The sequence below is a fragment of the Neofelis nebulosa genome, chromosome 1, assembly GCF_028018385.1.
Source record: "Neofelis nebulosa isolate mNeoNeb1 chromosome 1, mNeoNeb1.pri, whole genome shotgun sequence".
NCBI lineage: Eukaryota > Metazoa > Chordata > Mammalia > Carnivora > Felidae > Neofelis > Neofelis nebulosa.
Genome location: NC_080782.1, coordinates 89125842 through 89270020, shown reverse-complemented (window position 1 = coordinate 89270020; position 144179 = coordinate 89125842). Strand labels below are relative to the sequence as shown.

At 36.3% G+C, this 144179-nt stretch overlaps 1 protein-coding gene and 1 long non-coding RNA gene across 10 annotated transcripts; one reads left to right on the top strand and one right to left on the bottom strand.

Annotated features, from left to right (window-relative positions):
* Positions 1-54327: 54327 nt before the first annotated feature.
* TMEM161B (transmembrane protein 161B) lies at positions 54328-126660 on the bottom strand. Of its 9 annotated transcripts, XM_058727596.1 has the most exons (13): positions 126523-126660; positions 104022-104125; positions 92489-92572; positions 90311-90408; positions 86215-86371; positions 66953-67104; positions 66372-66432; positions 65748-65888; positions 62916-63029; positions 60691-60865; positions 59519-59615; positions 58209-58321; positions 54328-54580 (listed from the first exon to the last, which is right to left on the bottom strand). In XM_058727596.1, the coding sequence occupies exons 1-13, from the start codon at positions 126523-126525 to the stop codon at positions 54473-54475; spliced, it is 1407 nt and encodes a 468-aa protein (XP_058583579.1). In that variant the 5' UTR covers positions 126526-126660; the 3' UTR covers positions 54328-54472. The 9 variants fall into 9 exon arrangements, with proteins under 9 accessions (XP_058583579.1, XP_058583561.1, XP_058583568.1 ...); XM_058727578.1 differs by having other exon boundaries at positions 54328-58321; XM_058727585.1 differs by lacking the exon at positions 126523-126660 and adding an exon at positions 113022-113170 and having other exon boundaries at positions 54328-58321.
* Positions 126661-126731: 71 nt separating this feature from the next.
* On the top strand, positions 126732-128496 carry LOC131510467 (uncharacterized). The gene is made up of 2 exons (XR_009261067.1): positions 126732-126832; positions 127070-128496. It is a non-coding gene; the product is annotated as an uncharacterized LOC131510467 (long non-coding RNA).
* The last annotated feature ends 15683 nt before the right edge of the window (positions 128497-144179 follow it).

Sequence of the window (144179 nt, the reverse complement as noted above, 5' to 3'; positions counted from 1 at the left end):
AATGCCTTAGAACCTCAGAGACACTATTATGGAAAGAAAAGTAGTTTTATTCTTATAACTAGGTTATCGTGATAGCCTTTCATTCATTCCCTCATTCAGCCAACGAATCTTTTCTTAGTGCCTTGTCTCATGATTGAGAATTGTGGTTATCAATCACACGACTGATAAATAATGATAATCACTTAATCATCTATAGTTTTACAATTTACATGGCACTTTTTAAACAACTCTAAAATAGGTATTTTTTTCCATCACTTTATGGATGGGGAAACAAAAAGTTCACATAGTCAAGTGTCTTCCCAAAGGTCCCACAGTCTTGGGGAACTGGCAGAGTTCCCCAAGAATCTGCAACTATCTTCCCAGGCTCCTGGGAAACTCATAAATCACATTTACTGGAAAATTACCCCTTACCTATGCCTCTCCTCAAACCAAAAAACTACCTTTTCAACCTTCATCTAAAATTTTATCTTTCGATTAACAGCCATTTTCCACAATGGAGCACAGCTTTTAATGAGTTCACCAAACTTACTGCTCTATTACAACAAAGAAATAACAGGGAAGCCTCGCTGAGGTCTAGACATGGCAGTGCGTGACTCACTTCCCGGTGAGAAATTCACTACTGCACTCCCACTCTGCGGCATTCAAGATTTGGATTGCACCTCAGCAATGTTAAAAATGCCTTTGAATTGGACCTTTGTGGGCTTCTGTGAGTAATCAAAACTCAAATGTTAAGTCCATAAGTGGTCAGGTTCTACAGGGTACAGGAAGTGCTGAGAAAGTTGAGAGAAAAGAGAAATCCCAGTTGATGGAGGGAAAATGAGCCAGCTTCATGTGGAAGACAGCTGTAAGGGCTGAGCACCAGTGTCTAAGCTGGCCCTTCATGGGAACCTGCAAAAGAGATTCCAAGAGGAGGAAATACCATGAGCTAAGCTGTGAACACAAGGACGAGTTGGGTCTTCTCAGGGTTCATTAAATAGCCAAAGGACAATAAAGCAGAAAACAAAAGAAGGAGCTGGATTATACTGTATTCGCTAGTAATAAAGTTACTGAAAGTTCAAGACCAGGGTGATGACTTTTTCTTTAGAAATATACTCAGGAAAGTACATTTAGCAGAAATGCAGAATGGATTTAAATACCTACCCGAGAGCTCTCCCAACCTTCCTCTTTCTCACTAACAAACATAGAGATCAAAAATAGCAGATATTCACTAACCTGTCTACACTTACACTAGGGCAGAGGAAAGTGACCCAGTCCTGGCTAATAAGATGTACAGAGAATTCTTCCAAGAGTTACCTGGGAAAGATTTTCTCCCTGGATAAAACACGTGGGGAGAAATTCTGCCCACTCCCTTCCTGCCAATTAAATGCTCTTATGTGAGGACCTGATGCTTGGAGACGCTGCAGCCATATTGTAACCATGGAGAAAAAGTCAAGGAAGTCACAGAATACCAATCCAGATACCTGATATTGCTGAACTATTACAACAACACTGGATCTTAGGATCTTCTTGCTATGGGAGGAAAATTAAGTCCCTGTCATTTAAGCTACTTCTGGTTTGTTTTTCTATTTGCTTCAGCCAAAAGCAGCCTGATCCCAGAAGCATAATGATGCTGGTGAAAGGTAATGACTACCTGGATGGTGTCAATGGTTCTGGAAGTAATAGGATGTATGCAAGATGAATATATTAGGTAAAACAAAAATCTCATGGACCAGCTGGCAACATTGTATATAAATTCTCTCATAGCAAAACTAAGAACCTTCAGCCCATAACAGATGAGTTTTGTTTTTTAAACTTGGCAAGTAAAATAAGTGTAAATGTGTGGCTAAGGAGACCTGGATACAACTAAGTGTAACCGAGATGTTAACTCAGGTGGCAACCTGAAATATGATCGTTAAAGGAACTTGTAATCTGATTGGTTGTATCATGCTGCCTGGATTTAAAAAAAAAAAAAAATCCCAAATTAGAGTACAAGGACAGCAGTCTACAACAGAAAGCCAGAGAAGAATGAGTCAGGGTTTATCCAACCCTACCTGAGGACAGGGTCCTGGACCTAGAGGCTGTGGGCAGATCTTGGGCCACACTTGGAAGATGTTGACTTCACCAAGCAATTGACATCCTGCAGACATTATCTGGGGATGGAGGGAAAAGTTGGCCTTATACTATGATATACTAAATGAGTTCTCCCCAATCCCCTCAAATTAAATGTACAGAATAAGAGGAACAGAATGAATGAAACTTAGCCCAAAGTCTTTGGGCTGGTTACTACAGAATGGTAATTTAAATAACAAATAGGGAATACTGAAAGGGAAAAAAATGGATTGAAAAGTTAAATCTGGTTGGGGCCATGTGAAGTTTTAAAGGCAAATAAGGATACAACATATAGATCCCTGGAAGGTGACTAGAAATGCAAGCCTGGAGCTTATGAGGAAATGCTAATTAAAGACAGACCAATTTTACCTGAGGCTATGAAATAATTCCGATTGCTAAAACAACAAAATGGAAAGCCAGGGTACAAGATGCTGCCCAAATTTGTTGAATATCTACCATGTGCTGGCCACACCATTAAGAGTAACACATGTTATCAAATTTAACTTCAAAACACCACTATACAGAAAAGACTAAAAATTCCATTTATAGGACAGCATACACCTGTTCAGAGAACTTAAACATCATACCCAAGGTGCAAGGTATAACCAGAAGTCTAATGCCAGTAAAAAAGCAAAAGCCTCTATACCTTGCTTTTTCAAATGCACACGTTAAAACACTTAGTTGTAAAACTGCTAAAATGCTTATTCTTATTTTAATTTATATCCTTATAAAAGCATTCTTGTGAGACTCAAAGCATAAATATAAACTTTGATGAATAGTGTAGAAAAGGTATTATTCTCCCAATTTTACATTTAGGGAAACACACAGAAGGTCATAGACAAAACCACTCAGTGAATAATGAACCCAATACTAACATGTGATAAATGTTACTATCTCCTCATCTATGTGGGGAATGGAAGCTACTAAGAGCCCGGTACTCTCAACAAGTCTGCAATATAATTGGAGAGATTATGTACATATGTTTATGAAAATTAACAGTACATACCAGATAGTGTAGGATTAACTTTTAAAGTCAGATACTCACATTTTTCAACATAATTATTTTCCCAACAAATCACTCTTGCTTTTAAATTTTCTCCATAAATAAGTCATCAAACACCAAGATGTTTAATAATACACTCTCTAAGCAAGCATACTCAAATTTGTATTATTTCTCATGTACTACATTCACAAGAGTCTAATATATTGATAAAATCACAACGTTTTCATGAAGTATTTGCTTTTACCCATGGCATACATTTTTATTTATTTTGAGAGAGAGAGAGAGTGTGTGTGGGAGGGGCAGAGAGACAGGAAGAGAGGGAATCCCAAGCAGGCTCCTCAATGTCTGCACTGTCAGCACAGAGCCTCACATGGGACTTGAAGTCACAAACTGTGAGATCATGACCTGAGACAAAATCAAGAGTTGGACGCTTAACCAACTGAGCCACCCAGGCACCCTTTACCCATGCCATGCTTACTTACCTAATTATCCTTATTTACTTTTATGATAGCACCACTAGGTAACTGATTCAACATGTCAGGATATATGCACCTGAAGCATGCTAGATATCATGCTAGGCTCTGGACTTAGGAAGAGGAGTAGAATATTGTTCTCACTCCCACGGGGCTCACAATATCATAGTGAGAACACAAGGTACACAATTACCAAGTTGCTCACTAGAAACATACTCCATGAGTTTACAGCAAAATGTTATGTTTGCACTAAATATATTTTAACTTGCTAAAAGGAAAAAAAAAAAGGAATTATTTAACTCAAGGAAATTCCAGACTTCTGATTGGAACCAATATTAATGAGATGCTAAATGAAATTCTCCCCAATGTATAAAACTAGAATCTTTTGGTATATTTTCCACCAGACTAAAATAAAAAATATATACAAGAAAAAGCTTTACCATCTTTATACAGTATCTTGAATCAATCCCTAATAAACATGATGGTGTATTTTCATTTTGAAATACATTCACTTAACAACTTTTAAGGTGTAAACACAAACAATCAAATGTGTACACATGTGAAACCAGAAAATCTGAAAAAGATAAATTAGAAAATAGTTAACATATTATTTAGCTATGAGAAAGAAGGAAATCTTCCATTTGCAATAACATGGATGGAGCTCAAGGGCGTTGTACTAAGTGAAATGAGTCAGGCAGAGAAAGGCAAACACTGTGTGATATCATTTATAGTAGAATCTAAAAAAAATCAAACTCAGAGAAACAGAGAAGCATATAGAACATAGAAGAACATAGAACCACCAGAAGGGTAGTTACTTGGGGCTGAGGGGTGAGGGAAATGGGGAGAAGTTGGTCAGAGAGTACAAACTTCCAGTGATAAGATATATAAGTATGAAGATCTAATGTACAGCATGGTGATTATACTTAACAATACTGTATTATATACTTGAAAATTGCTAATAGAGTAGATCTTAAATGTTCTTGCTACAAAAAGAAATGGTAATTATGTGATATGATAGAGATGTTAGTTAATGTTTCAATATGGTGGTAATCATTTTATAATATAGAAGTTGATCAAATCAACACGTTGTACACTTTAAATTTACACAATGTTATACATCAATTATATCTCAACAAAGCTGAGGGAAGAAAGGAAAAGAAAATAGTTTAACCAATGAAAAATTTACAGGCATCAAGAACGTCGAGGATAATATAAAAGCAGGATGCTGTGAATACATTCATCATACAAATATTAAAAGATATAGCTAAGCACCTTCAAGTTGCTGATAAATATTCTAGAGATATTTCACACCAGATGTAGTCCCCATCTTTATAATCAAAGAAAAACTCTCCTTAAACTCTAATAGAAGTGTCCATGTAGTAATAGGAAAACAGTATTCTACCATTAACTCATGCCACACTTGAAAATTGGTTTTAGCATGATTTTTAAGTTTCTTTCAAAGAGGGAAAACCCAGGAGGGCTCTAATAGAGGTGTTTGAAACATTCATACAGTAAAATAACATGATAAATATCCCTTTCTCTTCCCCTGTGTCCTCTCCTCTCCTTTTTCAATAGACTGAATGCTTTGGATATCTTTGATATTGGTTGAATCTGTTCAAAATAAGAATAAAGAAACCTGATAAAAATTATTTACACTAAATTGTTAAGAGTAGACAACAGCAGGGAAAAAAATATGCTCAACGTAGAAATGAACTATTTAAGGTGGAGTTTAAGGAAACAATGGGAAACATCTCTGTTGAGACACTTTCAGGGTACCCTCTTAATAATTCCCACATATGTAATTGCCTTTTATACCAATAAACAAGGACTACCCTCCTCCAAAAATATAAAAGGTTGAAAAATGAATAGCTCTTTCTATCCCACAACATTCAAAGAGAACCAGACAGAAAAATTGAAGCAACATGATTATGACTGCTATAGTTCTTAGATTTCCTTCAACAGTCTCAATAATAAATATCTTTCCCATTGTTGTAAATAATAATAATGATGATGATAACAATGCCAAGGAAATGTCAGAATGTTGGCCAGTTTCCCAGACTACCTCTCATACCTTGAAGAAACAAACAAAAAAAAGTCATCTGTATCTTAGGTATTCCAGTTGAGGCTTAAGAATATCTCTCACCATATGTGAGTTATACAGTAGAAATTACAGTTCAGAAAATTAGGGAAAATTCAGCCAATCACCTCATGGTCCTCCATTTTATTCATGGTGGTCATACAGACAGATCATGGACCAGTAGTCCCAGAACTCCACCTAAAGAGCACCATAAAAATGTGACCCTCAGATTCTGACTAGGTCTCTTTTGAATTATTATGGTTAATTATGGTGAATGCATGCTCAATTATTAAAGTTCAACACTGAATGAAGTATCATAAATCAAGGACCCAAACAAAAAAAGACTTGTGCACCCAGAACATATCCAATAGAGACTGTGACACTTGAGACTAGTGCCCGGTTTAATCTTCATTAATGGCCTAATAGTAAGGAGAGATAGGACAAACTGATAACTCAAGTGGAAAACATTGTAAAAAAATTGAAAAGAAGTTGTACCTAACACAAGAGAGAGAAAGGGAAGGAGAATTCAGGAAATAAAAGAGGAACAGGTTTCTTTCAAGAGAAAATTAAGACCAACCCATCAGCAGAAAAATGATTGTGCACTGAAGGTAATCCAAAGAAAGGGAAAGGTAGGAAACAATGCACTAAATGGTGGAATAGATGAGCTTCATATGCTAACAAACCCCATACCCAAAGTCCTTTCCCTTCTATTACTCATTCAACTATTTATTGACTCCTTTTAGAATGCTCAGTATCCTTTCAGGTTGTATTTCTCACCTCCTATTTATTCTGCACTTTTAAAGGTGGAGAGTGGAGGAAAGGGATGGGAAAAGAAGAGTATCATAAATAAAATTTCATTAGACGCCCACCTTATAAAAGTCAAGTGAAAAGACAAGTGTAAGTTGTATCTCTGATCCAAGGTAACCACTTGGAAAGTAAAGTGTTCAAACGATCAGTTGTTTTATCTGTGTAGAGCCAAATTCAGGTAAAAAGTGTGAATTTCCTCCATGACACATGGGTGCAAGCAGCAGTGTGTGTGTGTGTGTGTGTGTGTGTGTGTGTGTGTGAGAGAGAGAGAGAGAGAGACAGAGAGACAGAGAGACAGAGAGAGAGACAGAGACAGAGACAGAGAGCACACACATGTATGCAAGCACACACAAATTAATCTAGTTTTGCCCATACCTGCTGAAGTTGAGGGAAAATTCAAACTGAATCCTGTTTTAGGAATACTTTCTAGGGTTATATAAGAGTATAGTCCAGAAAATTTGAGGAAAGACCAGAAGTCTTCAATGCATTATGCTGACCAGGCCCATATCATTTATTCAAAGGCAATTTCCAAAGCGTGGCCACAAAGACCCTTCTCCGTGGCTGCTTAAGACTGTAGGACTGAAACACCCACTTACCACTGCCTGAGAGGTCCTACCCTCTCACAGAGTACTGTATGGCAGGATGGCCTGGGTTTGCACTCTCACAAATCATCCACCCATGACACTTCTCTCTCTTCTATGGAAGACCCTACTAGAAGGAGGAAAATCTGCTATTCTCTTCTTAAACTCAACTCAAAACATCACCCTCTACTCCTCCCTTTCTGCTCTAGGGCATTAGTGGATCCAAAAAACAAAAGAAGAAAACTTAAGTAAGAGAAAGCCAGTAAGGGTATCTAAGATCTTTAGAAATACTATGCTGACTCTTCTTCCAAGAGTGGAGAAAGGAATATTGTTTACACACACACATTGCTTCTTGGAAAATGCAATAGGATAAATAAAAACTGGGGGGGAAGGGGGGAGCTCAAAAGATAATTTATGTATTAGCTTAAGACAGATAAAATTGTCATTGTCTTAATTTGTCTAAATATCAGCAAGTTCATGTGACTCAGCCTAATATTTTCTTCTTAAAAAATTATTATATTTGTTTGACTAGTTTCCATTAGATGAATTTTTAACTGATCATTTATTTGGGGGTCAAACTCTACCTAAACATAAAAAACATGCAAGGGACTTACCAACCTTTCCCCAGAAGCCCTTATTATCTGGGGCAATTCTTGTAGACATTTCAGTATAACACTGCCTAGTGTGTTGATCCTACCAGTATGTAATAAGTGACTTAGTCTATTAGCTTACTTTGTTACATTGGTCCAGCAGATGAAGAGAATGAATGAATGAATGAATGAATGAATGGGAGGGAACGGAAGGAAGGAGGGAAGGAGAGAGAGAGGAAGGAAGAAGGAGATAAGAAAGAAAGAAAGAAAGAAAGAAAGAAAGAAAGAAAGAAAGAAAGAAAGAAGAAAGAAAGAAAGAAAGAAAGAAAGAAAGAAAGAAAGAAAGAAGAAAGAAAGAAAGAAAGAAAGAAAGAAAGAAAGAAAGAAAAGAAAAGACACCCAAGTACCTGAATAAACTTCAGTTTTAATCTTGCTCCCAAATCATCTGAACCTCAGAAAGTGATTTTTTAAAATATTTTCTAAATGAAAAGGATTTGGTACGTTTCCATTCTCTGTGATAGCATCAGAGTAATTAATGCCATGACAACAAGAAAAAGGCTAAAAGGAATAAATAAAAAGAGAAGTTAATTTTTCTATTTGTTGCTGATATAAGATGCTTCAGTTTCTCTTCAAAATTAAATTATTTTCAATAATATTTTAAATCTTCTATTTACTTCACAAAGAAAACCTCAATTCAGTTCCAATCATCTCAAACAACTGATAATTTCCCATCAAGTTAACAGTTTTAAGGCTCTCTGGAGCAGAGAACAGGAGTCTTTCTGTCCGGTGAAGGAGTTAGAAATCAAGGGCGCCTGGGTGGCTCAGTCGGTTAAGCGTCTGACTTCGGCTCAGGTCATGATCTCACGGTCCGTGAGTTCGAGCCCCGCGTCGGGCTCTGTGCTGATGGCTCAGAGCCTGGAGCCTGTTTCAGATTCTGTGTCTCCCTCTCTCTCTGCCCCTCCCCCGTTCATGCTCTGTCTCTCTCTGTCTCAAAAATAAATAAACATTAAAAAAAAAAATTTTTAAAAAAAGAAATCAGAGGAAGGGGCTCCCTAATCACTCAGGCTGGGTGGCCCTTTGCTGGTGGTCTGCAAATGGGCAGATTGGTACTCATTAAGATTCCAAGTGATATTCATTCCAGTACCCTTTCACCAAAATGATACAAACTAGACTCTAATGGATATTTTAGCATTCTTTTACCAAAGGCTCACAGGATGTCCAAAAGCATCACAGGATCCAAAACTTCAAGGTCATTAAAGTCTACACTTATCTACACTTTTTGCAGTACCTGAGGGGGCAAGGTCTCTCCATTTAGGCCTCTGGAGGAAGTTCCCAGTGGACACACTCTCCCTCCCTTTCTCTCACCTTCTCCCAAGCATCTTTAGGTCCCTTCAACTGTCTTCGCTTCAGCCCCTCTCAAAACAGGACATATCACTCTTCCCCTTAGGCAACCTGAGTCCTGGGCCTGGTCTCATCTTCTGCTTTGCAAACTCTGCCATCTCAGACTTCGTTGGGAATTCAGAGAGGTCTGTCTCTGCTTAAGCTTCCTCCACGTCCAGGGTCTGTGGAAAAGGTGGGTATTTCAAGGTCAGTTAAGACACTCTTTACCAGTTATGTTGCAACTCACTTCTCTACTAAATACTTGAAGGTTTACACCCCTGATCACAGAGCTGGTTCATTTTCTTCCAAAGGCTTGAGCAAGGCCCTGTCTAATCTTCGTGAGGAATGTGTACATCAACTATGAACATGACTTTGGCCCCTATTCCTTGTGAAATAATACCTCTAACCTTATGATATTAAAAGCTCATGGCTTTCCTGCCCTGCATTTTATTACAAAGGGTCCCCACATTAATTGAAAATGCTTCTGCCTGAGTCATTCAAGATGAAGCTTGCCAGGCTCAAAGAGTGCCACTCTGACACTCTAGTTTCTGTCATGACAACAGATGTGACATTTACCTGATGCAGATCTAGCTGACCTCTAGAAATCAAGCCCAAGTAAATTCCATTTAGGAAAAAGCCCTTTTTTAAAAACCAGGACTTGGTTTATATGACCCAGTCATGCCTTCCACATCCATACCTCCTGCTATTGTTACTATGATATAATATGTATCTGAAGAAAAACATACTTATTGATCCAGAAGATCATTAATCTAGATCGGAGATCAACAAGTTTTTTCCTATGACAATTCAGGTAGTAAACATAGTCTCTAACACAACTACTCAACTCCACCTTCATACCTTGAAAACAGTCATAGACAATACATGACTGAATAGGTACAGCCGTATTCCAATAAAATTTTATTTACAAATATAGGCATTGGGTCAGATTCAGCCTGTGTGCAGTAATTTGCCAAGCTCTATTCTAGGTTATTTTTCCAAATTATAGATTTTAAAAGACACTTTAGGTTTACATTGGTTCAGATTACTATCAAAAGTATCTGAAGGTATCTACGAGGATAGATCTATTTACATGCAAGATATGAATAAAGAAAATAGCCATAGAATTTCACATTTCAAGACATCAAGACAACTGAGGATTTGTAGTAATGTACCTTATTTTACAGATGATAAAAATGTGCAACAGATTTTAGTAAAGAACTAGGTCCCCTGACTCCCAATCCAAAATTATCACAATCCAAAATTGTGATCACAAAATTGAGAAAGCAAAACACAATGTGCACATGAGGAACTCTGGGAATTTAAACCTTTTTAATTATATTATAAAGGGTCTCTAGCCTACTAGTATCTACAGAGTTAGATGGAATTGCAACTACCTATCCAGTCTGTAGTTATTCCCCACCCTAACACACATGTAAACAGACACACACATCTGATACACTATTATTGTGGGTTTCCAACATTCACCCCAGGCCAACATTGGCACAAAAATTCAACTGAAATATACCTTGACACTGACCAGCAAGAGTTATTTCCACAGTTTAAAAAAAAAAAGTATGCCAAGAAGCCATAAATAAGAATACTTAGAACGAGGTCAATGGAAATTTAAAACACAACATAAAAATGTTAACAGTGGTAGGACTTTTAATAATGTATATTTTACCTTTTATAATTTTTTCTGTATTTTCTAATATTTTTCCAATTCACATGTACTGGTTTTATAACCTGGGGGGAAAAAAAACTCAAAACTATTATTTGACACAGGTCTTATAATGTAACACAAAATAGCTCCTTGAAAGAATGACTTGTCAGATTCAACTCTGTATCACTAGTTCCTAGCAAGATACAAATATTAGACATTCAATAGATGCAAATGTAACAGGTAACTTGAGCACATTCTCAGTTAAACAAGTAACATTAGTGAAGGTATTTAAACACTACAAAATTCTAACAAAGTCATTCTCATCTTTATTTGTAATATCCATTATTAGCATGCAAAACTATTTGGCTTTATTATATTCTAAAGTTATGTTTCACAGCTGTGTTTTTGTAGCTGTGAAAATTTAGTCCTCCGATTACATCTTAGCTGTTTACATTTTAGCTGTGAAATAGGATTTTGTTTTTAGCTAGCTAGCAAAAGAACTTTTGTTACATCAGTTTCAAAAATTGTCAAATCAGAAATAACAACTTTAAATATATCAAAATGTACCTTGCATTTTCTCATGTGATAATATCTGCTATATAATAATTAATGAGGTTGAGGTTGAACAGTTAAATTACTTTATCACTTTTTTCCATAGAAATTTCTGTTACGTTCTGAATAAAGAAACTCTCCAATCTAAGGAAAATGGCACAGTGTCATTGCTGCTTCTTCACTGATAAACTACACAGCAAATTCTCTGTTCCGATGCAAAGTTCCTATATATGAACACAACAACTATTTTGCTAAGGAACAAAACAACTCATCGGTAGTTTAACATGGTTACCAATATCAAAGTGCAAACCAAGATTCAACTTGCTTAAGAGAGCTATTTAGAAAGTCTAGGGCACTGATACTCAAACAGAGGTTCCGGGACCGTTATCTGGGAGCTGTTTAGAAGTAGAAATTCTGAATCCTAGGCCCACACCAGATCTCTTGAATCAGAATGTGCATTTTAACAACCTTAGAGGACTTGTGTTTACGTCAAATTTGAGAAGCCAGTCTACTGCTATTTTCAGCAAGAATTCTGGACATAATATGTACGTTGTACCTTCACAGACACCAATGAGACTAGTTGGTCACAAACATACCAGAATATTTGTATTCAGATTTGGGCCATTAGTGTAGTCACATTTGGAACCATTTTATACTTATTTCCCTGACACTCCATCCCTGACACTCTATTTGGAAATTCCCTTTTGTACTTGGTAAGACTCAAAATCAGTGGCATTACCTTATAGTTTCACCTCCTTTTGGATCAAAAGCAGCTTTTCACACTGATTTTATTCACAAAACTAAGCCAAATAACATTGGGCTCTTTCCAAAATCAAATCCATTTTCAAATATAAATATTTGTTCTCTTTGGGAGTAATAAAAGAAAATCGGGCTACAGGCTCTGAAAACCAGAGGGTAGGTTCAAAAACCTGTTTAAATGACATTGGCAAATTACAATAATGTATATAGCAAGTGACTCCTTTAAAAAGGGCAACTCTAAAAAACATAAAAATAAAAAATAAAAAAGACAACTCTCACTTAGGTGTACCATTACGTTTTGGAATTTTTATTTTTTAAACTGGGGACCCTGCTAAGATTTAACCGCTTAAAAAAAATGACCGGTGAAGATCTAAGGGATGCTTTTCTTACAGCCCCTTTAGCAAGAAGATACCATGAGGTCTTCCAATTTGTCCTTGGAGGAAGGAATTCTCATGAAGGAAAGGAAATGTTTCCAGATTGTGGAAGTAAATAGACATTTGTGTCTTTGTGGTCCAGACCCTTCAATTAACAAACGAGCTCTATCGTCAGAAAAAGGAGAGAAATTGACCTTTTGTTTGGGAGCAGGGGGAGGGAAGGCTGCTGACCCCTGTGGGTGAAGCCCAGAGGCTAAATGTGAGCAGCGGATACCATCTAGCATGGTTTGTTACTGGTGGGTCCTTGGATGGTGTGCAAACCCAAAGGATGGGCCCTAAGATCTGTGTCCTGGGGAAATGTTCTTATTCAGAGGAGCATCCTGACCTGGAGGTCCATGCAGCACAGTGTGGTAACAGGAAGCCAGAGCCACAATGGCCCCAGGCAATGAGAGCTCTCCTGGGGCCAGAGTAGCCAAGGGGCTTCTTTGGGACCTCTGTAAACCCACAGAATTCTTAAATATTTCAGAATGGGGGAAGGAGGACTCTAAGGGTGTGATACTGATGTTTATGTCAATCACAAAGATAAGAGTCAAGCCAGTTCTGATTCAAATCAAAAACATAAAACAAAAAAGACAGTGCCTACAGCCCAAGCATTATAGAGCAGATCACACCTTGCCCTTATTTTCCGGCCACACCATAAAGAGGGCAAATAAAGACTCTCACAGGCAATATTGTCAAGATGGTCAATTTTGTGGCTAGCCACTTTAGAAGCCAGTAACGTGGGAGAATTGAGTGAAGTAGCGAGATCTTAATGTGTGGTGTGGGATACAATGAGCCAGGTGAGGGAAATACAGCTCAGAGAATAGGGAGCAAATGATATCCATTCAGTCTTTTAGCTGTGTTCCTGGAGCTTCTTCTATAGCACAGACACTGTGCTAGGCAGAAAGGATGTGTAGCAAATGACTGGTTTTCTGGAATTCATATTATTGAAGAGAAAGTGATACACAAACATGTAATCTAATAGGTGGTATCAATGGAGGAGGCAAAACAAAGCAGTTGAGTTAATAGGTTTTGGGGTCAGACATATCTGTCGGAAAATTTACTACCCAACTGAAACTGGACAAGTTATGTAAAGCCTCTGAATCTCATTCCCTTCATCAATAATAATAGAATTATAGCACTTAAGCGTTCAGTAGACGTTAGCTGTCATTCTTAAATCGGAGTATATATTAGTAGAATGATATATTAATTCTATCTGTAGGATCATGAAAAGCTTCATCAAGAAAAACATTTGGGGGTACCTGGGTGGCTCAGTCGGTTAAGTGTCCAACTCTTGATTTCGGCTCAGGTCATGATCACATACATGGTCCTGAGATGGAGCCCTGTGTCAAGCCTGGCATCGACCTCTACACTGGGCCTGGAGCTTAAGATTCTCTCTCTTCCTCACCCTCTGCCTGTCTCCTGTGCCTTCTCTCTCCCTCTCTCCCTCTCTCTCTCTTTCTCTCCCTCTCAAAAAGAGAAAAAAAATGCATTTGAACTTCATCCTACAGGAGGAGTAAAATTCACCAGATAAAGAGTGGGGGAACAGCATTCCAGCAGAAAGGACAGTATGAATAAAGTCACAAAGAGGTTTAGAACAAATCTCCCCAAATTTTGCCACTTGGGCATGTGAACTATTTTGAGCTGAAAAGATAAACTTTTGCCCCTCTCTTAACTTCCTAGAAAAATTAAAAATGGGGGTCTTTCTCAGAATGAAAGTTTCTCCTGGAGATAAATTTTATCTGAATGACCTATCTGTATGCCAGAGCAAACATCTAATTACCAATCACCTCTTCCTCTTCTTACTGCCCTGTGAATTGCCATCCTCCCTTTTGCATGTAGGTTTCCCGGCTGTACAAAATTAAATATGATTTTTCCCTGTTTATCTGTCTCATGTCGGTTTAATTCTTAGACAAACCGGGAGAACCTCTGAGAGGTAAAGAAAAATTTTTCTTTCCCAGCAGTCACAGGAGAACAAAAGTACCTGGTCCATCCAGAGATTAAAAAGGGTTTAAATACAACTGTCATAAAAGGCCTGGGAAAGGAGGCTGAAATGATGACTAAAATGTAAAACAGGGCTGTGATGTAGCTGGCTACATAACCTCTTAGCAATGAGGAACCAGCAAATGTTTTAATTCAAGTAGCAAAATCAGATATATATCTTAGAAAGGTAATTGTGGTACTATGCAGACACTAGACTGCAGGAGGAAAAGTCAGTAGTATAGGGCATCTAGAACAGAAAATATCTGATAAAAATCAAATAATATGCCAGGAAAACCTTTGGGAATTGTTGGTGTGGGAGATGGGGAGATGGGCAACAATGTATATGTGACTGTGTTTCTCCTTCTTTTATATACATACACACCCACAAACACATCTGTTTATGTATTGGTCATATAACCTCTGTGCTTCATTCTCCCCCATTCACAAAAAGGAGGTAATAATAGAATGTTGTAAGAATCAAATGGTTGATACATAAAAAGTGTCTGGTACATAATAAGGATTATATAAACATTGTTATCACACTTTTTCTCACCATATAAACTCCTTCCCTTTATTCCCTGGTTTAATCACTGCCCCCTTCCCACTGTCAACCACTTCTATGTCCCCAAAGCTCCAACTGCAAATTTTCAGGCCTAAAGTGGTCTAGGAGTTTCACAAGTTCAATTCAATTCAGAACATTTTAAGTGGCTCCCTCTTAGGTTAGAAGAATTTCCAGACATGGTAGGGGAGAGTCCATGTACAAAAGGAATCATCCCTTTTCTCTGCACTAAGGAAGCTCACATTCCATTAGGGGGAATATGAGAAGTACATAAGTTTGTAAAATGTGATACACAATAAAGCAAAGACCAGGAGAGAAGCTACAACCAAATGGAAAAGCACTTCTCTGGGTATCACGTTCTAAGCTATGATTCCACACCTAGTGGCCAAATTTCCTGGGCAAGCTGCTGAACTCTGGTTAGAGAGTGTGAGGGGTAAGCACTTTGGTCCGGAACCAGACTGGATGGATTCTCATTTGACTCCACTATTTACTCGCTCTGTAGCTTTTGGACAGGTTACTCTATTTCTCTGAAACTCTGTGGTTCAATCTATAAAAGGAAAATGAGAAGAAGAAGATTAAGTATTTCCTACAGCTACAATCTAGACAGACCACATGAATTAAAACATGGAAAGTTCTTAGAACACTGCCTGGCACAAAGAAAGAAGTCCATTAAAAAGCGAGCTATTTTCAGTATGTCTGAACCTCTGTATCCTTTACTATAAAATAAGGATAATCACTGCTTTCACCAATCTATTCTAGAAGGTTATTGTGAGATAATTTACATGAAATGAGATAATTTATGTGAAAGTGTTTGGTCAATTGTTGAGTGTATAATATACAAAAGCATAATATCTATAATACAAAGTGAATAGTAATACCATTAGATAATAAATTATTTCTTCTCAGAGAATTATTTCTCCGACCTTGTATATGGTAACCCCACCTGAAGCCCTTCCTAAATGCATCAGAACTAGATCTCTCATCAGTGAGAATTCGGGACAATGTGGAAAACAACAAACAGTGTTGTTGGATGCTTTTTAATAATCACTTGAATGGGTTGTTTTAACCAATGAACCTGTAGGCATTAATGACCGTATTTTTGAAATGATAGTAGAGTAAATATAAGAAATTCAATCTTTTTTAAATGTTATCCACTTGGGATGTCTGTTGACATTTTGCAAAGCAAACCAGAAATGTACTTAAACCGATGAGTTAAAACATTAAAATTAAAAATCAGCCTATCTTTTCTCTGAGTACCTTTTTCAAATGGCACAGGGAACTTTACACAAGCTCCAAGCACCTCTATATTTAATTCCTAGGGGCAATGGTATTCATCACTGCATTAAACATACTGGTCAGGTACTGCTGAGTCAACCCCGTTCTGGGACTTTTCTTGATTGTGAATGCAGCATACAAGCCTTGAGATGTCATTATTCCAACGTTATGATAAGGCACTCACTTATGCTGCAAAGGGGAGCAGATTCTGCCACCCCAAAATACGTTTCTTTGCCATAGGATTATTTGGAGCTAAAGGCAATCAAAACCCAGTAGACTCAGGAAAAACTCTCTATCTCGACCTCCTCAACTGCCTAAATTTACATTGGAAAGAGGCTATTATCAGAGATACCTTTTTACCCAAAAAAGTTACCTGCATAACAGGGCAACGTTTGTTTTCCAAACTTCTCCTCTGCCTCCCTATAAATGGCCTTCCTTCCTTTTGTATCCCCAGATCCCAATCCCTTTCTTTCACGCAGGATGTTATATAAGCCTCAATTACCTGGCTGCCTTTGAGCCTCATATTTTTGCGGGGCTCCCATCTTACATCAATTTAATTATTAGACCAGCCAAAGAACTTAGAAGAGAAGCAGGGCTCATAAAGTTCTCTTGCTGGAGGAATCTTAAAGTAAAAAATAGTAACATGTTTGCCCCTTTGCCCTTTTATAAGTGAGAAAATTGTGGTACACGTACAGTACCTCGTTCTCAAGGTCTCCCACGCCTTAACAAAGCTCAAATGTGGCCTCTATATCCCTTACTTATAACCTCTATAACCTTGACTTATAACTCTATATCCCTTGACTTATAACCTCTATAACCTTTACTTACAATGTATTCAAAGTAAATTCTGAGCGACTATTTTACTAACTAGTCCCTTAGTTGACTAGTGAAATGAAACTTCTGTTTCTAGAGTCATTTACCAGAGGGTGATGCTAATTATCAGAACTAAGACTAAGGGTGACATGCAAAGGCTCAGTGTAGCGACTGGATACAATTTAAATTAGAAAGCCAGCCTGCTTTAGCAAGGGAACCAGATGAGAAACAGCACTCCTTTGATCACAACACTGTTACCACTCTTGACAGTGGGACTGTCCTCTTCTCTACTCTAAACCACACCCAGAAAGTCATCAGCCTACAACATTTGCTTTTCTCCTTCCCATCCTGCATGTTAATACTGGGCTGGCTGCCTGTGACAAAAACAGCTTTCAAATAACCATGAGAGACCTAGAAGTTTTTGTTTTGGTTTGTTCTTTTAATTTTTTTAATGTTTGATTATTTATTTATTTATTTATTTTGAGAGAGAAAGATAGAGAGTGGGGGGGGTGGGGGGGAGGCAGAGAGAGAGGGAGACAGAATCCCAAGCAGACTCCTCTCCGTACCATCAGCACGGAGCCCAATGTGGGGCTAGAACCTATGAACCCTGAGATCATGACCTGAGCTGAAATCAAAAATCAGGCACTTAACTAACTGAGCCACCCAGAGGCCCCAGGGCTAGAGGTTTTTTGAATAAGTAAATAAATAAGGCCCTAAGTAGTAGCTAACTCACAAACATCTGATATTTGACTCTGGAACTCTGAGGCATGTATACTAAGCTTATATCCCCACAGGCTTACTCTGTCTCTGAATCAGCACCTACTCTGTACCGCCCAGGTGTCTGCTTCTCAGGGTCCCCATGAGAAACAAAGAGGAAACCAAACAAGAAGAAACCAAACCTTTGAGGACTGATAGTATAGACCAGGATCTGGAATCACACAGAATCCTTAGAAGTAGTGAGAACCTCTAAACTGGTGATATAAATTGTCACCCTGTATCAGATGCATGGAAACTCAGCCTGCCACTAAAGTTCAACCTGGACCTCAAAGGGCAAAGGTCCATCTTTCAAAAAGGATTTAGGGAATATTTAGAAACAAGCCATAGTTCCACAGTTGGAAATACACAGATGCTCAAAGAGTTAGAAATGTAGGTCATCAGCATCTCTAGTTAGTCTCTCCTACTGCACTCACTACAACTAAATTAATTGAAGGGCAACTTCCAAATGACTGTGAACATGTGTGTTTTTCTATATATTTGGCTGGGTAGGTTGTACCTAGCCCAACAGTACATGGTACTTAATATCAGATTACAGATTTCACCTCTGGGGGAAATATGTAAACCCATTTATCGATATAATACAATGACCAGTAATAGAAGATCTACATTATAATGACAACACCTTGGACAACAATGAGTCCAGTCCCTGGAAACAAGAAACTGTACACCAGGGACACCTGGCTGGCTCAGTGGGTGGAGCATGCAACGCTTGACCTCAGCGTCATGGGTTCAAACCCCATGTCGGGCATAGAGCTTACTCAAAAAAAAAAAAGAAAAGAAAAAAAGAAAAAGAAATTGTACACCAGAAACAACTCATATGGCCTTCAACTGGTAAAAGGAAAAACTATCTGTGGTATGTCCATGTAATGAAATACTGCTCAGCAGTCAAAAGGAACAAATTATATGCGAACAAACTACATCTAACAACACAGATGATTCCATTATACTAAGAGAAAGAAATTAGGTGCAAAAAAAAAAAAAAAAGGCTACATACTGTGTGGTTCCATTTATATGATATTCTGAAAAAGGCAAAACCATAGGGCTGGAGTGGTTTCCAAGGTGTAAGGTTACGGGGGAATTTACTCCAAATGGTAAAGGTTGACTACAAAGGATAGCACAAAGGCACTTGGGGAGGGGGGTGATGGCAGTGTTTTGTTTCCTGCTTGTGGTGGTGGTTACATGACTGTGTTTGTAAAACTCATAGAAAAGTATACCCCCCAAAAGTAAATTTTCCTGTATGAATATTAAAAATTAGATAAAAGGTGTAAAAGCTTCAGTATTTTTCTTATGTATTCAGAAAGAGACAATTATTTTTGATTACGCCTATTAAACTCGTGATTATCACTTCAAGAACTTAGCCTCCATGTCAACTCTTCCATAGATTCTTCCCATACTCTCTATGTTCTCTTATTTTCTGATCCCCCCTTTTTTTTTCTTTACAGAAATAAGCACTATTCACATAGCTAAAGCCCATGTGATTAAAGGATCCCTGTCTCCCCAGGGATTACCCTCATCCTGAGGTTGCATGCACCCCGCCCTGACACGTTTGTATACTTTTACTATATAAGTATATATGAACAACTTTTATATTTGGGAAGCTTTAAAAATATTTCTATACGAATAGTTATTAATATTAACATTAATATCACATGTATTCTTTTGCAATTTGCTTTTTTCATCCAACACTGCCTCCTCCAAGACATTCTGTTCATTTTTAACTGCTGCAGAGTATTTCACTATAGGAATATGCTAGTATATTAATCCACTGTCTTTTTGACAGATATTTAAGCTGTTTCCATGCTCCATGTTACACTATACCACATTTATCTTTTCTGTCTCCTCTCCCTGCAAGGCAATGAGCAACTCCAGGGCAGAAACCATCCCAAATCCCTGCACCTCTCCCTAATTTCCGTCACACCTGAGAATCATGGCACATAAAATGTGCTTCACATGGAAGAGGCTGCTGTGTGCCCTGCATGCAGTAAGTACTCCAGAAAAATGTGTTGGATGAACAAATGATGACAAAGTATTCCCAGTCTTGTGCTCTCTACTCTCTTCTCCATGTCTTACTACAAAGTTCTTGAAATATTTCCATGTCCAAATAGACATCTATGAAAGAAGATCACGATTTTCTTGCTTTCTCAAAGCACTACACAAACAGCGATTTTCTCCAGTGACATTTGTCCCCTCAATGTGCCTCAAGGTCAGTTCAGAGCAGTATTCAAAGCTTGAATACCCTTCATGGGTTGCTGCAAAAGTCCAGAAACCAGAGTTTGGATGTAAGTAACAATAGCAACCAACTACCCCCAGGTCTTTCTTCTTCGAGGATTTGCTTCTCTTTCATGGGTCTGAGTATGTGCTCTAAGTCTGCTCACCTGTGCGGTTTAAGACTTTGACATTAAAATGCGCGCCTTTAACAGGTCTTAAGCCACCACTTGCCCTTTACCCCCACGGCCCCACTCTCTCTTCTACTACTAAGTAGATCTAATGCTGTTTGATCTCATCTCCAATTCTTTGCAGTTTAAGAAGCTGTGTAGCCTTGATGTACAAGACAAATACACACTGTAGCTCTGGGCTTACAAAATCATCTATCATCATCCTGCCTTTGGACGTGACCAGTACATTGTGTGTTTCAGAGAAATTAATCTGGTGTTTAGGAGGAGAAAGGCATTTCAAAATCATTCTGCGTGCAGAACCTTCCCGCAGACCTGCAGAGGCATTTTCGACGCCTTTCGCCCCTGCTCAGCAAGCCTCAAACTTGACCTTCGAGAGGATTTCAAGGATAGTACCTTCCTCCCTTTCCCTCTCCTGTTCCAATAGCGCGCGCAGGCCTCCTTCTGGGAAACAGCTGCCCGGGACCAGAGCTCGGAGGAGTGCACGTCTAGGCGCGCGGACGCGGCGGGGAAACCGCAGGAGGCACAGGCGGCAGGCGGGGGGCGGGTGGCTCACGGTTTGAGGCGGGGGAAGAGAGGGCGGGGGGTGTTGGAGAAACAGGAGGGAGGAGGAAGATTATCTGCATATGCATGAGGCACCCAGCACTGCCCTCTTCCCCCGCAGCTGCTCGGGCGGGAGCGGAGGGAGGGGGTGCGGAGGGGAGGAAAGAGACGCCGGCGAGGCGGCAAGAGCAACTGCTAAGGCGGACGCGGGTTTGGAGAACGGAAAAGGTGATTTGCATGGCGCCTGGTGATTGGATGACAGCTGGAGGCTGGGTCTGAGAGGAGGCTGCTGAATGGTTTAACGGAGGAAATTACAGGATTCATTTGGCTAAAGAAAGCCCTAGAGGGCCCGGTCTGCGCAATACGAAGCCTGGCCGCGAGGGGGCGCGATGTCCCATCTTTGTTCCTGTTAAAGGCTCCTTTTCTCTTCTCCCCACCCCCTCCGTCCCTGCCCCCACCCCCCACACACAGACACACGCAGAAAGTGCAGAGAAACCCTGTGATCCAGTCAACTGGCTCTGCCCCGTCTATTAAGAAAGATGAACACTCCTTTCTCTTCCATCTCCTTCATGGGAGACCACTTTTCATTTCAGATTATCACATCAATAAATATTCTTCCAGGAATAAAAAAAAGGCACTTTGCCAAAAGATAAGAGAATATATATGAAATGTGTGGATTATAGAGAAAGACAATACATGTAGGCAGGGGAATAGGCACACATATGTAAATACGCACATAATCACCCTGAGGACACAAAACATGGGTGGGGGGGAGCATAGCCAGACAGGACACCCGGAGAGAACACGCATCACTCACAAGGTGCTCACAGGCTGTACACACTCGCCCAAACGCTGAGGCACACACCCACTGACCAGCACACCACCACAACCACCACCGCTACAAACACATACACACACACACACACACACACACACACACACACCTCGGAAAAGCTATCCAAGTAAATTCACACGCAATGGAAACACTGCCGAGAAAATAAGAGAGAATAATTTAAATGGTTCATCCCCTCCCCCTTCAAAAAATACTCAAGCAGAATGATTCTATTTGCATAATACTAATGTACGCAGGACGCCGACAGGGGCAAAAAAAAAATGGCTCTATTTGAGGCACACACGAGAGAATGCGGGTATGCACACACAGACACGCACACGCACGCACGACAGTGGGCGGGACACACCCACAGCCTGTGTCCTCCGCCCACGGGCACAAGCAGAGGACAGATGCCATCAGCTGCCATCAGTACAGTTTTCCAGAAAATACTAACGTGAGAAAAACGTAAAGAAACCCACCCTGCTAAGCCACAGGAGAACCGTTAGTGGACCCAGGTTTTCTAAACACACACACACACACACACACACTTGTCAGACAGGAGAGTTAGGTTCAAAGAAATAATGGATGCACAATAGATAACTGAGAGCTAGACTATGTCATCAGTTTAAACAATACTTTGAAATTACTTCAGCCTGAAGATGGCTTTCTGGGATGCTCCTGAAAAATCATACCTAAGAAAAATAGAACATTTTCATTTATTCTGCTTTTCTCTTCTTTTTTTCCTTTTCCATCTTGTTTTTTAAGACAGGGTAGAGGGAGAATCCCCCTTTCCCAAAGGAGGGTAGCCCTGTTTTTGTTTTGTGAGCTCATGAGCTTTCCAGTTGATTTCCCTGGGAGGAAGGTGCTAGGGAGAAGTCTTTCCCCGCAGCCTCCCAGCCAGACGCATCACAAAAGGCATTATTACACATTCCAAATAACAAGGGCTGTCTATATATTTACAAATCTGTTCAAATATTTAACCTCTTAACTTGCTAAATATCCCCCTCTTCTCCCTTTCTTTCTCTCTTGCACTCTCCCCTCTCCCCATTTCGGCCCTCTCTCTTCCTTTTCCCTTCTCCTTCCAAAAGAGTTGGAGACAAGAAGTGCCCTTCTGGGGTCCAAAATGTGGCTAGGGGCTCTGGGCTTTACCTGACCCTATTTGAATGCCAATTTCGTTTCAGGCAATTGCTTCTTCGCCAGCCAAAGATCGGTTTTGAATTATCACGGCTACCCCTTTTAAAGGGGAAGCTTTGATGTTGCCTCTCAGTTTTTAAACTGCCACCGGAAGGCATCTCCTAAATGGGAGGGATTGTCCTGACCCTTTGGAGTTGCAGGTGCCCCCAATCAGCGGTGTTTTCCTGCGCGTTGCACCTTCTGCCCATCAAGGGACTAATAGAGGGGCAGCTGCATGAGTGAGGACCTTCTAAAGACAGCCAGAGAGTTTCGTCAGCATTTTGGCAACCCAACCAAGGCCAGAGGTGAGGCACAAGCCTACTGCAGTAACCAATTTGGAATGCCACCGTTGAAAATCTCTCACTGCCCAAATCTTTCTTCATCAGGTTAATAAATTCAATCTGAGGGCCAATGTAGAATGTAAAGATACATAGCAGTGGGCCTTTAATGCAGTAATAGCGCTACATTAATCCAAAATCAAGTTATACTCGCTCTGATGCATAAAGGGAAAAGAAAACTTGTGCTTGGGTTTTGCGGGAAAGGCAAACAGGCTAACCCCTAAGGACACTGCTCACTCCCTACTCTCCAGGCAGGTGACGTGGGTAGGACTTCACTTTGAAGGACCCATAAGCACCCTCACCCCGGTGTGTCCCAGCTTCACCCGGGACTTTGCTTGTGACACAACCTAAAGTGCCCTGAAGGAGCTTCCCACGCCATTCTGGGGTTTTTCTTTCCGGGAAGAATTGCAAGGAAAATCCAGTGCCTCTACAGTTGACACAGAAAAGTGTACTTCCTCTTGTCCCGTTTCCTCTGGCCTCAGATAATACCTTTGGCTATGTATTTGTGTCGGGGTAATGCAAACAGTGAAACTGCAGTTTGGCAAGATAATGAGAAGTGTGTCTGCATGTCATGTTTGTCCAGTTGACCATAACATTTCATCTTCCACCATCTTCAGATGTCTGTGCTTCTCTGAGGCGAACTACCCACCAATGGCCAGAGAGCACTTTAGGAAAACCAGCGCTCTCCTCAGACCCTAGCCCTTAGCACACTCAATTTGGTGTGCAAGAACCCCTCGCCCCCGGGTATCTGCCAGGCGCTGACTTTCCCAGAGGTGCTGAAACGCGCCTTTCTGGGCGATAATGGCATTTGCTCGGCTGTCGGGGCTGGCATGCCGCGCCACGAGTGCTTAGAGCCGCCCAAACCTTGGGCAAGGGGAAGTAGGGAAGAGGGAGTAGCTAACATACATGTTGAAAGAGGTTTCCTAAAAACTTTTACAGATGCCAAGTAAGAGAAGGAAGACGAAGTGAGTTAAAAATAATAATAATAATAATAATAATAAAAGTATGTTTACTCTTGGTGCTCACGCCAGACCCGGAGGAAAACGTTGGCACTGGATTGTTATGCGATGTATTCTGTAAAATGCCATCTATTTGCATGACTGCGTGATGGTCAGGACATTTCTCTTCTATTGCACAAACCCCTTAGGAAAACTGCGGGCAGTTTAAGAGTTTTCTAGTTTTTCCTGATCGGAAAAGATACTCATCCGGAGACATTATCTAAATTTGCGCAAGAATGAAGGCTGCTTGTCATGCGTCCTTCGTCTCCAGTAATACGTGCCACCCAATTAGAAGCAATTTAAGCAATCAAGGCCGTTATAAGGGAAGGGGGTGTTAAAAATAGGTTTTCTATAGCCTCAGAACTCTAATTCGGAAGAAAATCTAAAATTACACATGTATCATTTCTTTATATAAAATAAATATATAATCCAAGTGTCTCCTGTTCGCTCTTCTTTTTTCCTCCACGCTCCCTCCCCCATCGCCTGCCTTCCTTCTGGGAATTTACAACAGAAGTGAAATGTAAAGCTCTGATAAAGCAGACTAGAGTCCCTAAAAAGTCTTTGAGACCAACGCGAGGATGAGGGTGGGGCTTGGCCCAGCTCTTCCTGGGCTTCCCGCTCCTGTATTAAGAGCCCTTGACAGTGGTTGCTATCTGATTTCCATCCGTGATGAGCGGGAAAATCTCAGAAGTAATGCCCAGATATCGAAGGAACCCCATTCCTGGAATCTAGTTGTATGACCTCCCCGGGCCCCTAGCGGGGGAGGCGGGGAGAGGTCAAGGATGGCCGACTAAGGCGGTGGACTCTGGTCCCTCGAGGGAAGTCAGGATAGCTGCCGACATATACGTTCACCTTGGAGGTTAGGGGTACAGAAAAAGGACAAAGAGACTATGTTGGAGGCGAAAGAGGTAAATAAAAGCAGGTGCATGTTTCCAAACAGAACGGGAAAAGAAGAAATCAAAAAAAACTAAAGCACAGCAAAAAATAGACCCCAAGCAATGTTCTCTAGCAAAAAACAAGAATGCAAAACTCGGGGGCGCCACTTCTCACCATTTCCTAAGTTCCCACTGGGCAAGCGCCAGCGGGGCAGGCCTGGAAAAGAGGCTGAGGGCCAAAATGACTGACTCCCCAGCTTATTCCCTTACCCACCGAGCCTGCCCCTTCCAGCACAGCTATTTAAGAAAGAATTTTATCCTCCCCAGCTTTCCTCGGAAAGCAAAGCAAGCCGGTCCGGAAATGGACAGAAGTAAAGTTGGCAGAACTTTTAGGAAGCGAAAGGCCAGTCCCTCTGCTTCCTGCGGGCGCCAGATCCTGAGCCTTCAATGCGTTTGGCCACGAGGGCCAAAGTTCTCTGGAACTGAGTTTGTGCTTAAAGCTCACCTGAACCCTGAAAGCCCTGGCAGACAGGGAGAGGGGGAAGAGTCTGCACTGACCCGAGCTCCGGGCCCAGAGTGGCAGAGTGCACATCGAGGGAGGCCAGGAAGTTGTCCCTGCGCTCCAGGAACAGACACCCGCTGACTCCAGGGGACTCACAGCCTCCAGAATGGGAATTAATCACCTGACAGTAACCCCCTTCAGAACTCAGTCTTCTGGAAGGAGCTTAAGGTCAAAACAACATTCCTTTCCCAAAGCTTCTAAGGGTAGACCATGAGTGCATGAGTACGGAAGTGGGGACAGGTCTTGTCTCAGATGTACCACTGGGCTTAAAGACAATAGCAGTTCCAGAGGAGACCGCAATGCCTCCACAGGGCAAGCTGACTATCAACGTCTGGGTGTCTCAGAATGTGAGCCCCAGACCAACTGCCAGGCAAGGAGAGCAGATGCCAGGGCCCCTCTCCATCCTCCGGTGATTCTTTACAGAAGGTTCTCATACACAGCTACAATAATATTCCAATGTTAAAATCCTTCCTAATAGCACCTAATTTATTTCCTATTTGTTCTGCTTGTTTGTGTCTGATTCGTGAACTGAAACCATTTGATTTTTAACAAATTGATCGATTTAACAATTCAAGAAGTATTTATTTTCAAATAATCTTCCCTGGAAAACAGTGTTCAATTTCTTCTTGATTTTAAAGCTTCATGAAAAGTAATTGCTTCCAGAATTCTTTGAAAAAATATACTGTATTTTTACACAACTGTGCTAAAAATAGATGACATTTAAAACACAAATAGATATTAAAAACATTTATCCTAATAAGGTTTTGATTTAATAAATACAGATGTAAGCATTTCTGAATTTAATTCTTCCTCTTGCTACATAATGCCCTAATATGTTGGAGAACAAATCAGAATAGATATTATTGACAAACAACAGTACACTTTTATTTTTGTTTTAATGTTATTTATTTTTGAGAGAGAGAGAGAGAGAGAGAGCATGAGCAGGCTAAGGGCAGAGAGAGAGGGAGAAAGAGGATCTGAAGCAGGCTCTGTGCTCGAGAGCAGAGGCCTGAAGAAGGGCTTGAACTCAAGAACCGTGAGATCATGACCTGAACTGAAGAAGGACGTCTAACCGACTGAGCCACACAGGAGCCCCAACAATACACTTTTAAAAGTTAAATTTGTTCTTTAAATCTACTCTCTTCATATTGCAGTTTGAAAGTTTAGTACACACAGATAGTCTTTTCTCCTTCCTGGGTCTCAGCTTTGTTAATTTTGGGGATTGAACTAAATAATCTACAGTTCAAAAATTATAGTTTTATAAAATATTTGACTTCCATGTATTTTGCAGTTACATAAAGACAGTATTAATATCAAAATAAACATTTTCCTGGCTACTTTGTACAAGTAGTCTGTGTTTTAACTGTCTATATAATACTCTGTTTTAACTCTCTGGGAGGATTCCTGATTTGATCTATTGCCCCATAACAATCCAAGGGAATGCAGGAAGGATTATAAAGAATTGTGTATCTTGATGCATAGATCCACTTTTCTGCAAATGGGGTCATATCTCACTAGATTCCCAAAGAGATTCATGATTCAAAACAGTTTATGAACCAAAGATCTATCCTGGAAGCATTCATAGGCAAAAACACAACAAACCTAGCAATCCTTGCATTGGCATTCCTTTGCATGGATAAAAGGTTTAGTTCTTAAAGTAATTTAAGGGCACTGAATGCTATGTGAACTTCTACAATAGCACTCCATCTAGTTGTAGAAAATGAAAATCTCAGGAATGGTGTTATCCATAAGAATTTTATGACCCTAAAAAGAGCTTAAATTTTTCCTCCAGCCATTACTGAAGTTGGTGAATTAATACCTTGGATAATTTTATAACTTTCTCTGGAAGACAGCTAGTTCATTCCAGTGATTATAAGAATCAAGAACTATGTGGAGAATATGCTCTCTGATAGTGTCCTTGAAGTTGTCTTTTTCTCCAGTAATAATCTTTTCTCAGTTCTCTTCTTCCTCTCCCCTCAGTTCCTCTTCTAGTCCCAATACCCAGTCCCCACTTAGGCCCATTCTTCCAGGCTGACCTGAGTTTATTTAGTCTAAGCAACATTTTCAACAATCAGCAGCAGCAGATTACAATGGACATTTTTTTTTTTCAGTTTGGCCCAAGTCTATGAAATTAATTTCCATTTCAACAATCACAAGGCTTCCCTTGGAAATATCAGTGACTGCACAAGCCATAGACAGATCAAGTGGAGGTGCTCAATCATCTGAATGGGGTTGGGTTATGTTTTCAATTGGAACAAGGTATTAAGTGATTAAATTGTGCCAGCAGTCATAGCACTTTTATCAAGCCCTTTTCTATCCAAGCAGGCACAAGGATAGTCAATCCCTGGTTCTGAAAGTCTCCAAGGAAAACTTGGAATGCTTTAAGAAACCATGTTTGCAATTAAAGCACTGGCATTTTTCTTCCCATCACAGAATAAAGGCTAAATACCATTTTGGAAACTTTACCTTTCTTTTTATTTCAATAAGCTGCTTAAGATCCTCTTGCATTCATTGACAGGATTTTTGGCCCCATTCTGCTGCACTAGCCCACAACCATTTAATTATTAAATGTTAACAGATTACAAGTGACTTAACAGAGACACATTCAGAATTCCAGATATCATTATCTTAATTCCTACCGCAGCTAGCACTCATACAATACAGAAGATCAAATACCAGTATGGGCACCATATTTTGCCCGCCTGTTTGTAGACAGAGTTAGAACATTGGCATGTCTTTACCTTATTCCTATCAGCATACCTGGCACAAAGATGGGAGAATGAGTTAATTAATAAATGAATGAACAAATATGCAGGGTGCTCAGTGTCTATTAGACTATTTGAATCACTGGAGAAGTGGCAGCTTTTTAGTGGTTCCTAGGATAGTTCCTAGAAGTGCTTTTAAATGAAAAATACAAAATGAACATAATAAAATACTAAATACATATCATAAATCTGAAATAAAATTAAGCAGTCCATTATCATAAAATTCTTTTTAAAACTCTTCCAACTGCTGGAAATAGGAGAAATAAAAATGAAACTTCCTCGGTAAGGCCAAGAGATTATTGTGTCAGGCATCGTTCCGAGTGTTTTGTGTGAATTCTCTCATTCAATCTCCCAGGAAAACTCTGAGACATGGACTAGTATGACCATTTTACAGGTGAGGAGACAGAGGCAAGAGATGCCGATAACTGAGTGTATATGGTGGAGCCAAAGTTCAAATAGAGACAGTCTGGTTCTAGACAGAACTCTTAGCCACTTAGGGGGTATTTCACACAAAACAGTGTTCAGTTGATGGTCACATAATTTGTTGAAAGAAGTGTAGGAACAAGGGAATTAAAGAAATATTCAGAAAAATAACAGGTGCTTCAGAGAATCCAAAGATCCCACTCCTATTTCTCATGGCAAATAAACAGGCAGCACAGCATGAACTGCAGAGTCAGCTGAGCTGGGTTAACGTCTCCAAGTCCTCATTTTTGAGCTGGGAGACCCGGGGCCAGTTACCTAACCTCTCTGAGACTCAGTTCTTCAACTGTAAATTGGCAATAAAAATACTAACCTCAGGGAATTGTAATGATTAAATATAATGGATACAGTACTTCATATAAAATAAATATCAGTTATTATGTGTGACATAGATTACAGGATTGAATTGGATCCTAATTGAAGCATTGCCTCTATTTTCAAGTGAAATGCCAATATTCTATTCTAGCTACTTCCACAACAGTCCTACCATTTTTCCCAATCTGATGTCTTCAGACATTGTATCTGCCACACTTAATATGAAATCAAAGTTATATTCTTTGTATTTCAGAGATAAACTTGCAATCTCCCTGCACCCACTACAAGTACTGTCTCGGAAGCATTAGGACATCTTCATCCTCCTTCATCTGGACAAGGCCTGGAATATGAGGAAGGTGTGTACAAGGGCATAAGGGAGCTTGAAATGAGGAGACAAGACTTTTATTTATTTATTTATTTATTTATTTATTTATTTGTTTGTTTGTTTGTTTTTCATTCATTCATTCATTCATTTTGTGGGCTTCATGCCCAGCACAGAGCCCAATGTGGGGCTTGGACTCACAACCTTGAGGTCAAGACCTAAGCTGAGATCAAAAGCTGGACACTTAACTAACTGAACTACCCAGGTGCCTCAAGGACACAGTCTGTTTAATCTGGTCATTAATTTCCCTGTAAGAAGAGCTCTCTCTGCTCTTAATATATATTTTTAAATTATATATTAGTTATATATATTTAATTATATGTTTTAAAACAATTTTTTTAATGTTTATTTATTTTTGAGACAATGCAAGAGACAGAGTGCAAGCAGCGGAGGCGCAGAGAGAGGGAGACACAGAATCCGAAGCGGGCTTCAGGCTCTGAGCTGTCAGCCTGGAACCTGACCCAGGGCTGGAACTCACGAACCATGAGATCATGACCCGAGCTGAAGTCGGACACTTAACCGACTGAGCCACTCAGGCGCCCCAGTTATATAATTATTTTTAATTTTTATCAAGGTAAAGGATATATATGGTTTAAAAAAAATAACATAGAGGGGCCCCTGGGTGGCTTAGTCAGTTGAGTGTCCAACTTCGGCTCAGGTCATGATCTCACAGTTCGTGGGTTCGAGTCCCACATCGGGCTCTGTGCTGACAGCTCAGAGCCTGGAGCCTGCTTCAGATTCCGGGTCTCCTTCTCTCTCTGCCCTTCCCCATTCAGGCTTTGTCTCACTCTGTTTCTCAAAAATAAATAAATGTAAAAAAATAACATAGATTGACTTACAATGAAAAGGCACAGAGTCCTGTCCTTTCTTCACTTCCATTATAGCCCCTCATGAAGAATCATTTTAAATGTTTTCAATTGTTTCTAATTTTTTTCTGGTGATTACTATCATATTGCTAAATATTATATTTATACATCTACTTTTTTCTTTTTTTTTACGTAATTTTTTTTTTTAAGTTTATTTATTTTTGAGACAGAGAGAGAGCATGAACGGGGGAGGGGCAGAGAGAGAGGGAGACACAAAATCAGAAGCAGGCTCCAGGCTCTGAGCCATCAGCCCAGAGCCCCACGCGGGGCTCGAACTCACAGACCGCGAGATCGTGACCTGAGCTGAAGTCGGACGCTTAACCGACTGAGCCACCCAGGCGCCCCTACATCTACTTTTTTATTAATTTTGGCCACTGTCATTAACTTCCTTCCACTGGAAATGCAGATATAGGTCACCTGTACCACTTCCCATACATTTTCCCGATATAGTTGCATCACCATTTTTTACTTTCTACATTGTCTTTTTAATTTTAAATAATATATTTTACATGTATTTCTTGATGAAACAACCTCAGATACTATCTTTTGATATCACATTTTAGCTCTCCTCTCATCTCTCACCACTGAAATTGTATTTTCTGTATTTTGTGTTTACCTTAGCAAATTTGATGACATTACATTCTCCTTTTAAAATTCATAAAATTAAGTTTATGTATTTTTATAAATATAAAATTGAAAAGCAATAAAGTTTTACAATTATAACAATGTAAATATATATATATATATATATATATATATATATATATATATATATGTTTTTTTTTTGTTTGTTTTGTTTTTTAATGTTTCTTTATGAGAGAGAGATGGAATGCAAGCAGGGGAAGGGCAGAGAGAGAGAGGGAGACACAGAATCCTAAGCAGGCTCCAGACTCCAAGCTGTTACCAAAGAGCCTGACACAGGGCTCAAACTCACAACCCTGAGATCATGACCTGAGCTGAAGTCAGACACTTAACCAACTAAGCCACCCGGGTGCTCCATGACAATTTAAATATTATTTATTGAACAACCATAATATTTTCTCTTATACAGCCTTTTGCTTTTCCTGGAGTTTCCTATTGCCTTCTTTCCTTGAATTCTCTGCCTTTGTTGCTTCCGTAAGTTTTGATGGCACCAACCTTTGAAATCTATTTGTCTAAAACCTCCCCCCATGAGCTTTTCCTTTTCTGCTTCAATCTTGACAGATTTCTCTTCAAGGTGTGTCTACAACTGATAGGCTGAGACATGCCTTCATTACTTTCCTGGGTTGTAGACAATATTTTCTGCATGGAACTCATATCATTCTTTTTTGTGTCACTTTCCCTACTTACCCCATTTGGCTCATGTAAACTTTTATACTGGTCACAGAGGAGACAATTTTTCTGAGTCCTTTCTTGTTTAAATAGTATTTATTCAATTGCACATATTATTGATAATTTGGCTGGGTAAAGAATTCTAGGTTTAAAATATTTTCCTTCAGAAAATTTAAGACATTGATCCACTATCTTTTGCTATGGCTGATGTAAAGACTGATTATATCTGATTCTTTTCCTGTTGTAAAAGTTCAAGTGCCCCTCCCTGCCCAGTAAACATTTAGTCTTCTCTTTATTCTTACTGTTCTGTACATGTAAATGATGTATCGAAAGTGGGTCTGCATTTATTCATTGTTCTGAGCATTGAATGAATACTTTCAATCAAATTACTCATGGCCTTCAACCCTAGTTGCTCTCTTTAGTTGTCCTTTACTTTTCTTTTAGAGAGAGATTGTGTGTGTAGGTTTTGGGGTGGGGGGAGGTGCAGGGAGAAAGAGAGAGGGTGAGAGAGAAAGAGAGTGCTCAGTGCAGAGCCTGACACATGGCTCAAATGCACGAGCCTGGAGCCTACTTTGGATTCTGTATCTCACTCTCTGCCCTCCCCTGCTCTCTCTCTCTCAAAAATAAATAAGCATTAAAAAAAAAATTTTTTTAAGACTAATTCTTTCTCTTTTACATGTCCAATATATTTTCCATTTATTTTTCCACTTGTTTTACTTCTTTAGAAATTTACTTAATTTGATTCTTCAATCATTCAATTGTATTTTTTTAGTCTGATAATCATATTTTTAAATGCAAGGAGCACTTACTTCATACATAATCTTTTTTTTCCATAGCATTTCATCCTTTTTTTTTTTTAACTGATGTATTATGCTTTCTAATCTTTCTGTGGTATGGATTAGAACTTTTAAGGATTTTTTTCTGTTGTTGTTCCTCAACTATTTCCTTCAAGGTTCTGTCATCTCTGTGTCTATTTCTCTTTTTTTTATGACTTTTTTGGGGCCTTTCTCATTCATAGTGCTGAATCTCCTCAAATGATTAAGATGCTTAGTATGTGTTTATAAATAGGAAATAGTAAAATGGCTGTTTGCTCTCTGAACATGAGTAGGGTCTTATTTACAGGCAGTTCAATTAATAAAATGTGACTAGGAAGCTGGTCATTTTATTGAAGGACACACACTTGCCATAATTCACAGGTCTTTGTTCTGGAATATCAATGCCTGCACAAACTTCCCTGGACCCACTTTGACAATTTCTCTAGAGAAGGCCTTCCATTATGTTGGAAAATGATACAATTGTCTATACTCTATACACTGGAGTGGGGCACTGAGAGTTTCACATATAATCAACTAAATGCCTGTTTTTAGTCACACATCTTACCCCATCCTCTTTCACACCTACTTCTGAGTCTTCCAGGGTTCTACAGGGCAGTCTGGATCCCTCTCTGCTTGTAGTCACCTCTGCATATTCTCTGGGTAGTGACTGCTTCCTACCTGGCTCATTAGTTGCCACTCCTCCATCTATTTTTCAACTTCCAGAACTTTTACAAAATCTCTCTTTTGTAGTTAGATTCTCCTTATGTTCTTTTATGTTATTTAAAGATGGTTTTCTATAACTTATTAATGTTTCAGGGTCAGATTGCCATGTTGAATCAGAAGCTTATGTTTAAAAAAATTTAAAAACCTTTTTATATTGTTCATACTTTACTTATTTCATACATCTGATTTATTGCTTTTTATTGGCATTTTGTAATCAATCATGAACCTGAGTTTAATTGACAGTATAAATTAGATAGTTGGTAGGAAGGCACTATCTTTGATGATTTGAATGACCAAACATAACTCTTTCTTTGGCAAGTGTGTTTCAAAATGTGAAATGGATTTAAAATGTTTATTTCCAGGGGGTCCTATGTTAGTGTTAACAGCAATCTTGGATTTTTTTTAAGTTTATTTATTTATTTTGAGAGACAGAGACAGCATGAGTGGGGGAACAGCAGAGAGAGAGAGAGTATCCCAAGTAGGCTCCGTGCTGCCAGCACAGAGCCTGATGAGGGGCTCAAACTCACAAACCATAAAATCATGATCTCAGTTGATACCAAGAGTTGGACCTGAGCTACTCAGGTGCCCCAAGACAATCTTGGATTTTTTGATATTTATTTATTTTTTTTTTTTTTTATTTTTTAAATTTTTTTTTTTCAACGTTTATTTATTTTTGGGACAGAGAGAGACAGAGCATGAACGGGGGAGGGACAGAGAGAGAGGGAGACACAGAATCGGAAACAGGCTCCAGGCTCTGAGCCATCAGCCCAGAGCCTGACGCGGGGCTCGAACTCACGGACGGTGAGATCGTGACCTGGCTGAAGTCGGAGGCTCAACCGACTGCGCCACCCAGGCGCCCCATTGATATTTATTTATACCACATATTTTTTCAAAAGCTACTTCAATAAAGTAGAAAATCCTATTTGTAGCAAAAGCATACACACCAACAGTTGGCATTCCATTAGTTGTAAGTTTGCTTACCAACACAGATCTTTCCTCAAAAGTACCTTCAGTATCATCACAGTGGTCACACCGTTGAACTTAATACTGTAAATGATACACCTTCTTTGACCCTCATTTATCTATTCATCCTACAGTTCATCTCCAAAGGGTCTGTGGCCAGGTCTTTCACCACTGTACCTCCAGTGCCTAGCACAGCTCTTGCACCTTGTGGTCAGTTGATAAACATGCACTGAGTAAACACTGAATGAACTGTGTCCAAACAAGGTTCTGAAACTGACAATCAGGTTTGGGAAATTAGATGTAGTAAGATGTATTAGGAATAAGAGTCTGCAGTGTGTGATAAATGTCGCAGGGGTCACCTGTGCAAGTGCTATAATAGACGTTTAAAGGAGGGAAAGATTGCTTTAAGCCAGGATGATTATAATATCCAGCGGAAAATGAGGAATAGGATTTTGATAGGGAGAAATGAGAAGGGCAGAGCTTTCCGGGGCATTAAAGGGTTTAAGTCAAAATAATATCCAGCTTATAAAATGTTTGTACTCATTCAATGTATTTAACTTAAAAACAAAGCCTGACTTACAGAATGAAAAAGTAACAGTTTCATAAGCACTGAAGGCAAATCAGGCTTTGTTTCTTACACCAACTGTATACCGATAATGAATGGATATTTAGATATTATCATCTTGGTATACAAAACCACATCCTTTTTTAAAAAAATATTTGTTTATTATTATTATTATGCTTAATTTAATTTAATTTTATTTTAATTTACATCCAAATTAGTCAGCATATAGTGAAACAATGATTTCAGGAGTCGATTCCTTAGTGCCCCTTACCCATTTAGCCCATCCCCCCACCCACAACCCCTCCAGCCACCCTGTTTGTTCTCCATATTTATGAGTCTCTTGTGTTTTGTCCCCCTCCCTGTTTTTATATTATTTTTGTTTCCCTTCCCTTATGTTCATCTGTTTTGACTCTTAAAGTTCTTATATGACTGAAGTCATATGATTTTTGTCTTTCTCTAATTTCACTTAGCATAATACCCTCCAGTTCCATCCATGTAGTTGCAAATGGCAAGATTTCATTCTTTTTGATTGCCGAGTAATACTCCATTGTGTGTGTGTGTGTGTGTGTGTGTGTGTGTGTGTGTGTGTATATATATATATATATATATATATATATATATATATATCACATCTTCTTTATCCATTCATCCATTGATGGACATTTGGGCTCTTTCCATACTTTGGCTATTGTTAGTGCTGCTGTAAACATGGGGTGCATGTGTCCCTTCGAAACAGCACACCTGTTATCCCTTGGATAAATGCCTAGTAGTGCAATTGCTGGGTCGTAGGGTAGTTCTATTTTTAGTTTTTTGTTTTTTGTTTTTGGAACTTCATACTGTTTTCCAGAGTGGCTGCCCCAGCTTGCATTCCCATGTTTGTTTTTTAATGTTTATTTTTGAGAGAGAGACAGAGACAGAGACAGAGCGTGAGTGGGCAAGGCATAGAGAGAGAGGGAGCCACAGAATCTGAAGCAGGCTCCAGGCTCTGAGTTGTCAGCACAGAGACTGATGTGGGGCTCGAACCCGGAAACTGAGAGATCATGACCTGAGCTGAAGTCAGACGCTTAACCAACTGAGTCACCCAAGAGCCCTACAAAACCACATTCTTGACCCAACGTTAAAGAGTTTCACACCAGGTGTCCGGGGTGGTTCAGTTGGTTAAGTGTCCCACTCTTGATTTAGTTCAGGTCATGATCTGTTTGTGGGTTCGAGCCCCATGTCAGGCTCTGCCCTGTCAGCGTGGAACCTGCTTGGGGTTCTCTCTTTCCTTCCCTCTCCCTGCCCTTCCCCCGCTTGTGCTCACTCTCTCAAAAATAAATTTAAGGGGCGCCTGGGTGGCGCAGTCGGTTAAGCGTCCGACTTCAGCCAGGTCACGATCTCGCGGTCCGTGAGTTCGAGCCCCGCGTCAGGCTCTGGCCTGATGGCTCGGAGCCTGGAGCCTGTTTCCGATTCTGTGTCTCCCTCTCTCTCTGCCCCTCCCCCGTTCATGCTCTGTCTCTCTCTGTCCCAAAAATAAATAAAAAACGTTGAAAAAAAAATTTAAAAAAAAAAAAATAAATAAAATAAATTTAAAAAACAAGCAAAAACCCAAAAAGCATGCATTACCAAAAAAAAAAAAAGTTTCATGCCATATCTTCTTGGCTTTGGAGCTGAATTAAAATATAATACTAATTTACTATGCAAATGTCCCTTACTTGGGTTGATTGTCGCCTAGTTAGTAAGAATAAATATATTTCATTCTTGATTATGTTACTAAGTTTTGGCAATTTCCATCTGCAGTTCTTAGATCTTCTTGATGAAAACAGAATGTCTGAATATTTTAATGTTCTGTTTACAAATATCCAGGTGCTCACACTCTAATCAAATAAACCACAAAGTGGATCAGGTAGACCTAAATGAATTTGGCTGAAATTCCCCAGCAGAGCACAACTAGGGGCAGACAGGTTCTGACTCTAAGGGTGGGCTGGGGCACATCCTTGGAAGAGTTTTATCTGGGGCACCCTCTAAACAGAGTTGAGAGTCGTCATCAATTCCTATTTTCCTGATAAGAGAAAACAATACCTCAAAAAAGACAATGATACACATGACTATTTAGAGAAAAAATGTAATTGAGTAAAGAAAAGGAGGAAATAATGATAACAGATGATAAAATGGTAATAATAGTCAAACACTCTAAGTTCTTTACATGTATTAGGTCACTTAGGAGAAAAGAGAAGAAGGAAGGTGGGGGAATAAGTTTATTTTTCTAGAAAGTTCTGATCTTAAAATGACATACAATTTTTCCACTGTGGTCCTTGAGGAAGTATGATGAATTGGAACCTCTACCTTAACATACTGTGGCTCTGACATCTTGGATCTTGTCAGAAATCAGTTTTGCTTCATTATTTTAGTTGATAAAAGAGGGATTCACAGAGGTACTCACTGGAAATACCACCAAGACAGCCAGATGAGGAGAAATGCTTAGTGCCTTTAAATTTGGGGATGATGGGCACTCAAATGAACTATTTAAATCTCAATGCAAATTCTAGATTTCTCATGCATAAAAACTAGAGTATCATGTTTTTAAAATTTATTTATAAGCTATATTCTAACAAGTCCTCTTCTAAAAGGACGCATCATGATTTTAAATAGGAATGAGCTAAAGCACAGTGCTAAAAACACACTGGTTAGAAAAGAGTCTTGCAAACGTGGCTTCTAACCTCATCTCTGGCAAGAATCATCTGTGTGTGAGGTAACAAAATAGACCATGGTTTTCTGGACACCTAATGTTGCCAGAAACTCACAAACTAGAGACCTGCTGAATGCCACCACCACCTACAGCCCACCAACGCAACTGGTTGTGTCTTTGAACTGACTTTTATGCATTTAGCTTTGTTCTGATTTAAGATTTCCTTCTCCTTAATGAACTAGCTAAGCTCTACAACTCTAGTTCTAAAGAACTGAAATGTGCCATTTACAGCCAACACATGGGGGAGGCATGTACTATTCAGGACATCTCAGGGGTGTAAATCAATTTTAAAAGGTAGAATTATACATGTGCTTTAGTGGAACCCCACATTACAAATCAATATTTAAAACATGGTCATTTTAAATTTCAATGACTGTGCCTTATTTTTCTTATTTTACACAAGCAGGACTTACTGGTGCTTTAAAACATGCAAATCAAAGGCCAACAAAATAATGCAAGCTAATGGCAAAGCAGAAAGAAATCTTTAAAACCCGCTTTTACAAAGTTTTGGCCTCTCTTAAAAGCACTGACTTTTTAAACATTAGTCTCTGTGTGTCTCAAAGGGACTAAAAGGTCACTTTCTAATTTTGCACTCTCTAAGCCACCTTGCCTCCATCTATGCCACTTATTTTCCACTCCCTATAGGCCTACACCCATCCGGACACTAAATCAAGCGGCCAAAAGTCTAGCAGTTTTTTAGACCTACAGTCTTTAAATTCTGGTAAAGCCAAATAACAACAGAAGGCTGCTTTGGAGTTAGCAGCATTGCTAAAACCACACCCACATGTGAGCACTGCTTTTGCGGCATGCAGGTCTCCAGAACAGAAGTAGAGCTGTCTCTGGGCAGGAACACAGAGCCCCTGCGTGTAAAGGAGCAACACCTGGAAAGATTATGAGAGAGTCTGCAGACTGTGTACGGTACTAAAAGCTCGGCTGAATCCTTCCACTGCTGCTCTAGTCAGTAACAAATTGAAGCACTTTATAAAATTTGTAGCTCTTCAATAATTTTGAATCGTTTTAAAGTGCTCATGCTCCAAACCATAACGTCTTTCTTAACCACTGCAAACGTATAAAAGGCGCATCATCAAAATGACGGTAATCAACTCCTTCAATTTGAGGTGTGAAATTGTTCTGTGTTTTTTCTCCTTGTTTCTGTTGTTCACCAAATACAAAAAAAAAAAAAAAAAAAAAATGGTCATAAGGACACAGTGTGCAAAATCTTCATTTTTCAAAAGCACCAAGTGATCAAAATCCTAAAAAAATTCTCAGATGAAGAAATATTTGATTTTAGATAAGATACCCCAAGGTAGGTGTGTATGTTACATCTGTCCAGGATCCTAACTGAACTGAAAGAAGCCACTCATAGGTATAAAAATTGCTGATGCAAGTCTTTGGAAATGCCCTTGAAATAGTATGTACCAGGTTCCCAAGAAAAGGAAGGGAAGGGAAGGCAAAGGAGGAGAACTATGTACTTTACAGTGTGTAAGTTTCCTTTTGAGTTAAAATAAATTTCCTATGGCTTAAACTATTAACTGAAGAGCACTGAAATATTGTCATGTTGACACAATTTTCTAATCTGCTTTTTTCTTTAAATTACTGAATCAATCCCATTCAGATTAGGTCTTTTCAGGTAATGAATATCAACCCTGGTTCAAACTTGTTTACAACCAAACCAAATAAAACTACACATCAGGTTCTAAATGGAGGTATTCAATGATGTAATGATATCTCTCATTTCCTGGGATGGCTGGAAATTATCTCAGAAATCTCTGTCCAGTTTTAGTACAACTCAAATTTAGTTCACTTGAAAGCATTCATAAAAATGAATATATCCTTATAAATTTGAGGCTGGGTGGCACACAACTCTTCTCACAGCCCTAGCTCACCTTAGTTGGTAGAACCAGTCAACACAGCCCCACCTAACTGCAAAAGAACTGAGTGTTATGAGGGAACATTCACATATTTGGTAAGCAGTAAATATCTTTCTCAAGGGTTCTACCCAAAACAGAGTAGTGCACCCCACTAAGTTTTAAAATCCTATCATGTATTCATACAAAGCTTACTCTCAAGTCTAAAGTAATTTTTCAAGCATAGAATGAGTTGAAACTTATTTATTTCCCCTTCCTATATTTGATGGTGGAACTCGGAGATTTTTTCTCCTCTAAACTCAAGGCAGAACAGGGCACAAGGAAGCTCATATGGAGTCCCATTGTGCAGTGGACTGAATGTTTGTCCCCATGAAATTCATATGTTGAAATCCCAAACTCCAACATGATAATATTAGAAGGTGGGGCCATTAGGAGATTAAGTCAGAGATGGGATGGAGCCCGCCTAAATGGATTTGTGCCCTTTTAAAAGAGACCCCAGAGATCTCCCCCTGCCCCTCTTTCCATCACAAGAGGGCACAGTCAGAAGATAGGTATCTGCAACCGAAAAGAGGGCCCTCACTGAGGGCCATCATCAGAGCTCAACCAGGCTGGCACTCTGACCTTAAACTTTTAGCCTCTAGAAGGATGAAGAATAAATTTCTGTTGTTTATATATAAGTCACCTACTCATGATATTGTTATAGCAGCCTAAAAGGACTGAGACACAGAGGGAAAGAAACAACTCTAGCTGAAGACTTTGCTATCTTCCCAGTGCAGGTGGGCCGCTGTACAAACCACCAGTGAAGGAGGATGGATCTGTTCTTATAGCCTGTTGGCCTGGAGAAAACGTGGCCCTTCCTTGTCCATCAGGGAGAGACAGCCCTGAATCCCTGTTTACGAGCCTGCTGAGTATAGCCCTGACTGTTAGCTAGAAGCTGACTTGCCTAAGCCCAAACAATCTACCATTCCTATGAAAACATATAGCTAAAAAGCTAATAACATGCATTTCATATATGGCATTGGGGCCTTAATTTAAATACTGATAGTCCAATTGCTTCAGACAGCTTTGTATTTAAGGCTTACATACTTCAATTAATTCAAGGGACATTTCAATGACAGAAGAAAGTCTCCTTACAAAGCAGCATTTGGTTTTGGGTCTCAGTACCCAAAATAGGATCAACAGGGGATCAACAAAATAGGATCAACAGTTGATCAATAGGATCAACTTGGTAAATACCAAGTCAAAAATTTGTGTAATTTTTCTTGATCAAAAAGAAAGCATTGATTTTACAAGGCTAACCCACTCGATGGAGAATAGAGTGAGGTAGTCAAACTGTTCTGTGTGAGTTTCCATGTGAATTAGCGTGAACCTAAGAATGTATCAGAAAACAACTATTAAACAAACTGCTAAGAGCTCCAGGAGTTCTCAACTAGGGGAAGGTGGCCTTCCTACAAGGCAGCTGGAAATGTGTAAAAGTGCTTTGTTTTTGCTTTTTAGTTATCCCATTTTTAAGTGGGGGGCCTCAGGTGGCAATAGTGAATGTAGAGTGAGGGATACAAAATACCTTGGTGTGACAACCCTAAAATAAAGCATTTCTTTCCTGCCAAAAAAGACCAAGTGAGAAATGCTGAGCTAAACAAATACAAAAAACTTACGATAAAGGTAAAAAAGCATTGACTCTTTATATTCCTCTTCCAATGAGGCAGAGCCCTCCCTATCATATACCCAGAGAAATGCAGATTAGCCTTGGAAAGGAGATAAAACACATCAAGAGGCTGGATGACTTGAAACACAGGTGAGTAACATGTCAAGTGCGTTTTTATTCAGACATTTAAAAGGTACTCTCTGATCCCCTCCCCTCCCCAATGAAGGGGATTCAGCCTCCCCTTCCAATGCTGAACTTCAAGGCTTTAGGTGGCCATCCATGGTGGGGAAGGTGGCACTGCTATGGTTACCAACGAACGTAGATGGAATGTGAAAATAAACATCACTGTCAATGAGTGTCTGCATGTTCACACAAGTGTGTGTGCATGTGTATGTGCACTTACACTCCTCTATCCCATGGCTCTGTCCTCTGAGAAAGTCTGGGAACAAGGACGATCCAACAGCCATATACACCTGAACGCTAAATTCATGGTTTCTAAATACCATTCTTCACTACAAGAAACTCAAGTTTCTTAGAGAAATAATTGATTCCAGAAGAGGGAAAGTGCAAGATGAGTCTGGAATGCCTGGCTGTGCCAGAAAGTAAGGAAGATCTCAGAGAACAATGGTGACATGTCCAAAGGTCATAAAAGCCAGCTTGAAGGAACTTGCACTGGCAGTGGGACAATGTGAGCACCAAAATAAATGATGATAGTAACAGGGGCACCTGGGTGGCTCAGTCAGTTGAGTGTCAGACTCTTGACTTTGGCTCAGGTCATGATCTCACAGTTTGGTTGGTGGGTTCGAGCCCCACATTGGGCTTTGCACTGACAGTACAGAACCTGCTTGAGATTCTCTCTCTCTGCCCGTCCCCAACGCGTGCGCACTCTCTCTCTCTCTCTCTCTCAAAATAAATAAACTTTAAAAAATGATAGTAACAGATAATGACTCATTAATAAACAGTAGTCCATATGATTTAAATGAATTCTAAGTTTGGTGAGGACCAAGATACATTTTTTCAAAGTACCTCTCCACAGAATACTTATTACAAAGGGATAAGAAGACATCTTTATAGTGGCAAACACCCCCTTCACCAAGGGGCTAAAGTGAACATCATCAACTGTGTGCCAGCCAATAGGCTACAATGAGAAAAGCAAGACATCACTTCTGTGATAATTCTAAAGTTGAATAACCTGAATTTACTCATAAAGGAACATCAGAGAAATCCAAACTAAGGGTCATCCTATAAAATAACTGGCCTAAAATCTTCAAAATGGTTAAGGCCATGAAAACCAAGATAAGATTAAAAAGCTCCTTCAGACTGAAGGGCCTAACAACTAAATTCAGGGAGTCAAATTCTAGATTACATAAAGGATATTATTGAGAAAATTGGCAAAACCTGACTATGGTTTAAAATTTAGATGGAAGTCGTATCAATATCAAATTTCTGGTTTTGCTGGTTGTACTGTGATTATACAGAAGAATGTCTTTGGCAAGAAAACACTATAGGATTAGGGATAGAAAAGGCATTTTGTGAGCAACTTACTATCAAATAGTTGAGCAAATTTAAAAAGTCCTTTGTATTATCCTCGAAACTTTGGTGTAAATTTAAGACAGTTTCAAAATAACTAAAGTAATAATAATCATCTTTTTTAAGGGCTTGTTATAAATCAGGCTGTTTGCTAAGTCCTAGAGACAAAGTAGTAGGAAAAACTCAACTCCTGCCACCTGGTGCTTATAGTCTGGCAGAGAAAACAGAGTTGAACAAGTTAAGTATTAAGGGCAAGAGAGGAAGCTGTTCAACTGCAGAAACTGAAGAAAGCCCCCGCCCTCCAGCCCTGCCAAGGTGATCTTTACGCTAAGTATATAATGATGCATACAGTTGTGTTGGGTGATGGGTGAATGAGGGTGTGTGAGTCTGTGTGCTGTGGGACACAGCGATTTTGGACTTTGGCAATAGGATATCACTGGTATGATTTAGCTGTGTAAAAACTACACATGCAAAGGAACTGATTATTTATGATATCCACTATCAATATGATAGGACTGTAAAGTGCAGATACCAAGTTAAGCTCCTCGACAAATGATTACAATGAATTGGGATGTCATTATTGCTAAAATTTGTAAAGAGACTGCATTTTGAAAGAAAAATATGTTATAACATCTTGATTTTAAGTAGCTCGCTCCTCAAAAAAAAAGTTAACATATTTTCATTTATTAGTCAATTTTTGAGACATAGTGTTAAAAAGAAATGGTTTCCCACTACTACTTTACACTTGGGGAAACTGAGGCAAATGACTTGCACAAAAATCGCATAATTTTTCAGGTGGTAGGGCCAGGACTACATTATTAATTTTTAAACTCTCACTCCAATGCTTTTGAAAATTACTGCATTGAAAATATATCAACCATGTTCTCATGGCAGGAAAAAGAGGAAAATGTTTTACATTCTTTTCATTATAGAAACAGAAATATACTTACAAAGACTAGTACTGAGTACAAATATAGAATTACTTTATCTAATCAGTGTCAACTTGATCATTTTCCTCACTATAACCTATTTCTCTTCTGTCCCAGCTGTTTTACTTTTTGGTGACTATTCTACTTTGGGAGAATTTCAAACCTTTTTCTTTGCAATTCATTCTCAAACATAAATGAGATCCTACTTCAATGACACTTAATCTTTTTAGTCACAAATCTCTTTGAGAATTTGATGAAAGTTATGAACCACTTTCTCCTCAAAGTGTTCACACAGAGAACACTTTTGAGTTTGAATGAAATTTTGAGTTTGTGGAGCTGAAATTTTAAGATTTACTTTCCTTTTTCAAAGCCATTTGTGTACCCCAGATTATGAACCCCTGACCTATGTGTCAGTTGCTGATTTATTTTTATTTTTATGACAACCCTGAATACCCTGGAGGGTTGCTGTTATCTTCAAAATACAGCAGAAGGAACTAGGCCATATCAAGTAGTATAAAGTAGGATTTGAATCCAGGTCTTTCCCTACATCTTCCACTTACATATTCTTACCTACAAAATAGTGCTTAAAACTCACCCAACTAAATCTAGAGTCCTACATTCAGCCTTTATCTGCCCAATCAGCTTCCTCCACATGCCAAATCTTTTGACCATTTTCCCACTCACCTGAGAAAAATCAAGTCTACCAAAGCTGCCAAACCTCTCAGGAGGTTTAAAGAATTATTATTTTAATAGTTATCATCTTGCTAAGTGGTCTCTGGAGGCAGCTTCCTAAAAACAGTCCAGCTTTTAGGGTCACTGGAAACTTTTTAAAAGTTCCCCAGTGAAGAATGGGTCCTTTGTCCAAAGCTTCTGTTTGTAACTCTACCAGGATAAATAGGGATGTGGCTGGTCTTGGCTTTCTAAATTCTCAGCCTCCTTCCTCTGGCCTGTTTACCTCTTTGTTGATAATGTATCCTCATCTCTAGAATCAATCGTGTGCCTTCATTTTCTCGCAGTTAAAAGAAGTAGGAACTATATGGGAGTCAGAGTTTTGGACTAACTGATTACACATAACCAAAACTCAACCAGGTGAAATACTACCTCAAATAGGCACGTCCTTTTTAAAGATTTGTATATCTAAATGGGAAATAAAAATTTACCTTCTCGTACTTACATGCATCAGCAGGCAGATGGACAAATTATTGTTGTCACTTGTTTGTTTGATTGATTGGTTACTGGAGCAGAAGGGAGAATGAGCTGAAGTCCCATTAGATGAGTTAAACATGGGCAGATTCAGGTTTTATGGGTTTTGAAGCATAAACAATTTGGGGAACTCTCTTGAAGAAAAATATATAATTATGTATATAGAATTAGGTTAAAAAGTGAATAGCTACTTACAATGAAAAAAAATCACACACAATTATTCTAACATTGAAAATAACAACTATATCACAAAATACAGTGAAACAACATATTCGTTCAGTTGTGTTTTGGTTTTTTTTTAAGTTTATTTATTTTGAGAGAGAAAGACAGAATCCTGTGCAGGTTCCGTGCTGTCAGCATAGAGCCCGCCATGAGGCTCGAACTCACAAACCATGAGATCATGACCCAAGACAAAACCAAGAGTCAGATGCTTAACCAAGTAAGCCATGCAGGCACCCCCAATATATTTTTATTAAATGACATACTTCTGGCCTGGCATCTCATGACAGGATGCTGGATGAGTCAGTTAGCACAATGGAAATTAGAACTATTCTAGAAGTCAGTCTTTTACTTGGATAGCCAACAATAACCACACATGGAAGTGACAGAAAACCACATAAATATACCCCACTAAATTTGAATAACATATATCGGCAATTCAACTTCCCCTTAGCTCGATGTACTTTACACTTCAACACCATCCAACATCAGGAGCAGCACAACCAGGGATTCGTGTGAGTTTGAGTCAGTCACCTTAAACTGTAAATTTTGCAGAGAAGGTCAAAATTGAAGAGATCCAGGAAAACAGCTGATAGAACTTTCTTCATTTTGCCTAGTAGCATATAATGATCTTCATTTGAGATGATAACATGGTCTTTGCCTTGGCACTGAATGTGGAAGGGTTCCACATTCCAGCCATTAGACCACCTCTCCCCTCTCTGCAGTACAAAACTCATTCCTTCCTCCACTGTCCCTAATCTTTTTAATTTTTTTTTTTTTTTTTTTTTTTTTTTAATTTTAGAGAAAGAGAGAGACACTGCACTCAAGGAGAGAGGGGCAGGGGGAGAGTGAGGGAATCTCAAGCAGGCTCCACACTGTGTGGAGCCCAATGGCTCGATCCCAAGACCCCAGAATCATGACCTGGGCTGAAATCAAGGGTCAGACACTGAACTGAGCTACCCAGGTGTCCCATCACTGTCTCTAATCTAAATTCCACCTCTCTTTGTCTCAGTCTCTGGACAAATGTCTGCTTTATACATTTAGTGTTTTCTACTTTGTGTCCCATTATTAACTACAAGGAGTTGTAGACTCTGACACAGACCATCTCTTTTTTTCCTTGACAGACTATCTTTTTTCTTCATCTTACAGATAAGGAATCCTACTAAGAGCAAGTTTATAATTCAATTCCCAGACTTCTTAAACAGTGGTTTAAATAAGGTTTCAGACAGCTGCCACCATATCAGTGATTGGTGAATATATCTTTTATTTCAATATTATTCCAACTATTAAGTTTGAAATTTCTGCCTTGATTACTCTTAACATTAAGAGTATTGATAACTCTTAACATCTTGATTTTCTTAACATTCAGCCAATTCAACTACATAAACTCCAACTTTCAATGCAGCTTTTGTCCTTCATAAAGTTTCCCCTAAAAATCAAATTTACACTAATCTTTAACAAAGTACTTACCATACTGTATGGCAATCATGTCTCTCAACTAGATTAGGAGCCACTTCAAGGCAAAGACTGTCTTGTTCACATTTATATGCATAGCACACATTATAGTGGCTGAGAGGAACCATTAAACGTTTGCAAACATTTAACTAACGTTTAACGTTTAAACTAACACACATTTGAATGGAGGATATACTCACTACAACATACACTTAGGGTACAGAGGTATGGCTATCAATGAGAACACCTGAAATTTCACTGTGTTTTTTAACTGCAAATGTCTACCCAGGGGCACCTAGGTTGCTCAGTGGGTTCAGCGGTCCAACTTCAGCTCAAGTCATAATCTCATGTCATGGTTTGAGAGTTCGAGCCCCACATTGGGCTTTGGGCTCTCTGCTGTCAGTGCAGTCTGCACAGGATCCTCGGTCTCCCTTTCGTTCTACCACTCCCCCATTTGCACTCTCTCCCTCTCAAAAACAAACTTTAAAATACATAGATGTATTTAAGTTAAAAAGGGGGGGCACCTGGTGGGTTGGTTAGTTAAGCATCCAACTCTTGATTTCAGCTCAGGTTGTGATCTCATGGTTCGTGAGATGGACCCCCACATCAGGTTCTGTGCTGACAGTGCGTAACCTGCTTAGGATTCTCTCTCTCTCCCTCTCTCTCTGTTCCTCCCCACCCCCCTGCCTTGTGCTCTCTCAAAATTAATGCAAATAAAAATCAAGGAAATAAAATAAAATAAAAAATAAATGCATTACCATACAAGGTAATAGCAGTTGTAGAAGGTGAAGGTTTAAATTATTTTCAAGTAGCTTCAAAAGATCAGTGGAGCTTACAAATCTTGTAACCTAGGAAGAAAAAAAACTTACCTCACTCCACCCTAAAACACGAAACCCATGATTAACCTTTTTGGGTTCCATTATAGGCAGATTTCTACCACTTTCTGAATCCACTGACCTGGGCTGCCCTATTTTCCAGGGCCTTCATTTTCTACCTAATGAGTTGATAATCTGACTTTGGAAGATCCTGGCATTTCCTTTCTCCACTGCATGGATGTGAGATGAGATTGTGGGAACTCTTTCATTGGTTCTTCTGCTTTTATTTCCTCCGCTCAAGGGTGCCAGAAAGTATCAGATATGTATCTAGACTCTTCAAATATGTAAAGGTAGATGTAAGAGAAATACTATAAAGTAACAGTATTTGGCTCTACACAGCAGGGAGAGAAATTTTCTGAAAGATTTCAGGAAATGAACGGAAAAGGGCGGTGCTTCAGATTTTTTTAATTTCAGGGTCTAATAATGAACTCTTACTGAGATTGTATAGGAGTAGACCAAATTTGCTATTAGCATCAATTGAAAGCAAAAGATACTGTAACATCACAAACTCTAGAAACAAACTTAGGATAAAGAACAAATCTTTAAATTATATCAACTTAGCTTCATGAAGAATATATTATATTGTCCTATTCTCCTTATCTTGCTGCACTAAGAATAAGCACTCCACTGCATTTAGAAACCTATGACCTCTATTCTTCCTCAGTATTCCTGGAGTCTAATATTTATGTAACTTTAATAAAACTGTAGATAAACTTCACATATATTTTAAAATAAACTTTTATTGTAGAACAACTTCGGATTTACAGAAAAACTGCAAAGGCAGTACAGAGAGCTCTATACACTTCATACCTGGTTGCTCCTATTATTAACATCTTAATATTATTATGGTACATTTATCACAACTAATGAACCAATATCAATATACTGTTATTATCTAAAGTCCATACTTGGCTCAGATTTCCTTAGTTTTTACCTAATGCCCTTTTTCTCTTTCAGGATCCTATCTAGGATACATTATATTTAGTCATTATGTCTCCTTAATCTCCCCTCTTGGCTCTAAGAGTTTCTCAGAATTTCCTTCTTTTTGACATTCTTGAAAAGTTCTGAGAAGTACTGGTCAGGTATTTTATAATATGTCCTTCAATTGGGACCTCTTTCTGGTGCTTTTCTCATGATTATACTGGTGTTATGGGTTTGGGGGAGGGAAACCATAGCAGTAAATCATCATTCTCATTATATCACATTATTAAGGGTACATACTACTAACATAATTTACTGATGTTAACAACTTGATCACTTTGTTAAGGCGAGGTTTATTAAGTTTCTCCACTGTAAAATTAGCTTCCCACCCCCCCCCCCGCCCCTTTCCATACCGTACCCTTTGTAAGGAAGTCACTAGGCAGGTATTAGTATGCACTACTATGCTGAGTATTCCACTGAACACATGTACCAATAGATTTGTTTATTCTACATTGATGAACATGTTATCTGTTTCAGTCTGGGGCTCTTATGAATAAAGTTGCTATGCATATATCTTTTTGTGGATTTATTTTTACTTATCTTAGGTAAACATTTAAGGGTAGAATTGTGGGGTTGTTGGGCAGCTGTATTCTTAGTTTTATTAAAAGAAAAAAAAAAAAAAACTACCAGAAACACACCTGGCTGGCTCAGTTGGTAGAGCATGTGACTCTTGATTGTGATGTGGTGAGTTCGAACCCCATGTTGGGCACAGAGCCTAACTAAAAACAAAAATACTAGAGCTTTTAATAAAGCGATTGTATCATTTCCAATGTAGTTATAGCACAGAGTACGAGAGTTCCAGTTGCTTCATATCCTTGTCATCATTTAGCAGTGTCAGTTTTTAAATTTTAGCCATTCTAGCGAGTATATATCACTATCTCATTGTGATTTAAATATGTATTTCTCTGATGACAAACAATGTTAAGTGACAAATCTTTGAAAATATACATGAATGGAAGGCTGTCTCTGAACAGACTCTTCATGGAGAATAAAAAATCTCCAGTAAAAAATTAAAACTCGGAAGCTGGGCCTTCTACTTCTGGCCATGCTGAAGTTAATAGGGATCAGATGTACTCTTTCATCTTAGAGAACTAAAAAACGGAACAAAATACATGAAACAACAGTTTTTCAGATATTGAAAGGGCAGCAGAGGACCGTGATCCCTGAAAGAAGAAAATTAGGAGGTGAACTCTGCTCTAGCTTACTGACTAAAGCATTGAAGCCACAGCACAGGGAAGAAGAACTTAACCTGAGCCCAGTGGTCTCCCAGAGATGACAGTTTTGTGAGGAAAAGGCAACTAAAAATCAGGGAAGAGGAGCGCCTGGGTGGCTCAGTTGGTTAAGCGTCCAACTTCGCTCAGGTCATGATCTTGAGGCCCATGAGTTTGAACCCCAGGTTGGGCTCTGTGTTGATGACAGCCCAGAACCTGAAGCCTGCTTTGGATTCTGTGTCTCCCTCTCTCTGTTCCCTCCCCTGCTCACGTTCTCTCTCTCTCAGAAACAAATAAACATTAAAAAAAAAAAAAAAAAAAAATCAGGGAAGAGTATCAGAAATGAGAGCTGCAGAGGGAAAGCTCTGAGATTGGCAAAGTCCCTTCATGTCTTCAGCTGAGTGTTGATCAGTGGATTCATCTGAGGAAATCACCCAATGCTAAGGAAAGAACCCCCAGAAAGGAACAGGCAGAACAATCCTTGGGACTCAAATGGGCTGGGATAGTTCCTGCTCCCACAAGTCAAAGTGGGCACTGGTGGAGTACTCACAAGGGTATTTCCTCACTAGTGGGTAAAAATTAGCACCTACTTAAAGATTACCCTTGTCTTAACGACAGGCCTGGAAAGAATGAAAATTGTCTCCTAGTAATGTAGCTGCATTCCAGAACAAGGCTCAGAAAAATTTAAAGAAATACAAAAATATCCAGTACCTAACAAGGCAAAATTCAGTGTTTGCCATCCAGAGATTTCCAGGCAGGCAAACAAATGAAAAAATATTGACTCACAAAGAGAAGAAAAATCAATCAACAGACACAAGTTCCAAAGTGACACAACTGATAAAATTACTAGACCAAGACATTGAATCAACTATTATAAACTTATACCCTGTATGTTCAAGAAAGTGAAGTATAAACGTGTTAAGGAGAGACATGTATGAAATATAAAAGACCCAAATTTAACTTCTAGAGATTAAAAAAAGGTCTGAGACGAAAAACACACTGGATGAGTTAAACATCAGACTAGACACTGCCCAAAAAAAAAAAAAAAAAAAAAAAAAATTAGTGAACTTCAACATATAGCCATAAAAACTATCCAAAATAAACAGAGAGGAAAAATCATCTAAAGAAAACAGTGTCAATGAGTTGTGGAACAAATTTACTTTTTAAAAAGTAACAGACAAAAAGGTTTTGGTTTTTTTTTAATTGCTTTACAACCAGCAACAAATATAGCTTAATAATTACAAACATGGTACTTCTAAGAGGTACTCAAATGAAGTGACAAGACCAGAAAGTGCTCGCTCACTTAAAATGTGAAATTAAAATCCACTCCTTCTGCCAAGAACTTTTAATACCCTCAAGCAGAATCAGAACTTAAAGAGGCAAAGAAAACTATTATCAAATTTATTGCTTATGTCTTATCATGTAATTGAAAAACCTTTTACGCTTGATAGTGCTAGTACTTAACATTTTATGTAACCATCCTAACTTTTAAGAATCAAACACTCTTTTCTTTCAACACATTTGTCTGCAAGAGACAACTTGCAGTCAAAAAAACTGTAAAATGCAACAATGCATTGCAATTGTATTTAAACTTATTTCCTTAATATGGAAAAAATGTTCAGTCTTTTAACTTGACCTGAGATAACAACCTGGTGATCTAAGAACCTCAACAAATTCAGTAAAAGAAATATAACAAAATTATAATAAGGATCATCATATTAAAACTGCTAGCGTTTGGGGCACCTGGGTGACTCAGCCAGTTAAGTATCCAACTCTTGATTTAGGCTCAGGTCATGATCTCAGTTTGAGACTGAGCTGAGCCCCATGTCAATCCCTGCGCTGACAGCACAAAGCTTGCTTGGGATTCTTTCTCTCAAAATAAATAAACTTAAAAAACAACAACAACAACTCCTAGAGGCTGAGTACTTTTTCATGTGTTTTTTGGTCAACTATGAAGGGTCTACTTAAATTTCTGGCCCACTCCTTCATCTTTTTTTTTTTTTTTTTTCTTTGTTGGTAGTTGTTTATATGTCTTGAACATCAGTACTTTGCCTCATGTTTGCAAATATTTTACCTCATGTTGTGACATGTCTATTTTCTTAACAAGTTTTTTGATGAGAAGTTTTAAATCTCTATGAAATTTCTTTTATCATAAGCAAATTTCGGGCAACTGGGTGGCTCAGTCAGTTAAGCATCCAACTTTGGCTCAGGTCACAATCTCATGGTTCATGAGCTCAAGCCCAGTGTTAGGCTCTGTATCTCCCTCTCTCTGCCCCTCCCTGGCTGGAGCACTGTCTCTCTTACTCTCCTTCTATCAGAAATAAACATTAAAAAATTTTTTAAACAAATTTTGATTATTGCTTGCATACTAACAAACCTTTGTCCACCCTTAAAATTACCAAGCTATTCTGACTTCCTCTAAAAACTTTATGGTTTAATTTTTCTTTTTAATTTTTTTAAAGTTTACTTATTTATTTTGAGAGAAACAGAGACAGTGTGAGTGGGGAAGAGGTAGAGAGAGGGGGAGACAGAGAATCCCAAGCAGGCTCCGGACTGTGAATGTGGAGCCTGACATGGGGCTTGAACCTAGGAAATTGGGAGATCACGACCCAAGCCGGAACCAATAGTCGAACACTTAACAGACGCTTAACCGACTGAGCCACCCAGGCACCCTGTATGGTGTTAGTTTTTACAATGAGGTATATGGTCCCTCTTGAATTAAATTTTGTGTGTAGTGTGAAGTACTACATACTACAAATGAAGGATTGAGGTTCATTTTCTGAACCGTGACTATTTTAGTGACAACAGTTGAAATGACTCCGCTTTCTCGATTGTTGCAATGCTACTACTTTAAAAAAAAAATTTTTATGTTTTTATTTTATTTTTGAGAGAGAGAGAGAGTGCGAGTAGGGGAGGGGCAGAGAGAGAGGGAGACAGAATCTGAAGCAGGCTCCAGGCTCTGAGCTTTTAGCACAGAGCCCAACGTGGGGCTTGAACTCACGAACTACGAGATCATGACCTGAGTGGAAGTCAGATGCTTAACCGACTGAGCCACCCAGGTGCCCACGATTTTTTTTTAATGTTTATTCATTTTTGAGACAGAGAGAGAGACAGAGCAGAGTCTGACGCAGGGCTCAACCCCACAAACCATGAAATCATGACCTGAGCCGAAGTCGGATGCTTAACCGACTGAGCCACCCAGGCGCCAGCAATGCTACTCCTTTAAAATGTCACTACTTACATAACAAAAACTTTTTAAGGTTAAAATCTGTTAAATAAAATTTGTTTATTCCTATAGTTCTGTTTTTTTCTCTGATGCTGATATTCAGTTTCAACAGACTATTCAGTTGACAGAATCTCAACTTTAGACATCAGGCACTTATCCAAAACTGGTACATGGACTATCTACTATAATGATAGAGATTTAAATACATGGAAAAAGTTGCATTTCATGCTCTAAGGAAATGATGGAAATAGAACAAGTATATACACACATAAACACAATCATAGTAATTCCTACAAGTTAACCACTGCTACTTATTTAAAGTAATTCTACTAACATAGTTTCATTTGTTTAGTCTTCTGGAATTTTCTATTCATAAATATAAATTGTTTTCAAGAATTACAGAAAGAAAAATGCATTCCAAATAAACAAAACAGATGTTAAAGCTAACTTCTATAGAGCACTATTTTAAAAAATACATCTCCTTCATTTTTAGTACTTTAGCAGTAGGTACACTTGATTTACTCAAATTGTGTTATCTATTTAAAATTTTGATAAGATATTATTAATTCAAATTTTTCCTCAGTCACGTTACCCGTTGTGTAAATTACCTTTGTGTAACAGATTATCTGACAGATTAAAGAACTGGTGGGTAAAATCTACTGCCAAATGGACACATCATATTGCTCTAGGGTCCTGCAACTCATTTGAAATCCTTTAAGTCTTTAAAAGTTCTACTGAAATAAAATGTAAACATGTTTGAATTAAGTTAAAAAGCACCTGACAGAAAAACTATAACAAGTGGACTCAGGAGATTACATTTGTTACATGCTTTACTGTTCATTAGCAAACAAGCAGCATTTAAATTCCATGCCTATAATCCTTCCTGTACAATATACCAACCTGAAAAGGGGACTATACAATATTGTCCATCTCTTCTAAAATTTCATTTAGGGAGCTCACAAATAGCAAAGTCTGAGCAATCAGGGTGTTTTGTCAACCAATGAACTACAGGAATAATAAGAAAAAAACACTATGGTGGTTCTTATCTCCTACAGGTCATTACTCAGAAATTACCTTTTCAGTGAGGGTTTCTTTCAATCCCTACCCTCCAACCTCATATTCTCCCTTCCCGGATTCCTTCCCACTCATTAGAACATATCACTATCTAAGGGAGTCTGGGTGGTTCATTTGGTTAAGTGTCCCACTTTTGTTTATGGCTCATGTCATGATCTCACAGTTATGAGTTTGAGCCCCAAACCAGGCTCTGGGCTGACAGCGTGGAGACTGCTTGGAATTCTCTCTCTCTCTCTCTCTCTCTCTCTCTCTCTCTCTGTGCCCCTCCCCAGCTCACAAGCATGTGCATTCTCTCTCTCTCAAAATAAACATCACACACACACACACACACACACAAAAGAACTTATCACTATCTAATATGTCCTACATTTGACTCATATTCATTTTGCTATATTCCTACATCAAACTCTATGTTCCTTGGGGGGGAGGGATTTTGATGTTTTGTTCACTGCTGTATGTAGAGCAGTTTAGGGAATATAAAATGTACTCAATAAATATTTTCTGAATGAATAATTAAATGAGCACAAAGCAAAATGTTCCTGGAGAAAACACTCTCTGTGAAGTAGTTTTTAACAAACAGTAAGTCAAAGTCCTCTAACATGATCTGTAACCATTCCTAAAGCCAAAAATTGCTCTTTATCTTTCTCACGCTAACACGAAGAGAAACTGCTATCAGATTAGAAAAACACAGCCATACATTTAATGTAAATTCTTTATTTTATGGTAAAATTGAGGTCAACAGTGACGATAATTCAATTCTATTTAATTAGTATAGGCTGAATGCGTAAGAAGTGCAAAAAATAGCTAATTGAAGGCAGAAACAGGATGTTTCCTGGTGGTTAAATTAATATTCTTTTCACAAAATTATGCTGCTTCTCCTTATTTAAGACAATGAACAGTCTTTGGCCAAGTGGGAGAAAGGAGAGGAGTAACCACATAAAGGGATTCTGAGGGGGAAAAAAGGGAAAGAACAATGAAATAGAAAAAGACACGCCGTCTGAATCATTAAAGATAGGCCCATCCAACATTAACAGTTCGTAGCTAAAAAGAAAGAAGTTCAACTGTAACAAAGACAAGCATAAGGACAGGCTCAATCTGGTTTTTCTTTTTCGTAGGAAGAAATAAAATAAGTAAAATGTTTACCACTTTAAAGAAGTGAGAGGTTGACATTAGCTTTGTGATCATCCTTAGTGTCCAGGTCAGAGTTTTCATGGCATATAACCAGCTGAGTTAGAAACCCAGAGTACAGACATAATGAGGAGTAGGAGTTAAAAGATGATACTGTAGAAATATCTGAGATACTGGGTTCATGGTCTAGGATCATAAATGTGTTTAAATCTGATTCTTTAAGCCACCTAAAGCTCTGTGAAGATGCAGGATGATCCACATTCAAAAATCACTTAGTTTTATTTTGCTGAATAGAGCCATATACCATGATAGACCATTTTCAATTATGAGATGGCTCAGAAAGTGTGTTTGAATTCAGAGAATGTTGAGACCCTATGCTTTTCAGTACTGAGAATTTAATCTTTCATTTGAAAGAATAAAATCTATCCAGTGAAGTTCCAATTATAGATTTCATAATGAATTCTACTTATTGCTTCCTGGACCTATCAATTCCATTAATGGATGAATATCTCTTCTGAATCATAACTCAAGAAGAAATGTCACTATTTTACCAATGATATTTATATCAGAAACAATAAGACAATGAGCCCATTCTGCTTGGATGCGTTGGTCATTTATGCATAGCAATTGGAATTCTGGGGAAAATGCCAAAGATAATCAAACTGCATACGGATATTAAGATAAAATTATATGCTTTTCATTTCAGACATTTCAATGGGGGTAGGAGAGAGAATAGAGCTCTGATTTTTATAGTGCAATGGGCAGGGAATAGGGGAGCAGGAGTCAACAAATTATCAAATACAATTCCACAAATTATATGAAGCAAGATTATAAGGATTCCTAGTTACTTTAACAGAAATGTAAAGTAACTGACCTATGAAGCATTTATATTGACCAGAGTCCAACATAAAAAATAAAAGAATTCTACTGGCCTAATTAACAATATTAAAATATTATTTGGAATCATACATATATATAAATAATTATGTTGTACACCTAAAACAAATAAAACGCTATATGTCAATTATATCTCAATTAAAAATATTGCTTGTTTTACATAAAATACAAACCCTTTACACTTAGGAACAGAATTTGTGTACAAAGACAAGATGCTTAAATAAACCAGTTAGTAGTGGTAACAATCATTGTCTTTAAATTTGTTTGGAAAGAATTAAAAAAAAAACAAACCATTACTTAAATTAATGTGCAGTTTGCACACGTTCACAGTATACTCAGGGAGAATTCAAGTTTAAAAAGAGTGAATCAATAGTATTTCAGAAATGCATGTTATTTCATCCAATAATAAATTCTATGCCTTTTCCCCTCCATATTACTCTACCACAGTACAATCTTTGAAACTCAAAACAGTAACTTTAATTCTAATTTTTAAAACGTAGCTCTTTAATAAAAACGGTTGTAAATATCAGGTGAGGTTCTTTTCAAGTCCAACATATCAGAACTTTCACATACAAAATAAATGTCATAATCCTGTCATAAATGCTGTCATCCTGTTAGAAGATCCTTATTTTCATGGATTCTGTTACCTTAAGATGTATTTGGAATGTTTCTTTTGGAAATACGCATGAACTATCATTAGGCTATATTAACAATTCATTTCAACCAAAGAATCTTATCCAATTTAAGCACTTATTACTCAGTCATATTTAAAGTATCAGCTAATTACAAAATATTTAGTCTGTAACAAAAGATAGGAATTTGCTGTATTGCCATTATTTGAATGAATGTGAACCACAAGCCTTGGAAGGAATTCCAAAAGAGCTTCAAAAGTGCTTTCAATAGCGATAATAGCACTGAAACAATAACACTAATATGTAATCTCAAGACCTTAACATGGAAGAACATTTACCTATAAATTCTGTTAAAAAACAAAACAAAACAAAAACAACACACACACAAACCTTATTTATCTCTTACATTCATTCCCTTTATAACTGAAACCCTTAATTTTAGGTTTTACATGTAAAAAGCATCAAAAAAAATTTATTTTCTTTTCATTTCATATGAATTTATCATTCAAATTACCTGAATTTCATCGTATCAAATAAAATATTAACATTTCTAATTCTAAACACTATGAACTTAAAACAAACCCTACTTAACAATGTTTAAATGATTCCTGTAGATTTGGTTAGTGGGAAAGGTTCTGAGTTTTGAAAATGATAAAAAAAAGATTTTTATTTGGGAGAAATCACCTAAGTACTTATATAATTTTAAGCAGTCTCACACATAGGCAACACAAATAAATTGCTTAACCTGATGAACTTTCAAAATGTATTTTAATCTCATTCCAAAAAGAAAGAAAATTTCTAGATACAAAGACATCTCATTCAGTCACATTTAATATACATTCAGCAACTTAAAATATTTAAGGATTCAATATTTTCATCTTTTATAATTTCAATATATTATATATTTAATATATAATATATATACAATACATACAGGTAGTCAGCAGGATTAAAGTAATTTTTTAAAAGTCAGATCAATATTGATAAATATTTTTAGACTATTAAAAGGACTATATTTAGGATCAAAGAATAAAATAAAATATGGGAGTTCCAAGCCTAACAGCAAATGTTCATATAGCCAATCATTTTAAAAGATCCCTCAAGTTGGATAAAATACATTTTAAAACAATACTCTTGCTACTCTCAAGCAGCAATACTTGTAGATATTAACCATGTACATCTCCATTAAATTTAAAATTACTATGCAGCTTTCTTTACTGTAATATACAGTAGCTATTTCTTCCTTTCTGTTGGATTTTGCCATTGTTGTTATTTGAAGAGTGACTAATATATTACCAACAGAGGTGACTTTAGCTCCTTTCCCTCCTCCAAAGCATGGCTCAGTTTGAAGATTGTTCTATAGGCAGCCACTATGAATATTAACAGTACCGTTATACCATTAAGAGCAATCGATCTAGAACTAGAGTCATATGAGAAGTTTCAAAGACTGCTGGAGGTTTCTGTAAACCAAGGTAATCATAAGTATTACCTCTGTAGATAGCCCTCTCACCATCAGTTAATACAAGGAGTTAAAATTCCAATGCCACAGTATAGTAGTTAATCATCTACTCTGTAATTTTAAATATTATACCATTGATTCACCCTGAGAATACAGAGGAAGCATTTAAAACCAGATATGCTGATATGTCTTTTTCCTTTGTATTTGCTTTCTTCTAGTTTCCGATAGCCCTTCAAGGGCACAGATATTTCAATTCAAAGTGTGGCTTGGATATCCTTTTCTGTTAACGGAGATTCATGCCACAGTCAGATACTGGTGATAGAAAAGCCCAAAAAGGCTTGTAGAAAAGAGACAAGCAGCAATCCACCAGGTCAGAAAAGACAGAAGTCCCCGAAAAAGCAGAGGAGTGAAAATGTTTTTTAAGCTGCTCAGTGCCACTGTTATTTGTGTAACAGTTACCTTCATCTTCCCATCAGTAGATGGCAATTCAGAGTAAACAGAATTGGAGGGTAGACTATTATCCACTGGCAAGGTAGAGATAGATTCTGGATAAATCCCCCAGGAATGATTACCTAGAAAATTCAAGACACAAGTAAAACTTGGACAATGACTAATTTCAAAGCTTCTAATTAAAAAAATAAAATAATTTTTTCAACTTCTACTTGAAATTGAGAACAAGTTTAGTGGTACAACAAATTATTTCACGTTGAAAATAAAGTAAAATAACCTTTCTACATACCTGGTAAAAATTCATTTAACTTGACTAGACTACAGTCTGGCCTTATCAGTAAAAGTACACATAAAAAGTCTAATTTACTTTTAATTAACTGCAGTAAAATCTGGTAAAATAATAAAAACATTTTTTTTTCCTTGTATAATACATTAATCAACTACCTCTACTGCAGTGACAGGGACAGACTCAGTAACTTCTTAGAAATCTTTTCTACCTCTACAATATCAGAATAAATTTCTTTCTCAGAAACTATCTATGATTTCAATGTGAGACACTATTAATAGCTAGCTTCCAGAAACTTTTTCATCATATATTTTACTATGTTGGATAGGATATGAGTCACATAATTTATAATTGAGCTACTTCTTTAGGTTCCATAGATTCCTAAAGGCCATTTACATCTGTCATCAGCTCTATAGTATCTACTAAGCACACCCAACTAATACTGCTAGTTCCTTTGGGCTTCTTAAACCCCCACACTGGCTGATTGCCTGATCTAAGCAAAGGGAAATGGTCAATACAATAATGGATAGCTCTCAAATAACACCACACAGGAACTTGATAGTTTAGTGAACAGACTTATGGGAGAACTTTGTTCTTCCACTGAGAAATCTTTATCCTGTCAATATCTACAGTAGACCTCACTACAGGATCTTGCAATTCATATAAATATACAAGGACCTTACAATAATTTAAACGTTAGGCACTAACAAAAATCTTATATCATCCTCTTACAACACAAAATAACTAAGACCAAGAGTGCTTATTCGAGTTTCTCAGTAAATTTTGGAATTAACCTTCAGCAAACAATTCTTACAAACAAATAGAGCATAATATTATAAAACTATATGGACTTGAGTTTTCAAATCCAAGATGATGAATCAACTTCTACAGCTCAAAGTTTTCCATGTTTCTTCTTAAAGCTTTTACAGAAAACAATTTTAAGAGGCCTATTTCTTTGTAGGTAACAAAAAGCATTATTAATTATAGGCAGAAAGGAAACCGACACCCTTTCTCGTCACCAGGGCATGCCTACCTAGTGTTTTCAAAAGCAGAGTCGTGTGAAGCAGCATTACCAGAGGGGCCACGTACTGCAGTGCAATGACACAAAGGTAATAGAAGACTCGAGCCACCTGCAAACAACAACATCCTTAAGTGTCTAATACGGTGAATGTGTTATGGGTGAATTTAACTTTCATGTAATTATCAAAATGAATTGCTTAAGAGATAAGTAATTCCATCTTGGGAAGGAAGCTAAATGCTAATAAGTCTACACTTCATTATAAATGCCCCCAAATGGACTTCAGAAAGGCTTAGTTTGAAAATGAGTTTTTTAAAATGTGAAAATATTAAAATAAATTCCTTAAAAATAGCTCTTCTTAAGCGATTAATATAAATTGGAGAAAATAATCACTTAAATTCAAATGGCATATTCAGTTACATTTCAAATATAAAATAAGATGCGAAAATCTCTAGACAGACACCAAAAACATCAAATAAAAATAACATGCCGAGTCATTAACCCCCCATAAATAAAAACATTAAATCCCCATTCTATATGAACATATTCAACTAAAATTTGAGGTAAAACTATAAAGAGTGTGAAAATTTGTACAGTAAAACAAAAGAAAAGTGTTTGAATCTTGATAAATGTCCCTGACTATGAAAGAAGAGTGAAAAATAGGGGACCCAACATCAAAATTCTAAAAAAGACAAGATCAGGTTATATAGATCCAGTTAACTATAATGGTGCATGGATTCCTAGCACTTTCCTTCTCTGGAATTCACATTAAGTTAAATGTTTACATTTCATGTTCAAATACTTGGAAGAATGTTAAATGGAATTAATTTAGTCACTAAAACTAGTGTTTCCTACCTCGTAAGTCTTAAAGGCTAGACATAATATATTGTAGTATTTTCCAAATCAGTTGGGGGTCCCATTTAGCAATAGTAGACATACTATAGCCTTGCAACCCAAACTGTATGATACTTAAAGTACTAAGGCAGGAAGAGGACTTGAGATTCTTTCTTCACTTCGCCCCACAATCAGATTGAGGTCTCTTAATATGTATCAACTTATGATTATACCATTTATTTTCGTTAAGAGTATGATGGGATGAAATTACTATTAAAGGAAATCAAAGGCTTTGTTTTCTTACAGTATACAGTGTTTGTTATTTTTCATTGTGACTAGAGTATGAAACTTACCATTTTCTGTAGCTCGACTGTACTTATTCGCCCTGCTTCTTTCTTCATCTGATCCACACATTTCTGGGCTAAGTTTAAGTAAGCTTGCAGGTGACTGCGCATCATGGCCAACCGCAAAGCACACAGCAGGATTATTAGCCAGAGTCGCAAAGTATCAAACGTAGCTTCTGTCATTCTACAGGTCAAAAAGTTGATATGGTGCTCTCAAAAACCAAAATATGTTAGCATCTAGTTAAATATGTCAATTTTCACCATATAAAACACAGGATATCTATACGTAGCTACAGTTGGAGATATAAAACAAAAGTATCCCACTATACTACAGCCTTACTATAGAATACTTTGACTTGCACAATAGAACTAGATACATGGATCATGAAAGTAAAGTAGTAACATATATCTACAAGAAAAAGGCAGAAAGTACAAGGGATCCTCTTCTCTATCTACCCTTGTCTGTGAAAAAAAAAAAACTGGTTGTGAAATGAAGAGAAGTGGAGTGCTCTTAAACTGGAGAGTTTAAGAAAAAAAGGAAACTATAGGGGACTGCATGTGGAACTACCAAGTCAACAACCCATACCTAGAGTTTTGTCTGATTATACAGATATTTCAATATGACCTCTCTGCTGAGCTCCTGACTGGGATCATTGGAAAACCAGTAATTCTGATACATTATGAAGAAATCAGATGGCTCAGAATCCTCTCTATCAAGTCATTTAACCTATGTGCTCAAGCTGGCTCAGCTGTGAGCAATTCCTCAAGACTAAGATGAGGGTTCCAGGTGAGAAGATGTACCCTTATGATGCTTTTTCAGAGAATTTTAGAAAGAAGAGGTAACTTCTGATGTCCTTTTGTGGTTTAATGTTTTTAAAAGACCATGGTTTCTGCTTTGATAAAAGGTAACACTGTAATTGGAAAGTAACACCTAGACCATGCTCAGCATCTCTTTTAATCTCTAGCACATATCAGGTGCTTAATATAGGACAGTGCACTATGTGAAATTACTTTTTAAAAACTTTGTGAATCTTTCAAGTTAAAACTGCCATTAAGACTTACTTGTATGGGGGAAAAACATTACAACTTCAAAAGATACTTCCCTAGTTCATTAAGATTAACTCTTAAAAAAAAAAAAACCATCATGGTCATCACTGATTGAGTACTCCAAGACAAATATGTACCAGGATCTAAAAGAAATACATTAATATAAAATGTATACTGTGTAGTCAATGACTAGTCAAGGTTTTCCACTTTAATTCTGGTGAGGCAGAACAGTAAAGGAAACATTTATTAAGCACTTACTTCCAGCTGGTTGCATTACATGTATTCTTTCATTTAATTCCAATGACAACTTTGTGAGGTAGATACTATTATCTTCATTTTCCAGATGGGGAAACAGAGGCTCAGTGAAGTTAAATAATCTCCCTCAAGTGACAGTTTCAGTGAAGATCACAACTGGGGTTTGAACCAGCTTTGTCTGATTCTTTCTATTACTCTAACATGGTTCCACAAGGTTAATGAGTTAATATATCAAGTGCAGTTATTAGCACCTTTTAATAAATTGTTTCTATGTTTCCTTACTGTCTAGTTCTGTTAAAAGGGGAAATATAACCTAATATTAGTTAATAATGTTAAGGCATTATTTTTAAAATTTGATAGGTATAATGATAATATTATGTCGGAAAATGCCCTTATTTCTTAGAGGTGCATACTAAATCTCTTAGGGATAAAAATATTAGACTTCTAATTCACTTGAAAAACTACTGCATCAAAAAACAAACCAAAAAAAGGGGAAGGAAATATGGAAAATATCAACAACTCTTATAATGGCTGAACATGAGTTTCCATTTGTACTACTCATTATTTCCTCCATAATTTTCACAATTAAGGGGGGGAAAAAAAAAAGAACTGCAGAAAGTATCTTAAAAACAGGCCCCAAACCAGAAAAATGTCAGGTAACAACTAGACATGATGTGAGGAAGCAGAAAAACTTACAAGTGTGCAAGACAATATTGGTGTGGATTAATAATTGTTCACATTCATAAAAAGGTTAAATGATGATTTGCCAGTAGCTTCAGTTTTAGAACACATCTTTTAGCATTTCTATTTATGTTTTAAAAGTACAGTGTCCTAATATTATCATTAAAAAATTTAAATACAGGAAATACCATTTTGAAAAAGTTACGATTCAATAAGGAAACAAAAAATAGCCACCAGATACCCATACTTACAAAGGGACACTTTCTTTACCCAGTGGTGGGTTCATAATGTAGTCTTTGGTGATTGGTTTAACCCAGAGCAGAACCATAAATAAAGGAGCCAAGAAGTTGATATGAAGTAATGTTCTGAAAGTATGTAAGAAAAAAACATAAAAATCCAGGAATAAAATACACTAATAAAATACAGGAACTTGGAACTTAAAAAATGAGGTAGAAACTTATTTTCAGTATTCTGTAATAAGGTATTACTGACATCATTATTTTTTTTTATCCTTATCACAGGACACTGATCTGAGCCCCTGCAAAACTACCTCATTATCTGAATTTTTCAGATGAGAACATTTAGATTCAGGAAAGCTAAGTGACTTGCTCATGGGAGTATCACAGGTTAAAGGCAGACCTAGCACTAAAATCAAAATCTGTTCAGTTCTGTTCTAGTGTTCTTTAACAATCTCCCACGATATCCCTGCTTTAATACACAGGTACTTAAATGATTCCCTAACTTTCCACAGTCAACGAATCCAATGGATTTTCAGTATACAGGCATCATCTTTTGATACTTTTTCAGTGCAGCTAAAACAAAGTGCCTCCTTACTATGTATAAGAAAGAAACAGTGTTAGCAAGGTCCAAATACTAGCAGGCATAGGGCACATGGAACCTACTGCAACAACTTACACATAAGCAAACTTTCAAAATGCAATGATCATGCATAATGTTTGAATAAGACTATTAAAATCATGATTCAAATATTTTTATTTCCTCATGACATATTATGAACATGCCTGAAATTAATTTCCCTATCCTGTATGTACCAAGGAAATTTACATTACTCCAGAAAACCAAAATACCTGATACACTAAAAAGGTTTTAGGTCTGAATTATAATTCATTGTTAATTAATGTTCTAAGTCTGTATCCCACAAAGGCAGATGACTACTAAAGACAGTTCTTATTTTAGAAAAAGACAAATTCTTCTGTTTTATTACCATACATTGCTTCATGATTAACCACAGTGAAGGGCTTAACTGGACAGTTTTAAATACATACATGCAACATTTTAAAATCATCACTACAATGCAAATGACAGTGACCTGTGTGAGGAAACAGGTCTGGGTCAGAAACCCATGAAAACCTGACCGAAAAAGGTGGAACTCTGGTTCTAAGCTCTGGCATTAAAACACATACTAGTGCCTGGTGGTGGGGGTGAGGAGAATGCCGCGCTTTGTGCCAGTCCTGCTATTCTCACAACAGAACAAGCTTGCCCACACTCCTGTATCATGGCAGAGTGCTAAAACACAATCGGGGCTGCAATGAACTGAAAATAAAGCTCCCAACCCCAAAGGGAAAATTTTTTTTAAAAAGAAGCTACATTTTACTGAAAAGGAAACGAAGACAGGCTCCCTCCCAACCCTAAACTACCACCAAATGCTTTAAATGTTTTTATAAAGTGATTCTTTCATCCCCCAGCCTGGGTAAACCACCGGGTGCGGGGGAAGAAAGCAGCAGTATTAGGTATGCAGTGTTGCTAGGGAACACTCTAGTATCAAGGAGCAGCCCACAGCGGTTTCAGTAGCTGGTGAAGGGCTCCCCTCCACCCACCCTTTCAGCTTATTTAAATCCTAACACTGGGGTTAGTGGACTGAAGTGTGTGTGTAGAGACGAGGGGGAGAACCAGGTTTTGTTTTAAAAGAAGCCATTAGAGAGATGGATGGATGTTGGGAGAAAAGCAGGATGTAGCCAAGAGCATGCTGAGTAAAAAGGAAGGGAAAAAAGAGGGAGGAAGAAGTGGTTACTGGGAAGTGAGAATAAGTAAACACACACATAGAGCATATGCCGAAAAATAGAGGTAAGGAGAAAACCAAAAAGACTGCAAAATTAAAATAAAGGAAAATGACATAGGTAAGAGAGGTAATGTGAAAAGACTAGAGAAACAATTTCATTAAATACAGGGTTTTAAAGAACAGAAATGTTGGGAAAAATGATCACTCAGAGAAACTCAAAGATTATATACACAAATATCAAAATGGAATATTCTCAACTTGGGCTTCTACTGCAAAACATGAAGACAAGATGGAAATTTGGTCTGGATATGAATTCAGAGAGATATAAACCTGTCGTTCTGCCAAGGTGTCTAACAGTCAACAAAAAACATCTGTAACAACCACAAAGAATATGGTAAATGGGTTTTGAACTATATGTGGAGATTCAAATATTATTTCTCCATCCTAAATTTCATCCAGGATTTCTCCAATCCTAAAATAGGATTTGGCAGTTAAAAGCAATCTATGATATTTAACACTGTACAGTATCAGCAATCTCCAAATAAAATAATGCATTATTTTAACAAGGGTCTCATAAACAGATCAATAATTTAAAAAGAAAAAACAAAACTTATTTCTTATGTACAAAGTTTTAACTTTCAAAACAATAAAAACATTTTAAGTAAAAAATTATTTGCATAAAATTATTTACATAAAATTTAAATAAAATATTTTAATTAAAATGTTCTGATTAAAGAAAATTTCCACAGATCCTTAGTTCAATTATAGGGAGTATTTCATAAACACTGACTTCTGACTTAAAAAGAACTAACAGAAGTACTGACATTTCCATTTTAACAAGTGAAAAGGAAACTGAATAAATGATACATGTTTTTAAACATAGGACTTAAAATTTAGAAGTGAATAAAAGAAACCTGCTTCTAGAAGAGGAAGTAGTATGACATCAAACGGTTATTTATTAATTTTTAATACAATAATTTATTATTTCATTACAATAATATACCTTCATTAAGATGGAAAACATATATTTATCTGCATGTGCTTATGTACATTTTCCGCTTACTGTGTAATTTTTTCTGTTGCCAAATTCAGGGCATCCAGATGCATTTGAGCCAGTCGTAATCCAGGAAATGTCAAAAAAGCCCCAATGAGTGAACAGAAAATAGCCAGGAAAAATTTGAAGGTAAGTTTTGAAACAGGACCCCTATAAATAAAAAAATAAAAATAAAAAAAGAAGTTCTCTAAGTTAACTTTCTAGGAATTGCCTTTCTTCTAATCCATTACTTTACAAACCACAATAATAACTAATAAAAACTAAGTAAACTTTTACAAAAAGAGTTCTCTTACTCAATTATAATGAGCCATATTTGGGTGAACTATAAACTAAATCAGGCCTCTCTAGCCACATTGGTAACAACCCAACCTATAAATTCAACATAGAATTTGATATACAACTCACTATAAAGTTATTTAAGGAATTAAACCAAATAAGAATACAAATAAGAATTCTATGAAACATACTAACTTTATACACATGTAAAAATTACGCGCAAGGATATTTCTAAAAGGGACAATCTACTTAAAAAGAAATCCTCACAGATTAAAAACAAAAAGCCACAAAATGCTGTTGTACAAAAAAATGGAAAAATTAAAATTTAAGTGATACTTAGTATTTATAAAAACTTACTGAGATTCTAAACCTTGCTTTTCAAGAAACTGCATCGCACTATCTGAAAAATTTGTAAACCCTGCAGGGAGAGAAAAAAAAAATTCTTAATACAGAATCTTTCTTTGGAAATAAAATGTTAGAAAACAGAACATCTTAAATGTTGAAGTGACTAGCTTAGCTCTTTCATGTGCTAATTAGTATGCCATAATGCAATAAAATTTGGTTATTAGCAGGAACAGTCTTTGAAAACATCCCTTTGATATTTGTACATTCCATAAGTGTGCATAAAATTTGCATTAAAATTTGCATCTTTATCTATGTGAGTAAACTTTAGCACTGTAGAAACTTACTTAACTGTAAGGAAAAAATGGGGAAGGGGCGCATTTTTGAAAAAAGGTAACAAAAAATTCAGCTAAAACAACTACAAAAAAGGAAGATCTTATTTAAGAATAATAAAAGTTAATTATTTAGGACATTACAGAATAAACACCTCAACCCTAATTTTAAAAATGTATCAGATATAAAAATTAAATAATGAAGTAAAAATATTAACATTTGATAAAGCAAAATTGATTTTTAAAGTAATTTGAAATGATTACCTGTTTCAAGTCCAAATTCCAGATAGTTTTCTGTTACAATCAAGACTGCCATTGCTTTCACAAAGAAAAAAAATCCAAAAGTAACACAGACTGATCTTTCACCACCATCTTCGACTTTAAAATAGTGTGTAGTTAATGAAAATAGAACTTTGCTGCAGAAGGAAAAGTTGAGGAAAAACCACAAGTAACTTTGTGGGGAGTTAAATACAACCATCTTTACAGGATTTGAACTCCAGTAAAATCTGACTACAACATTTATTTTAATTCCGCAACATCATTATCTACAAGGTACCCTTTGGAAGGAAGTGACAAAGTAATGAAAATCTGATTAGTCTTCCAGGAAATAGGACATAAAAACAAGCAAATTTTAGCAAAGCTTATAACATTTTTAAATTAATGAAAAGTGCATACGCACATTAAACTGTGTAACTAGGGAAAAAATCTATTTCTATTTTATCTGACTCAAATTTTACTGGGAGAGTATTACAACAGTTTTATGAAATAGGTTCCCAGTGACATGAAACACCAAGGTAGAGGTTATTTTAGGGAGCTATCTTTTTTTTTTTTCAACGTTTTTTATTTATTTTTGGGACAGAGAGAGACAGAGCATGAACGGGGGAGGGGCAGAGAGAGAGGGAGACACAGAATGGGAAACAGGCTCCAGGCTCTGAGCCATCAGCCCAGAGCCTGACGCGGGGCTCAAACTCACGGACCGCGAGATCGTGACCTAGCTGAAGTCGGACGCTTAACCGACTGCGCCACCCAGGCGCCCCAAGGGAGCTATCTTTTATTGGGCATGTTTTTCAAGTAATTTAGAATTAAACACACAAACACACATCACAGAAATCTGCAAACCATCCAATAATTCAAAATTTGAGAATTACTAATAGCCACTGGTAAACTGTGTTATCTGGGATCATCATTTCACAGTACCATTAAACAAAAACTCCAGAGAAAATAAGTTCTAGTTGAGCATTCAAAAACACCCAAAGGTTCAACATGCTCACCTATCAAAACAAAATTAAAATGGTTTAATCTTATACAAAAATATTAAAGAGATTATTTTATCTGAGCCCTTCCCACAACTGAACAAACCAGTGGATGATCCAAAGCTAGAACCCAGGTTTCCGTTATATCAAATTGTTCTCCTTGAAAGCATAAACCTGCCAAACAAAATAATAAAGTGCTTGGCAAAAAAAAAAAAAAAAAAAAAAAAAAAAAAAAATCTAGAAAAGCAACTTTTACATCAACTATGGGTCAAGCATGACAAATAGTAACAGCTGTAACCTAGTATTTATAAGTGCTAGGCCTTACCAATTAACTCATTTCACTCTCACCTTAACCAACTATTACCATTACTTTATATATTTAAATTTTTACTGGCACAAAAGGGTTAAGTAACTTGCCCAAGATCACACAGCTAAATTAGAGGAAGCAGGGATTTAAATCTAGATGATCTGAATCCAGGGAGTATTCACTTAACTTATTATACTCCCTCTTCTAAACTGTAAACAGCACCTAAGTTATATGGTAGTTGAGTAGTACCACTTGAAACCTTCTAAAAATAGAGGTGCCATGATAGATGTGAATAGTTCAAAACATTCTCATAATCAAAAGAATCCTTCTTCATGAAAAGTTAAGAAAGGGTAAGAACTCTCTTCCATGTTTCTTAAAAAAGTATTCCTTTCTGCCCTATTTAAAAATGGTTAATATACTTATTACCCATTCTCCATTTTTTTTGGATATTCCCTAGGATACTGGGTATAAATGGAGCATCACAGCTACACTAGTTAAGGTCACTTATCATAAAGTAAGACAATTTAAAGTAATAAAGATAGATGACTCTTTGGCATTTTTCAAAAGGAACTTGAAATAAACCTCCACTAGAATGCAAAGTTAATTATATCAAAGATTCTTATCCCTTGTTCATTTCTGTAGTTAGAATGCCAAGAAAAATGTCTGGCATATAGTAGGTACTCAATTAGTGAATGAATTTTGCCATAGAAATAATGTTTTTACAAGGTAGTTTAGGTAAGCTGAAATAGTAATGAGTCTATGTTTTCAGGGTAAAATAGATTTTTTGAAGAATGATATCAAAAACAATACTGTTTACCCAGAATAATATACTCAAAGTAAAAAACAACGCAGAAAAAGTTTTAGTCTGGGGCACTTGGGTGACTCAGTCAGTTCAGCATCCGACTTCAACTCAGGTCAAGATCTTGCAGTTCATGAATTCGAGCCCCATGTTGGGTTCTGTGCTGATAGCTCATAGCCTGGAGCCTGCTTCTCCCTCTGCCCCTCCCCCGCTCTCTCTTCCTCTCTCTAAAATAAACATTAAACAATTAAAAAGAAGTTTTAATCTAACGATCTGTTTTTTTCATTGGTAATAACAACAATATAAATTACTTACCACCCATGGTTACGAATTTAAAGGATTGCCTGGGTTTTATAAAGGCTATGACTTTGTTTTCCTAAGGCTTATTTAGCTTATAGTTCCCCCTTTAAAATGTCAAAAAAAAAAAAAAAAAAAAGTACAGGGCTCAGCCAGTCCCCCAGAACAGTGTGTGGGTATTTTGTTAACACCCTTTACTAAGCTCATTTTTTCAGTATCATCCCCTTCCTGCCTTTCACTGCTCTCATCTTGGTTATTTGCACCATAGCTCATCTCTCTTTCACACAAACCTGTCTTTTTCTTAAATGCCATGATGCCAGATAAATACTTCCTGTGATCTATTTTCCTAATTACGTATTAGTATTAGTGTTATTTTCTTTGAAAAAAATACAGTTTTGTATGCTACTTTATAGATCAAATGAATGTTCATGGGCTAATATTACAGGTGGAGATGCCACTTATTGCATTATTTCTCTAGAAAAATATTTTATTTCTAAGCATTTTTTTAATAAATTTTTAAAAATGCTTATTTTGAAAGAGAGAAAGAGGGAGGGGGTGGGGAGGACAGAGAATTCAAAGTGGGCTCTGCACTGACATCAGAGAGCCAGATGCAGGGCTCAAACCCAAGAACCGTGAGATCATGATCTCAGCTGAAGTCAGATGCTCAATAGACTGAGCCACCCAGGCGCCTAAACATTTAAGAATACAATCTACATGTTAAGTTGGGTACTGACTACCTACAAAGTGCTGTACTAGAAATTAATTTCAACTTTTTAACCTATTTCTTCATAGACTATATTATTTACAATGCTACATTCTATAAATAAAGCACCTGATTTGCTTCTAAAGACCAGACAAAACCAGGTAATGGAAAGCTCGATGATAATCTCTAAACTTTTTTATTAAAAACACCTCTGCATGTTTTCATGTTTGCTATAATGAATACCTGCTTTAGGATACATATAACCAGAATACAATTATAGAACTTTAGCATACACCTTCTGAAGACATTTATCAGGCATTCTAAATGTCTTCTGATATCCACTATAACTCAGGTTAAACACACACTTGGTTAGGTATTTGAACAAATTACTTCTTTAGTGTAAAAAAATAAGACTAATAAACAAGCAAACGCCATTAGTTTATAATTATTACCCACAGCAAATATTCAGCACCCTAACAGAAAATTATCTTGCTCAATTTAAGTTTGTAGTACTCTGGTTATAGAAATATAGAGAAATCTGAAACTCTACTGAAGAAAAAAGCTAACCCATGCAAGAATAGGTATCAGTTTTCTATGATATTGAGCATAAGGGAGAAAGGGGAAGCTAACTTATTTTTATAAACCTTCAAGTCTTATAAATCGGCAAAACCAATAATCTCTGCAAATTAGAGTAAGAATTTCAAGAGTGATATTTACTTTGCACTTGTTATTCTGCAATGCAGTATTTTCTGATATTCCATGTACTATTCCTTCATAATTCTTTCTAAAATCAGCTAACATTACTGTACAAATTTTCCCTAAACATATTTGTCAATCCTCTTTCTATATTGGCTACTAAAAGCTACTAAATCATTTATAAACAATAAGAGTATACTTCATCCTTGCAGAAGTTGGCACGACTTTGTAATAGTAGCTTAAGTAGGACTGTCAAATTGATAGGATGTCAATTTCAATTAAAATGACTAACGAGGGTTTAACAAAGCACATTTAGGTTCCACATCATTTTAAGATGTAATGTGAATTATTTTTAACTTTTCTACAACTTAATCACTACATATATCTTACCACTATTTTTTTCTCCATTTCTATAATGCTCTCACATCAAAGACAAACACTGGTAGTCCATAGTTGCTTAAAATAAAAGTCTTTCCAAGGGGAAAAAAAATAGTAAGATTATATACCCAAGACAGGACCCTGACAGTAATCAAGAGTCTCCAGTGAGCAGAAATAAAGGCAAGGTCTGCAACGCCATCAGTGCAAACTTCTTCCATTAACCTGGTGAAAACACATTGTTTGCAATGAAAGATGCTTCTGAGAGGAGCCAGCTGTGTGTGCATGCAGAAAAAAAGTTACAAAGCATTAATCTAAACTACCTTGTAGGATAGTTTTCTAATTAACCAAAGTAAACACACTGTAATTTAGATTTACATTATGATTTATTTTTTAGTGGTTCAATTACTAAAAAATACAAAGTTAAGACTTCTCTGCTTAAAACTTCCTAACTTCTCAGAGAAGAAAACAAAGTATTATACATGTAACATTCTATTATACCATTATTTTTTTAAATTATGCAATTTTAAGGGCATAACCTCATTATATCTATGATTAAGTGATATTCATCACTTCAGTAAGAGCTGAAGCCAGGTTAACTGTGAAATTTACGAAAGCAAATAACAACAACAAAAATCTGATTTTTCAAATAAATAGGACTACTGAAGCTTTTTGCCATGTAAATGGGAGTGTGTCTTACAATGAAGTAGAGAATCTATCTCTGAGCACCAAGAAAGCAAGTTAGGAACAACTTTACAAGTCTTTTAAACTTCCCCTTAACTTTCAGCTTTTAAGGAGTGAAACACAAAACACTGCTTAAGAGTGATGGTGAAATTCTAGAACACAGATGCTCAAATTTTTCCCTCTAGGATATTCTGAATCTGTGTTCCTTACTCATTTAACTCTTCTCCATTACTTAAAAATAAAACAAAGCTGGTGGTTCATTTTACTAGTATCAAACACTACAGGTCTATCTCTTCCTTGGCATAATAATAAGAGCTTACACGTTGGGGGAGAAAAAGGAAAGAGGAGTAAGATTAAAAAAGAAAATACACCCCCACCCCCTGCAATCACAACTGAACTGCTTTTGAGAACTAGCTATGATCTCTCCCATTGCCTGAGGGACCTAAGCCCAGGCTGGAAAAACACTGCTTCATTTTTACTGAAAATGGATACAAGAATCTGGAGATAATTTCCAACTCCTTTTACAATGAAGAAGAAAACAACATTTTAGCCAATTGGTATCAAATGACCAAAATGAAATTTCTCATAGATTTACACCCACCGCAAAACTCTGTTACCAAAGAATAAATTACAAAATATGTCAACACTAAAGGAAAGAAAAAAAAAAAATCAGAGGCAATCTAATCCAGGCATGAGGCATAATCTTTCTTATATCACTACTACTTTAATCTATTTAACCACAAGCACCTAAAATGTTATAATTTCTGCATCCTCAATTCAAATTGAATACTAGGATGAATCTTAAAACCATGTATCCATTGAGTCCCAGATTAGAAATGTTCCCATAACCCAGTGTAAAATATCCAGAGTATTCTGAAATGTATTATGATCTGGCTATACCCATATGTTCAAGCTTCCACTTAAATCAGAATGCTGTATTTACCATCTCCTAAATTTCACAGCTATATTGTCGTAAATCATAACCCACTACCTGAACTACCTTATTCCCCTCCCTTTACCTAGTCAAAGACTCAACTCAAGCTCCATATGCTTTATGAAGCTTACCATTAATTCTTCAGCCGAGACCATTCTCATCATTTTCTGAACTCAAAGCGCTCACTACATTTGCTATGTATATCATGTGCTATCTTGAACTACAGTGTAACACAAATGGAAAGAAAGCATTCTCTAGATCTAGACTGCCTGAATGAATCTTGGTTCTACTGCTATTATGTGATCATCCATGTATAATTTCTCTGTGCCTCCAATGTCTCTTCACTTGTAAAATGCAACTAATACCTTTACCACCTCAGAGGGCTATTTTGAATATTACAGATTTCTTTGTAGTTCTTGGCAATAACTTGTTTTCTATATAATGAAATAAAATACTAAACTTCCAATACCAAAAAAGTAGTATGGGAATGTATACTAGGACAAATAGATTATATAATAATAAAAAATTAAGTTATTTTTACTTCAGATACAATTCCAATTACGTTTAAATCTTTTAAGCTTTTCCATGAAAAGCTAATCTAGAAGGTACAATTCTCTATAAAACACAACAGTGTTGTGTCAGGCTGAAAACATAGGTATGAGTTGACCTCTGTATAAGTAGAAAATGGATGCCCAACTCTCCACCCCTTGTGCAGCCAAGTAACAAACTTCACTCTGATTCCAGCAGAAAATGAAGATTTAGCCTCTGAAGAAAGTGAATCTCAATTACAAAATTTATGGGCACCTGGGTGGTTTAGTCAGTTAAGTGTCCGACTCTTGATTTTGGCTCTCAGGTCATGATCCCAGGGTTCCCGGGATTGAGTCCCACTCTGGGCTCTGTACTATCAGAGATTCTCTCTGGTAGCTATTCGGATTCTCTCTCTCCCACTCTCTCTGCCCCTCTCCTGGTCACACTGGTGTTCTCTCCCACTCTCTCAAAATACATTAAAAAATTAAATTAAGTTAAAAAATTAAAATTGAAGTACAGAATTTAGATTAAGGCAACTGTATTGAAATTAGAATAAATGAAAACCTACTCAAAGGGTTTCTCACCTTCAAAACATGTGCAACAGGCTCATATACTCAGGCAAGGAGATTAGACTCTCCTAGAGAAATCAAAAGGTCCAAAAGACGAATAGAAAATGACCTTATGATCTACCTGTAACAAAACTAGCTTCAGAATTACCAAGCTATAATCTCCAGTGAAGCTAACCAACCCCTACTTACATATAGTTTCCAATTTGCTTAAAGTGCCTGACTCTCGAAAATAAAAGGAAAGCCAGGAATCTCCAGACATTAGAGCAGGGATCAGAAAACTTTTTCTGTTAAGGAACAGACAGTAAATATTTTAGGCTTTGTGGGCCATCAACAGTATCTGTACCATATTCCTCTGTATGCTTAATTTTTTTTTAAACAACCTTTTAAAAATGCTGAAACCCACACCCAAGAGCTATACAAAAACCGGACGCAAGTCAGTTTATCAATCCTTGCATTAGAGCGTAGCATCTTACATAAAAGAGAAAAAATGAGCAAAGGGGAAAATAACTTGGAGAAAAGAAAGATGATACCACCTGAATAAAAAAAATTATATATATGCAAACAGATACACACGTTTTTTATACAAAGGTATCTATACATGAGATATACCTGTATTTCATAAGGCTAAACAAAGATCAATACATCTTGGGAACAAGAGCAGGATGCTATGAAGGCATGGTTAGGTATCAAAAATAAGCTCAGAAAAAATTCAAATAGGACAGGCAAAATCCATTTTAAAAAATAGGTTTAAAAGATAAAGTTGAAGAAAAGTTCCGACAAGCAGTAAAGGTAACAAAATAAGAGAATCAATCTAGGGGGTACAATATCTGACTAACAAAAGAGACAGAAAGAGAACAGGGGGTGGGGGGATTACAAAAGGGAAGAAGTTATCAAAGGCATCATAAAATAAATTTCCAAACTCGAAGCTTCCAAATTAAAATAGCCCACCAAAAGCCCAGCACAAAGAATGAAATAAAGATTTCCAACATGGTACTACAAGATCACAAATCTTCAAAAACAAGACAAATGAAAACTGTAAAACTTCCTGAAAAGAAAAATAAAGAAAAACAAATCATATGAAAAAGATTACACATCATGACACTGTACTCCTTAACAGCAAAGTCTGACATTGGGTGTGATGTCTTCAGAATTATGAAGGAAAATACTGATGACCTGGAATTCTATATCCAGGTTAATGAGAGTACAGATAAGACAGCAGTCTAAAACTAGTTACTCTGCATGCACACTTTGGCAGAAAGCTCCAGCAAAATATATGAACAAACCAAAAAAGAGAAAAATAGTGAATTCTGGAAATGGGAAATGAAACTTGGGAAAAAGGCAAAGAGAATTCCTAGATAACAACAAAAGGATGATTATCTAGCAGGCCTGAAGGGCAACCCTTCCAGATAAAAGCTAGAGAATGGAGGGTCTCCAGGAAGAGCATCTCCACAGGGACCAGTGGGGAAGGGGAGTGAGGGGGACATGGGGAGAGGACACAACTAAAGAAGTTATAAGCAACCTTGAGGAAAGGTAATGGAATTAATAATAAATACAAGGAAAAAATAAATAAATTTTTAAAAATGAAAAAATTACAGAAGCTATAGTACCTTATAATGCTCACATATGAATAATATTTATATAGGTTTAATTATCACTGAATATTGACAATTTTCAGTAAAATTATAAAATAATTAAACTAAGAACATAAAAGAGAGGAAGAATCACAGAGGATGGCATAATTTAAGAAAAAAAATCCTCACCTATCAGAACTGAATTAATAGTGTAAGCATTATATTTAGAAATACAAAGATTTTTAAAAACCAAAATAATCAGCTAAAAACATGAGAAGTGGCAAGGAGGGTCAAGAAGGGGATTCTTGGTTTTTAACGCTTTAAGAACTTTTGTCTATATAACCTATGTGTACATATTATTTGATAAAAGTTAACATTTTAAGAAATTCAATCTAGATTTTAATAAAGTCTACAACATATCCCTCAACTCCAGAAAACAGTACATTGTGTCCTGGAGTTTAACAGAACCAAAACTACTTATGAATTCACAGTGTAAAGCACATGTATATGTTTTACTACCTTTTAAATCACGTGCACTGAAATTTTTTCCACATCCTATTAAAATATACCGAAATGTTAATGGTAATTAATACTAACCAACTGTTAGAAATGTTTCAATGCTGTGGAACAGTATCATCATAAATCCTTATGATTTCAAAACAATCTAATCATCCATCCACTGACAAAGACCTGATGTATAAACAACCCAGAACAGAACAAATATTTAACCTGTTTTATAAAGAACTAAACAGGCATTTTTCAAAGAGCTCTATTCTTTCTCCAAAATAAAAAAATCTGTGTATTTTCCAGCAATAACCCCAGTGCCTAACGGTTTATTCCTGGCCAGTTTATTGCTGAACCAACTGACATCTACCCTGGGATTATATTTTGTAGAATCTTCACCATGTTTCAACTCAAAACTCAACTGCTTGTTTTACCAAACTTTTAGAGCAATGTGTATTTTATTCAGTTAATATATAATAAGACCGAAGAGTAGTATATGATAATAGACTAAAAAACTTCCTGAGAAGGAGAGAGACTTTTGTTAGCATTTGATGTAAGAGAATATAAATCTGGCTTTTTTTTTTTTTTTAAACAGAAATAATTACACCATGGTACCCCATTTAGATTTCCTGACAACTTTGGTAACTTTGAGATCACTTACAGAAACTTTCTGTACTAGCTGAGATAGTAACAAAGTTTCTTATTGAGCTACTTATCAAATTTCTCTAATACCTATGTAACAAATTATTTTGAAATATGGAAAAATCCTTTTATGCTCCAATCTCATGAATATGCTTATTAAACATAAATTACTCATATAAAAAAACAAATAATAAACCACACCTGAAATACTTTCAGGTATCTGAATGACTTTCAAAATAAAATTTCTTATATGTAAAATAACTTAAATTTAAATAATTTAAAAATGAAATTTCTCTAAAACAGACTTTAAGTCTGTTCTTTCTTCTACAATTTCCAAATAAATAAGATATACTTACTTTTGTCCTTTCATAAATAAATACAACCTGATAATGTAAATAACATTAGACCAAAAAAATTAAGCTTCTGTATTTATAGACATGCATAACAAAAAACACTATGTAAAAGACAAGACAGTTCCTGATTTACAATTTAATGAAAATAATGGTCAAATGCTTTCTCTATAAGTTCTTCCTGCTACCTTTATTATTTTCATAGATAACTGTTAATTAGACTTTCATAGTGAATATTATATTAGTAAATATTCAAAATTGTATATGCAAAACTACTGATGCAAATGGTCATTTTCAAAATTTTTCTTTTAATAATTTTTTTTCTTTTCCCTTTTAACCTTCAGTTCTTAGCTGAATGGATCACATACTTTAAGGGCTAATTTATTTTAGATCATAAAATTTCACCCTTTGAGCTAAAGAAAAACAGTACGGGTGGGATAAATTTTTTTCTGCCACATGGCTGACATTTTTAAAGTTCTAATTCAATATCAACATTTTTTGCAACCGGAATTAGGCCATTATAGATGCAAATATAAAAGTTACAACAGGAAAGAAAAATCAAGGACAAGTGGAAAGATTCAATCAGTAGGAAACATTTTAAATATATTTATCTTTGAGCCAGAGAAAAGAGCTTTTAAATAATGAGAAAGCTTAATTTTTAGATCTAAGATGGCAAATTTCTCTCAGATCTCGGATAACAACTTAAAGAACATATACTTATGGAGACACTGTTTCAGTTTAGTTTGTACTTACATTGTTTTAAAGACCCAATTCTCCTATTAAAAAAATGTCTTCTACATCCTAACATCTTGAAATTATTCAAAGATATTTATCAATGTTTTTTTTTTGAGAAGGAAATAGAAAGAGATCATATTCTGAGAGTATTTTGTTGCCAATAAACAAATATAATGGATACTATCCTAATAACAGAGGATTCTCAAAAAGTTTTTCCCAAAATTTATGGTTATCTTTTTAAAATCATGTTTCCACTCAAGTAAGTCATTTTCATCTAAAGTGAAAGTTCTCTACTCTGTGAAAGATTATGGTCTTGTTTTGGTGACCACTAACAATAAAGTTTTTTTCTATTCAAAGGGCTAAACCTCTTAACACCTATTTTTATATAAAAAGCAACCAAAATACTCAAAACACATTATATTTTGCATTCTCACTGCAAAGAAACCTAAAAACTATACCAAGATTCTGCTACAGTGTGTACAATGAAAACTAACAAGTACATTAATCCTTAATGACCTATCCAGTAAAATCCTTTTAAAAAGAATTGATCCTGTCTTACAACTTAAAAAACAAAACAACCAACTTGGATAATTTAAAGAAGTTTTTCCTATTTTCTAGGAGAAGAAGTTTCAATTACTTTATTTTAAAGAGAAAAGAAACAGAACCTAAATTTCTCTCAGATTTAAGCAAAAACTTTTGCATGTTTAAAATCTGTCCCACAAAAGCTTACAGACACAGCCTCAACCTAGTCAAATTGTGGAAGGAAATAATGGTCATGGATTTCTGAAAGCATAAAACACAGGTTTTATTTCAAAACAAAAGCAAGCAAAAAAATATAGCAGAACAATGAAGACTATCCTTAAATTTTTAGTTGTAGGAGAAAAATTCTCACTTCCTAGCTAAAAGGGGAAAAAAATCTCAATTATAAATTAATAAATCAGAAATACTGATTTTATCTCTCAAAGTAAGTTCTCTATATAGCTCTAGGTTTCCAACCTGAAAGGTAAAAAATTTGGCAACATTGGTATCACAGAAGACCTTTAAAAGTTTATAAAACCATCTTTGACACACCATGCTATGTACAAATTTTCAAACAAGTACTTTGGCTTAGATTCAAAAGCTTTTACTCTGTCCCTTTCTCACTAGGAGATGTGATAGCTTATGCAGTTCACTTTAGGGTTTAGTGCTTCATTTCTCTTGTTAATATAAAACAGAACATTTTGTAAAGTAAGAATACAGCAATTTAGAATCCTTAAGGAATTTAGAAAAGGTGACAAGTTGTGATAATTTGCTATAGCTGTCTATTTCCTATAGCAAACAAGTGCAGCATTCAATTTACAAACATTTAATTTACAAATCTACACAAAAAAAACTGAAATATTTAACACAGAAAACCTTAGAATTTATTTCAATTTAAACCATTCCCAACTTTTGTCGTTGTGTAAAATTTGCATGGCTGGCAATCAAGGCAAATTAAAAATTTAAAACACAGCCTTAAAAACATACATAATAGGGTTTTGTACCTTAAACCATCCACATTGTAAAATACAAGCAGTGTGGAAATGTGACTAATGATCCAGTCCTTTAACCAAATATAATAGGACTACTGAGAAGCTTTATCATTCTTTGTAGAATAGCTTTCTTCTCACTCAAATTCACGTAATTGACTCAATATTACTCCGTGATACAGCTTATTCATAAGGAAAGATTCTTTGAAAAAAAAAATCCATAGATAGTAGAGTTTTAATTTTTAAAAGTTTTACTTCCACCCAAGGACTATTGGATTTTTTGAAAGCATCATTTTTACCTTTCTGTCTTCCTTTACTCATAAATAAAAATGATATACTTCATATTATAAAATCAGTAGACATTTCTCCAGTGACTCTAAGTCTTCATGGACCATCATGCAGGAAAGACAATTAACACAACTGTTCCATCCTCAATGTAAGGCTTTCTTTACCTTTTACCTTCCCCATACCATGTAACTCAGCATAAATGGAACTGGAACACACACACTTGACCAAATAAGGTGGTTACAATTACAAATGGGCAAGGGAGAAAAGCTGAGAGTTAGTTTGGGTTTAGGAGTGAGACTGGAAGGTGTGACAGCTGAGATGCATGTACAACTCTGCTGAAACATAGCAAGTAGAGCTGATGATAAAAGACAGCCTAGTTTTAGGTAGCAGTTCAAGATTTTAGTGTCACAAGTTTAAAAAACTCATTCCTATGCTTTCAGAACTTCCAAGACTCTGAAGAAGTTCTAATTGTTGCCCTACAAGTATGTAAAACAAAACTCATGGGGAGACAAGAACAAAATGACCGCAGAAATAAAACAGTTTTCTTCCTTGCTTTTAAATGAACCAATTATTTAAGTTATTATACGTGTCTAAATTTGGGACCACTTTAACAAAGGACATTTTATCAGTAACAACTGCAGAGAATTTCTGAATTAACTGATGTGTGTATGACTCTGGAATTAAGTGGAGCTATTGTCCTATGTAATCAATGGAGACATGTGTTTGACTAATAAGTAGGCACATACAATAAGAAAATAAAGAGAAGCCAAACAGAGGTCACAGCAGTTATACTCTGTGCATACGATGTGAAAGGCATACCAGATATGTTATAACTAAGATAAAAGATAGGCTATAAACAGACTCCTCCCTAGTGCTAATCTGGATATGACATTCAAATTCTGGTTTCCTGCATACTACTGAAGGCAGTTGATTATTTTCTCACACGATGCAAGTTTGAAGGAAAATCACATACCTCAACATATACACAATTCTACTTTCCTTCTTCCCTGTCCCTTTTGTGAAGGGTCAAAGTTGGCAGAAAATATCTTGGATTCTAAAGCCCTTCAGCACTTCCTGTCTTCTCTAGGATGGTGGAGACAGCCAGCTACTAGATTCCCGCAGAGATGCTATTGTTTGGTGCATTTCACGAGTGCACTACTCAAAACTAAGCAGAGCCAGTTCAGTGCTGAAGACTGTGTGGGACCTTTGCTCTCACATTATTAGGCATTACTGAGTGAAATGAAAGATGAAATGTATTCACATAAACAATAGTCTGAGTAACTCTTAAGAGGTACATTTTTCTAATTTCTCTGGTAAATAGGTACTAAGGGTTGTATCACATTAAATCAAACTGGTTATCAATGCACTATTTATGCATTTCAACATAAATATCACAAACATTATTTGACATCATGCTATCAACCATGAAGAAAATGAAGACGAGCATACTCCAAAAGAAGCGATATTTCAGAGAACATGAGAACTCAAGTATGAAAAAAGTAACATGGGAGCTAGTGCTAATTTCCAAGTTAAGATATTTTTGGTGTTTATATAACCTGATGTCTAGAGATGGGTCTTTATTCTGACTGCATAGTACTTTCACATATTTAATACTATAGAATTAAATAGTAATATTCTAAATGCTTCAACTTAATCTCCTGTTGAAATGAGTATAGCACTAGACATCTGGGGATGTTTCTCAACTGACACACATGATCAGTATTTCTATCCAACAGAATATATACCTGGTAAAGATGTCAACTCTTAAGATTTTGTTCTGGCTCTTCTGGTCTACGTTATACCTAACTCAATCCAGAAGAGTCAACAAAGAACATACTGGTGTTGAATGCCAAGTCATATCATATATTTAAAATAGTATCCACTTATAGTATTAAAAGATAGTTCAGCAGTCTCTAGCTGAATACAGAAGATGTAGAACATGCACTTATTCTTACTTCCAAAATTTGAGTAAATAAACCATATAGGAAAGAAACTAAAAGCCATAAGAAACAAAAAATAGGAAGAGATGACAGTTTCTAGAAAAGAATTATCAACAAAAGTTGCAAGACCATCTAAGTAGATGGGACAAGCAAAAACTGATTTAGGTTTCAGCTTTCTCTGTTACACTGGGTCTACAGAGGGAAAAAAATCCAGTGAAAAGAAAGCCAGCTCATTCATAAAAAGCTTCTGGAAAAGTCAGGAATTAGAGGTAAGTGGGCACCTTTGAAGGCAGGGTTACAGAATTAATGAAAACAGGATAGGCTGTATGTCTGTGTTAGCAATAATTAGACTTCTTACAACTTCTCTTGCCTAATCATACAGATTAGGTGATGGTCGTCCCTTAACTCTGGCAGAACCTTAGAAGAAATACTATGAGAAAATGTTAAACCAGAAAAGACTGGGCTTGGGAATATTTATGCAAAACTTAGGGTGGCAATGAAGACCTGAAAACAAGGGGCACAAGGGGGACACAGACATGCATTTAAATTAATGCCTATACACTGAATGCTGAGTCTCTGAGTTTTCTTCCCCAATCAGTATCTGTAACACTGGCTGTTACACTTATACCCCAAAGATGAGAAAATGGACAACTCTTGTTGGAGAAAATGACAGACCCAAACAATCTGCAGACAATGATATTAAGAGGTCTCCCCCAGGATAATATAAAGTCCCCACTTAATCATGCACAAAAAAGGCCACCAATCAACAAGTTGCAACCACTTGCACAAAACTTCTAATTTTTAAATTCTTCCTTATTAAATATAAACAGAAAATCAAAGGACATGAGACATTTAAGAACAATCTCGAACATGACAATGATTAAAGCAAATGGGGAGGGATACTCAGAAAATAAACAATACAAGGTGCAAATTAAAAATTAAAAGATAGTAATATCCTTAGAAATATAAAGATATTATGTATCCATGACACAAGAATGCTATGAGAACATTCCAAGTTTTTAAAATTAAAAAAAATAACAAGGGAGTGCCCAGGTGGCTCAGTCAGTTAAGCGGCTGACTCTTGGTTTCAGCTCAGGTCATCATCTCAGGGTTCATGGGATGGAGCCGTGAGTTGGGCTACGCACTGACAGCGTGGAGCCTGCTTGGAATTCTCTGTCTCCCTCTCTCCCCATCTCTCCCAAAAATAGATAAATGTTTTTAAAAAGTTGATATAAAAAATTCAACAAAAGGGTTAAAAGAGAAAATTAAGAGAAAAATTAAGAAAATAGTATAAAATAAGTGGAAAAAGGGAGATATATTAAAGAACCATTCAAAGGAAGAATATGCCATTACCAAGAGTCCCTGAAAAAGAAGACAAAAAACAGAATCTTATTAAACAGTTAATATAAAACTTGTGGATAAAAATAACAGATTGAGCATTTCCACTGACTTTTGGTCTCTCCCTAACCTCCACCAAAATGACAGTATAAAGGAAACTTGTTTTGGGGTACATAAATACAATGAATGAGAAGAATAAAAGCAGTAAAACTCCAGAAGCCAGAAAGCAGGCAGGTAAATGGTAACTGACTAAACAGCATGAGGAAACTCAAATGGAAAGCTAAGATAAAACCTGATGTTACTGCAGAGCTCCCAGGTAGGATAAGAAGTGGTCAGATGCCATGTAATTCTCTACAATGGGCTAAAGTGCAAATGTGCTTATTAGGGGTGGCAGGAGATATTAAAAAGAAGGACTAGTAAAAAGAAGCACTACTAAAAAGCAGCACTTTAAAACTGCCCCCACCTCAAAGAGGTCTGGAGATTTATGCTTTGGAGAGGGTAAAAAAGATGATCCCTGGCCCATCTAGATGTTTCAACAACTTGCCTCACCATCTGCTTAAAACTTTCATTCAGCTTTTTAGTGGCTTAGACTTCACACAGGCAAAAACAATCACCAGAGCTAAGAAAAGCCCTTAACATAAAAGACTACAACCAAACCAAGCAAACAAAAGCAACCTACAACAAAAATCATACTTGGCAGAGAGACAACTCTGAACAAAATCAACATCTCAAATAGACACAAGAAGACAACCTAATCTAAAGCAAGCAGATTTCCTTAAGGCGGGATGGGAAAACAAAAGAAGAAGAGTTCTTGAAAGTAATTAAAAATTACAGCAGTGGGGCGCCTGGGTGGCTCAGTCAGTTAAGCAGCCAACTTTGGCCCAGGTCATGATCTCACGGTTTTTGAGTTCGAGCCCTGCATCAGGCTCTGTGCTGACAGCTTGGAGCCTGGAGCCTGCTTCAGATTCTGTGTCTCCCCCTCTCTCTGCCCCTCCCATGCTCATGCTGTGTCTCTCTTTCAAAAATGAATAAACATTAAAAAAAAATTTAAAAATTGCAGCAGAAATTAGAAACAGAGACTCAAAGGGTTGGGAATATTGAGAAAAACCTCCCACAAAATTAAAAACTATCAAAATATGAACATATATGAGAGAAAGAAGAGAATCTTAGCCAGTCTAAGAGATCCAGTATCTGAACAATAAACATTCCAGAAACAATGAAAATGGAGAAAAGAAAATCACAAATAAAATAATTCAAAAAAATATTCTAGAAGTTAAGAACATGCATTTCCAGAGAGTAAAGTCTCAGCAAAATGGATGAAAACAGATTCACAAAAGGGTACATCACCATAAAATTTCAACACCTTACGTAGCCAAAGAAAAGATGGTAAAAATTCCAGAGAAAAAAAGAGAATATACAAAAAATCAGAAACTGGAATGGCAACTAGAATTCATTAAAAGAATGAAAAGGAAGACAATAAAACAATGCCTTCAAATTACCAAAAGAATAACTTTAAACACGGAATTCTGTTCTCAATCAACAGATCAAGTAATTTTCAGCCAGAACAAAAATATTTTCAGGAATGCAAGATCACAAAAAATGCACTTCTCATGCAACCTTTCTTAATACTAGAGCATATGCTCCACCCAAATGAGAAAGTAAACCAAAGAAGAGACATGGAATATAGGAAAAATAGCTCCAAGTCAAGAGAAATAAAGACAATCCCTAAGATAGTGAAAACTGGTGATCCCAATAGGATAGATGTGCATCAAGTGAAAAGATTAACCAATTGAAACTGGGTCCAAGGATTCCACAAGAACCTTCTCAAAGATGAAACTAACATACTACCTGATATATCTGATATATTGAGTGACTTATACAACAAGAAGAGTTTTAGGTTGAATTAAGATCATGTATTAAAAAAAAAAAAAACAATGCAAATGAAAAATTAAGGCAAATATTTATCTGTGAATAGTATTTATATAATTACAACATAAACATTAAATATTCCTCTAAAAAATGACATTACTATCTCTAGAAGATGAGGTGAATGGGAAATGTTCAGTAATAGATGACAAATGTGCCAAGTCCTCATTTCCAGAATGAAATGGTAATAGTAACAGTTATAGCCTAAAACTAAAAACAAGCAGTAGCTTTGTATGCACATGGAAATATGGTAGGAAACCTCAAACATAAAGGAGCTGGAAGAAATTATCTCTGGAGAGGTAGAAATGGAGGAGAAAATATTTAATTTTAATAAAAGGGGAAAAAATTGCCCAATAATAAAGGATGACTTCCCAGATATAAAAGCTAAACCAAGAAGTTAACCCAATCAGCGATGAAAACTTCATAATACCAACAGAGAAAAAGCATCTGGAGGGTGTATGCAATGGGAAAGGGAGGCATATTGCAAGAGCAAGAAGACATCCAGTTTCTCAACAATTAGAATTTGTACAGAGTCAAACCATCAACTGAGTATGAGGAAAAAATAATTTCAGGCATGCAAGATTATATCAATAAAGAAATGTAGCACCCCTTTCAAGGACATTATAGGAGGCAATATAATCAAGGACATTATACTGGCAAAACAGTAAGCCAAGGAAGGGCAGATGATGTGATCCAAAAACAGGCACAGGGAATTCTTAGAAAGTCAATGAAGAAAATCCCAGGTTAACAGCTATGCAGTCAGTTTACAGAATTGAGAGCTCCAAAAAGATACTTACATGGGAAAACAAAATAGAAATGACTTATTTGAACTACCAAATTTTAGAATTTTGTAAAAAAAACTTAGCTTCTATGTAATGAGAATAAAAAAATTGTTCAAGGAAGGTAATAAGACACTATAATGCTTTGCTGTAATAGTATTAAAAAAAAAAACAACTTATTTGTTTTTGAAAGAGAGAGAACACATGCAAGTGAGGGCAGAGAGACAAAGGGAGACAAAGAATCCCAAGTAGGCTCTATGCCATCAGCACGGGGCCCGATGTGGGGCTCAAACCCATAAACTAACTGTGAGATCATGACCTGAGCTGAAATTAAGAGAGGCTTAACCAACTGAGCCACCCAGGCACCCCTATAAATAATATTTTCAGGGGCATCACTAAAACTGACTACTGATTTGATAGAAGTTATTTCCTTACTGTTTTGGGAGAAGGAAGGGGGAGAATGATACAATAATCTAAAATTAGAAAAACACCATTATCCCATAATATTTAAACATATGGAAGAAAATATCAGAATATCTAAAACAGGGTAAAGTGGCTCCTCTGTGCCATAAGATTCACATGAGAAAGCAAAGGAAAGGTACTGGCATCTTTTCTTATATTTCACTTTTTAAACTACCTCTACTTTGGAAAATTTTTTCTATTAAATATAGAGGATTTCAACAAAGAAAAATTCTCTAATAATCTAAAAGTTTTTTCAAATTAGAGATGAGGTCTAATTGTGTTAGCTGCACAAGACGAACAAATATATAAGTTAATATTAGTGATGTTTTGAAGGATACATTGCAAAAGATAAAACAAGCAGGCACCAGACTAAGCTGATATTCATTTCCTGTGTGGGCTTCATAAAGTTGTAGTAGACTTCAGTTACTAGATACACAAGTGTAGCAGCTACTGTGAAGTCCACCAGCCACTGGTATTCTGGAAAGTAATGCAATGCTGAAAAATAAAAGTTAAAAAAAAAGTTTACTTAAACTTTCGTAAGTAGCTCAGGAGGATTTATCTATAATAACTTTAATCATGCTAAACTTTATTCAATCTGTTGATATGCAATGTTAAGGTTTGCAAATAGGAGAATCTAAAAATGCAGAAAACAGATCAAGAATGCTGACATCCAAAATTATATTTTAATACCTCATAAATTAAATAATTTTTAAAACCTAAAATGATTATCAAAAATGATTTAAACTGTTAAAAACAGATTGCAAATGAGCTGGTATTTTCTTAGCTGAGTAGCTGTTTTTTACAGAAATTAAAAAGCTTTTTTTTTTTTTTAAAGAATCTCAAGGATGATACTTTAACTTCAGGATTTAACTTGGTATACAGTCCTACAGACTTACATACATTTTTCATTTCTATGAAGGAAGAGGTAAACTTTGTTACAGTTATTAACTGTACTAAAGGCAGATTAATAATTTTGTGAGTTACTACAGATTGAAATAACAAATATACTTTTTATTCCCTCCTGTGCTCCTGCAAGAAAAGCTGATGAAATGCCTGTCAATTTTCCATAACATCATACCCCTTCAACAAAGGGTTTACATTAAAATTAGCATTCTCTGATAATAAATGATTTTATCTTTTTCATCTCAGATATTCTTGTTTACTTCTGCCAGAGTAGAGTCCAAAATATCAACATCATTTTGTAGAAGACCTCCTGAAAATGTGCAAATAAATCATATACATAAACATCAATTCCTACGTTCCCACTGGCACATAATAAAATGATCTACGCTGCTTTAGAAAAATTTTAGTTATAAACTGTAATATCTGAGGATATTTTAAAATCACGCACTCACAGAAAAAGTATTTTGAAAATAAAATACCAGTCTCAAAGTAAGACTTATTTACAATATCAAAACAAACCAACCAGACTTACACCTCTGTGAGATAGCAAAAATTCCAAATCCTTCTACGACTGGGTCAATTTTTATTTGCTTCAAGTTATTATGGGTGTGTTAGCTTTTTTGTGTGTGAAAGATGTAATAGCCTAGGAACAACAGTCTGATTTACCCTCAAGCAGTTGAGGGATTCTTACCCTCTAGCCACCTCTCTTCCCCACTACAATCATCCTTTTGAATAACCTTCCAGAAGGAGGACAGGGAAATGGGTAGAACAGATAGACAAATATCCATTTATTTAAAGGCTTTCAATTTTTATTAATAACGGGTGAAGTAAGTGTTCCACATCTTCATGCCTGCTCACATTCACAGAAGCTTCCTCCAGAGAACTCTCACAGCAAACAGCCAAGTGACTTTTCAAATACTCTTATACGCTTTAAGAGGTTCTTGTAATAGAGCTAATACAAATTGAGACAGACATCCAGGATACTTATTGGGATAGCAATAATATATACATTCAAAAAAAAAGTACAAATTATACACATGCTTGGCTACATATTTAACCCAAGTATTATATTTGTTTTGTAGTCAATAATATACATATGTGTTTTTTAATAGGCTATTAGAATCAAAAGAAAATTTATAGTTCATCAAGCCTAGTGGTTTGTGTTAAGCTTGTGAATATACCTTAAATACAGGCAGAAAATTCTCTACTTTTACCTAAACACACATACACAGCATGCATTCACAAATGATTATGTAAATATAAACATAAGTAAAATCTCTCTCCATTATTTTGCTCTTGAAATTATGTGACCACTTGTTAAACTAATATCATTCGCAGTTAGTTTCAAAACTGTACAAATGAAACAAAATATTGAATAAGCTATGTTCTAAAGACATAATTTAAATCTTTGTAAGTTCGTTAAAATAGCCTAGTTCTCACTGACTGTCTCTACCACATTTGGTGTGTAACCCTGGCCAAATTATTTAATTGAATTTGAGTCCTTGCCCCTCCCCCCCAAAAAAGGTCGATAATCGTTACATACCCTATAGAATTACAAGAATGTTAATACAAGGAAAGCACTTACAACAATGCCTGACAAGTACTCAGTTGAAGCTATTATTAAAGTTAGTAAGTTGATAATTACTCATTTAATATTAGTTATTAGTAAAAGTTACAAAAATATGTACTAGAAATCAGGGAGAATGTATAAATAAATATATATATATATATATATATATTCTTGTATTTACACATCTGTGAACATTTTATACAAGCACACATATAAAATTAGTAAAAGAAATGTGACAACCAATCAAAAAGTCAAAGTGCTTTTAAATGTTTTAAATTTTGCATGAAAAATAATTAAAAAGAAAAAAAGTGGATGACATAACCAGTCGAAAACCAGTATGACAACTGATTTATACCGTTCCTCACGGACATTTTTTGGGTTCTAGGACACTCTTCCCAGGTGTGTGTGTGTGTGTGTGTGTGTGTGTGTGTGTGTATATATATACATATATATATATGTATGTGTGTATATATATATATATGTATATGTGTAAAATATTTGTAAATATGGAATCAACTTTCAAATATCTTGAAGTCATTCTGTATCAATAAATAATTCTATATGAGATGCTACATGAATCTCTTAAGGCTTTTCTGGGGTGGTTATGATTTATACATTACCAAAATTATTCCTTTTAATATGTTATTTTTATCCCTCACTTATCATGTAAACCATTAGTTCTCAAAACTGGTCAAAAATAAGAGTCACTAAGAGCATTTTAACAAATACAAATTCAATTCCCAGAACTCACTCTAGATTTACTGGATCTCCAGAGGTAGATATGAAGAATCTTTATTTTATTTTTTTTTAATTTATTTTTTTAATGTTTATTTATTTTTGAGACTGAGAGAGACAGAGCACAAACGGGGGAGGGTCAGAGAGAGAAGGAGGCACAGAGTCTGAAGCAGGCTCCAGGCTCTGAGCTGTCAACACAGAGCCCGATGCGGGGCTCGAACCCACAGACCCTGAGATCATGACCTGAGCCGAAGTCGGAAGCTCAACCGACTGAGCCACCCAGGTGCCCCAAGAATCTTTATTTTTAAGAGCTGTTCAAATGATTCTGATGTACAGCCCCATTTGAAAATCAGTGTTTAATACAGTTTCACCTTAGATATCATTCTCTTATATGATTCAAATAATTTCACATAAATTTCACTTTAAATTTAAAATCATCATAGTTATTATGCAATTATAAACACTGATATACAGGAAAAAAAAAACCAAATGACTTATTAGAGATACACAGTGGGTAAAAGCAAATATTGAATTCAAGTTTTTTGATTCCTAATCCAATGTTTTAACATTACTTATTTTTGAGAAACAGAGCACAAGCAGGGGAGGGGCACAGAGAGAAAGGGAGGCACAGAATCTGAAGCAGGTTCCAAGCTCTGAGCTGTCAGCACAGAGCCTGACGCAGGGCTCAAATCCACAACCGATGAGATCATTCATGACCTAAGCCAAAGTCGGATGCTTAACCAACTGAGCCACCCAGGTGCTCTCCACTTTGTTATTCTGAAACCACTTTCCTTTCTACTAAACATGAGCATAAAGCTGAATCATTCTAGTACAGGTAATTAAATACAAACACACAAATGCATTTCTGTAAGCCATATCATAAAAGGAGCAGAATGGCACATATGGTAAGAAGTCTAGAATTCAAAATAACGAAAACTGACTGTGATCTCGACATAAAACAGAAACTGCATAACAAACATGTAAGTCAGCCTCTTCTGAAAAATGGGAAAAATAATTCTTAGTACAAGTTAGGTGAATAGACAAAGGAATTTAAATGAAGTCATTTTGAGCTTCTAAGTTCTGAAAAAGATTTCGTATTCTGTAAAATGGACTTAATGATTAAAAACTAACCAAAAAAATCTAGCCACAATAGATAAAATGGAAGCACTTTCACTAGCATAGTATAAAATGAGATTTACAAAACACTTTACCAAGATTCCCCTTACCTAAAGTATCCACTTCTGTAACTGACTTTGTTTCTAGATGGAGGTCAATATCCTTTGGAATGGTTAATGGCTTACTTTCAATGTGACCATTATATTTCCTATAAAAATCAGACAAGTGACACAAAAAACAAGTTACCTACACTGTTATCCAAGTGCTTGTATCAACTAATCACAAAAGAGGTTTTAAATTTCACAGTATAAAAAAAAGCAGAATTACTAATATTTCATCAAAAAAGGAGGTAGAATACCCAAAAGTAGTTTTTAAAGGGGTGGGGGACTACGAAACGTAGATGTAAATTATTACGTGAATCATACAGATTACCGGGGTAGGAGGTACTAAATTAGTGACAAAATCTTGATTGCTAGCTTAGCATTTCACTCTATTTCTCTTATTCTCTCTTCTATACATTTAAAGACAATATAACATCTCTTTCTTTAGGTATAAGAGTAAAAGCAATTCTAAAATTAAAGAAATACCATTATCACATAATATTTAAACAAATGGAAGAAAATCTCAGAAAACCTAAAATAAGGTTAAGTGGCTCTTTTTCTTCTTCTGTTTTAAACATTTGTTATTTTCGAGAGAGAGACAGAGCACAAGCAGGAGAGAGGCAGAGAGAGAGGGAGACACAGAATCTGAAGCAGGCTCCAGGTTCTGAGCTGTCAGCACAGAGCCCAATGCGGGGTTTGAACTCATGAACCAGGAGATCATGACCTCAGCTGAAGTCGGAAGCTTAACTGACTGAGCCACCCAGGTGCCCCAAAAGTAGCTCTACTATGACATGACACATAAAAACTGGAATCTTTTCTTGCATTTCACTTTGAAACTATTCAACTATTTCTTTAGGTATAAGAGTAAAAACAAATGAAGACAAAACGCATTTCTTTTTGAAATTATACATGTCTACACATAAAGAAACCTGTAGCTATAAACAAGTCAGAGTTGAAGAAATATACTAAGATTTATGTGCATGAGAAATCCAATAATGTGAACACCTAATCTGGAGTTGCTCTGAGAATCACAAATGGGAGAAATAAAAGAATTCTTCAGGTACACATGTGATCATTCCTAAATTTAATTTTTAAAGACAATCACATGTATATAGAAAATAATAAATTTTCAATAGCATTAATTACAATACCAAGACACATTTTTCAATTATTGTGGGAAAACCTCAGTAAAAATATTAATTATGTCAATAAATCAAGCCTTTTCAGAATAATAATAAAGAGAAGGAGGGCTTACACTTAAATATTCAATGATCTTCAAGGTGTATTTGTAATAAGCACAAAAGAGAATGGCAGTAAGATCAGAAAAAAAGGTCCTTTTTAAAATTTTCAATTTCATGCCAAATAATCATTAATGCTTTAAAAAACTCTAGCACCTACAAATGCATTAGCCCAGGTTAATATAATTTTTATGATACACAGGAGAAATTTGGTGACAAGTTGTTGTCAATGACATTCTGTAATATATTAGAATCATAGTTTCAGGTCCTAAAATCCTCCTCAGTTGAGGACACTAAGGTCCATATAGTGAGGGTAATTATCATGTACTTTTCTTGAGAATTCAATTTAAATAGAGATATAAAATTCTAAAGCTGGAGAGATCCTAGAAAATTACTAAGTTTGGTCCTTCCATTTCACAGTAAGTTTGGTCGTCCATTCAGTGAGGTTTATTAGCAGGCAGTTTTCTTCATAAACTTTAAATGGCAATATAATATGCAGCAACTGAATGGGACCTAAGAAGTTGTACTGTCTACCCCTTTTATTTAAAAACTAATACTGAATAAAAGCAAAACCTGGGGAAAAAAACAAACCAACAGGTATCTGTAAATGAGTTATAGGGTAAAGACACAGGCTATGGTTTTCTCCCCAGTCAACCCCCACCAAGTTTTAATATGATGGCTGTACTGTTTTCATAATTTAAACACAAAAAAGAATAAAGTTAACCATTCTTGAGTAAAATATTCGCTTCTGTGCTTATATATTAAATTACTACATATTGGGGTTTTTTAAAGGGTAATTTAAAATTATGTTAGATCATGGATTTTGATCTCAAATGTATTAACTGCACATGGCATAAGCAGTAAATGTTCATTTAACCAAAGTAAAAAAATATATTTATATCAAATGTGTCAAATATTAACACTTTACAAACTCAACAATGTAACTTACCTATCTTTTCTGCTTTTCCCTTTTTGCTGCTTCCCTGCAAGAATTCTTAATTCTTCTTCTGTAGGATGTTGATACCATCTCAAACTAAGAAAAAAAGAATCCTTTTAAATAAAGAAATTAAAATCACCAGAATTATTCATTTATGGTACAAATATTTATTGAGTTTCCTACGTGTGAAGACACTGAAGGGAATTATCAGGTGAAAAACTCTCATCTGAATTAAATACTACTGCTTAAGCCTTAAAAGGGTTTTGATTCAAACCCAGCACTTACCAAGCACTTACTAGATGCCAGACCCTGCAATGCTGTTTGTAGATATATTTCTTAAAACTGACATTGTATTAATATATATTAAGGCTATACAGGCTTACTATTAAAAGTAAACGGAGTGAACTTTGCAGGTAAGAGCACATTAGAATTTCCACCCACCCCTCATTTACATAGAAGTAATTGACAGTTGTCTTAAAAAGAATCCTTTGTCCTCAAAACTACAAGTAGTCTTTACTTTCCTATCCTCCCCTCCTTTACCTGGAGAATTCTGAAACTTTATGTGTTGAAGAATTAGAGTAAAAAGTTGTACCTACAAAACCCTTTAAGTTAGGGTTTAACTAACCAACAACAGGGTGTATTCACCTCCACCATGTAGTTAGAACACCCAAACAAATCACTTACTCCCTCCCAAGCACCCACCTGTTCATTCTCAATTTCCTATCTCACCTGAATTTCCTACCCACTACTTAAATTTGATATTCTAGTTTCATCTTCAATGTGCCCTCACCACATATTATCATTAATTCTGTTCTTCAACTCTTAAAATTTTAACTTCTCTGCTCCCTGTAAGAACTTTAAGTTCAGCACATGTCCCTCTCTAGCTCTATTGGCAACACTCTCTAACTGGTCTCTTTGTCTTGCCAGGACACTCTCCTCAGTGCATTTTGATCCCAACTTTAGTTATCTTTCCATAATGCAAATCTTATTAAGGTAAATGACTGTTTAAATCCTTTATAAGAGTCTTCTCAAGGTAAAACAGTAAGTGGCAGCTAGGCAAAGACTTTGATCAAGGCCCTGTTTTTATAAAGGAGAAACATACACCTAGTATTGCTAAACCTTCCAATTTTTCACTTACAAAAAAATCTACATTTTAAAAGTAAAATGTCACAATTTAAAAAGTTAGCAAGTGATTTGCTGTTTTTAAAAACACTGCAAAACTGGCAATTTGAATAATGACTGGATAGTTGATGACATTAAGAAATTACTGTTAAAATTTTTTTAGCTGTAAAGATAGGATTATAGTTATTTTAAAAGCTTATATACTTTAAAGATATACACAGAAATATCTATGAATGAAATAATATTTGCTACAAAGTAATATGTTAGGGGGAGGAGAGATGAAGGGGAAAACAGATGAAACATGTTAACCACCAGCTGTTAATTGTGATATGTACATAGGAGATCATAAAAATCATTACATATTCACTGTATTAGTCTGTCTACTCTTTGTATATGTTTGAAATTTTCCATTAAAGTTAGAATACACACTGTAAGGCTCATATGCGCATAGGATTTGTGACCTCCTATTTCCACAGACTTTGATGATCTGACTACTATCTACTTTACCAGACTCACCTTCAACAACTCCCCCTTGGAACATGACATTCTAGCTAGACTAAGTGACATTTTACTCTACAAATTCTTTCATCCCTTGATGTTTCTGCATATATTCTTGTATCTGCTTATAAATATCAATGCCCCTATCTGGCAAACTTCTAGTTTACCTTTTACTATTTATAAGGCAAGTTGCCCTATGGTGTAAAAAAAGAATGTATCTGGTCATTGCCCCCCATTCTTGGCAAAGAGCTTCAAAAGTCTTTGGAACTTCCTTAGTGATAGGGAGTATCTTTGGTATGTTAATTAGAGGACTCCAGGTGGACCTCCAGATAGCCTCAGGATGGTGATTGGTCACCAGAAATACCAACTATATGATTAAAGTGGGGATCCTCAGCCATCTGATCTACAAGAAGGGGAAGTGGGCTAGAGATTAAGTTCAAGCCTGTGGCCAATTATTTAAAGTCATACCTATGTAAAATGGAATTCCAAAACACCTCTGGACACTGGAGGTGAGAGGAGCATCCTGGTTGGTCAACACAATGATGTGCTTGGAGGGTGACATGCCCTGACTCCACAGGGAGGGAATGCAAACTGCACTTCTTCCGAAATCTCCTCCTATACCATCTCTATAATAAAACTGTAATCATAAGTATAGCACTTTCCTGAGTTCTAACTGTTCTAGCAAATTAATGAACCTGAGAGGGGTCATAAAAATGCCCCAATCTGTAGCCAGTAGCCAGTATACAGAAATACGGGTGGCCTGAGGATTCCAAGAACGTGCAGCTGGCATCTGGAAACCTAGGCATTCTTACAGAGAAATTGGTCTTTAACCCATGGAGTCTGTATTAACTCCAGGTAGTGTCAAAATTAAACTGCAGTTGGTAACAGACCAGTTGGATTAAAATGAAATACTCCCCTAACTGAAAGATCCTTAGAGTAAAGATTTTAAGACTTACTTGTTATTGTATACTTCAAAACTAGTACAGTTACTGGCATATAGTAAGTGCTCAAAAAGGATCACTGAACCAAAATTAATTCAGTTCTCCCCTTAAAGGTTTTAAAATAAAATATATCCCAACCAAAAAGTCACTCAACTCTAATTAACATGGGTGAGGAGGCACTTCCTGAAATTTCGATTTAAGTCCAGAATTTTAACTTACAGTCGATTCTCGTTATTCGCGGTAGTTATGTTCTATAAAGTCGCCGCGAACACTGAACATTGCTCCTAGGGGAAATACAGGGTTAGGTTCCTGCGAGCCTCTGGTCACAACATTTTCATCAACCAATAAATACAAAACCTTGTTTTATGTGTGTTTAAGTTTAAAGACACCTTATTTAATATATACTGTTGATTCATTAACATTAAATTCACAGCCAATAGCACTGTAATTCACACCTGAACAAAGCTTATTTAATAACTATAATCATAAGTATAGTATTTTCCTGAGTTCTGTGAATATTTCTAATGCATTTTCTCATAAGGCCCATCATAGCCCTCTTATGCCTCGAAACACTAGACAACCCCTCAACACCATGTTTGGAGGCCATTTTAAATAGTGAAATCAACAAAAAGCTAAAGCTAAAATGTGAACAACATGGTACTAAACAGACCACAAAAAGCACACTTGTTTATAATATGAAAAGTGAAACAAGGCCTCAGCTGGGAACGTGGGCATTGGGCCACTCAAATATTTTGCCAATCTGGATATGTCTATGAATGATCTTGAAAGCACCACCAGTATGAATTTGGGGGGTTACAAATGAACTTCAGCAAGTAAGCAAATAACAAATACACAATCCATGAATGATAAAGATTGAGTGCATAACATTGAGAAGATCACTTATGCAATAACTCATTTATAAAGACTGAAATTAGTTGTTTGGCACTGAGGAATAATTGCTAATTATTACTAATCTGTAAAAGAACTCTTAGTATAGGAAAACTTAAATTACTTTTAGAATGCTATAATAATGAAATATTTTAAGATCCTTAACATTTTCTAGGACTCATTTTCTTTTTAAATATACTTGAGCTTGTTTAATCTCATTTTGTGAACCCATTTTTCTAGAATAGATTGCATTTATTATACTTCTTACTGGACAAATGGGTCATCTTCATCAGTAAAAATTATTGTTCAAAGCTGGAACCTTAGGCTGCTGGGTGCTCTTAGGGCCACTTCTAGTCTGTTACTCATGTATGTATCCATCCATCCAACCATTCATCAGACAGTTATGGAGTCCCCTATGGTCAAGTACTCCGCTGAGCAATGGAGATGTAATCACATACAATAAACTCCCTGCTTTTTTGGTGCTTGTATTCCAGTTGGGGCAGAATTTAACCAAGTAAAAAATGGCCAAAAAAAACCCCGCCACAAGTCCAATACTATATAAAAGAACCTAACAAATGGTGAGAATGAGAGAAAAGCCTTAGGTTGTAGGTTACAAAGATCTCTCTGAGATGACATTTACCCAGCAACCTAAAGGATGAGAAGAATGGAGGAGAACGGCATTGAGGAAGAGAAGAGCATGTCCAAAAGCACAAAGGCATGAAAGAACACAGAAGGCTGCAGTAACCAAAAGGCCAAAGAGACGGCTGCACCATATGCAAGGAGAAACATATGAGGGAGGCAGAAGAGATAAAAAGGGATCAGATCATGCACATCCTCCTGGGCCACAGTATGGAGTTTAGATTTTATGCTAAAATAATAGTCTCAAAACAGGATAGAGAAATAACTTCATTTACATTTTAAGATCTTTTTTGCTGCTCTGTGAATTATATGGAGGCAAGGAGAGAAGGAAATATATTTTGGACACTGAATCAACAGTGATAGACTAAAAGTAGGAAGTGGAAAAAAAACAATGAAGGATATCTACCTTTCTGATTTAAGGAAGATGGTGGTACATTTTCTCAGATGGAGTAGAACAGGAAGAATTATGAATCTGAACATGCTTGAGTTTTTAAGTACCTATGAAATATCAAGTGAAAACATCAAGAGGAAAACTGTATTTTCGAATCTAGAGCTCAGAGATAACCTGGGGTCATTACACAATTGTGGTATTTATGGAATCAATAATATCACCTAAGGGGAAGATAACACATGGCAGAAAACTAAACAGTTATTAAGGAAGTGAGAAGTAGAGTTCATGAAGACAATGCATGTAACAAATTTGGCTATAACAGAAAACAGGGAAATAGGTCAAAACTAAGAAATGGACACGGGAGAGGCTTTGTTTTTTAAGACAGAAGAGGGAGGCAGGGCTGTAACTCTTCTTTATTTGTAGTTGCTGTTACTTTGAATAAGAGATCTTTAAAAAAAAAAAAAAAAAAAAAAAGAAGCATGTGTATGGGTGTGTGTGCTAACAGGAATAATTCCCAATGGAAGTGAAGCAACTTATGACAGGGAAGAAAGGAAATGGCCAAAGGAGCAGTCTAGGTAAAAGAGGGAAAGGGGTACAGAGCACAAATGTAGGAATTGAGGCCTGACAGACAGGACACCTCTTCCATGGGCCAAAATTAAAATATACAAACATTCTTTACAAATATAGAGGGGCTGCACAGGTAACTAGGGTTGTGGGTTTGGTGGTGAGAAAATGAGTGCAGAGCTCTGGCTTCAAGAGCTGAGGCTGAGGCAGGCATGCATACTATTTGAGGAGTAAGGGTTTGGGTTGAAAAGCTGTCAGAGAAGTGGAGCATACAAAGACAGCCAGGCAGCATGGAGTAGCCACCTAAGATCTGAAAATTCCAAGTAAAATCTAGAAGTACAGCTGCACAGTTTTCCTCAACAGTCAGTGCTTCGTACACAGTTGGATTCCATACCATATGGTTCCCTTGTACTATACTTTAGCACTGGTCTCAGTTTTTAGTCTTGTCTTTTGCTATTAGTTGGTATGTCTATCTCAGCAAAATGACTCGCAATCTGCTTGTAACTGCTGCACCATGCCTTTCTAATATGGGCTTGGAAGACAGATATAAAAGCTAATTAGCTTTAGATTCTATGTAGCAGTTAATAAGAATGGTTACAAAAATACAATTAGAGAAAAATGCTTTGCGTTAATGTTCTAAAATTGCACATACAATATAATCACAACCATGAGAGGAAAATATGAATAGAAAAGATTAGAAGGAAATACAACAAAATGTACACAGTGATTGTCTTTAGCTGATGAGAATACAGTCCATTACCTCTTATTTTCCCTTTTTATCAATTTATTACCTTTTTCTTTATCACACGCATTACTGTGTTTGAAAGACGGGGAAAAACTTTAAAAAATAAAAGGTATTAAGAGGATCTCACTAAAAACTGAACTTCTTGCATTTAAGTTAAATGTATTAATCTCACTGTATTTTATGACATTTACCTTGGCTACTGAGTGGCTTTTTTTTCCACTTACGTTCACTTCACAAATTTGCGTGTCATTCAAATTGTCAGTAGTGTCTCAGAAATTAAAGCCAACCTAGGGTTACACTTCACTCAATCACTGAAATATTTTTTTAATAATTTTCTTGTAAATCTCTTACATAACATACTAACAGGCCATTATCTTTCTTACTGAAGTTCAACAGCACTGAAAAAATATGTATCAGAAAATGTATGCATACATACATTTATATATGTATAAAATATATTGATGTAGATTCCTTAAAAATTTTAAACAGCAATGTAATTTAAAGCAAACCACTTCAAAATTTTTCAGAAGTAAAAATTTCAGAAATTTGAAATGAAAATCTAAACAAGAATACAGAAAAACTTAGTACTGAGAGCAAGCTAAAAAAGTTTTAATACATAATCAATACAAAACTCTATTTCAAAACACAGGTCATATAGACACTTTCAGTCTTCATTCTAAATCCCAATAATTTCGACAAGTGAGAAAAAACAAACTTAAGAGAAAACAAATACCGCTTAAAACCCAGAAGACCTTTCAGCACAAGTAGCTAAAATATCGTTTGTCATATATATATATATATATATATATATATATATATATATATATATATACACACACACACACACACACACATACATACACACACACACACACATTATCTTGTTATTTACTGGAAATTTTAATAGGACAGCATGGCATTCTGGAACTGGAAGTTAAGATGACTAAGGCAAGGAGAGAGCAAGGGCTCAGGCATTCCACAGGGGTAGTAGCTGACTGTTTACACCTTTCCCTTAGGTCATAGGTCCCACCTACTGTGCATTTGAATAGTAGGTTTCTCTCACCAAAGGGAACTTGCAGATTCTTGGATCAGGTAACATGCAAAAGAGAACAGGCAAAAAGAATTAGAGCAACTGAATATGAAGGTGTTGGTACACTGTGCTCTTTACCCAATACAGGATCAGACAAAAGCAGAGTAAATCCAACTATAATGTATTTTCAATGAGGGACACATGACAGGAAGTAGCAAACCAAAGTGAGAGTCTCCGGAGATAAAGGGGTAGAAGAATGCATAAGGTTTGAGCTAAACAATCAGGGAAATGGAAAGCACATCCAGCAAGGAAGCTATTGCAGGAAAAAAATAAATAAATAAATAAAGCAAAATCCTACTTCCTCATGCAAAACCCACTATTCAAATGTACAAAGAATGTAACCTATCACTTACCTCTCCAAGAAAAGAGGGGCCAAGCAAACTTCAAAACAGAAAGGAACTTTAATTACAATAGAAAGTAGAGAATACTATGGCTACAATACAGTGGTATGCTGGACACGATAAAGAACATCTTCAGATGATCTGAACGATGGTTCAAAGTGTTCCTTATGTTAGGGAAAAGCAGCTCAGACAAACCAACTTCCGATGATTTTTCCTCCCTTTGTGAAGAGAGGGGGTAATAGAGCAGTCTGAGAGCACTAGACTCTTCACCGTCGGGTTTTCAAAGTTAATAATACATGCTCACAGGTTACAGGCAGAAGAGATTTTATTACTTAAGTTCTTGTTAAAGCAAAATCCCTTCAACAAAATCTGATAGTCATATAAAAAGGCATGTAAAAAAAAGGAGAAAAACATTTCTCAGAAGAAAAATATGTTTTCTATTAAAAAACCCTGGAAAAATGGAATACAAAATATCTGTAATTTAGTAATGTGGGATAAATTTAATTTCAAATAATGAGGTGAGAAGTATAATTTGAACAGATGATATTTCTTAAACTCTACTTTGTACTTAGCATGTCTGTGGTAATCAAAATCAATGTTGAGATACCTTTTAATTTAGAATAAAAGGTGGCTATGCAGTCACAGAAAAGCCAGAAGAATACATTAAGTGAAGAGAAACCATACACTAACTATATATAACCTGTAGGATTAGCTTATAAAAGGCTAAGTATCACTAGGAACAAAAGGTAGAAAAAAAATCTTAAAAAATTACTCTGTAAACTGCCAAAAGAAGTCACAATAATTGTAGAAAAGTTCACCTCCACCAAATTCCAAACTCTGTTCAAGTATGTCAGTTCCAGGACAAGGTCTGGAGTTGATGAGCTCCATAAATCAAATAAAGACTATACTGTGAACTGAACTTCAGGATAAGAAGCTTAGATCTGTTTCATTTTTCAGTATGTGACTGTGAGTAGTTAAATGAGTTTTCTCATTCGTAAACACATTATCACCTACTGCAGAGAAGGACTAGACCCTCACCAATCTTGCTTTTACTTCCTAGGTACAATGAAAACTACATTCCCAGACACACTTGCCCTTTGGCCTTAATTAGTCACAGGGCCCCAGCCTATGGAATGTGGACAGAAATGATATATCAACTTCGAAGTGTGACCCCTTGCATCTCCTGAAAGATCCATAGCCTATTCCCTTTATTTGCCAACAGATACAACATCTAACAGAAGATTCCAAGGTATCAGGAGGAATACAAGAGCCACAAGACAGAAGAAGCCTAGAGTCCCTAAGTCACCACTGGAAAGACAGCTGAATCTTTAAAATACCATTTTGTCAAGAATCTACCTTAAGAGCTGCCCAACAAACCCTTTCTAACTCTCCCATCAGACCCTGATTCCTGCCTGAGGAAACAGAATCAGAAACTTTCATTAGGTTCAGACCTTGAGATTCTGAGGTCATAACATACCCCAGTGCATCTCCTCTCCTAATTCACAGTGTACAGGTCCAAACAGCATAAGAGAAATAAAACTTTTGATCAGTATTAAGTTTTATAACATTGTAAAGGGAATTTAATGGCATTAAACAAGGCTAAAGACGATGCAGTTATTTTTTTAAAAACTAGAGATCTACAATACTAACAGCAATATACGTTATTTAACAAGAGCTAGAAAATTAGTGTTTTTCTAATATTAAAAATCAACAAGCCAGTAATTTATAAAGTAAAAATTGTTTATTGCTTCAAGATATTGACTTCTTTAAGTAAATGGTAGGCTTACTCTTTAAATCAACATAATAAAATCCAATGGCACTTTAAACCCTCCATTCCAAAAAGACACAGACTGATGAGAGATGGACATAAATTAAGTTATATGATACAAAAAGACAGGCCATAACTTTTAAGGCAAATATGAATATTTATTTACAATATGAAGATACAATACTAGTGGGACAAATATTAGAACGATATATACAGAACCTAAAAACAACTCTCTTCTGTCAAACTCACGATTAACCTTTCATGGTATCTACACAGCTATACATTTGAATAGTTCTATTCAGTTGTTCCATTCAGTACAGTCACTCCCAAGCCTTCCTACACTATTCATAATTTTAAGTCTTCATGAGCCTTTCCCTTCAAATTCTTTTAAGCATGTTACAGATGATAAAGAATGCCCTCAGATCTTTCTCTTTAACTCAACAGCATCATATGGTTTAAAATGCAAACTGTCATTTCTGATCAATATTTCTACATAAGCAATTCACAAGGGATTTTACATTTTATCAATATTAAAACAGCATAATTTCATATCATTAAAGGTTGGTGAAACACTAATTATCCCAAAAGGATAAAATCAATGATCTTATTGAACACAGTTAGGCAACAACATTAAGCGATTTAACTTCATGACCTAAAAATTCCAGGATTAACATTAAAAAAAGATAAATCTTAAACACACACACATTAAAATAAAAAAAATAAAAAAAAAAAAAACGGAGGAAATGAAACAAGGAGTAAGTAACTATTTCTAGAAAATTCTGATTGCTATAGTTGGAACCTGATTTAGAATTAGAGACAATGTTAATTAACACTACAGTTAATCGGTTTACAAAAGCAAATCAAGATTACAAAAAATTATCAACTTCATATTTATTTTTAAATGCTGAACTCTCCCTCAAATCTGTAGTATGTGTATTTACAAAACATCTAGTATGTATATTTACATCCATGCTAATATTTGTCCAAAAAAACCCCATTTTAATTATAATACATAATTCCAATATTAAGAGAAAAGAATTTGGTTTTCAATCTCTGAAGTTTTAGTTTTTACTAGTAAATGTAAGTTTCACAAAAACAAATGGAAAGCAGATTATGTAAGAACAGGAAATTGCCTATACTCTAAAATGAGACAAGACTGCCAAGATCTTTGGAGCCAAAGAGATCTGGAGTCTCACTGGAGATTCATCATAAACAGAATCTATAAATATGAATTCTCAGTAGAAACGAGCTACCTTAACATACTTTTATCTAGTTCATTAAATCAGATTCCATTTATTTAGAATGAATGGTAATTTGCCCAGCTGATGTTTATCCTTTCATGATCTATGGAAAAGGGTTTTGATAAGCAAAAAAGTAAACAAGACTACACATTTAAAAACTAGCTACAGATGACTGACTTTTCTCTTATAAATAACGCTGACAGAGGTTTTAAAGTTTACTAAAACTTTATTATTTACTTTGCTAATAAAACTTATGTTTTTAAATAGCCGTTCTCTCACACATTCTGTGTGGGTGTGCACACATGGATGCGCCAGCGGTCAAAAAAAATTTTAAGCGGTCTGAATAATATTTTTCTGTATTTAAATGATATGAAAAGAAGCACAGAAAATAAATTCAATAAAGGAGATTTAAGCTTTGTGGATAGAATGACCTTGATCTAATCATAAAGCTTATTATTTGTCTTGCAGTGTATGAAATCATTAGGAGAATAAGATCTATCCATTGTTTTCTAACTCCAAAAGGTCTAAACAAAAGAAACTAGACCTACAAATTAAGAGAATGCAGTTATTTACTGGAGATGAACAGTTAGAATAAAACTATAGTTGTGGTACCATATCTATAACTTACCTTTCATAATTACACAGGATCTTGGCATGTATTTCTATAGGGCATTTTCCTGCAATTGTCTCATATCCCCTATATTCAACTTCCTTACTTGTGACATTATTTTATTGTACACGTATCAGCAAGGCAACTGAGCTCTTTTGTGGAAGGATTGGGAATAGTAGTAAGCTTACAGCACAGTAAACAAAATTAAAACCAGCAAAATAACTTTGCCCTCTCCTTGTTAAGTTAAAGTTTAAAATTCTTTGCAGTAAAACAAAGAATCCCTAATTCTCATAATAAACTCTCAAATGAGTCATCAATAATCAAATATATGCTCTCAGTCATTTTCCCAACAATGGTAAAAACATTTAATCACTTCAATTTATAGTCTCCTCCCTGTGTTGACCAACTGTTTAAGGAGGTAACTATGGGAAAAGTGATGTGGTATTTTCAATGGCAATGGACAAAAGGGGACATGAAAGGGGGAGGACTGAATTCTTCACCATGATCCCATTACCTTTGTACTAAAAAAAATAAACTACTAATATCTAAAGTAAGAAAAATAAGGAAGCTAGATTTTTCTCATAACTTCCCTTTGTCATGTTTTTAGAAAACAGGAATTCACGCTTAACTTCTGGTAAGTCCATCAGTCTGAGACTTGAACTAAAGAGAGATTTCAAAGTACCAGACACAGCCTAACCTTGCCTTACCTGCCATTACAGAGTAGCCATCGAGCAAGAGAATAGTGAGGTATAATCTTCTGCATGACACTGGCCATCACCATGGTAACGACCAGCTGTATACCTATCACACCCTGTATAAAAAAACAAACAAACAAACAAACAAACAAACAAGTTTAACAATGAATAAATTTAGATTTGAGGACACTGGTGGAAAACTTTGTATACATTCCAAAAATTAGACTTTAAAAAAGATGAGTTTACAATTAAAATACATTATTATTCTGGCATTTAAGCATTCAAGACCACATGTTTAAGCTTAAAACATTTAATCTCATCTCATAATCCTCTACAAAATTCCCCAAGGGTAACATCCATGTTAATAAAAGTTAAATGGGTTAGCATGCACATTTAAAATCAATTCCCAAGAAACGTTCTCCATTATTTAAGGGTATCCAAATGAAGTAAAAAGTAGTCGTTTTTTCCATCTTTCTCCAAACTTACTCTATTCAATACACTTAAAACACGAGCTTGGCAAGCTTTAAAAGGAGTATGCCTACCTTTTACTTCTAAGGTGGTAGTGAACAATTAAATGATTAAGTGAATGATTAAAGAGCATTAACCATATTAAGTGTGATGACAGAACTGGCCTAAAAGTCACTACTAGAAAAAAAATTAACTCGTGCTGTCATCACCAACTTCCAGTGGGTGGGCCTTCAATAATGTCCAAAAGCCTCCTTAGTTTACTCTCATCAGTCCCTCCCTATTCTCTACTATAACGAATTCAAAACCTTCCCCATCTCCACACTTCTAACCTCCCTCATCTTGTACTCACAAAGAAAATAAACACCATTAAATGAAAACCCTCCCTTTTCACTAAGAAGCTCATAATAATTTGTATCTGCACCCATCTTTTCCTCTACCCTCTGGAAATAATGAGCATCTTCTACACAAATCCCTGCAAATGTGCTTAAGAGCCCATCCTCCTTTTGATTTTCAGGAACGTCAACCTCTGAATAGTTTACTTACTATATCTTCTAAAATCTCTTCTGTATCTGAATCCTTCCTACCCGCATTTTAACGTCTGTAAGTCTCTTTCATCTTTCTGAAACATAACAATGATTTTCCCTCATTACACAGCCCTCCTCCCTAATATTCATAGCTACTTGACAAAAGACTTATTTCCAGTTGCTTCTATGTTCTTACATCCCCACACAGTTCCCATTTGACGTTCTGCTTCAGCCCATTCCATTGAAAGATCTACCATCAATATCACCTCATCTTAACAAATTATCTTTCCTTATTTTAAATCTCAGCAGTATCCCACAAGGCCTACCACATGCCTTCCTTTACTCACACCATGACAATCAATTCTTCATACTCCTCTTTGCTAGCTCCTCCCTCTATCCAAGCAGTCCAAAAATAAGGCTGAATTCCTACCTCAAACATAATACACCAAATAAGTACATAAAAATATAAAAATGTTTAAAAGAAGCAGTATAGTGTACAGGTTTAAGAGCATGGATTCTAGACCCAACCTGCCTGGGATAAAATCAGCCAACTACTAGTTGCATGACTTTGCAAAGGTCATTTAAACATTATGTACCTTTATTATCTCTCCTATAAAATAAAGCTATTCACTTAACCTACCTAATCAAGCTGTGGTTATAAATTATGCCTGATACAGAGAAAGTTCCATATGTATGAATACTATTTGTTGTTATTGTCATTGTTATTACCTCTATTATAACTCTTTTGAAGTTTTTATTTTAATTCTGTAAGAAAACTTTTTAAATTTCAAGAAGAGAGAAGGCTTTCAAGAAATGACAAGTCTCGGGGCCCCTGGGTGGCTCAGTCGGTTAAGCCTCTGACTTTGGCTCAGGTCATGATCTTGCACTCCATGAGTTTGAGCACCACGTCAGGCTCTGTACTGACAGCTCAGAGCCTGGAGCCTGCTTCAAATTCTGTGTCTCCTTCTCTCTCTGCCCCTCTGCCTCTCATGATCTCTGTCTCTCTCAAAAATAAATAAACATTAAAAATAATTTTTTTTAAACTGACAAGTCTCCTGATTGAAAAAAAAAAACTAAAAACTAAGTTGAAAAAAATCAAATTTCATTTATTATAACAAACTGTGCCACCAACAGTTCATCACTGTACGAAATGTAGTACTGTGGGGTGGAACGGTGATAGAGGGGGAGGGTGAACATGTGCAAGCAAAGGGTACACAGGAACTCTATACATTTCAATTAATTTTGCTGTGAACCTAAAACTACTCTAAAAAGTAAACTTTATGAATTAAGAAAAATCAAATTTCTGCAATAGAGAATGATATAAACAATGTCAAATGACCGGGAAAAGACATCTGTAATTCACATGACAGGGGGATCATTTCCTTATTAAATATTATAAACGGAGTTCTTACAAATCAACTACAGTAGTCCCCCCACCAAATCAGTGGGAGGTATGTTCCAAGACCCCCCTGTAAATGACCAAAACCTTGGATAGTATCGAATCCTATATCCACAATGTTTTTTCTGTACGTACATACCTACAATAAAGTTTAATTTATAAATTAGGCACAGTAAGAGATTAACAATAGTTAATAACAAAACAGAACAATTACAACAATATACTGTAATAAAAGGTACCTGAATGTGGTCTCTCTCTCTCTCAAAATATCTTACTGTACTACAGTCACCCTCCTTCCTGTAATGATGTGAAATGATAAAATGCCTACGTGATTAGATGAAGTGAGGCGAATGTCGCAGGCACTGTGACATAGCATTTGGTTCCTACTGACCTGACCGTATCTCAAGAGGATCATCTGCTTCCCGACCATAATTGACCTTGGGTAACTGAAATCATGGGAAGTGAAACAGTGGATAGTGGGGATGAGGAGGAATAACTACTGTACTAACAGACCAAATGCCTAATTAAAAAAAAAAAAAAAGAGGAAAAATATGTACAGACAGTTCTCTAAAAAAAGGAAGTAAAAGTGGTTCTTAAACAGGACTGCTTTTAAAATGCTTTTGAAACCTGCCTCAACTCTCGTTTTACTGTGGATATTTTACTGCCTTAAATTTTACCAACTGGGTTAAGGTTCAGACCACTTTTATATTCACCTAACATCAAAGGTTACATTTTTACCTTTCTACTTTCACATTTCCTATCACTTGAATTTACTACCCTATTTTCTGTGTAGTTTGTGATAGAAGTTCTGCAATCTCCATACAATGAATGCCATTACAAAGAACTCTTTCAGGCAGAACAAGGCCAAGAAATATATTAGCAAGTATGTCAGAAGGTTGGTCTATTTGAGATTATAGAGTTAAAAGCAGAAGATAAGTTTTTAGTCAGGAAAAGTTTTGTGGACCAAGCGAACCTCAATCTAGTCTTTAAAGAAATAAGTGATAGTATCACAGAATCTTCAAGGTCATCTAGTACAACCTCTCACAAATATACATATACCAATTTATTAGAGTGTAAACTCCTTAATAGCAGAAATCATATTTTAGTCATATCTAGTAAGTGTTACAGGTATTAAATGGCATTTCAGAAAGACTGATATGGAAATATATATGATGGAATGTGATGAACAGTGAAAGAGAGGTATTTTGCTCAACTCTCTCCTTTTGCTTCAAATCACTAAGCATGATATTGCTGATAGATGCAGAAGTGAAGATGTAAACCATGCAAAGGCAAAAACAAGTATCAGCAAACCGGATTGAGGATAATTAGAAATATGAACTGGGTTTCTACAATGGCCCAGACCAGAAATAATGAAGCTTTAAATTACAGTGGTATCTCTGGTACTGAGAAGAGAAATGCATTCTGATATCTTTGTGCAGAATTCAAAAGTTTATCAAATATAGAGGCAAAGGAAGAATTAAAGAGAACACCAAGAAGGGCAAACACCGTTCTCAATGTAGTAGCTAATGTTTGACTAAAAAATGTTCAAGGCAAAAATGTAACCTGAACACTATTCATTATGCCACGTCCACTTTTTCTTTCAAACAGATTTCTTTTTTAAATTTACTTATTTATTTTGGGACAGAGAGGGTGCACACGTGGAATAGGGGCAGAGAGAGAGAGAACCTCAAGCAGGCTCCCCAAGGTCAAGTGCAGAGCCCAATGTGGGGTTTGATCTCATGAACCGTGAGTTCATGACCTGAGCTGAAATCAAGAGTCGGGACACTTAACAGTGTCCAGTGGCTCAGGGAGCCACCAAAGCACCCTGCCACTTCTACCTTTTTAAAAAAAGCTAGAAATATTTTCCCCAAAGCTCATCTATATACTGTCCTAAATGTATTATTATATAAGTCAGTCTTCTTCTGACTTTCTAATAGAAGTCAATGAAGCTTTCCTGGAATGTTATCTAATTTTTAGAGAGGTAAGATTATGTGGAAATTATTTCACCAAAATTATTATATTGTATGTTACCAGTTATATATTATCAACTTAATAGATTAATACTAAACTTAAACAAACTTTTGAGACTTTACTATGAAATTAGCAATTATAGTGTACATTCTAGGGATTAATGTGTTAAAGTATAAAAATATTCAACTCATTAACTAAGGGACACAACAATTTGAAATTTAGAAACAAACCATTCTAAAAATAAATAAATAAAAATCATTCCAATAACCTGCCTTCACTGCCCAACTTAGTATCTATGTATGCCTAAGTTTTTTCTTTTAATGTTTGTTTATTTTTGAAAGAGAGCCAGACAGAGCACAAGCGGGGAAGGGGCAGAGAGAGAGAGAGAGAGAGAGAGAAAGAAAGAGGGAGACAGAATCCAAAGTAGGCTCCAGGCTCCAATTCATGAACCATGAGATCCTGACCTGAGCCAAAGTTGGACGCTCAACCGACTAAGCCACTCAGGTGTGCCTATGTATGCCTAAGTTTATACAAAAGCAGGATTACTGAACTGTTTAACTTAAAAATAAAATTCCCTGAATATTTCTCATTTTTAATTAAAGACAATGATTAAATACATTTAGCCATAAACAATCAAATATTTCACAAGAGAAAACTGTTAAACTGGGGAGAGATATAGTGAGGCTACAAAGTCCATCATGGCTCAAGTCTCAAACACAACCACATGGATCAATGACTCAAGTAGCCCTAATGCTTTTATTAATGCATCAAAATTTAACCAAAGTAATGGTTTCTGTCTAGATTCATTGTCAGTAGGCCCTGATTCTCTTGATAACTAAAAGTGGGAAAAAATGTTCGTGAAATAGCTCATATGACCCAAGATGGGTGAAATACTATGGCAACTTAGGTTTCAACTTAAGATAACTTTCTATTATCTATTAACCTGAAGCCATGAAGAGCAAGACAAAGTTATTTGCCTTTAGTCTCTAGAAGAATAATCATTTCAAGTTTTGTCAGTAATCATTTCTGGGTAGGTTTAAAAAGTTCTTACCAAGGAAAATTAAACAACTCTCCAAGAAATAAAATATATCAAACATCAACATTTTATCTTGCTTGTCAATACGGAAAATAAAACTCAGAATACTGTGTCAGACTTAGTAGAGTTGACATTTTGTTTTGTTTCATTAAACTAGCTCTCCTGCTAACCAACTGAAACAAAGCACATGCTGTTTAACATTAGAAGGCATATTTGCATATACACTTGGGACTCAGACACCCCCAAAAGATTTCAAGTATAATCTCCCTGAATAAATTAGAAGGGAGAAAAAGGAAAGAGGATATTACCTATAGAGGCTGTTTTTAGGCAATAGGCTTGAGCAAAGCTAACCTGAGTAAAGCAAAAGGGCCCATAGCAACCAGACAGACCACCCAGCTGATTACAAACAAGCTCATTAAGCAACCCACCTCAAAATAAGTATAGGCCCTAACTGACCAATTACAACCAGGCACAATTCCTAAGATTACCAAAAAAGGGGAAATTCCAAAGTCCCCACATTCCCTCACTCCACCCTATAATGTGGCCCCTCACCAATGCCTGTGGCAGCCTCTGCTCTATTGTCCTGCCAGCCACTCCCTTGAGTGTATTCAGTAAACTTCTATCTCCTTATGCCTTGGATGAATTCTTCACTGCCTTACCACCGGTCCCCATCCAATTGGGACACCCCACATTTGGTGGCCCCTCATCTGATCAGAGCACCCAACGTTACCCAATAACCTTCCTAATTTTTGTCTCTTGACTGTTTATATCTTTTACTGATAGCTAGACATGTTGAGATAGACTTAAGAGATGCTCAAATAATTTAAAGGTATACATTTTGTTATTTCAACCTAGATTTACATAAAACTTCGAATTCACACTTTGAGCACTTAAACTATCTCTGAGCAATTTACAAATGAGGAAATCAGGGTTCAAACAACAAAGATCAAAGTCAGACTTATCCAAAACCCAGACCCTTAATTTCCAACCTAAAGCTTTTTCCACTAAATCAATTCAGCCCATTCAATGAACATTTAATGAGCGAGCAACAAAGTACATGTGCTGAGCATTAGATCACTCAAATGCAATAGGGAGAAATAGCAGAGTCCCAGTCACCAATGAGCAGCCAGGGAACTAGGAGAGTAAAGGGACCATTACGATACAAAGTGATGAGAGGATAGGCAGAAGATTCTGAGAACACAGTAAAATGAGAGAGAGAAAGAAATTATTAAGGATAAAAACCTATGAAAGGGCATTTTGGATGTTAAAGCATGAGTCAAAATCCAATGAGCTCAGCTTGAGTGAATGAGCCATCAGTGGTATCTGCTTCAAAACTAAAGGGTTTAGAATGTAACCTAAAGGCAACAGGAAACCCATGAGAAGTAGTAGGATCAGATCAGTATTCAACAAAAATTGCTAACCCTGCAGCACTAAGATAGCTAAGCTCAGGTATGACAGGAAGAACTGTGCTAAAGTCAGTAGCAGTACTGCAGGTATAATCTCTCTTACTTTGGTGATAAGAACTGTATATCACCATATATTATGTGACGAATTAGTTAGGGTCTCGGTCAAACAATGTGAAAAATGATACAAATCCAAATTATATCACTGTAGAAATTATTTATATCTATAAATAGGAAAAGCAAATAAAAATTTAATTTACAAGTACAGGCTATCTGCCTAACATATATCCAATATCTTTCTGGCTGTTATCAAGAAGTTGGCAAAGGAACTTTGTGTTTCACAGACTTAAATCCCAAATACTTAGCACAATGACATTTAGAATAGTTCAAGGCATACAATAGGGCATTTGATATTTGTTGAACAACTAAATGAATGGCAACACTGCAAAAGAATATGTCTTAACAGAACTTAAAATCCAAGATTATCACACTAGGTACCAACAAATTAAGACAGTATTGCAGGACAAAATTGGACAGTACTATGAACAAAAGCTAAAGAAACTGAACAAACTGCATATGAAAGTTTCATAGATGGGGTACCTGGGTGGCTCAGTCGGTTAAGCCCCCGACTTCAGCTCAGGTCATGATCTCATGGTTTGTGGATTCGAGCCCCACAATGAACTCTGTGCTGAGAGCTCAGGGCCTGGAGCCTGCTTCAGATTCTGCGTCTCCCTCTCTCTCTCTCTGGCCCTCCCCCCACTCACACTCTGTCTCTCTCAAAAATAATAAAACAGCAACAAAAAAAAAAAAAAAAAAAAGAAGAAGAAGAAAGAAAAGTTTCATAGAGTGAAACCTAACATGGAAACTAATATCACAGAGATAAAGAGTAAGAGGGAATTCGAGGCTAAACGAAAATGTGAACAGAGAGTAACCATGCAACAATGAAAATCTTAGCTCAACCAAAGCAGGCTTTTTGTATTATAGGGCAAAGAATTGGAGGAAATAAAATGAAGACAGAATCTAACATTGTTGAGTCTTCAAAACCAAGAGGACACATAAGATCACCTTGGAAGACTTTTAAGCAAACAGGATAGGAAGATGAAATAATGCCAGTAACATATAAGAAAAATGAGACATAGAAATATATTAATTAAAAAGAAAACCTAAGACTAACGTAGAAGCAGTTCAAACTAAGAAAAAAAAAAAGATAAAGTATGTCAGAAGAAAACCAATCAAACTTTTTGAATGAACATGAAGGAAAACAACTGTAGAATAAAAATGAAGACAATCTCAAAGATATTTTCAGGATATTTTGGTTTGGGTGATTGTAGAATCCTAGAGACAATGTGCATGAAAACTGCAGGAACATCAAGCCTCAGGCAGGCCTCCCAAGGACAGCAACTTAGCTACATTCTCAGCTTTTCAGAACACACACAAAAAACGCTTCACTGGTACAACCAATCTACATGAAACAGACTGGCAATAATCAGGTTGTAAGAATTTTATCAACTAATTTACAGTGAAACATAAACTATCAAGTAGATCAGATGTTAAAGTACACTAAGTGTTCCATTCAATCACTGTCTTAATGATCCTATGGAGGTCAAATAATAAGTAGGCTGCTTGGTGAGTAGTGATTGAGACCAAAAGGCAGCACTGAGGGATAGCTCATTCATTCAGTGCTGAAGTTTGAATATAAAGAATAGCTAGGGGGTAAAATACTCTCAACCCTAAATAGATATGGATAAATATGTTTAAATCTGGCTAAACTTCTAGACTTTCAACTGATAAAACTGCATTCCAATTGATATACTCTTTCCAAAGACAAAAACCTAGATAAAAACTATTCTATCTTTCAATATGTAAATACCACTGCTTTGGCTACAATCTAGTCTATCTTAGGTCTTGGAACCAATCCATATCTAAGTTCAAAGTTAGAGAATAACTCATATCTTGCATCAGGTGTTTGTATCAAATTCTTACAGTGTTAACCACTCCTGACTGCCACCTACAAATAATATGTGATAAGTGGTATGGTAGAGGTCAGTGCCAGTGTTATGTGAGCACCCCAAGAAAGGCAGCGATTAAATCCAAGTGGGAGAGCTGGGAAAGACTGGTTCACAGAGGTGACATGTGAATTAGTGTTAAAAGGTTAAAGAAGTATCCCACTCTCACACAGAAAAAGAAAAAAGTTTAGACAGATACACCAACCTGTACAGAGAGTAAATGGCAAGATCCACAACAATGAGCAATTCCACATGCTTTAGACTTTGATAGGGGTTGCACATAATGGACTTTTCTTCAGGTACTCGGAAATAAGTTCAGGATCTTAAGACTGGAATGAACCAAATCCATTATATATATTTTGGAAAGATATATATATATTTTGGAAAGATAACTATGCCACCAAGTAGAAAATTAAAGTGAAAAGTAATTGGAAACAAAGAGGTAAATTAGAAGCCCTCTGAAATAATCCAATGAACACCAAAAAGCCTGAACTAAGCTTCAAAAACAAAAGCAAAACCAGGAGCACCTGGCTGGCTCAGTCAGTGGAGTGTACAACTCCAGATCTCAGAGTTGTGAGTTCAGTCCCCCACTGGGCACAGAGCTTACAAGAAAGATAGACAGACATACAGAAAGAGAAAGAAAGAAAGAAAGAAAGAAAGAAAGAAAGAAAGAAAGAAAGAAAGAAAGAAAGAAAGAAAGAAAGAAAGAAAAAAGGAAGAGAAAAACCAAAAAATTAAAATTTTTAGAGAAAAAAGGGAATTAGGCATAAAATTATTAATTATCCCTATAAGGGAAGTATCAGCAGATAAGAATAAAACTTAAGCAATTATGTAAAGATTAGATGGAAATAATGGACAAAATTATTCTTTGAAGAAACTGAGCAATAACAGGAAAATCTGATGGATACTAGAATGGTTGACAAAGAAAATATATTTAAAATATACCCTGATAAGGAGGAAAATAAACATGCTTAAGGCAAAAGGGAAGGAACCAATGTTGGATGGGTGCTGAATGTTCTAGAGACGGGTTTGTGGGAATTTAATCACTTAAGATTCAGAAATAGATGAGACCAAAGGTGCAAGCTGAAAAAAACTTTATGAGACGTGTCCTACTGAAGAGAAGTACAAGTAGTGTAGAGATGTATTAAATTTAAAACCTGAATGGACAAAGTTTGAGAGACTTTGAAGAATAAACAAACCAAGCTCAGGATCTTGGCAATGTGACTGAGAAGAGGTCTAGAAACTCAGGAAGAAAGGTGTGATATACATGTGGATGACTGACAGACTCAAGCTGGTTAAAAAAATAATAATAATAAAGATTACTTCTAATAGGTTTAAGGGCTGTGTAGATTTAATCAAGATGAGAAACTCTTCCATATAATGCCAAAGCAGGTAAAAGCAGCCTTAAACAATCATTAACAAGCAAGGAGAATTCTTGCCAATAGACTATTTCTAGAATATTAGGGTTCATTATGTGAGTACCCTGGTCCTTACTTAGCCCCAGCCCTTACAGACAGTTAAACAGGTCTGAAAATAAGAAAAGGAAAACTTTGCTGAATAAACAAAATGAAAATAATCAAAGGGTTTGATAGAAAACCAGCTAAAGAATAAGGTCACCTACTGATTTAATATAGATTTGTTAAACGAATCTAATGAAATCACAGATACTTAACTGTTCTGACCTACCAAACAGCAACTTCATACACCTCAAAATAATACTACCAATAGAATTATATAAATAAGAAGGTAAAATCAGAGAAAGAAAACTGTAAAACATAATTACCAACTGCTCTGATTTGAATTTAAATGGGTTTTTGAATTTAATTGCTTACAGAATTTGTTTGATTTGCCAGCATCGTGCTTCACAGCACAAAATGTGCTTTTAATTCTTTAAAGTAAAAAGTATGAGCAGAAATTTTTGCTATTTTCCAACTGAGAGTAAGAAATTTAACATACTTTAAGGCCAAAAATCAAAAATTCTCAATAAAATACCTTAGTACATCCTTAATATCTTAATAACACATACAACATAGGAGCATGCATGAATTTGATATAACTATATTCAAAAACAACTCCAGACTTCTTGCTTAAGATGACGATATAAAACCATTCCTTGGAATTTCATTAAATTTATAAATAAACTTGAGAAGACATGTTTCTTGACATAAATTGGTAAGGCAAAGTGGAAGACCAACCAACATAGGGCAAAAATAGACATTTTCAAAAGAACAGAGGGCATTCTAATTAAATACAATTCATTAACTATCTCAACATTAGTGTTGAAATTAACAGCTGTTTATTTTAAAAGATAGTTTTCCAGTTACTTTGAATGAATTATGCAAGATCTTATATAAAGCAATAACTGTTCAGTCATTAAAAAGTTGATGAAGACGGGTCCCTGGGTGGCTCAGTTGGTTGAGGTTGAGTGTCCAACTCTTGATTTCAGCTCAGGTCATGATCCAAGGGTCGTGGGATTGAGCCTGGTGTCGGGCTCCACACTGAGCATGGAGCCTGATTAAGATTCTCTCTCTCCCTCAGTCCCTCTCCCCCACTTGTGTGCACTCTCTCTCTCTCTCTCTCTCTCTCTCAATAAATAAATAAAAATAAAATAAATAAAAATAAATAAATAAAAGATAAGTAAATAAAAATAAAAAATTCTCTTTAGGGATGCCTGGGTGACTCAGTGTCTGACTTTTGCTCAGGTCATCCATCATCTCATGGTTCGTGAGTTCCAACCCCACATTGGGCTCGCTACTATCAGTGCAGAGCCAGCCTCGGATCGTCTGGCCCCCTCTCTCTCTGCCCCTACCCCTCTCATGCTCATGCTCTCTCAAAAATGAATAAACATTTATTTAATTTTCTAAAGTATAATTTATTGTCAAATTGGCTAACATACAGTGTGGAATAAACACTTATTTTTAAAAAATCTTTAAAAAAATGTTGGTGAAGAATGCAATATTTTTAAAGATGGTAACAAGCCACTTCACCTTTTCCTAAGACATTCATAAATGTTCCATTATAGTACTAATAAGTAACAAATAAAAGGCTCAATGGAAGACAGCATTCTTAAATGTAGTACTCTTCCTTAACTGTATTTTCTGACATTACAGAAAATACCCCTATAGATCTATATCCAAAGAACCTATTAATTACAACTAATAAATTTGTATTTAGCATTTATGGATCATCAACTTCAAACCAATTCCTACCCATCCCTCAATATTCACTTCCCTTATAAAACCTTCCTTGTTAAAAAAAAAAAAAAAAAAAAAAAAAAGCATATACATCACTCCAAAACAGACTTTAACATGCTCAACTGTGACCAACAATTTACGGATCTCTCCTCCAATGAAACTACTCATCTCATTTCTTGAGCCCTAACCCAACTCCCCGGAAAGGGCCTAACACGGCAGGTTTTCAATATATATTGAATACTACCTTTTAGAGGAAATAAAAGGATAAAGCATAAATTTGCCTACTGTCCTTCACTACATTCAATTCCTATGTGCCAAGCACTAAACTTTAGCATAAAAAAGAAAATTATTCACTTTAAGATCAAAAGACAATACACTGTATCTCAGAGAAAGTAGTCTGTTTCTATAAGACAATACTCTCAATTTAATGCAATTTAAGTCTGTGTTACAAATACTTTCTTTTAAACAAACTAAGAACGACAACTGTGGTAAGTACACTAATAAAATGTCATCAAAACAAATTTAAAATAAAAATTTTAGCTTAACTCTAAATTTTAAGCCACACACAAAAGCCAAGAAAATTTAAGGTGCACTCCTAATGGTAACTGTTGGAAAGATGCACTTACTGTAAATATTTTAATGTACTGAATAATTAACCATACTAGAATCAAAGAACTTCGCTGTCACTAATAACAGATAGATGAGCTAGCTCTCTCTGGGACTCACTCTTATCTACAAAAGATATGAGTTGGCAAATGATCTCCAAGTTCTTAAAAGATCTTATTGTTGATGATTGCAATTATTTTAATTAAAAACACAATGGATTACTGGCATTCACACACCTACCATTTCTAAAGCACCGTCAAAGCCTGTGAAGTGTAGTTACTGCTGATAGAAACAATTATCCCTTCTTCATAAGGATTAAATGAGCTAACATTTATAGGAGACCTGAAAGTAAATCAGAGCTCCAAGCTCTGATGTAAAGGAGTATACCTAGCCCACTGCCCAGCATTCTTCCCTCAGTGAGTGGTTTGCAGGAATTTCTCTCAGGAAACTTGTGAATACCAAGAGTTTTACGATATTATTTTGTTTTGTTTTTTAAGTTTATCTCAGATACTTGGCCAATTCTACCTATTAAAGGATTCCTTTTCTTGATGATCTGAAATGTTCTTTTTCAGTGACTATCAAGAGAAAGAACTATGATGACCTTCAATACTTCTAATATGATTGAGAAGCTCTCTATCAAAATCAAAAGTACTCAATGAATAACAGAATCAAGTTAGAAAACAGTTGTTTAAAGTTTATTTATTTGGTTAATTTATTTACAGAGAGAGAGAGAGAGAGAGAGAGACCGACCAGGGGAGGGGGGGGGGAGAGAGAGAGAGAGAAGAGAGAGAGAATCCCAAGCAGGCTCCATGCTGCCAGTTCAGAGCCCAATGAAGGACTTGATCTCACAAGCCATTAGATCACGACCTGAGCTGAAATCAAGAGTCAGATACTCAACCAACTGAGACACTGAGGTGCCCCAAAACTAGTGTTAGTCTTAACCAACTAATGTTTCAGTTAGTTATGATTTAACATTACAATGAATGTTACCAAAGCTTTCTTATCTGTCCCTCCTATTAGAAAACAGACTTAGTTTACAATTAATTCTAATTCTAGTTAGCATCTGACCCACCCAACCAACAAAGCTGTCTGGTAATAAATGATAAAGTGAAGCTTCACTGTCCTAATATTAATTAACCTAATACAGGGAAGGGAAAAGACAATAAGCAAGAATTTAAAGTTAAGAAAATTCTACTAATGAATGTAACTATTAATAATGTAAAACTTTTCAGGAAAAAAAGTCATGGCTTCTCTTTTGAGCAAGACTATATTCAGAAACAAAAGACATAAACATTCATATTTGAATACATATGCCCATAAATCACAAAGAATTGGAAACATTTTTAATCAATCATTTATACTGATCATAAAAATGACTAAAATCTTCTGAAATGATAAAAATACTTAACAAACATAATGAACTTAATGAAGTCATGATGGAGCAGAATCCTCCAATATGACTTTTTCTTTTAGGAAAAAAAAAGCAGGAAAGTGTGGCATTGCTTTGCTAGGTAAATCATTGTATTTGGGCAAACAGTGGCAATCAAATGATGAAAGATAACAAAAATCAGCTAAGCACTGTGTAAAGGGCAGACACAGATAACTACATAAAAAAAATAAGCAATCAGATTAGTATTTCAAAAGGCGTCTACTACTTATCAAAAAAAGTATCATGTTTATTTAAAAAAAAAAAAAGCCATGGCCTACCACAGCCTTATAGTGCCTTATCTGTGACATCATATGATGGCAATCTATACTCATATATTTATAATACAGAGAAGAACAGCTTGTTTAAGTTCTTTCTTCATAATTAACTTCTGGAGGAGAAAGGTCTCCCTTTCTCTTTCTAGTGTCCCTTATTATTTTCCATCTCATCTCTTCTTCACAATCCAAACCTCTCTACTTCCAAGAATGTATTGCAAAGACTCATCAATATCATCCAGAGCTTCAACTTTTTTCCCTAAAAGACCTTTATGATAAGTAAACAGTTATGGTCAGCTGGAAGTAAGTAACATGGCAAGGTGACTTTTAAAAAAATCTACTGGTAGTAATAACCTTTATCATGTGCGTTGACCATATGGTAGGGAATGCAAGGTACCCTATGATACTATGTTATTTGCAACTCAGGGAGAAAACTAAGTTCTAGCTATAAGCAACAGGTAGTCCAAGTGAAAGGATATGAGCAAGCCAATCCTTAGAAGCCCTCAGGAAAAGAAATGGGCTGAGACAGGCTTTTAGCACACTAGATACTTAACAATGACAAGAAATTCCAATTCATCTCCAGTTCTCTAATTGCTCCTCACCTCATCAATGTTACTACAAGTCTATACTAGAGGCGCAATGGAAATTAACACTGTACAGAAGGAGTGCCTTAACTGGATGCAATTAAGGTGAAGAGAATATGAAGGACTGAATTCTTATTTTGAGTGAATGCAGCAATGTCAGACCTGTTTGGCACTTGAATTAGGCTAATCATTAGTGCTATGCATGACAGTAATGATTGATTTCTTTAATAGTATATGAGATGTAATAGAAGTTATTAACTAGATTGGGAAAGACTTTCTAGCAATATAACACCCTAATGTTGTTTCTATAGGAAAATGTTCTGGAAATGACTCCTCTCATAAGTTGAAACCTATCAAATGTAAACAGTAAGACTGGCACAACAATACAATGGCCAAACTGCCTGCGTTCAAGTCAAATTCCACCACCAATAACTGTTTCATTTTGGAAGAGTTACTCTAATCTTGCTGTGTCTCCATTTCTACATCTGTGGAATAGAGGTTAAAAAAAAAAAAAAAAGCAGGTAAAAAAGTGGAGGTGGAAAAAAAAAATCCAAGATTAAATACTTCATGAAGATTTAAATGAGTTAATGTAAGTAGGGTACATAAATACTTTTACTTAAATAAAATGAGGAAAAGTAAAATTCAATTTCTTACCCACCTAACATACTTCTACTTACCCTAGGTCTTTTAACCTAGTCCAATCAATCCTCTGTGAAACTCTTCTTGAAAGACAAATTGAATATTCCCTCCACTGTCACTTCAATATACATTTAACTAAATGTGCATCAGTGAATATCAGTGATATTCAGTTTCACAAATTCAGAATCACAAAAACTTGAGTCAAACCCCAGAGGTCATCTAGTTCTAGTTCAAGCATACTTTCCATGCCATATATTTATTGTACTTTCCCCAAAATCATCCTTATGAGCATGTATGAGCAGATTGGCTTTTCATACTACCTAAAGATTTTTTAAAAATAAATACAACCTTATAATCAGATATTAAGACCCTGAGTCTCAACATCAAAGAATCAAAACCTGAAATGATACCAGGTTTTTCTAAATCTTTTGATTATGGGCAAATCACAAAGATATTTTAGTCTACTTTAACAATGGAATAACTAAGTCTGTTTTACGTAACTGAAAGATATGAATGTAAAATCAGTATATTGTGAGTTAATGAGTTGTATTCTCTCAAAAAATATACTAAAAGACTAAAAATATGTGGCACAAACCAATCTATTAAATAAAACATCACTTACTATTATAGAGGTTTCTTTAAGGAAAAAAACACAAAATATACTTAAGGGGCGCCTGGGTGGTTCAGTAGTTTGGATGTCTCAACCTTGGTTTTGGCTCTGGTCATGATCTCCTGGTTTGTGAGTTCACGCCCCACGTTGGGCTCCATGCTGCTGGTGTGGAGCCCTGCTTAGGAATTTCTCTCCCTCTTTCTCCCTCTCTCTCTGTCCCTTCCCTCATTCTCTTTCTCTTTCAAAATAAATAAATAAACTTGAAAAAAATAAAAAACTAAAAAAAAAAAAAATACTTTAATTATTTACCTGTTCACTGTTTGGAAAAATGATAATGTTTAACTTTATTGAAAGAATTATGTAGCTACAGACAATATGAGCTTTGTGCCTGACATTATAGTAATTGTTTAGGGTATAGCTCCCAAATATGTACTCACAGATAACAGGCATGTATGTTGAAGATATATACATATGTATATTAAATCATACTTGTTCCACTCCACTGTCACCTCATTTAGGTTTTCTCTGAATAACTTAACTAATAAAACAACCACCCTAATCATTTTCTATCCCTCACCCTGCTTTTATCTTTCTTAGTTGCATTTATCACAACCAACACATATTATGTCTCATTTCATTATCATCAGAATCTCCCAGTAAAACATAAACTCCACAAAGGCAGTATTATCCCTGTTTAATAAAGTTATATCCCTATGGCCAAGAATACAGATATACCTTACATACAGATGGTGCTTAATAAATAGTGAATAATCGATTAAACAGTACTTGTGAGAAGAGACCATGATTTTTAAATGTTTGGGGAAGGAAAGGTATAATCATTTCAATCAAAACCAAGCGAATGTTCATTCTACCAGACCTTCAAAGATTTTTTTTTGTAGGTGGTAAATAAAGAGTAAAGAGACACTTTATAGACAAGTTTCTTCAAAGTTTCTTTGGGGCAAGTTGTGTTCGCTCGACTTAGTAACATGGGCAAAACCACAGTACAACATTAAGAAAATAAGTTCTCTCTTAGAAACGAGCACTTTCAATTATCTTCTGATCTTCTAAAATCAACCAAATTTGCTTTACGCTTTTACTCCAGAGCAAACAAAAGAACTAAATTTAAAAAGTGGACCAAAACCAGAGTATAAGCTAGTCTTAAGAATCAATCTTAAATAAACCAAATCCTACCCACGAGAACAGTCTCTACTATTATTTGAACTAAGCCTCTTTAGGAAAGTAGTGAAGGAGAGAAGTCACAGGAAAAATCAGAGATGTGGGAAGAAACCCAAATCTCTGCCACTATATGGCTAACTGATAAAACCTGAGAATTCATCCGTGAAGCTACACATGTCCATTCACCAAGAAAGACCACATTCTGGGTCATAAAACACACCTTAAACTTAAAAAAAAACAGAAATCATACAATGTCTGCCCTCAGACTGCAATGGAATTAAACTAGAAAGCAGTAAACAGAAAAAAAAGTGGAAAATCCCAAAATATGTCAAGACTAAACAATACATTTTTTTTTTTAATTTTTTTTTCAACGTTTTTTATTTATTTTTGGGACAGAGAGAGACAGAGCATGAACGGGGGAGGGGCAGAGAGAGAGGGAGACACAGAATCGGAAACAGGCTCCAGGCTCCGAGCCATCGGCCCAGAGCCTGACGCGGGGCTCAAACTCACGGACCGCGAGATCGTGACCTGGCTGAAGTCGGACGCTTAACTGACTGCGCCACCCAGGCGCCCCTAAACAATACATTTTTAAATAACACATGGGTCAAAAAGGAAAAACCAAGACAAATTCAAGGTATTTTTAATTAAATTAAAACATAACTTATCAAAATTTATGGTATGTAGCAAAAGCAGTGCTTAAACAGAAATCTATAGCATTGAATGTAAATACTAGAAAAGATCTAAAATCAAACACCTAAAATTCCACCTTAGGAAACTAAAAAAAGAGCAGATTAAATCCAAACTAAGCAGAAGGAAAATAAATAATAATAATTAGAGCAGAAATCAGTAAAACTGGAAAGAAGAAATCAATAGAAAAAAATCAATGAAACCAAAAACCGGTTCTCTGAAAAGATCAATAAAATCAATAAGCCTAGTCAGGCTAAGAAAAAGGAGGACACAAATTACTAATACCAGAAACAAAACAGGTGACATCACTACAGACTCCATGGACATTAAAATAATAAAGAAGCACTACGAACAACTCCATGCCCACAGATTTTATAACCTAGATGAAATGGACTGATTCCTTGAAAGATACAATTTGCCAAAACCGACATAAGAAATGGACAATCTGAACAGGCCTGTATCTATTAAAGAAACTGAATCAAACAATTAATAACCTTCCTTAACAGAAAGCACTCAGCCCAGAAAACTACAGATCATCTTTATCTCTTATAAATATAAATGCAAAAATCCTAAACTTTTAGCAAATCAAACCCAGCAACATATGAAAAGAATTATATATCCCAGCCAAACGGAATTTATTCCAGGTATGCAAAGCTAGTGCAATATTCAAAAATCAATTAAAAGAATCCACCATATCAATAAACTGCAGATGTTTGATCATCACCCAGCACAAATCTCTCCAATACCTCCACTAAAGTCTGTAAGGTCTGCATTAGAATTCTCTCAAAGTATGGTTTAAGGACTCCCAATTTCAGATTTAACTGTAAAACTCTTAATTAAAAGTAAGATTCTGAAATTCTACCTCCCATTAATGGGGCCCAGATAAGCATTTTTATCAAACATCACAGGTGAATTCTACACAAACTCAAATTTAAGAACTAGTGTCCTCAGTTAAGTCACTTACTACATGACACCTACTGTTAGAATTTCTTTCTTCTATTTTTTGAGCACGTTATACATACCTCTTATAACATTTACCATTCTCTTCTCAATACCCCTTTCGGCCCCCTAATCCTTCTCATTAACTCTAAATGAGTAAGGCAGAAGTTGACAGCCCTTTTTTTGCCAACAGACAACATAGCTCAATCCCAGCAATAAAAATTACCACAGAATGCTACATAGATAAAACAAGCCATGAGATACCTCCAATTCCAGGAACTAGCTCTATTCTACATACTTTGTCCTGCAAATAAGCTTAAATGGTAAAAAGATCTATTTGATTACAGCTGATTTGTAATTTTCAAAAAGAAAAGTATAAGAAAAGAAATAGTTTCATCATTCCTTTAGTAAATTGTCTATAGACTAACAATTTTTACAACATGCAAGAAAAACATAAGAGTGAATACTAAGTATTTTTAGTCTGGACCATAATCCTACTCTCATCTGCTCACAATAGAAGAACCTTATTACATGCACAGGCATTTACTGAGTTTGGGTCTACTTAATGTACCAGGGAATAAAAGAACAGAGTGAATTTTTATCAATTAAAACAAGTAAAATCAAGGTGTCCCAACGCTTTGCTTTCCATTCTGTAATAGTATTTAGGACAATAGTGAAATACCTGGCCAAACATATGTACGAAGATTCCAAGTATTACCTACATGATGTATAAAAAACACACAAGGAGAATGAAAAAAAAAAAATCAAACTTGAAAAATCAAAAGGGTAAGGAAAAAAGTGGGTAAGGAAAAAAGCGGAAGTCAGACTAAATTTTTTTTTTTTTTTTTTGCATTTATTTATTTTTGAGAGACAGAGACAGCATGAGCAGGGGAGGGGATGAGAGAGAGGGAGACACAGAATTTGAAGCAGGCTCCAGGCTCCGAGCTGTCAGCACAGAGCCCGACGCGGGGCTCGAACCCACTCGAACTCACGAACCATGAGATCATGACCTGAGCTGAAGTGGGACGCTCAACCGACTGAGCCACTCAGGCGCCCCAAGACTAAAATTTTTTGAATGAGAAACATGTACCTCTTCTGAAAAAAGTCCTGAAAGTTAAAGAATCAGAAATGTGAGAATTAGAAAGTATTTTAATCTTGGGGTGCCTGGGTGGCTCAGTCAGTTAAGAACTCTTGGTTTAGGCTGAGGTCAAGATATCACAGTTCGTGAGTTCGAGCCACACATCAGGCTCTGCAACGGTGCAGATTCTTGGGATTCTCTCTCTCTCCACCCCTCTTTAGCTTGCTCGTTCTCTCTCTCTCTCTCTCTCTCTCTCTCTCTCAAAATAAGTAAACTTAAAAAAAAAATGTTTTAATCTCCATCAAGCCCCACTTCTCTTATCTAGGAGGAAACTGGAACCCTTACCTAACTTGACTCCTTTTTCCAAATTCATGGAACTAATAATGGGCAGAATCTGGGTCTTCTGAGTTCAAGTACAGCCTGTTTTGCATAGCATTAGGCCCAAGCTGTGAAAAAGTTCTCAATTTAACCAAGCTGTGTTCAAAATAAAATAAATTGCCTAAACTTGCATATACAGACGTTATCAACTTCATGACTGGGAACACTGAAGTGGAGTTAAGTAAGTTAACACAAAAATATAAGCAATACCAGAATGGAGAGTCAATTAGTTGGCCCCTGGTGACCTTCTCCAGGTGACATTCTCTTACGTGACATTTTGAGAAACAGCATGAGTTTACCTCAACCTAAAATAAAACTATATTTTTTGAGATGGCAGGAGGAGGAGTTCTCCTTCTAGTATTACAGAATACTGGGCGTAAGTTCACATTCAGCTTCTTTGTGACTATTGTAAATTTAAGGATTTTTATTGTTTTTTCACCCTCTGCTTTTCAGACCAATAAGCAAAAACTAAGCTTAAATTTAGAAGTGGAGATTTTTTACTGAGTTTTTAAGTCAGTAGTAGTCTGACTATGCCAAACTAGTGTTATCTTAGGGAAACCAGTGCTTATTTCCAGACCTCAGACTCTTCCTTATGTCAAATTAGGGAGAGAGTGGAGTGGAGGTGGTTAGGCTAATTACTGTCTTTGGCTCCTTCTCATTCTACTATACCCTATCTTTGTCTTAATTTCACTGATATAAAAGAGAAGAAAAGAAAAAAAACTCTTAATGAACAAAAACTGTATTATTCACTGAAGTTAAAAACACACAGAGTACCAAAAAGAATCATATGTTACATTAGCTGGTAGAGTACACCAGAAACCACATTACTTTGAAGTTCTTTTCTTGCACATTCATTGAAGTTTCTAAGTCATTTGAAAGTCCAACATCGTACACAACAGCTGAACAAGGTCGACATTTGGTCCTGGATAAACACGGTACACTGAAACTAAATGCCAAGACACACTCCCTTCCAGATGAGAATCTGAAATCTTTTATATAGTCAAATAATTGACAATGTTGAACTTTACCAGATCCTTGTGATCTTGGAAAAGAACAAAGGTTCAGAAATACCCCCTACACCCTTTTGTGTTTTCTAAAGGGCTTACTGCAATGAACCACTGGTACCCACATGACTTAGGTAAGGCTCACAGATGCTCCACGTGTTTACCTATGACAAGCTCAGAGACAGAGCCCACAAATTCCCATTCTTTGTTTCACAAGTGATTGGCTGAACTGCATGTGCCCACACATCAACTGAAACAAAACATTTGTTACTGAAATTCTGGTTAAGATCCTCTTTCCCCCGGTTCAGTCTGAAGCAGCATACAACTCCTTTTTAACAGCTCTTCCTCAGAACAGACTGGCCTGAGAGTAAAACAATCTGATTAACTGTTCAATGTACTATGCTTTCATCTCACCTCCCCACATATGGTTCTTCCTACCATTATTTTACTCCTCCCTATAAAAGAAAAACCTTTTTGCTTACCCTTTGAGACTCTTGCCAATCTTATGGTTAGAGCATTCTCCCTATGCAATAGCCCCATTCCCCAGACCTTTGCAATATTCCTTTCGAATAAAATCCCTCCTTACCGAGTCTGAATTTTTTATGACACCCTTCCCAATTTCAAATGGGCTGAGTCTGAAAGATAAGCTGACTTTGCCCTTTATCTTAGGTGGCAAGTGTTGATCCTCTACAAGAAAGGGTTCCTTTGTGTCAACTTGGAAAAGCTAAAGGAATTTCTAAGATCTTAAGTTCTTGGCCACTGCCAAGCAGCAGAGGAGGAGGGAGGGGCGGAAAAGATCAACCCGGCAAGGTCAGCTCTAGGGACCACCTGGCGCCACACGCCATACACAGTGAATGGACCACGAACATTCTGGCTACCTACTAGGTACTCCTGGGCAAACCTCGCCTTTGGGCAGGGCGATGCTCTTCCTCAGGGGCCCAGGAGCTTCAGCACTCCGGGACAGGTGCGGGGTCCTGCCCCCACGAATCATCCCACTACTCTCGCCTGCTCCATCCTCAGCCGGGAACCCGACTGGCTACCTTCACAGGACTGACCTCATGGCCCCTTCCTTCCCACTGTTGTTACTCCAGTCTTCGAACGAGGACTCACCATGGCGCCAAGGACAGGTCGTAGACCGGACGCCCTGGAATCCCCGGGACCGTCCTGGACCTTCCCTCCCCACCCTGCAGACGGGAGCCTCTTAAACAACGCGAGGGAGAGAGTTTTCCGGCTCTGGCGGAAGTTCTGCCCGCGCGGGACAGGAAGTCCCTCCCTTCCTTGAACGACTGCGACCCCACGCCACGCAGAGGTGAGCATACGCAGGACGTCCTCTAATGCCACTTCCGTGGGTGCTAGGTTAGAGGCTGGGGGCGGTGCTGACCTTGAGAGTGCGCGGGGGGGAGGCGCAGGCGCAGCACAGGTAGGTGGGCGGGCGGGGGGTGTTGCTGCGATCGTGAGCTTCGGAGGTACGTTGGGTGGTTTGGGCCGGAGCGCTTCCTCGCCCGGGGAGGCGATGGAGGCGCAGGTTGATGAACGGGGTGGGGACTGACCCCAGAGGATTTAGTGAGGGAGAAAAATCACAGGCCGTGGTCGTGCTGAGACAACAGTAATTGCCTGAACTCAGCCACACGCTTTCTTTTACCTTCTCCTTTTCCAGGCTGCCCCTTCCTGGAGACTTTCCGGATCTCCACAGACCTGTTTGTCCCTCCGTCATCTCTTCTACCTGCTTTAGTGCGTCCAGCAGCGCTCCTCTTCCTCGGGGCAGTGGAATTTGATCCTCAGATGTTTCTTCACTATTCATATATACCAGTTGAAGCCAGAGGAACATCTACAAGAGCAGAGAAACCAGGAGGAGAATTCTGCCTATTTAATACATTCCAATGTGGACGGTCTCCTTTTATTTTAAAAAATATATATCATCAGCTGGGGAAAAAGTGAAACTCCCGTGTACCTCTTAATTTGTGTTTTTTTTTCCAAAATCTGTACCCAGCAACTCTGTGCCTTTTTTATTTGGCTGTAAGCCACGGTACTGGAGGCAGGCTTGAAGTGGATATACAGAGGACCTTTAACCCAGAAATTAATCTCACAACTTGGGATCCTTGTTTAAGACGTGACTGTATCTACAATTTCACTTACAGGATCTCTTTTTGCCAGTATCTAGTTTTGTTGTAAAGCTGGTCTTGGGAGGTAAACTAGGAAGCTTAACAAGAAATTTAAGAAGGTTGGGCAGGCAGGAGTGGCTATACATGTACCTGGAGAGCATGATACCCAAGCTATAAATGGTCGAAAGACCATGGGAACCACTTCTGAGCCACCCAAAAGAAGCCTGCTTTATATGAAAAAGGGGCCTAGAGACAGAGTGTATGAGTTGTTTTTACTTTAAATTTTCTTTTTTTGGTGGGGGGGAAGGGGGATGAATAATGTGATAAAGATACGGGAATTTTAAGTACCAACTTGGGAAGTAGCTGGAGGTGGGGTGGGGCTGAGAAATAGTTGGTGAAACAGACCGGCTGCTAAAGGATCCAGAACTTCCCTGAGGGTTCCACCTCTGCTCTATAGGGACAAGGTTGTAAATAGACAAGCCCCAGGGCATCTGCAGATGATAAGTGTGGTAGAGAAGGATTGGAGTCGTTCTGCTTGTGTATCTGTGGGAAGCAGCTGCTATCCTTGAGGAAGAAAAGGTGGAGAAGGAAACTGGCTATCAGTCTGTCAGTAACAACACATCCTGTGAAGTCTTACTCTTTCATTTCTGACACTTTGGTTCTTACATCCGTCCTAAACCTGGCAGCCTCATTGAGGTTCACAGAGCATCTCCTCCTATGTGACAGTAAGACTGGAATTATTATCAGGATGGAATCTATTCCTGCCAGAGTAAAACCACGAGAGGAAATCACAGTCAGTATTCGTTATCTGCTTATCATTTTTAATAGATCATGGAGTTCTATGTTCCTTATTTGGTATTTGACAATTTGATAAATAACCCTTGATTAATATCCTTTAATATTCTAATTTCTTTTACAGTGTGAAAAATCTGTTATACGTAATGTTTTCTAAAGATTAAAATGCATACCATATATGTTTAAAGGCAGCATCTCCCTGTCTTTTTTATCCCACAAATAATTAGTGTTTTGTATTGGTTACGTGTGTTGAAGTAGAGGGATTTACCTATTTCCATTCTTTAAAATAGATGAGAGTTTGACAGATAAAAAGAAAGGGGAAAATTATGAAAGGAAATAAAAGACGTGGATAAGGGAGATTAGGAAGAAATTCAGTACTCTTGGCAAGGGAATTAGTCTAATCTTTGATCCAAGTCTTGGTTGCTTATTGTTAAGGCTTATTTGTTTGTTTGTTTTATTAAAAGTTGCAATGTCCTGAGTGAGAACTGTTCTCAAATAACTTAAGAACAGCAGAAAAGTTACTTCCTCCTTCAACACCCACAATGACCTGGAACATTTTCAACCATTAAGACCTATCACTGTTTCAAAGACCAGCTCCATATTGTTCACAAAATGTTTTCCTGATTAGCTCCTCTTCTGAGAAATTAAAATTGCTTTTTCTTTGCTTTAATAAATAGGATTATTATGTTCTTTCTTACAAGGTGCCTTTGTAATTTCCCCCCAAATTACTATAGTATATTGTTTTCCTAATTAGACATAAATACCTAGAAAGCTGAGACCTTTTTGTGTTGATCACCTCCTTCCCCTTAAGAAATACCATTTAAATGAATGTTGTGGACAAAAATCACTTTAGTTACATTACTCTTAAAATGCTTTATGAACAAAAGTATTCGTGGTAGCAATACTTATAATGGTAAAAAATTAGAAACAGTAGTTAGCAATTAGAGATGAGTCAAATGCTATCATATATACTTAGTGAAATATAGATATTTTTTTAAAGTAGATTAGTCTTTCTAATGTTTATTTAATGTTTTTTTTTTTTTTTTTTTTTTTTTAGAGAAAGAGAGAGAGCAAGTGTGAGCGGGGGAGGGGCAGAGCCAGACACAGAATCTGAGGCAGGCGCCAGGCACTGAGCTGTCAGCATAGAGCCCAACGCAGGGCTCTACCTCACAAACTGGGAGATTATGATGTGAGCCAAAGTCGGAGGCTTAACTATCTGAGCCACCCAGGGTCCCCTAGACTAGTCTTTCTAATGGGAAGTGTTTCTTTCCCAAGTTAAAAGCAGGCTGCAAAATTATGACCAGTAAGATTCTTTGATGTGAAAAAGAAAATCCTAAACATAGAACAAAGAGTAAAAAGGTAACCAAAGTATATCAATCACCATTCCTGGAATTACCCTTAAAACCTTTCTGTAAGGGGGTAATTTTTAAAATTTTACTTTCTTTTATTTAAGAATGGATGAAAGGGGCTTATTTCTTTTCTCAAAAGTATGCTCTGTAACCTCCATGTAATTCTCATCTTCCTAATTTGGGAAAAACAAAACATGCTCTTCAGAAGTATACTGCAGGGCACCTGGGTGGCTCAGTCAGTTAAGCATCTGACTTCGGCTTAGGCCATGATCTCATGTTTCATGAGTTCGAGCCCCAAGTTGGGCTGTGTGCTGACAGTTCAGAGCCTGGAGTCTGCTTCAGATTTTGTGTCTCCCTCTCTCTCTGCCCTTGCCCCACTCACACTCTCTTTCTCTCTCTCATAGTCCCTACTATGAAAGAATTTACATTTTAGTGATAATTGACCATAAATAAGAATATAAGATAGTTAACAGTGGTAGTCAGGAAATTAAAATAGATGACTATTTTAGATCACGTGAGGAAGGAAGGAAAGCTTCTAAGAAAATGCCACTTAAGCTCCTATTTGATGGGAAAATCCAGTTTTGCAAAAATTGAGGAAACATGCAGCTAGGGCAATAACGCTAAACCTTAAGGCAGGAACTAATTTGGAATGTTTCAGGAATCAAAGAAGCCTACCTTTTTGGAGTATAGTGACTAAGAAAAGAATAAGTTTGGGGGGGTATAAAAGGGTTAAATTGTATTAGCATTGAAAGCCAGGAAAGGGTTTGGATTTTATTCTGAGTATGATGGGAAAGGCATTTTACTCTGAGGAGTGGTATGAAAGAATAGATTTTTTAAATCTATTTTGATAATATTTTGTTAATTGAAGTGTTTAATCCATTTATGTGTAACATAGTTACTAATATGCTTGATTTGAATCTATTATGATATTATTTGTTCTTTATTTGTCCTATCTTATGTTGGTTTTGCCTTTTTTTGCATTCTTTCTGATTATTTTTTAATTATTCTGTTTCTCCTGCCCCATGAACTTGAGAGTTATATATTCTTTTATTAGGTTGTATTATACCTCTTCCTGGATGATACAAGGACCTGAGAACACATCAGCTTTACTTACCACCCCACTTCATGTTATATACATTGTGTATACTTAATGTCCTAAATTCCTCAAGACAACATTTTTATACAGTTACTGTGCATTTATATTTACTCAAACATTTACTTTGTCTATGTGCTTTATGACTCCTTGAATTTCTGAGCTTCTGTCTGGGATCATATTTCTTCTTCCTGAAGAACATGCTTTAGTATTTCCTTTTGTAAATGTCTGCTGGTGATAAATTCAATTTTTGTATCCTTAAACCATTTATTTCACCTTCATTTTCAAAGAATATTTTCACTGAATTAACAGCTATTTTATCATTTTGAAGATATATTCCATTGCTTATGGCTCCCATAATTTTTTTTGAGAAATAATGTCAGTTTTATTTTTGTCACTTTAAAAGTAATCTTTTTTCTCTGGCTGCTTTTAAGATGTTTGTCTTAAATTTGAAGCAGTTTGATTACGATGTAACTAAATGTTTTGGGTTTTGTTGGTTTTCTTTTTGAAGTTTGTAATGCTTCTTGAATCTGGGATATGATGTTCTTACTCTCTCTCGGAAAATTCTCAGCTTTTATCAGATACTGCTTCTCCCCCATCCTGTCCCCCTTCTCTCCTTCTGGCACTCAAATGTATAATAGATCATTTTATATTATCCTTTATGTATCCATTCATTTGTCTCTGATGGTTCATTCTAGATAATTCTTACCTTTCTTTGAGTTCATGGTTTTCTTTTGAAGTCTCTAATCTCCTGTCAAACATACCTGTTGAAGCATTTATTTCAGTTGTTACTTTTTTGGTTGTCATTTTGGTCATTTCTGTTTGTTTCTGTTTTATGGTTTCTAGTTATATGTCTAGTTATCTACCTCAATCGGATCTTTTATTTTCTCAAACACATTAAGCATAAATCGTTTTAAAACCTGTGTCTAGTAATTTTGGGGTCTGCTATTATCTGAAGCTCCTTTGTTTTTTCTTGTGGTTGTTTACCAAATTATCTTATTTACCTATAGGTCTCTTACAGTTTTTTTTTTTAAGTTTATTTATTTACTTAAGTAATCTGTAAACCTAACCTGGGGCTTGAACTCAAAACTCAAGAACAAGAGTCTCATGCTCTTCCAATTGAGCCAGCCAGGCGCCCATCTCTTACATTTTTTTATTTTATATTACTTATGCTATTTTTTTTTGTGCTTATTTTTATTTATAATATTTTGTTAAGTTATATTGTTATTTGTGGATTGAATTCCAGAACTACTGTGTGAAGAAATTATACTTTTAGCCCTGAAATGATATTTTTTGCAGAAAGGATTTATGTCTCCTGGCAGGGGTTTTGAGCACTAGTAAGCTAAAATCACTTGAGTCAGTGATTGAGATGATTGGACTCTGAGCATATCTCCTTCTAGTTCATACTTTTCCCCAGGGTATAGACCTTTGATGTCTCAACTTGAAGCCTGTAGAGTTTACCAGAGCAGGCCATGAACTCCAATTTTTGTCTTTTTAACTCCATAATTTAGTCAGAAGTTCTGTTCGAGCTTCTTAGCCATCTTCTCTGGGATCAGCAGATATCCCAGGGGAAAAGCTGTCATTAATGCTTGATTCAACAACTCTTTTTTCTTCTGAATTTTCCACTGGATTTTTCCATTACTTCTCTAATGACTTCAGGTGTTTGTTTTCTATTTTGTCCAGCTTTTCTAGTTATTTTCACAAGAAGGGCTATTCTAAATTACCAAGTCCATCATTGCAGAAAAATAGAAATAAAAAATACTTTAAGTACACATGAACAATTTACAAAATGTAATCATAAAAAGTCTTTTAAATTTTCAAAGAATTGGTATTATTAGATAACAGTTTCTAATCACAGTATAATTAATTTTATAGAAATTAATAGAAATTTAGGAAACATATTTGGAAAATAAATTCATTTCCATGTAAGATGAATCATTCAAATAAAGAACAAACAATAGAAAATGAAATGTAAAATAGAAAATACATATTCAGAACTGAACAATGACAGGAATACTGCATATCAACACTTACAGAATGCAACTAAAACAGTACTTACAAGGAAATTGGTAATTTTAAATATTAAAGTAAAACTGAAAATTAGAGATCTAATAATCTGTCCTAAACCTGAGAGATTAGGGAAAGAATAATGGAAATAAAATTAATGAATTAAACAAAAAGCAAATACTCAATATAGAGAGGCAACAAAGTCAGAAGTTTCACCTTTTAATAATAATATTGACAAATCTTTGACAAGATTACCTAAGAAAGAAAGCAGACACAAAGAATATTAGAAACAAAAATGAGGACATTATGCTATAGAGATGGAGGAGATATCATGAACAATTTATTATAACAAGTGGGAAGATATAAGTGAAGTAGATATTTTCTAGAAAAATTAACTTCTCAAAAGTTATTCAAGAAGAAATAGAAAATATGAATGCTCTGATTACTATGTAAGAGATTGAATCAGTAGAAATTTTTCAAAAAAGAAAACATGTTGCCCAGAAAAAGCCTTTGAAAAAATTAACACAGACATGGATAAAACCTTTTGCCAAATTGGAGTTTTGCAGAATTTTTTAATTTTTTAGAATCCAAAGAAGACTTCAGGCTCCGAGCTGTCAGCACAGAGCCTAGAGCCCAATGTGGGGCTCGAATTCATGAGCCATGAGATCATGACGTGAGATCAAGTCAGACTCCTAACCAACTGAGCCACTCAGGCACCCCAGAACTTCAAGTCAATAAAACCTACAACATATATATTTAACAATGAAAAATTTTAAACAGTCCCTTAGAGTCAGGAATAAGTACCATATTAGAGATCCCAGCTAGCATTGTATGACAGTTAAAACAAATAAAAAATAAAAGATTGAAGAAACAATTTACAGATAAACTTTAAGAGTTTTACAATGATTCTGTATATTAATATACAAAAGTGAACTGCATTTCTATCTAGCAGACATAAACTGTTAGAAATTATTTTTAAAAATACCATTTACCATATCATTTTGAAAATACAAGTTATATAGGAGTAAATTAAAATTATTTTTCCTTTAAGAGAAAAAAAATCACAAAAGATTACTGAAAGACATTAAAGAATGTCTGATAAGAAAAAAATTACATGTTCAAGTATTTAGAGCCTAGAGTTAAGATGGCAAATCTCCCCTGCAAAGAAAGCAATTGCAATAAAAATCCCAGCTTAGTTTTTCCAGAAACTTGACAAGCTAATTCTGAAGTTTCTGTGAAAGAGCAAGGGATCATGAGTTTCAAGATACTCCAGGAGCAAAAGATTTAAGATGGAGAGAGTTAACCTGTCGGACAGAATTGTAAGATTATACCAATTAGGTGTTCATAAAAGCCAAAAGGTAGAAACAACACAAATGTCTATCAGCTGACCAAAGGATAAACAAAATGTGGTATATCCATACAGCGTAATATTATTTGGCTATAAAAAAGAAATGAAGTAGTGATACCTGCTATAACAAGGATGAACATTGCAAATATGTTAAGTGAAAGAAGCCAGTCACAAGAGACCACATTATATGATTCTATTCATATTACATTCTGCAATAGGAAATCTATACAGACAGTAGATTAGTAGTTGCTTAGGCATGGTGAGGTTTAGGGAGATGGGAGCACAAGGTAGTAAGAGCTAAAGGAAATGGGGTTTAAAATTGACTATGGTGATAGTTGCACACATCTGTGAATATCCTAAAAAGCATCCCATCTTCTACTTTAAATGGGTGAATTGTATGGTATGTGAATTATATCTCAATAAATCTGTTAAAGTTATAGTAATTAGGACAGTGTGATACTTCCTTAGGGATGGAAATAATGATTTATATTGGAACACAAGTCTAGAAATACATGCACTCTTATAAGGAATCTGGATTTAAGACAGATGGCATTGTGGGCCAGCAGGAAAAGCAAGATCAATTCAGTGAATGGTGCTGGATATTTATATGGAGGAAAATGAAATTGGAACTCCTTATTTAACACCAAACAGAAAAATCAGTTCAAGGTGAATTAAAATTTAAATGTGAAAGGAAAACCATTAAACCTTCAGAAGATAAGATAGCAAGATTATCTTTATGATCTTATGGTAGGGAAATGCATACTCAATAAAGAAAAAAGTTATATTCAAATGCATTAAAAAAAAACACACCTCTGTTTAAAAGACACTATAAGCTCTTGGAGTAGCAGGTGATTTTAGTTAGGCACAGGAAATGTAGAAGATGAGCCTGGAATATTTTGTTTTGCAAGATAGCAAGTAAGCTCTCCTAGAATCATGTCAAATGGATTCAGGAGATAACTAAAAAGCATCCCACTGGCCAAAGATGGACAATTTGACTGTCAATAAGGACACATAAGATTACAGAAATTCTGAAATGCCCCTGAGCACAGGTTGGAACATATCAAATGCAATCGACTGGAACAGCAAATTATCAAACGTCTTTAAATTCACAAGTTCATGATGATAGCTAAACTAACAAAAAAACATCCACTTCGTCAACATTGGAGGATGCTCTCAAATCAATTCATTGCTCTGAAAACCAGTTTAAAAAAAAAAAAAAGCGTGTGTATAAAATTAATCAAGGATCTCCTGCCTTTTCTATGTGTATTGTACCACAGGTAACCAAATAGTAAGTGAGGTGAAGTTTCTCTATATACATATATTAATGAATGAAGAATGATAGAATTAGAAAATTGCCATTTTGAGGTTCCTTTTATTTAAAGTTTTTATTCATTCATTGTGTAAGAGAGAGAGAGGGAGAGAGAGCACAAGAAGGGGAGGGGCAGAGAGAGAGGGAGAGACCGAGAATCCCAAACAGTCTCCAAACTGTCAGTGTGGAGCTCATTGTGGGACTTGCATGACCTGAGCCGAAGTTGGATGGTTAACTGACTGAGCCCCCCAGACACCCATGAACTGTCGTCTTCTGAAGCCTTGACTGGTGATAGAAGACCCACTTCCAAGATGGCTCACTCACAGGGCTGCCTGAGTGTCCTCACAACATGGCACCTGGCTTTTCCCAGAGCATGTGATCCAAATCCAAATGATATATCATTATTTCTCCTATATTCTATAGGTGATGATCCCTGATGCAGTGTTGCAGAGAACTAACATAATTTGGGCTCCAAAGATTTATTCTTCCAATATTGAAAATACACTCATCCTCTCCCAAAACTCCTGAAAACTTTCATCCTTTTACAGCATTCGCTCAAATCTTAGAAATATAAATCAAGTTCAGGTGTGGATGAGGCTTTTCAGGTATACTTCCTCAAGTACAACTCCTTAAATGGAGTTCCTCTTGATCTGAGGACCTGTAAACTAGAGACACATACAGTGTCTGCCTCCACAACCTAATGTAAAATAGATAGGATAACCATTATAGATGTGTGTATTTAAAAGGGGGGAAATGAGCATACAGGTTGACAGATATCCTAAAATCCACCTGGGAACAGGTCGCCAGTTTCTTGATTAAGATTCACAGCCTGAGAGTAATTTTTCTGTGGATCTTCACTCTGCCTTCTGATCTCTTGGATCCACTTGCTAAGTTATCCTTCCTTTCCCATGTTTCTAGCTCTATAGTAGTTGTCTGCTTGCTTTCTGCCTGTAAAAAGTTGGATGTCCAAAAACCTCTTTTCATTTAGTATTCTCTTCCTTTCAGTCCAGGCTGGCAAATAGCCTGGTAATATAATTCCCCCTGAAAAGTCTCTTGTAGGGATGCCTGGGGGGCTCAGTTGGTTAAGCCTCTGACTCTTGATTTAGGCTCAGGTCATGATCTTTTGGCTTATGAGTTCAAGCCCTGCATTCAGGTCCCTGGCTGACAGCATGGAGCCTGCTTGGGACTCTCTCTCTCTGTCTCTGTCTCTGTCTCTCTCTCTCTGCCCCTCCCCCCTCATAATAAATAGATATTTTTTTAAGTCTCTTTATAAAAGTATATTTTGCTAATAATTCTCCTATAAACTCTGTGGGCATCCTGTGAATTTTAGTTGAGTTCATGCCATTAGACAAAGTGACACCCATAACTCTATATAAACCCTTCTCTACCTTGGGTTTTTGATATACCACACCCTTAAACTTAGAAGCCCTGTAATTTGATTGGGAAGTTCTGTGAGGCACATCCTTTGGGTCTGTATGAAATTACTCTGAGGTACCACATTAATATCTTTCTGACTTTCTGGCTTTACCCTCTACACCCTCAACTTCAGATTTTCCTGTTAGTCCCTGGAATTGTTCTTTGTTCACAGCCATTTTCTACTTTTAACATCACTCATCACCTGGAGAGGCTGAGAATCCTCAAATCTGCAAGTTCTGTCCTTCCTCTCACTTACCTCCCCCGTCTCTCATTTTACAGTAAACAAAAGGAAACCAGGTGACATCTTTAACATTCTGGCTGGAAATCTCCAGTTCATTAGGCATATTTTTTACTTTGCATATAACTGTAGCCGGCAAACTTGCTAAACTTTCTGCCACTTTACTCCAATTTTAATAAGACTTTTCTAATCTGTTAAGACCTCATCTGCCACCTCCTCAAAGTTACCAAGCATCTATAAATAAATTTCTTCGAGACTTTTCAAACTTTCACTAACACTCTCCTCCAAGTTCTTCCACATCCTGCCCACCACCGTTCCAACATCACTCTTCTGTTTTAGGTATTTGTTATGTCAGTACCTCATTTCCAGGTACAAAAATCTTTATTAATTTTCATTGCTTCATAAAAAAAAACTACCTCAAAACATAATAATTAAAGCAACAAATATTTCTTATCTCATGTAGCATCTGAGGGTCAGAAATCCAGAAGCAACTTAGCAGAATGGTTCTAGCTCAGGGTGTCTTGTGAAGCAGCAATCAAGCTGTCAGCAGGGGCTACAATCATCTGATGGTTTACCTGGTGCTAGAGAATTCACTTCCAAGATGGCTTACTCTTGTGGCTTTTGACAAATTGCCTCAGTTCTTTTGCTTATTATTGCTTGTGCCTCACCACACCAAAGAGCTGTCTGGTTTCCCCTAAAGCAAGTAATTCAAGACAGAGAGGCAGAGACTACCATGGCTTTTATGTCTCTTTTGAGCTAGCCTCAAAAGTGACATACCATCATACAGATATGTGACCAACAGGTTGTTCCCACATAAAACCAAGATACAGTGTGAGAGGGAATTATGCAAGGGTGTGCACACCAGGGAATGGGAGTCATTGCATGTTATTTTGGAGTCTACCTACCACAGAACTTTGCCTGGATCATGATTCAAACAAACTTAAAAAAAATTTTGTGGTAATTAGAAATTTGAATGCTTACTGAATATTTTATGATATTATGGAATTAAAAAGAATTTGGTGGGGCGCCTGGGTGGCTCAGTCGGTTAAGCGTCCGACTTCAGCTCAGGTCATGATCTCGCGGTCCGTGAGTTCGAGCCCCGCGTCGGGCTCTGGGCTGATGGCTCAGAGCCTGGAGCCTGCTTCCGATTCTGTGTCTCCCTCTCTCTCTGCCCCTCCCCCGTTCATGCTCTGTCTCTCTCTGTCTCAAAAATAAATAAACGTTAAAAAAAAATTAAAAAAAAAAAAAAAAAAAAAAAAAAAAAAAAAAAGAATTTGGTATGTTCTAGTAGTATTTTTAAAGACATTTTATCTTTTAGAGATACATATTTAGAGATATAATATTTAGAGATATAATGATATAATGTGTGGGATATGCTTCAAAATAATGAGAAATGGGGAAAGTGGACAGTGGTATGAATGAAGCAAGATTGGTTATGAGTTGATAATAGTTGAAGCTGGATAATAGGTAAATGGATGCTTATTATTCTATTCTGCATACTCCTATATGTTTTAACATTTTCTATAATAAGCCAAAAAAACAAAAAACAAAAAACCAGACATCAGAAGGAGAGCAGAAGACAAGCCATAAACTGGGAGAAAATCTGTACAACCCATATTACTAACAAAAGGATTACTATTCAGATTGTATAAAGAACCAACACAACTTAGTTAAAAAATAATACTGTACACCACACCACACCGCCCCAAATAGGCAATTCATAGAACAGGAAACCTGAAGAGATGCTCAGACACAAGGAAATACAATTTCACACCTGCCACATAAGCAAAAATTTTAAAGTCTGACAATATCCCAGAACACTTATACATTGCTGGCTGGAGTATAAGTTGATATAATCAATTTGGAAAACAATTGGGCATTAACTAGTAAACTTGAAGATATGTATCTTTTGTGGTCCAGGAGAGGTGTTCTAGGATATATGAGCAAGAAAATTCTTAACAGTATTATTTATAAAGTAAAAACTGGAAACAGTCCACCTGTCCATCAACAATAGAATGGTTAAATACATTGTGTAGATTCATTCAGTAGAATATAACAGTGGGGAAAAAATGCATTACAAATCCATAGACATGGAAGAATCTCTAACAATGTTGAGCAAAAAAGCAATTCACAAAGCAATATTAAAGTAGGATTCCATTTCTATAAATTAAAGAACCAATAAAAGTAAACAATATATTGTTTAAGAGTACAAACACATGACATAAATCTATAAATTAAGTGAATGATAACCACAAAATCAAAATAGTGATTTTTTTTCTAGCTGCAGAAGGAGGGATTGGGATAAGGAAGGGGCATACAAGAATAGTTTGATTTTACATTTTGGTTTAGCCAGAACAGACCTGGTTTACCTATTTTCTTGGTGTTATAATTAATAGCACTCTTACTCTCAAATGTGTTCTGGTTTAGATCATAAATTATATATTCATCCTTTCTAAAGCAACTTTTTCCCCTTTAATCTGGATGGAGGGCATATGGATCCTCATTATATCCTTCTTCCTAATGTCATACATGTATTTTATAAATATTCACTTGAAACTTGTCAATATTTAATAATATAATTTTAAATTTTAGCCAGTGACAACACAGTAAAAAACAAACAAACCTGTATACAGGATAAATATAAATAGGATTTGAATGAAACCTTATTATCTGGATGGATATGGAGATAAAGAACATACTGTGTGCCTGGCATCATGTTAAGGGCTTTGTAGATATTACTTCATTTTCATAACAAGACTTTTAGGTAAGTATTACTTCTATCTTACACATGAAGAGTCTGAGGCAAAAAAAAAAAGTATATCTAACTTAGCCAAATTTATACTGTAAGTCACAGCAAAATTTGAACCCAAGCAATTTGATACCAAACTACACGCTCTTAACCACAATGCCAGAGTCCATAACAGATATTCTTAACCTTTTTTGTGCCATGGATCCCTTTGGCAGTCTGGTGAAGCCTATAAAGCCCTTTTTAGAATCATGTTTTTAAACATATCATATATGGGGTGCCTGGATGGCTCGGTCGGTTAAGCGTCTGACTTCGGCTCAGGTCATGATCTCCCGGTCTGTGAGTTCGAGCTCCGTGTCAGGCTCTGTGCTGACAGCTCGGAGCCTGGATCCTGTTTCAGATTCTGTGTCTCCCTCTCTCTCTGCCCCTCCCCTGTTCATGCTCTGTCTCTCTCTGTCTCAAAAATAAATAAATGTTAAAAAAAAAATTTTTAACATAATATATGCATACAATCATTAATGAAATAAATTATACAAAAATACACTAATCAAGATATTCAACAAAAGTGTACTGTACATGTACTTCTTTATTAATGCACCTAAGAACAAATCCTAGCAGAGGGTCTAATAATGTCTGTAATTTAAAAGAAGTGAACACCAAAAAAAAAAAAATATAATAATAATAGTAATAATAAAAATAGGAAACACCAATAGTATCTTGAGATTTCTACTACAGTATGCAACTATAACTATCCTATCTGACTATAGTAACATGATAGGAAAATATCTGTGATTTTATTGGTGAAAAAGCCACCATTGCTTCTAATAACACTATGGTTTATTGCCTATGTTACAATTGGAAGAAATTCTAAATTTCACTTAAAGGTTAGCAAAACTTAAGGTATACTATTTTTTCATTGAAATTCACAGCCCTCTGTGTTATGACTTTAGTTCATAGACTTCCTGACATATATTTTACTGCAGAAAGTTCATATTCTTCACCCCACCTCCCACTTTCTGGTTTGGGATTACATGAAAAATGAGATACACAAAGCATTAGTTTATTAGAAATAACAATATATATGTATACATTTCTCCATGTGGTGAACTTGAGTGGGGGATTAGAAACAGGAATGTGTTAGAATAATCAGGTGTATATGGGGAGCTTGGAACTGCTTTAGAATGTTTTATTTCAGAGGTTTAAAACTGGTTCCAAATATGTACTGCCACATGTAATTATTTATAAAAGAATTCATTACTGATACCTCAGTGCCCTACAGTATACTATTTGTCAATACCTGTAGCAGTGCACCAATCAAAAAAGAAAGTTTAAATAACTGGATACCTTTTAAAAGTTTCATTGAGCTAAAAGCAAAACATCTGACAAGTTTTTGATTTGCCTTTCTCATGATTTGATGTCCCAGCAGAGCAACTGGGGAACCTAATTCTGACCAACAAGGAGGAATTGCCTGGCTAATTGGAAGTGACAGAAACCTTGGGAGAAAGCAACCACATACCAAGGATAATTATAAGAAGGTAACATGGGCCCAAAAGAATAGTGTCAAGGAAACTGAAGCCCCCAAATGAGGTGAGACTTGCAAAAAAATGCTAAGAAAGGACAAAGAATGGGCTTTTTAAAATTCTATTCAGAGCCAAAAGATGATCAAGGAAGGGAAAAGCCCACTTGCAGCTTCTGGTGTAAGGTTACAGCTGACAGAAAGCAGAACTCCCTAATAATATTTTGCTTCATTCTCTACAAAGGAAACATGAGAAGTAGGTGGACATAGTAGAAAGAATTATGTGTGTTTGTGGGGTCAGACAAATCTGAGTTTAATTCTCTGTTTCAACACTTTGTAGTTATGTGACCCTGGTCTCCTTTTCCCCCTTCTCCCCTCCATTTTCTGTAAAACGGAGACAACCATATCTTTTTCATAGCATTATTCTGAATAATGGAAGTAACACATTCAAAACACAACTAAACTAGGCTTAGAGCAGTGACAATAAATAGCAACTTATTAATATTATTCACCTATTCGAAACATGGACAAATATCTGCCTTCAGGGTAAGAAGTAGAAATCTAAAACCTCGAATGATTTGCTTTTTGACTTGGTGATACTCCCTCCCATTAGTGCCCAGGGAAGGGGGAATCCCAAAAGAAAGCAACTGAAACAAAGGAATAGATTGAATTTTCCAAAGAAGTGCTTAAAGTGAAGACATAAGTCTTAAAAGCGAAGGTGATAAAAAAAAAAAAGAACAGGCCTCTTGAATTTCTTCAAAGCTTCAAGAGGTACAGCTTGAAAGACAAAGGGGAAAAAAATGTATCCTTAAGCAAGATAAAGTAGGTTGAATGGTGGCACCCAAAAAAGATGTCCACGTCGTACATCTGTGGAAGCTGTGAATGTTACCTTCTTTGGGAAAAGGGACTTTTGCAGACATAACTAAGTTAAAGATCTTGAGATGAGGAGGTAAATCACCCTGGATTATCTGCCCGGCCATAAGTTCAATGACAAGTATCCTTATATGACAGACAGAGGAGAAGACACAGAGAAGAGGTGGCCATGTGACCACGGAGGCTAAGGTTGGAGTAATGTGGCCACAAGTGAAGGAATGGTGACAGCCAGCAGAAGCTAGAAGAAGCAAAAGCCAGGTTTTATCCTAGATCCTTCAGTAGAAGTACAGCCCTGCTAACATCTTGACTTCAGACTTCTGGCCTCGGAACTATAAAATAATAAATTTCGGTTGTTTTAAGCCAGCAGTTTGTTATGGCAGCCCTATAAAGCTACTGCACAGAGTTTAAAGAGAAATTAGTAATGTCCCTAGTAGATTAGGTTTTGCTGGGGTGGAAGGAATGGGTGGGGCTGGGGAGGTGGTTGTGAAATGGATAGTGGAGGGTGGAGAAAGTCTGAGGGACTCTGTGGAGGTAATATGTGAACCACACTGGAGTTAGCAAAATACTGACCATACAGTCTCTGCTTGGACAGAGATTGTCAGAAATTCAGAGACCTGACAAGGTTACCCCATGCATTGCCAGAACCAGGAAGCCAAGCCAATATTCAGTGTTTCCCCAAAGGGTATTTCATGTCATCTGAGAGAGCTTCTGTTTGATTGACAAATGTTTTTTTTACTACCCCACCTCTTGCAGTAGTAATCGCTGTAGTAATAGCTGTCCTTATGCCAATATTTTACTCAATCCTGTCTAAACTTCCCTAGGAAAAAGTATTTTTTTGATATTACCTGGAAGTCACAAACTTTCATAAATAGAAAGGATTATGGACAAGTAAAGAGGTTCCAGTGATAAATAATGGAGATCCAATCACTTGGAAACATTTCCTTCAGTCTTGTCTTGACCCGGACTTTATTCATTCAACTTAGAGTCCCTCACATCTCTAATTATCTGCCAGGACCACACTGACCTAGGGAAGAATCTAAAAGGTTTTACTACAAAAATGCTCTGTAAATATCTATAAAAGAAAGCAGTAATCAACCAAATATAGTGTGGGTTTACAAATCAGAATTCATTTGTCTAATTGTATTTTTTTCCGAGGGTTACTAGACTAGTACACCAATAAAATATACAGTAGACAATATTTATCTGTGCCCAACAAGCATTACTGACATTTTTTGTCTATACTTATGAGTAACTGGGGCCAGGGGTAGGGGGTTGGGAGGAGCTACATGATAGTACCTTCAGGGAATGCCTTAACACCCAAAGGGTACTGAATTCTAGATGGCAGTCAGCATCTCCAGAGGTTTTTTAGTATAGAATCGCAAACCCTATCTGGGTCAACACTGCATTTCATTGACTTGAGAGAGGATACAGAACACATATTTATCAAGTTTTTACCCAGTTTAAAGTTGGAAAGGGTAGAGTATTTTGCAAGCCTTTGAACAGCTTAATGTTGACTCTGGGCTAAATTCTAGATAGTCATGATTAGAATTTATAAAATTTGGGAAGTCTGTAACCATGCATGCAGAATCTAACAAACTAGTAGGGATTTTTAAGTTTATTCCCTCATTTAGATGTCACAAATTTACGGAACATTTACTTTGTATAAAACTCTATATTAGGCTTTCGAAAGATGATTAAAGTATTGCCCTTGGATTGCAGCAGTTTAAAATCTGTTGACTGAAACAGACTTATAAAGAGATAAACTGTATTACAATATAAGTGTTCATTGTAAAGCCTTATATTTGGTAAAAATTCTTTAAAAATTAACTACATATAGTAGAGGGATGGACAGACCCTAATGTGTGTGTAAAACACCTTTAGGAGTTTAATAAACTGGAAAGAAAATAGTTTTCAAGAATATGATCATGGGCTGATATTCTTATTCTAGCTCACACAAATTGATTTTCTAAAACTT

Bases quoted from the DNA above. Each gene is read 5' to 3' on its own strand.
- TMEM161B (XM_058727578.1), bottom strand. The intron at 60,866-62,915 runs GTAAGTATGGGT...TTTGACCTGTAG, and splicing joins GGTAAAGAAAGTGTCCCTTT to AATGACAGAAGCTACGTTTG. The intron at 58,322-59,518 runs GTAGGCATGCCC...TGAATTTTCTAG, and splicing joins TCTGCTTTTGAAAACACTAG to GTAATCATTCCTGGGGGATT.